Raw genomic sequence first — 144,179 nt, 5'->3', positions numbered from 1 at the left:
GAGTATTTGCAGGGTTTCTTACTACATGGGTAATTATGATTTTTTTTTAAATCAGCTTTATAGAAGTCTAATATACATTTAAAAATTTACCAATTTTGTATGCAATTAGGTGCATCTTGAAAAATATATATTCATTAGTGCTATCATCACCAAAATTATAGAACATTTCCATTGCTCCTTAAATTTCACCGATATCCCTTCGCAGTTGATTCCTTTGTCCCCATACTCCCTGGTTCTTGGCCTTCGGGACTTTCACTACTTGCTCAATCCTTCTCTCTTTCTAGCCTAAGCATTTCCACTCTGGACTATGAATCTCTGTGGAGCCATAATTCTTTCTACCTTCTCGCCCTCTTTTTTCCCGATGCACAATATTTATCTAAATAAAATATTAAGTATGTAATGCAAAGGGTTCTTAGATATGGTGAAGATCATGGTAATGGCATGCAAATGAATGCCTGTTGTTAACTGATCCAAGGAATCCATAAAGTCAATTAATACAAAAGGGCATCTTTTATTTTCAGTTAATTATTTTGATGATCACCTGTTTTATTTTGTTCCCCTCTTATTTGGAAATAAATGATATCAAATTATTTTTATTATTATCTATAAATTAGAGGATAAAATGCGAAACACAATGAGTCATATTTCTAGGCATTTTCTCAATAGAGTATGCATATTGTTATATTGTAGGGCCAGGATGGGTTACATAATCAAGATCAGATACACGTTTCAGGGAAACGTAGTTACCAAACACTGCTTGTTTGTCAAGAAGTCTTTCCAAAGTATTAGTCTCCTTATGGTGATGACCATGGGAAGCAGATAAAAGAGCTTGAGATGAGACAGGAGTGACTTGGACATACTCCGTTGACAGTGCTGTTCTCCCTGAGCAGCCCACGTAAATCCCTTAGCAACAGAACAATGGGGTTTACTCCCACGACTCTTCAATTATTTGGGGCTCCCTGGCCAGAGTCCACTGAGTGTTTCTGCGTGACATGACAAAATGAAGCCAGACCATGACCATCACGAGCTCCCTGGAATGGTTGACTACAATTACAGCATTGGCTTTTGTTTCTTCCTGAGGCCTTTCCCAAAGAGGCTGGAATTCTCTTTGTCTTCCAAAGAACCCAGAGGTAGCATTTTGTCAGGTAGGAATCTATAGGCCTGAACCAACAAAAAAAATAACTATCTACTTTTGGCCACCTGACAACCTTAAAAAAACAAAACCATGTGCAGACCAGGAAAACTTAATTACAATACTTAATATTAATCACAACTGCTATGTAAAGAAGGATACTTTTAACTTTATTCAACTCAATATTAAAGTGTTCATATTTGGAACTAAGTAAAATATAACTACATTTATTTTAGATCTTGCAGTTTGGAACCAGATAGCAATGGGTCGAATGCATCTGCACTTTTCAAATAGAGTGACCTTGCGCACAATACCCAACCTCGGAAATGCCTGAATGCCTGTCTGGTTGCTGTGAGGCAGAAGCGGAATAATGCGGGTGAAGCACTCACGTGCTGCTTGGCTTATGGCAACTGGACGACCGATGGCGATGCTTTCTTCTTTCCTTTTCCGAGTGATCTCAGCCAAGGAGAAAGAATAATTTATTTGAGGCAGCAAAATGTCAAACTCTTCTGATCTGTAAGTGAACCTAAGTTTAATCAAATAGTGTCTACATTGTGTCAGTGTAAATAACGCCCTCAGAGCTAGAATATACAAGTTTTAAATAGGTCAAATGGAACCAAAGTTGGAGAAAGAAGACCTCAGAGTGACTTCTGTGTAACACGAAGATCCAATGATCACTAAATAGCTTTGTGAGTAGCATGGGTGGGTGAGAAGGAGGGGGTCTCCTTGATCTCTCCTAATGGTACTATGCTTCTGTTTCCCAGACCACAGATATTTTCTGTAAAAACAAGTTTCTTTTTTTTTGGAGAATGACATCCAGAAAATTAAACTGCGGTAATCTCTTAGGGTCTTCAGATTAAATTCCCAGATGGCCTCCAGGAATTAAACATAGCTTCCTAAATACCAGAAACCACAGGAACTCCTATTGTACAGATAGCATAGCAGACAACTAAGAAAAACACGTTGTTTAAGCTCTCTTTAAAGTAAATCTCCAAAATGTTTACAATTTCAATAACTTATATGGGGCTTAATATCTAAGGTCTATAATGGCCTCTCTAAGTATTATATTCAAAGTAAATGGTATCAAGAAAGTTATTAAGTATTCTCAAGTCAAGTTATGCAAAAATTAGGTTCACCTGGGGGAACCGTCTTTTTGAAAATTGCCTGATTTAGTCTTAATCAAGTTTCCCTAGAAAACTTTGGAGTAAGGGTTCCATTGAGATTTCAAATGCATACTCACTTTCAGTTTTCACTTGACTTTGGAATCCTTACCCTAGAGCTACGGGCAATTGACCTCTCTCCAAAACCCGGAGAGGGCCTCTGTCTTTTTTGACGTTATATTGGTGGGAGGAGCCACAGTTTATGACCATCCAGAAATTCATCCCTGGGCTTGGCATCAGGGGAGCTCATTGATGTCCATTTCTGCTCCCCTTCATTCTTGGCTCCCCGTCCTTGTCCACTGGAAAAGGTTGGATTCTCCACAGTGACTCAGAATTGCCCTGCTATAATTCCAATGTACCTGGAAGCAGTGCATCCTTGACACCGATTCAATGCTCATTTAGGGACTGAATTGGGCTGATGTGCTGTAGTTGGGGAAAATACATGGGCTTCTCAAATAACTCTGTGATCTTACTTCTCTAGGTCTCTGTTTCCTCATTTTCAAAGTAGGGGTAATAATAGGTATCTTACAGGGTTGCTGTGAAATATCAATAAGACAAAGTTTAGGAAGGAACCTAGTACAATGTCTGATATATAGATGTTCAGTATGTGGTGTTTTACTATATTTTCTGTTGTTTCCATTTTTTATCCACCGCAATCATCCTTATCAGTGCCAAAGAAACAAGATACTGCTGAGAAGCCCCGTAGAATGGGATACTGGATGAAACAGTGAGGTCTCATTTTTAATCTATTAGATTTTTCTGCTCCTTAGGGCATCCACTTTGAACGCTAATTCTCAGAGGTATATTATCTGGAAGACATTGAAGCTAGAAAGAACTGTGAGTTGAGGTGATCAAATCAAGGTGAAGGATTTGAGTAGGACCAAAGATGATGTTTCCTCAATTTGGCCTTAGGAGAGATAAGGCTGAGTGAAAACAAGAGAATCGAAAGACACACACACACACCCCACTGCCATGGTGAGTGCTGACTCCATCCAGGCTGTGAGTGGCAAATGAGGGCCTGGGATTAGGTCAGTCTGTCCTGATAGGGTCCCCTGTGACCACCCCTATGAAATTAGCACTTTGGGTGAGTAGGTGAGAGTCCTCTGGTGGGCAGTGAGCCCTCCTGGGGGTCAACCTGGGATCAGGACAGTATTAAGATGTCTTAACTTCCCTTCTCAGAAGCACATTATTTTTAAAACCCTAAGGATGCTGTTGGTTGGAATTGGGGTGGGAGCAGGGGCTTGAGTATGAACAAGAAAAATACTAAAACCATGAGTCATTTAATTTCTTCCAATGTGGTTGAAGACTGAGAAGTTAGGTTCCTTTTTCCAACCCAAAAACAAGTTGCCTGTTTTCATGTTACTCAGCAGGTCACTGATGCCAAAGGAGACATGCTTAACAGTGACCATGAAGTGACCCTTTCAGAAGATGGTTTCCTTCTGTCCCCTACTGAATGTGCTCAGATATTAATCTCGTGGATGATTCTAATAACTCAGATACCACAATCCTAGGTACAACTTCCTTCTACTTCTAGAAGAGACAAAAAACGACACATGACATAGACAGGCCACATTCGTCCAGCACTCATCACAGAACCTACGAAGGACACACGCTCGCAGAGTCAACAAACTGGCCACTGAGGCCTTTCTTTCTGTTCAGGATGAACAAAATAATGACTAAGTGTTTGGGCCGAAGACTCACTCTCTGGATTTGAAACCGGCTTTGCCCCTTATTAGCTGTATGACTTTGAAAATGGAACCCTTTTGTGCCTGTTTCTGGTTCCTCCCTTTCACAAATTGCTGAAAAAATAAAGAGTCCACTTGTGCATGTGCTCCCGGCACACGCTACTAATCTCCATTGTTGGCTGCTGCTATTATTTATTCATTTCTTTAAAAACCTTAGGACTTCGGGCACCTGTCTATGCCTTATAACATTCTGAACTCTGGCTCTGTCAGCAGCTGTGTGCCCTGGGGCAAGTTATGAAACCTCCCTGAGTCTCAGTTTCTCTCCCTATAAATTGGGGGCGATAATAATTACTTTCAAAAGTTGTGGTGAGGATTAAGTATTAATGTTTTCAAAGTGCTTCACACATGTAAATACCTTAGTACATAGTTTTTATCATCTATAAACAACGGGATAACAACTGCTATCCTGCCTCAGATTGTTGTGAGAAGAATGTACTTGAAAAAGCCATCAAGCACTATATAAAAGTTACTTCCAATCTCTAGGCAATTGATTAGTATGGATTGCAGCAGTTCTGTACTATCTGAGAGCTAAACACAGGGAACACAGGGATGTGTAGTCCACTAGACAATTGTAAGCAAATTGCTGCTTTTTCCATTAAAAATCCCCAGACTGGTCAAGTGAAAACAAATCCACCTAAGTCTTGCTCAAGAATAGCACTTTTAAATTTACTAGAAACTGCATTCCAAATTATGAATTTTAAAGCCACCAATATAGATTGGTGATGAATAATTTAAGAATGTTACTTTACAGTGGATAGATTTTGGGAGTCGTTAGGGCTCGTGTTTTCTTTCATTTTAAGTCAGTAAATATTGACACATTTGGTCCTGAGCATTGTGGTACTTAAGAGTTTTCTGCATTTTGACCCAAAGGAGATGAGTTCAAAGCACTCCGGGGCTTGGGTATAAATACAAGAGCACTCCCCATCCCTTAGACAAAAAGTCTATCCTCCAAAGACATATTTCTGTTTTACAACTGGCAAATATAAGTGAGTCCTTTCTGAATTATTTTTTATAGAGTTCTCAGAATTTAAATTTTATCCTACTGAATTTGAGGAAATTTTTTTTTTTTTCCTCCAGTGCTATTGTAGTTCACCAAATATTAATCTCTATACTGGAAGTTAGCATACCTTTCCACAACTGAATGATCTAAAAATATACCTTTACTTGTTTTTGACTGCAACAAATACTAGTTGTGTCTGATGTAAACATGAATAAAGCCAGATACAGACGTTTGTTTAGAGTTCTTCCAAGAAAGCTTTTCCCCTCCTAATCAGTTCTGATCCCTCTCACTCTCATCTCTCCTCGATTAGACTGGAAACTTACTGTAGCCAGGAACGTGCTTTTGAATATCTAGGTTTTCCATCAAAAAGCTCATAGCCCAATAGCACCCTGCACACAACCAAGGAGCAATAAATGGTTTTTGAGTAAATTTATTTAGTCTTTAAAACAATGTCTTTTGTAGTGAAATTTCAGCTGAAGATTTCTAATCAAGCATTGTTTTGGTTCTCCAGAAAAAGACCGGAAGGTGTTTTCTTTCTTTCTGGCAGAATGAAATCTGCATGTCCTGGTGAAAGCTTAGGAAACGTGTAATTGATGTATTTTTGAAAAGCCATTCTTGTTTCTTGTAATTCTTCCTCCAGGAAGTCTTTCCAGTTCGTCATAATCCCCAGTTGTTTTGCTATGGACAGCAGCTCCCCCTGAGTGTCAACTAGTTTATCCATCACATTTCCAAGCGCAACCTGATGAGTTTTCTCTGCTTCTTGAAGCACTCCCTGAACCTCTTCCTGCTTCTGCCTCTGAGCCAGGGAGTAGTAGATGTTCATCTCATGTTCTTTTTCCTTTATCAACTGGCTCTTACTCTTCTTCTGATCCTTAGTAAGTTTCATACCGGCATTCACAAGTTCCTCCACAGCCTTGCTACAAAGAATAACATGAGTTTGTAAGTGAGACAGATCAGCCACTGGAAACAAAAAAGCTTTGCCTTTCACCACAGATGTATGAGAATTTACTACACTGTTCAGCTGAGCCACCAGCCTGAGACAGGCTGGCAGAGATGAGCTTTTGGATTGCATTAGCTGTTAACAATCAAAAACATTTTTCAGAGCAGAGAGATTGTCCATCAACTTCCCTGCTGTGGGCTAGGGAGAGGCCTCTAGTCTAGTGTCTGACAGTAACTTTAGGAACCCAAGTCCTCCTTGGCCAGAAACATATGAAGGTAATATACTTAAAAATGAAAAAAGTAGGGTCAGAGTTCTGAACCTCTAGAGAAAGCATCTCTGTACATCAATCTAGCTACTTACCTTTAGCCAGAGGGGAGGGGGGGAACTGTACTCACAGGTTAGGTTTAGCTAGGTTAGTTAGTTAGGTTTAGGGCTTCCCTTAGCTCTCTTTCTCAGTTTTTGGGAGGCTGTTGAAATGGTGCAAGATGTGTTGCTTACAGGTTTAAAGAAAAATACCAGCGGCTGTTCCCCTCCCTTCTACCTACTGAGTGTTTCATTTTCCTCAATGTATGTTGCTAAGAACACACTTTTTAACGTCCTTTCTATGTCTGTCAATTAAAATCCTGGATCTTAAGAGAAGGAATCAACACTTCATTTTTCCATAGGCAAGTCCTAAATTATGAAGGGATCTGTTTCCAAAATATATTTGTACATCAAGTGTTTAGAGCAATGTTGAACATAGCAGATCGTTTGCCTGCTAAGCCGACGGTAAGCTATTAATCCATTTTCACTTGAACTACAGGACTGTTAACACTATTTTAATCCATTATAATCATCGTATTTATAAGGAAAAGGCATTCTGACTTTCCGCTTGAGACACTGGTCTAGCAGGAGGCTCAGCGACACGTCCGAGCTAGAGCGGCAGGCACTCCACAGGTGGGTGGCAGGCATCTGCAGAGGCCAACCTTTGGCAGCACATTTATTTCTCAGAGTTATTAATATTCTCAACCTTCCCTTGGCTCTGCCTCATTTATACCACACACTCTCCCATCCATGTGTTCGCTCATGCTGTTCTCACTTTTCAGTCTTTCGCAAATGCGACCTCCTGCCTTCTCTCTAAGGCCCAACCCAAGACTAACTCTCTCCAAGAAACCTACCTCACCACATGGCCCACACTCTCTTTGATCTTTCCGGGACTTTGAACTCTCGCAGCACCTATGTGTTCCTTGTACCAGTCCACCTAGCCCTGCTCAGATGGGGCAGCCATACTTAAGTTACTTCACATAATGCTGAGGAAATACCCTTATTTCCTTGTGCCAGATCTCAGGGCTGCATCCACAGAAGGCATTTCATAAGCTCTGGTGAAGTGAGCAGAGTAGCGTAATGGAAGGTCACAATCTTTGGCATCATACAAACCAAGGTTTATACTGGGCCCTGTCACCTCGTCTCCACAGAACCTACGGCAGGCTGCTTAGCCTTTCTAAAGCTCAGGGTCTTCACCTGAGGATTTGGAGGATGGTAGAACCCACCAGGAAAGGGTACGAGGATTCACTAAGAAACATACAAAGGGCCTTGCATGTGCTGGGTGCTGAATAAAGGTAGCTGTCATTAGGAATTATAGCCATGACCACAAAAATTCCTGAGCAGTCACTTTATTTATGCCTTTGCCCTGAGCTAGAAAACACTTAGAACCTTTCCAAACAAAGATGTTTATTTCTTTCTCTAAAATTCTAAGAGTACAGAGTCTCCTAGATAATGTTTAGAACCTAATCATCACAACCCACAAAAACATTTCCTGTGCATTTAACGATTTGTCATAATATGTAAGAGTTCTGAAGCCTTAATTCTCGAGTAAAAGTTCTACAGTGGGATTCTAAACAGTGGTCCTTCTCTATATTTCAGTTTCTGAAAATGCTCTAAAGAACACTGGAATCTAGCAATGTCTAGAAACAAGATCTGGTGTTTTGCAGACTGAGTTTAGCAAATTGGAACAAATTTGAACCTATGTTTAATAAATATTTAAAGAATGACTACTATGTGCCAGGGTCTCTTCCAGGCATTTGGAACACATCAATGAACAAAAAGGACATTCTAGTTAAATAGACAGGCATGGCAGTTCCTTAATCTTAGTCAACTGATTCAATAGAAGGAGGTCATTGAAATTTTCATTCAAACCTCACAGAGGAAAGGGCTGAAGTGGGGCAAAAGCAATGGAGTGAGGAAAGGAGCAGAAGCTGCAGGTCTGTGAGGAGTGGGACCCAAAGGCTCCTACAAGGGAGGCAGAAGGCAGAGCTCCTGCAGACGGAAGGTGGGGAGGGGCAGGGTGAAGGCCCTGCCTTCCACTGCATTGGCTCACACTCATTTCGGAGTTACCACCATCTCTAACTTTCTCTTAAAATCATCTTTCACCTTCTTCTTCTATCTCCACAATGATTTATCACCTATGCAAGAAAGGAGGTCCCACTGAAAAGGCCACAGCTGCAACCCTCATTCTTATTTATCTGCAAAAAAAGAATCCTATAGGATTTTACCTTTGGCCCTCTTCTAAACAGTTTTAATGAGGAAAATTTTATCTGTTTATTATATGCAAGTAGATGTATTTGTTAATCGAGGAGCAAGCAAAATTGATAAGGCCTAGACTAGTATGCCAGACACAACAGGTTTTATTCTTGTTCTGCTGCTCTAGTTAAGTGATCTTGGGTAGGTCATTTAACATGTGGAAATTGTAGTTTTCTCTTGGTGCTGATAATCGCTAGGGGTCCTGACTGCTGTTTTGATAAAATTAGCCAATTCTATCAAATGTTCATTATATACATAAAAATGGTTACTTTGGTATTCTTAAAAAAAAAATTATATATATATACGATTTATGTAAAAGTTATTTGTGATTGTGCACATATAAAGGTTGCATGTAAACCGAAGGGCATAGAAAGATGCAGACCCTATTTATTTTAAATGACTGTCACTGGCAGATGGTGGGGGGTGGGGGATAGGGAAGCCATGGGTCAAGACTAGCACATTTTGCTCTATATATTTTCATAATGTCAATTTCATTTACAATACATGTTACTTGTGTGATAAGAAAAAAACAAAAAGTAACATATCCACAATAATGTATAATATAGGCTAAAAAATGCAAAGATTGACTTTTATGTGTTTGTGAAGAAATAGTTCTCGATCCCTCTCCTCAGCTTCTTAAAATCGAAGATACAGAATGAAAAACAATATTTAGGACAGTAGTTATCTCTTGAGAAGGATGAGAGGAAGGAAGCATGATTGAGGAAGAACATACGGCTGCTTTAGAAGTGCTACCAATTTTCAGTCCCTTTAGATGGATGGTAGGTCCTTGAGTACTCATGCTATTATTTTTCTTTAAACTGCCTCCCCCCCAACTCTATATTATATACTGTTCTCTATATTTGATATATTCCATAGTGAGAATGTAAAAACACAAAAACTGGAAAATATCACCTATGTGCCTCAATCTTATCCCTTTCTCCAAATTGATCTTGACAGAGTAAGACTGCTGATTTGCAAATGCGTTCTCTGGAATACCTTTTCTGGGCCTGGATTACTTCCTGGGCTATGCGTCTCTCTTCAGCCCTGGCTTTCTCCACAGCCTGGATCTTCTCCCTGTGGCACTCCATCATGATCCTCTGGATTCTATGGACCATGCGTTGCTCTGCAGCCAAGTTTTCTCTCCTCAGTTCCTCTTCCATGTCCTGATGTATCTCTAGCTTGGTTTTAGCTGTCATTTCCTTAAGCAACAGTAAAACTAGGTTTAGATGTTACAGCTTTGATGTTTAAAAATACACGCTAAGAGGTTATTCAAATCATAGTTCATCAACCTAATGAAATGTGTGCCTGTGAAATCTGATGGTTTAAAAAAATAGTGTGTATAATATGGAAATCTTTCATTTATACAATGCTAAGTAAAACTAGAAACATGCAAACAATATAGCGTAAATATTTATATAGATAACTTTAGAAGGGAATATGTAGAAAGAGAAAACTATTGAATTACAGGTATTTCTCCCTTGATTGTCCAAATATTCTGTCATACTATCTTCATACATTAAAGATACATGCTACGGTTCTACTTTCAGAAGTAAATCTTGGAAATGGCAGAAGTAGAGACTATTGCTTCCTGAATGTCTCCTAGGTAGGTGGGAACCTGAAGCGTAGGCAGCAACAGTCGCACATTTATGCAGTCTCAGGAACCTGCCTGCCAGTCCCCAATGTCACTCAAGCACTGCAGCTCATTGGGGTTGAGGGGTCCTTTCTTATTCCACTGCTCCCAGGCAGAAGGATATGTGGATGCCTTTGGTCAAGTGAAGAGAGGAGGCAGTAGTCAAATCAGGACTCCAGGAAAACAGATCCTCTCAGGGAAAACCCTGCCACTATTTTGGAAATGCCTACTAAATCCTCAGTGTGCCAGGTACTCTGGTGGGCCCAGATACTACATCCACAAGAAGGCTGGCATCCTCACTGTCCAGGGGAGGGGACCAATGAATGACTTAACTGGGCAAGGAGTATTTTCATAGAAATACATGCAAGAAAGAAGTAGTAGTGAATTCTGTCTAGGAATTTCAAAACTTTCACCTAAAGGTAATTTTTCATCTTTATTTTAGGTATAATGATAGAACATAAAGAAATTATTTTACATAGTGAGTCAGTGGAAGAACTAGGAATAGAAACCAGGATACTCGATGCTAGTTTCTCATTTCATTGCCGTCTCTGATGCTAGGGTTTAAGAGACTAATTTATCCTCATTCCAGAAACCCTGTCTTATAAAATAGTAGAGTGAGTTCTCTAAGTTTCAAGGAAACTGAAATCACTTTAGCTTTTTAGAAAATAATGTTCCAACAATTAAAATATTTATTAAACAGACCTGCTTTTTTAAAAGAAAGTTTTCAACTTCTTACTTTCGCTATTCCAAGGGTGAAAAATGTTTTAAACATTTTATTTATTTATTTAACACTTTAGTTTCCCCCCTCCCCCTTCCCTGATTTTTTTAAAATTAAAAATACAGCAGAAATCAACTTCAAGAATCTCTTCAGAGTGGTCCCAGTTCATACAGTTAGAAGAAAATCATTTTAGGAAAATAGAGGCTGTTTAGAAATGCTAGCTGGGTTTTCCATATTGAAAGCTTTGTCTCTTAGGGCACTAGAACTTTTTGATAAAAAAAAAAATTTTTTTTTGAATGGAAATATTTCTAAATGTCTGCAATATTTATCTTACTTCATAAAAAGAACATGGTGAACAAACATATTTTAACATTTCTTGATCAGGCTAGTAGATAAATATGATTACATTGAGCTAAATATTTTATACTGCACTTAATAATTGTTCGGGTTTATGAAGCTATCTGTCTGTTATCTATGACCCCAGGTTGCTTTGCTTTTTGAGATCTGATATCTGATTTTTCCATTTTTCTTGTTCTTCACATGCCATCAGCCTGAGGACTCCCTGTCCTGTTGTCAGTGAGCTCCTTTTTGTTATTTCTACTTTCCAGCATTTAATCTATTTTGGATATGTAAAACCACACGTGTTTGATTCAGGGTGCCTTTATTTAACTTCGTAGGGGATATCTGAAATTATTTCTGGGTTTTCCAGTATATTTTCAGTAATTGAGATTGTTGAGTGGTTAAGCCTTAGATAGATGAGATAATATCATAATACATTTCTACTTGAATCATAGAATTTTAAAATGACATCCTGGTCCTTTATTTTGGCTGGGTTCTGAATTAGGATTCAAAGAATTAAACCCAGCCTCTCTTTAATGTAATGGTTTAGTAAAACCAAAATCATCTCACTGTCTCACATATCAAGTGGAATACATATTTAAAGCTACAGAAATAATTTAATGACTTATTGTTTGGCAGTATTCTTACTCAATGGAAAAGTCTTCTGATTAAATTATTTTTACTAAAATGCATTTTGAATGAGTCAGCCCACATTGTGAAGTATAAGAAATGGCCTCACAAAATCCACCAAATTTACTGTACAGTTTGACAGACACTTATAATACAACATCTCCTTCAGGAGAAGTTTCTCTCAGGTATCACAGGTAGGAATCTGGGCCTGAGCACATGACTTTTTACCTTATGGATGTGGTGATTCATGGCATTTTTCTCTTGGTACTGACTACCAGAAAGCTCAAGGCCCAATTAGCGATAATGGCACAAGACCTCATGGCATACATACATTTTTAAGTTTTAAATTCACCTAACTTCATTATAATTCCTTCTCTAATTTTTCCTTTATTTTCCATTAGCTCCCATTCTCATTTACTTTCTAATGTTATTGTATTTAATAAAAGAATATATAAAAAAAACCTTTCCAAAATACTACCTCCATTGGATAACGTCTTGAAATTTTATTTAACATTGAGCATGAGATTTATCCCAAATCTTTAGCGTATTAGAGCAATGCCTGGTGGTCCCTACAGAAAAGAATTTAATGGTATTTAATTCTAGAACGTGGTTTTCTGCTCTATTTGTTGGTAATCTCAAACTTTAATATGTGTGAGAATCACAAAGGCTGCTAATTTAAAACATGGCCAGTGTCTTTGTAGGTCAGGCGGGGCCCAGGAATCTGCATGTTAAGCTCCCAGGTGAGTAGATTCTAAGACAGTGGTTCAGGGACACCCCCTTAGAAGCAGTACTGATGCCTATCAAGGTTAAAATAACCCTAGGCATCCCACTTAAGACAAAGCACTCCTTCCTTATATAAAGAGTCCCTGAGACAGCAGTGCAAATGTAAATTCCCAAACCTTAGACAAATACTTTAGCAAGGTCAACCTCTCTATATAACTTTTTCCTTTTAAATTTTCTTAGGACTTCTATTTTAGTATGAAGTGCATCAACTGTACCAGAAGGTTATATAGGGTACAATCAAATTACTTAAGGAAGGACTAAGAGGTAAGCTCCTTGAAACAGGCATCACATTTAAATATCTTTGTGTCTTCACAACCTAATGCCAGGTGTGATACTCCAAATGTGTATCCTCTGGCTACAGCATTGGGGCAGGGGCCTAGAGCCCCCTACTAAATTTAAAGTGCTTCCTTTCTTTAAATTTCTGGGTTGGGGGAGGTCCAAGGGCCTGGTGGGGTATAACCAAGGTGATCAAGGTATCCAGGGGCTTGGGGAGTGATTATCAATTGATAGAGAAGTATTTCAAAGCTTTAAGAACCAATATGACCATACTGGTACATGCCAACTGAACAGCAGGCCTGCCCAGATATGCTATAAATGCTTTTCACATTTTGAACTCAACTAGGGGATGGGCAGTGAACCACCACAGCCAACCCTTCAGAGATCCTGCCACTGGAGCCAAGCAGGGAGAGTCCCAGTACTCCTAAGAACAGTGGAACATAACTCCCTCTTCTGCCAGCAAGTTTTCTGAGGACAAAGACCTTTCATTTAATCTCACCTAGTACAGATCTGATATATGATAATTGTTCACTGCTGAGGCAATTAATAAATGGGCCCATTATCCCAAGCTGTTTATTAGTTTTGTTCTTATTAAATTAGGCCAAACTTGGAGTCAGACTTCTGCCACTTTCCCTCCAGCCTCTGCCCTGTCCTGTACCTCTGGTGGCCAACTTGTGAAAGTAGTTCTCTGTCCTTTTCCTTTGAGCAGATTTTGTAGCTGAGGTACTAAACTAAATAATGAGTCCCTGGGCCTCTGCCTAGAACATTTGCTAATTATCTGAAGTCCTGTGCTTGAACAAGTTACAGGTTAGAAAGAACTCCCCTCTCATTTTATGACCTCTGGTCTTGTGAGACATACTTGAGAAACGACTCAGCGGTCCCTCTTAGCACTGTATTAAATGCAAATTTAAGTAAAAGGATGCAATCAAGAGAGCCCAGATGAAAGAAAACTGCCTACTTCCTTCATTTAATCCCCATTTGACCACTTACCAAGTCAAGGCCCTGTGCCGAGAGTGGGAATAAAGCAGGCATGCCCTTATGGAGGCCGTAGTCATGTGGGCATCAGATACTCAACAAGAGATCACAGTCTATTTAATTATAGCAGTGACAGGTGGTGATTGCTGTGAAAGAGGACATGGTGTCAAGGACAGTGTATGAGTGGCATGGCAGAGCTGGTCAGGTACAGCTTCCCTTCAAGTAGTGATGTTTGAGCTAAATCTGATGAAGTGCAGGATGAACATTCTGGCAAAGACACCAAGGTGGGAAGGCGTATGGTGCATTCAGGTCCAAGAACCCGAAGAAAGGCAGTGAGAGGAGGAAAGAGAGCAAGTGGCAAGGGATGTGGTGGGTCGGACAGGCAGGGGTGGTTTCTTCAGGCCTTGAAACCCCAAAAAGGTTTGGGTTCACTATGTCAAAGGGTACAGGATTCTCCTACACCCATTCATCACTGCTGCCATTAAGTGTTCAACATCTCTTCTGCGACAGTCCTGGGCCTCCCAACCCACCTCCACACCCATCTAGATTTTACACAGTTGTTTTTTTCTCCTATTCCCTTGAGCTTTTTACCAGAGTACTTTTAAAAAGACAGCAAACAAGCCACTACAAAAACCTGTAAATGTTTTTGATGTTGCTCTTCCAGAATCTGAATTTTAATTTTGTATGCATCATTTGCTTCTTCAAGTGCTTTCTCCACTGCTTGTTTTTGGCGTTCATCAGCCTTTGAAAGAAAGAGTCCATTTATTTACTAACATAACAGGTTTTTATGTTTACTGAAAATTAGCAAACACCCTGGGGCTCCTAATTACTTGCTCCATTCCCATCTCAAACCTCCCATAGCAAACCAGCTGCCTCAGCCAGATACCCTAACACATCCCACCCCTTGGCTAACATCTTGTTTCAGGAAATGCTAAAAAGCTTTAGTGTAGGCTGCTTGGTTCTTTTTCTTTGCCACTTTGTTTTTCGATCAATTGACTATCAAAGTAATGCGCACTTATCGCAGAAAATCTGGAAAAGTGGAAAGATGCTCATCACAGAAAAGCAGAGGTGGAAAGATGTACAAAGCTAGAAATTACTGAGAAGGGAGGCTGAGTACTAACCCAAATCTCCTGCATCAGGTCTTGAGAAAGTTTATTTCATTTGAAGAGAATGCCCAGAACATTAGATTATTTATATTCAAACTGTAGATTACTCACAAAAGCATTCCCTTGTATTAGGGTATATAATTAATTATTCAGAACTGATTTGAATTTTATTATTATTAAGATAGATGACTACCAATATATATTTTACCCTTTGCAATGAAGCATTTTGGATTTTCAAAGAACCTTCATACCAAGATTTTGCAGGTGCTAATATTAGACAATTCCAACACTCTTTGCTTGTCATGATCTCAAGGAAGATTAATTCTCTTCAGGAAATCATTTATGTCATTCTATGACTGGAAGAAGTGGGAACTGGAGGAGGGAGATTTTGCTTCAGTTAAGTGTCTGGGATCTGTCTATGAGCTCCAATACATTCAAATGGTACCTGAAACCCACGGTGGTCATATGGACATGGTATCAAGGACTTTAGAGAGAAGGGGGGCACAGAGACAGGTAAAAAGGATAGTAGCTATAATGAAGCATTTGGAAAAAATAGGCACTTAGGGGTGTTACACACTGCACGAATGGATGGTCTACAGATTAGATATTAAGCAATAATAAAGTTATCAACAAGGATGTCTTTTTTTAAGTTTTAATCCAATGGGAATCAAGAGAGCAGAATTCATCCACATGTAGGGGCAACTTAGAAGGAAGCTCCTGATGATGTCTGCCTCTTTCTAACTACCTACTGTGTGCCAGACATACTATTTCATTGAACTCTCTCAACCATTCTATAGAGTGGGAGCCAAGACTACATAGCCAAAGAATTTGCCCAAGGTCCTATAAGTAGCCAGGATTCAAAATCAGTTTTGCCTGACTATATTGCTTCAAACAAATCCAAGTTAAAGAACTGTAAAGATGCATTTAGGTTGATTTCCACTTTCATTTACCTGAGCCCACACTTTGGCTTCTGCTTTTGCAATTCGTTCTTTGAGTAGAGCCTCTTGAAATTTCTCTTCTTTATTCAGAATATCTGCCCCGATGTCTACGTATTTGAAGAGAAACAATCACAAGCATCTACAGACTGTTTCTTGGCTTCCCTTTTCACTATGATCTAGTTATTCATTAGAGTTATCTCAGAGATATTATATCCTTTTAGGAGATGTCAACCTTTTCTTTAAAGATACCAACAAAATTGATAATTTACTAATTGATTAGCAGGGAACACAGAGCACTGTTAAGCCTCAATAGAATCTATTCCTTTCACTACAACCACTCCTCATAGTGGGCAACTGGGGAAAGAAAGTAGCAGAAAGGAACACATTTTGTACCTCCAAAGTAGAATGGTGAGTGACTATTCAAGACATTAGCACGTCATCCAACATCTTTCTCCCTGCTCTGATCTGGATGCTGGTGTTCTCTCCACCAACAAAGTGGTAGCAGAATGACTTCTTTAATAGATTTACATGCCTTTTGCATACTGTAATGTATCACTCATGGGGCCTAGTTTGGTAATAAGCACAGATAAGACATTGGGCACACATGTGTTTGTCTGCCCGACTTCTCTCCCTCTGGTAACAGAACTCATTTCTCTCAAGAACTTTCTTCTCACTTCAGGTTGTTTTGGTAAAACTGCCAATCATAGCAGCCTATCCACTTGGCCCATCACATTTTCCCTATCCTTCAGGCCACAATAATTGGCTCAGAATTTAAGCATATGCTCAAGCCCAGCCAACCAGGCTTTTCTCTAGGACTTTATATTAGATTGTAAGAATGTAGCTTTTTTCCCTCTGAGGTTTCTAAGCTGGAGGTAATAGAGTTTTAAAGCTGTTGGAAACCATTTCTACTCCTTTCCCAGCTGCTGGAGGATGCCGGGCTGCAGTAGTAAGCAATTAGGCCAACTTGCTAAGAGAGCAAGAGTGGACAGATTGCAAGCCCTGGTGGCAGATCCCCTTTGGGTTTCTCTGGTCTGAGCTGTGTTTGTCACCTGCAACTGAAAACACATGTTTGGTAACATTGATTTAAGAGTCTTCACTACTGGATTACCAGGGAGTCTAAGAACAAAGGGCAGTGAATACTATGGCAGAGATGGACATACACTGCACAGGCTCAGTGCTCACTATGAAATACCTGGGGAGAAATGCGACTAAGCACGGACCATCAATTTGTTGGACTGCACAAAATGTGATGCAAGTATGGGCTACTATTACTCTTTTTTTATGCTTAAATCCCATTATTTTAGTTGTTTTAAACCCTGATGGTACAACAGGATCCCTGCATAACTTTTTAAAAATACATAGGCTGAAAAAAAAAAAAGAATTATTAATACGAAAAACTTGGACTGAGTTCAAGGGCATTATGCTGAGAAAAAAATGCCCATTTCAGAGAATTATAGTGTATGATTCTGTTTGTATAACAGTCTCAAAGAGATAAAATTACAGTGATGGGAGAACAGATTAGTGGTGGCCAGGGGTTTTGATTAGGGGGTGTTAAGAAGTAAGACAAGGGCGTTTCTTTGGGTGATGTAACAATTCTATGTCCTGATTATGGTGATAGTTGCCTGATAAATTTCACGAAACTATACACCAAGATGGAAAAATGTGCATGTAAAGTCTGTACCTAATAGCATTGTTCCAATACCAACTTCCCGGTTTTGACAATATACTATTGTTGTGTAAGATATCAGTAAGAGAAGGTGGCTGATATCTCTATCTGGTCTCTATTTTTAAAACTTGAGAGTCAACCTATTTCCAAATAAATAACTATTAAAATATGTAAAAAAATATAAAAAATAACAACACATGCTGAGGCCTAATTCTGAAGGTTCTAGTTTAGTGGGTCTGTGTTGGATTAGTAGTCCACGTTTGGATATTAGTAGTAAAAACAAATTATTTAAAGTTCTGTACTACACTGCTAAGGTTAAGAACTAATACCTTATACAATACTCATTAGTATTTACAGACATTTATTTTAACATGCCTTCGAATTTACTTATAAAGAATTTTGACTCTTTTAAAATAATCAATGAAAAATATAGGTCATTGAATATAAAAGACTAATTTCTAACTAGATTTAATTTATCCACTTAATGTTTGTATTAAGATATCCTGGAAGGTATAAGGAATCAATCAATAAAAGCTTCTCTAAAAATGAATATCCACTGTCCTAGGTGTAAAAAGTTAAACTGTTTTAGAGATTATAATAAAAAATTAATACTAAACATGTACTAAAAGTTAAAATCAGTTTTGGTATTGATATTTTTAGAGGATAATTCCAATTTGATCTTCCCCTACAGTTTTTTTTTTAATATATTTTTTTCAAAACACCCTCCATTCTCTAGCTTTTACATCTTCATCACTAGTTTATCATGCTAAAAGAAGAGAGGATCATGAATGTTATTTTGAGAGTCCTTAGGAAAACACTTCTAAGGCTCAATCAAAGTCAGACTGAAAACTGACGGGGATAAGGAGAGAAGGAAACCTGTAATTACAATTTCTTTTGCTTATTATAAGGGTATAGGTAGTAAATATTCTCGTGTTATCTGTATGTATCTACTTTTATGTCACCAGCTACTAATAAAGGTTATACTTTCTTTCCCAATTAAGATGTTAATCAGACATTTTCTCTCCTATGTGTACAGAAGGTGCCCAAGTGTGGGCAAGGACAAGAAGAACTCACATATACTATTATGTTCCAGGCTTTATAACAGGCACAAATATTTCTTTAAAGCCTCATAAAAAACCTGCAAGACAGGTTTAACATCTCTGTTTACTTATAAGGTAACAGACTGAGAGGTGTTTTTCTCATGACAGACACCCCTGTAGGACAAGCAACTTTGATCAGGAAAGCTGATAAAAGTCTATATAATAGGAAGAATGACATACAATGCTATGAAACATTAGAACAAAAGAAAAGAGCAAAGTCACTTACCCAGTATATCTTTGTGAGTGTAAAAGCGTGTCTTAAATGGCTTGTATTCATGGATCCGTTTGAACGTTTCCCTTAGAGGGGCTGGTGGAATTATTTTATTACAAACAGCACAGCAAACAAAGTTTGTGTAATTCGGATTTCTGATCATAATTAAATTTAAGATGTCTTTTACTATGTACAGTTAAAATACTCTTAGGATGAGAAAAAGTAATTTTAAGAAAAGCTAAAAGTTTAAGAAAGATGGAAGAGAGAGGTTCAATGTTTTAGGACAATGCTAGAGGCTAGTAAGAATTAAATGATTCCACATGATTAGGTAGTGATTATGTGCCTAATGTTAAAGACCATTGCTCAAAGCCTCTGCCATGTAAGGCATGGGCACTGGATTTGGGAAGATTTAAGCAGTTGCTCCCTCCTAGACTCTAGCATTAAATTGTTAACTTAGCAACTGTTGCTAGGTAAAACAAGCTTTGCTCATAAAAGCAACTAGAAATAATGACAAAAGGGAGTATGGCCCAGCAGTTCATTTCCCAGCTACTTAGTTTCCTATTGCTGCTGTACCAAATTATCACATATTTTGTGGCTTAAAACAACACAAATTTATTCTCTTGAAGCTCTGGAGGTCAGAAGTCCAAAATGAGTCTCACGTGGCTAAGGTATCAGCAGGGCTGGCTCCTTCTGGAGGCTCTAGTGGAGATTCTGTTTCCTGGCCTTTTCCAGCAATCTATAGGCTATCCACACATGCCCTAGCTCATGATCGCACATCATACTTTCCTCTACCTACTTACATGGTGATATCGCTTCTTCCTCTGATCTTCTGCCTCCCTCTTATGAGGACCTTTGTGATTATATCAGGCCTGCCCAGATAATAAAGGACAATTTCTCCATCTCAAAATCCTTAATCACAGCTAAAGTGTTCCTTTTTCATATAAGGTACCATATTCACAAGTTCCAGGAGTTAGAATCAAAACATCTTTGGAGGTGAGGTGGAGAATGGGAACATTATTCAGCCTATCACACTTGCTTTTAAATGGTTTATTTAAATAATTGATTTCTTTTAGAGCAGCAAAGGAGGGAGTTTAATCTTTTTCCAGGTTAATTGATAAATGTGGTTTTGGTGCAATGGCAATAAAATAGAAAAATACCACAGCGTTTTAAAGAAAAAATTACTTTAAGTCAGCACTCAAAATTACTAAGCTTAGTTTTTAAAAATTACATTGTTAACCATTTTGTTGTCCTTGTTTTAAAATGGGAAGTACTGCATCCTATGAACCCCCTAGGTGTTTGACAAACTGCGGCAGGTTGGTCATACTATCTATAAACCAATAAATAATTTCACTGCTTGCTTCAGAAAATTCTTGAAAATCAGTTTATCAACTGAACAGCTTACTCCTCGGGGTAAATAGCTCTTCTGGGAATTATAAGAACAGATAATTCCCTGGGCAAAAAAGTTACTTGCTGTTTATGAACAGTCTACGTATCAACACTTGCTTCAAGACCTTATGTTACTCAGTTTTGCCCAATCTCAGCCAGATTCCTGAATTAAAAGACTTTCCTTTAACTACTTAAACACACACTCCAAAATGTTGTCAGTATCTTGCCCCGACGATGCCCTTTTTAGACACAAATGATTTTGTCAAAGTGGCATTGTTCTCATCCTCATATAGAATGAATGAAAACATCAACATGCACAGCTAGGCAGTGTTTGACACTCTGCACACGCAAAGACTATGCAATTGTGCTATCTGTATCTTGTACCCATCCTGCAAAATATCATAGTTAGGTAGTTGTTCCTAAAATTCAATATAATTCTTCCCTCATACTTTTTCAGTGATATACCTCACTGAATGTACTGCTACCCCGGGTCTTTCGGATGTCACATAGCTTATGGCTGTACTCTGTATAATTCCTGCTGCCCTTCTGTGCTGAGACAATCTCTTGATAGTTCACCTAACTAATACCTCCCCCTCCAAATATCAACTTATTTTGTTGAATATTAGAAGAATTCTAAAAGATGACAATGTGACATTAAGCGCACAAATTAAAAATAGAAGAATTCTAGTTCTTTAACAATCAAAGTCCACAGGGAAACCAAAGCAAAAGAGAATACTCTCAATTAAAAGGCATTTTATACTACCTGAGCACATTCTAAACTACACAGACAGGGCAAAAAAAATTTAGGGCTCAGTAGCAAAGATTTAATTTAGTTGCATGTAGATAACTCAATTAGCTAAGTTCTTTAATATCTACAAATCAGACATAATTGCATTTTCATATATCTTGCAAAGCTAAAAAAAGTACTGGAAATTAAAAACTTACATTATAATGACAAACTCTGCCTATGTAGTAGTTATTACTACTTGATGATAATAAATGGAGCAAAATTTCAGAGATGAGATTACTGAACCCCAATTACAATGATTTGGAGAATGGGGTAAATATTTAGAAATGAAACAGAACCTTTGTCAGAAAGAGTGAAATTGTACACGGTAAACCCAGAACAGTAAAGAGACCTTATCTATTAAGTAGTTCTAGTTTTTAAATAACAGTAAGAATATTTGATCTTATGTTTACATCATCAAAACATTAATCTACAAAAACTAAAATAGATAACAGTTGTAGTCAAATAAAAACATCATACCTCAGTATAAAATACTTTTTTTTTTTTAAAGAAAAACTCCAATTACTTTGGGTTAGTCTCTCATTTAATCTTCATTTCATAGTTGAGTGAGAGTATCTTTTCAATTAAAATAAAATTCTGGACCAAAAATAGCTGAAATGGAAAACCAAAATATATGAACCATGTGACTCTGTACAACTATTTGTCTTTAATGATGACCGCAGGCTTTATGATAATTTACAATTATTTCTTTTTCTTCACAAATATAGATTCTACGCCAGGTAGAAAATAAACATTGCTTTTGCAAAGAGCAAAACAAAACCAAACCTTCGCAACAGTTGCAAATGCACAATTCACCTTAAAATATTAAAAATATCAAAAATACCATGCAAATTTAACAACTCTGGGTACTTTTATTATACAGACCTTTATAATGTAAAAAAATGACTTCCATTCTCATGGTACTTTTATAAGAGGATTTAATAAATTTATTGAGAAGTTTTCTGTGGAAAAAGAATGAGATAATGGCTGCAGCTTTGAAAGGACAAAATCTACTATACTGGTATGGTTATAACTGCTATCTTCTTTCCTTACTACCATATTCTAAACCAAGAAACATGATATTGTGCATTCATAAAGTCTATCATTTGGCGCTTTCGGAGCCCTTGATATAGCTCCATCCGTGGTAACCAGCACTATTAATCCCATTTAGATGTCTTCCTCCTCATATAACTGTGTCCCTCACTATCGATAGCTTCATAAAGGTCCTTTTTATTCTCTTGTGTTGCATGTAGATAACCAATATAAGCCACGCAAAGTGAAAGGCTTATCAATCCAAAAGCCATTACAGGTTTGTTCTGTCAAAGAAAAAAAAAATTACAAAGCCTCATTAAGACTAATAATTTGAGGAGATCCAAATCCTTGTTGCTCTTTCCTCTTGACAAGCCAACTCTTTATTACCACACTAGCATTCCTATGGAAATATTTCCTACGATAATAGTTTACCCAGTTCTAATTCAATTAACTCAACTTCTGATCATGCAGAGGTTATAGAAGACTCTTGCTTCTCTTCTCCAGTCTTCCTTCTGTCTGCAGCCTGGCCATCGCAGACCTCCACCTTCAGGAAGGTGATGCCTCGGAAAGGGGTAGAGAAGACAAGAGGCATAGAAGCTGGGCCAGTGCTCAGAGGTTTCAGCGTTATCTGTCTGGCATGGAGGAGTTATTTAACTTTTTCGAATTAGTTAATTTTATTAGGAAGTGAGGAATGAAAGATACATGCTATTCTTGCCTGAGTTCATGGACAACTGGCAAAAAGCCTTTTATGTCATATGTTAGGTATAGCAAAAATGACAATGTACACACTTCTCTGGGAACCTACTCCATTACCTCAAGACATTTAGTGATTCCAACAGATATTACGCTGTTGTAATAACCTTGATTTACTGCTGGAAAATTCGAGACCCTAAGAGGCAAAACAATGTGCCTTTGAATTAAAAAAATAGTTCTTAAATATAGGAAAGCTATTTACAACCCCACAGAAATGTTTATCTTTATTACTGTAACTCAGACCTTCCTTTCTGCATGTTCACACTCAACAAATGGGCCTTTCTTAGGTCAGTATGAATGAAGAGCTGCAATATAAACTTCAATTTTAATTCTTTGTTTCTGTCACCACACATGCTGTATTACTACCATCTCAAATCTTAATCGTCAAAAGAACAAAGATCGAACTTTTCCACTTGCTCGAAGGTGACAAACTCAGAACAATTTAAATTTGCAATTCTTAAAATGCATATGGCAGTTAAAATACATGGTTCAGAGTTTTTAAAACATTCAACCTTGATTTAATGACTTGATTGTTAAATTGACCTACCTAACTGTGAAACAGTTTTCACTGGCAACTATGTTACTAAAATTCGAATCAAATTCAATACATTTAAATATATTTTATAATTATCTGATTTCATTTACATACATTTAAAAATAAAATTTGTACCTATTTAAAAGTAAAATTTATCAAATCAAATATATTCAATAAATGATTAGCTAACTCCCTAACAGTATACAAAGGTATATTTTGAAAATTTTCACAAAATGTTTGCATCCCTTAGTTGTAAAAATATTATTAATAAAGGCTGGCGCTGTAGTCTATAATGATGATCAGATTTTCATTTTGTTTTGTTTTAATAGAAGGTCTAATTTACTTAATGGTACCTGTTCAAACAATAAATATCCTTCAAATTAATAGAACTATTAAATGTTTAAATAGGAATTTGAGAAGTTGATCCATTAAAGTTTAACCATTTTCCATTAAAATTCTCAAATGCCCTCAAAAATAATTTGTTTTATATGTGTATTTAGCGAAACATCAGCTAAGGTTTTCCTTCCACCTGCATTTATTCACAGAGAGATGTGAATAGGCAACATAAAATGTCCATGATAAAATCAAATGTCACAGGAAATTAAGAATTTTCTATTTCTGATAGCCTAAATTAAACATAAAGTCTTATCCTGGGTATATTTCTTACAGGTTTAATGAAGAGTTCTGGATTCACAGCTCGAAATAAGGTTGTCGTGCGGACTCCTCTGAGCCCTGGGTTTCCAAAGTCTTTCTCTTTGGGTGGTTCCTTTTTAAAGGATGGAGGCTCAGGTGCTGAAGACATCTTGACTAATAATGATTTATTACCTAAAAATAAAATAAGAGACTTTTTTTCCTTTGTGATTTTTTTTGACAATGCTCTTTAAAAAAACATTCTATACTCATTTTTTTTTTCACCTACAGCACCTGGTCTTCCTAGGTGGTCTCCCATCCAAGTACTAACCAGGCCCGACCCTCCTTAGCTTCTGAGATCAGATGAGATTGGGCACCTTCAGGGTGGCATGGCCACAGTATGCTCATTTTTTTGAATTCTAGTCCATATATACACCAAAAGTGACTGTCACTTATTTTATTACTTTATATAACACATACTTTATAAAATGGTTCTTTGGCAAAATGGTTATTTTCTTTTTCATCTATTAGAACAAACCAATGAGGTGGGCAAAAGTGGTTTTCCCACTTTTACAGAAGCCTGGAGAATTGCTTGTTGGTCTGAGTCACATTATATCTTGTCATATGCAGGGTACTACTAGGCTAGGAGGAGCCAGTGAGCTATCCACACCCTTCTCTATTTCCTTCCATTTTCAGTATTTCTTTCATTCCAACAGCCCTTTCGGGGCACCAGTTTGAGAGAACTAGCATTCCTTTGCTCGGTTTCTCCTACAGTTTCACCCCTGTTCTACTTTTCCGTCATGTTCTTACCCTTTCTCCCCTGGCACAAGCACTAGTACCAAGAGGTAAGGGTAAGTAGCTGTTGGTCCTCAAAACTGCTCTGCTATCTCCTTAATGTGAATATTCTTTTTTTTTCTCTCTCTCTCTCTTAATTACTCTAAATCTATCCTATTAAATCTAAGTGGATCACTTGGCTTCCGGTTCTCCCAGCAGGAGTGGCAACAGTTTATGAATGTTTTCTCTTCTAGGTATATTAAATAAAAGCTTATCGTTATCATTCCTGCCACCTAATGCTGGGGTGGGAAGAGGAGAGTTGCAAGGGAAGTGACAGGGAAAGAAATCTTCCAAAGAAAGACTGAAAGCAGGGATAATAAAACTGGGGCGGGGCGGGGGAGATGCTGCAACTCTATCATGCAGTAAATATTATGAAGTAAGAGTCAAACGTTCACATTTAAACACTTATTGGGGCTTTGTTTATACAAATACTGGTCTTTTATAGATTTTATAAAGCAATATTTTTGCAACTTTATTAGTTATGGAGAAAATGAACAGTTTTTCAAAAGTCTTTGTTACAATGGTCACTAAATATTTATACCACTTAATTGGGTAAACACCTCGTCAGGATCATCTGCTTAAAGGGAAAGAATTCTCAACACTTTCTACACTTGTCAGGACTTCTGAAATGTTCACTGTTGGCTGTGCCAGCACTTGTTCCCCTTGGGTGTTGTGGTTATCATTGTCGTCACTGTCATTATCATCACTTTCTGGTTCCATTTTGACATAAGTTAGCACTCTAGCGGCAATTTTAGGATTTCTGAACACTAGAAAATAGTTAAATTGCTCTCTGTAACCATAAAGACCTCAAAATCAAACTGGTTTGGGAGACCAGTGACAGTAGCAACTGAGTATCAGACTAGTTCGAATACCACGTTTGGTTTGCCATCTTCTAGGTAAACCTCAAGGTATTCCACAGGAATCATGCCTGTTTTCTGCCAACATTTTCACTACTGTGGATGGCTCTACAGACCACTGGTTCTCAGCAACCATGTCAATGGCTTGCTTAGCTTCATTTCTCAGTTTTCCTTTTATCAGCTAAATCTAAAAAGACTTGTTTTGGCAGTGCGCTTTACTGCAAAAATTATACCCTAAAAGGATGGCTACAGAATAGTTGTGCAGTTTAATGGGAAAAACTCAACACATGCATAGGAGAGTGCTGTGGGCAGAGCAACTAACAGCAAGAGGATATGATTTTGTTCCTTTCACTCTGTTGTCAACCTTTCTCAGCCATTCATTAAATAAATCTTTCATCCTTTGGGCATGCATATGGGCTTGATAATCACAGGGGAGTAAAGAAACAGTTCTGAAGCCCTGAGAATGAACAGACTTGCCAATGAGAAGTGGTCTCATATTTTCCATCCAGGATGCATTACATCAGAATAGAGCAATCATCAATCTCAGTTTACCTTCTTTGTGAAATCTTCCTAGGGCATGAAGTCTATGAAGCAACAACTTGTAAAACACTGTTTTCATCAGCATTTAAAACATCATTCAAAGTGCAACTAGTAATTTTTTTTTAATTTATTCTGCATGCAAGTTACTAATTTTCTATACTGAAACAGTGCTTTTTCACTATAGACAATGTCTAAAAAACATCCTAACATGCAAGAAATTTGTTCAGTGGGTACATTTGCTTTAAACTCATCAGGCCCAAAATTAGCAAAAAATCCAATGCTTTTTGTGGTACAAGTGGTCCACTTACATGCTTGTTTCTAGCACAAATTTCTTGATACCATACAAAAATGGCTTTAAAACAGACTTTACATTCACTTCTGTTTTAAGTCCCAGAGTCCCTTTAACTTCCACTTCAATTTTGGCTCTATCTTTTCAAAAACATTAATAATGTAGACTGTAACTAGTCTCTCGACAGTGATGCTCAATTCCTGTTATTTTTCCTTTCTTGTGGCTATAACCTATTGCTTCTAATGCCTTCATTTTCTTCTATGAAAACTAATGGCATTTCGTTTTTCCCTCTTAGCCATGAGAGTAAGATAAATTGTATGTATGAATGTATGCAGAATTTAGGTAACAAATGTTAGTCACCAGATGGCTTAGGCTAGGTGCCAGTGATTTTTCTCCTTATACTAATAACGTATTTGACTGTAATGTGGGGAAAAAGAAAAGTCAGAAAGAAGTAATCATTAACGTGAAAGAAGTATGACGGTCTGTAAATAGACCATGCCTATAAAAAAAATATGAAGCAGGAAATAGTTAGCACAATAGCCACATTGTTACGACTAAATCATGACCTCAGAGTATTCCACCAATTGAAAATGGAGCATTAGATAAAAATACTAGGAAGGCCTAAAGAAGCATATATACAAGGATAAAATTCATGCTCATCAGAAACTGACAAAAACAGCATTTTCCTTTAATTATTGAGAAACAGCTGCATGTAATTAAAACAAAGTATCTGGTCGGATATGGTTTAAAATTGTTTACTAGAAGGAAAAACAAAGTAATGAGGGAGGGATGTAAAGCCAGCATATACTGTAGAGCACAGAAGAGTCCTCCAACCACAATTACCACATCCACTTTGTGTCAATGATGTGTCAAGAACTGATAATCAACTCAAGCCTCATCTGAAGTCCAAAATTATATATATATAAGTATACATGACTATGTTTATAAACAATACATGTACATATACATCTGTCTGTATATACAGACTAGTTACAGCCAACAGAAATTTCACTGTTTTAAAATTAAAGGGATGCAGTGATGCTGAATGTCATGAAATTTGACTTATATCTATAGAAACTATGTATGAAGAGCGTTCTAATGAATTGTAATTAATTGATTTTAATCATAAAATTCTTTGGTCTTCTCTTTTCCTTAGTAAAACCTACATATCTGTTGTAATAAATCAAGGAAATAAATAATCAAGGTAGTAGTTATACTACAACCTCCAGATATCCACATCCACCTTAATAATGCATTGCACATGTTAAACTCTACCAGCAATGACAATTAAAGAGTACCTGGGCTGAAACCACTGCAAATGTTTATTGAAAGGACATTTACAAATTAAGGGATTACCTACAACACTGTGTTTTTAAAAGATTTAATATACCACAATTTCCTTGTTTATGACTCTCATTCTTTTATAAGACAGCTCAGTTTTATTGTTGCTTCTCTTTTTATGAGCCAGTCACTGAAGATGTTACAATAGTTGTCCCAAAATTACATGAATTTGTATATACCATCTACTGAATAAAGAAATTTTAACAAACTTCTATTCTTTAATAATACATATCAATTACTGAGGCCAAGTAATATTTCTTTACTTTTCCACTTCTTTTTCCCTTAACGACTTATGAAAATAAACTGTTGTTTATAACTTTTTTTTAAATAGAGAGAATTTTGTCTCAGGCCATGCTATCCTGAACAAGCCCGATCCCGTCTGATCTCAGAAGCTAAGTAGGGTGGGGCCTGGTTAGTACTTGGATGCGACGAGACACCTTTTAGGAAGACCAGGTGCTGTAGGCGAAAAAAATAAGGGATTGTAAGCTGACAAGGTCCTGGCAATCTGTGAGGTCAACCAAGGGTTGCCGTATCTAAAAAAATAATAAAATATAAAATAAAATTAAAAAAATAAAATACAATAAAAATATAATTAAATAAATAAAATAATAAATTTTTGAAATGAGCATCTTAACAGGAGATAAATCAGAATTATCAGAATCATAAAATGTTAGTGAGAAGGAACCTTAGTAATAAGCAAAATCTTTCTTTTAAAACATGGAATTTTAAAACTGACAAAATATTTTAATCAAATATAAATTATTTTAATTTTACATACCATACCATCTTAATACTTAAGAAAGTAACTTGAAGTCTGGAGCAGAACACAAAGGTAATATGAATTAGAATAAACACGTTTGGGAAAGAATAGAAAGACTTTGTCCTGTGGCAATCTAGCTTATCCTCAAATTCCAACTATGCTAATTATAAGCTGTATGTCTTTAGTAAGTGGCAACCTCTCTGGGCCTTAGTTTCCACCTTTATAAAACGGGTACTATTTTTTGCATAGAATTATCATGTGGATTAAATCACTTTTTATAGGATATAACAAATATTCAATAAATGTAACTATTGTTATCCTCATCATCTACTCCAATCCCCTTTTCTAGACAAAGAGAAAAAGACCCAAAGAGGCTGTGCCTTTACCAATGGAAGAATGAGATAATCCAGGTCTCTCAATTTCTAGTCCATTCCTATTCCACCACTTCACTCCGCCTTATTCCTGAATCGATGACTGCATTTACAAGTTATTAAAAGATTTGGAAACAAAGTTGTAATCACTTAAACGTTTTTTAAAAATGGAATCTGTATTGGTTTTAATATAAAAAACAGTATTTGAAAAGTATCTTTCCGTCTATTTAATTTGCTGTACCTGAAGAAAGGAGAAAGGTCTTGACAATGGCTGTCGCAGACAATCTGAGAGCTGTAAGAAATTATTCGGGGCCACTCCCCTCCCCATACCATGGTACCAACACTACCGCTGACTAGTAGTACTCAAAGAAAGATGCATTCGAAGCCTCCAGAAAAAGAAGCTGCATTCAAATGAGTTCGAGACCTTGTGGTGCAGGGATAAACGCATGACTGTTAATAGCTACAAAAGGAGACATGGCAGGTGAAAATTACAAACCCATTTTCCCTAACTAGGAGAATTTGGTGACCTTGGACACCCACCAGAGTGCAGGACTCCTGGAATAAGAGGGACGGACGCTGGGCCCTGTGGGGTCAGAGATCTCCGAGACTTGGCTCAGGGCACCCCTGGAGTGGTGAGGATTTGGGGTGCTCGACAGAACGCCGTGGGATCCGACGCACTCCGGAGTGAAGCCCTCAGGGCAGCTGAGCCCGCTAAGGCCTCCGGGACGAGTGCAAGGTGGGACGACCACCCGGTTTCCGCCATCCTGTCCCCGCCACCCGCCAACCTGTCCCCGCCACCCGAGACCCTCCGCGGCTCACCTGCCGTCGGGTCGCCCTGTCCCCGCGTCCCGGACGCTCCGCCTCTTCTCCGACTGCGGGAGAGAGCGGCCCGACTCACCGGCTACAGCTTTCCGCCGCGGCGACCTCTACAGCCCGGAGGCTGCAACGCAGGAAAGCGGGAGTTTGGCCACGCCCCTCCAGTACCTCTCAGGTTCCCGCGCCCGCCCCGGGGGTTAGCTGGCTGGAGTTTGCAGGGGTTTTTTGTGTTTGTTTGTTTGTTTATTTGTTTGTTTGTTTCTTAACTTTACCCTTTCAGCTTCTCGGGTTTAATCAACCTTCCAGTTTCTTGCGTGTGTGTTTTATATACATAAAAGGAGTTATTACCTAGAAATATATCAGTTTGTTTAATATAAGGGGAAAGATTTCCGATTTGGGAAAGAAGGCTTAAATCTGGCCTCCTATCCCCATTTTAGGGGCAAGGGCCAAATGTACAGTTAATGCTCTGCCATTCTATTAGTGCCTTGAGATGCTAAGACACAAACGATGTGTGTAGCTATGGTTGTGATAAGAATTGGTATGTGAAACTAATGAAAAAATAAAAATAGATATGTGAAACTAATAAATAAAAAAAAAAGAATAGAAATGAATTTTGGTTTGCACATACTTCCCTGATGTTGAAGTTTATTGGAATAAAAGTTATATTAAAACAAACAGAATAGCAGGTGCCGAGATCCTGGCATGGATTTACATAGCTTTGCCAAATGGATTTTGAATTTAAAATCTGTTCTCTCAAGCCAAATTAACTTTATATTTGACATGAGGTTTAATTTTTTTAAGTTCGTGGATAGACATTTGGTATTACTAAACAATCCTCTGACAAAAAGGTAGACTTTAAAAAGCTGTGACATGAGAAGGTGTTCAGTGTTACTAATCATCAGGGAAATGTATATCAAAACCTCAATAATATCCACCTCACACCGGGTAGAATGGCTAGTATCAAAAAGACATAGTCTTTTGCAAAGTAAAAGTTTTGAATTTTGACGAAGGCCAAATTATCCATTTTTCTTTATTTTTTGGCTTGTGCTTTTGGTATCATTTCTAAGAACTCATTGTCTGTGCATAGTTTATGATGAATTTCTTCTATGTTCTAAAAGCTTTCTAGTAACATTTTACATTTAGTTCCATAATCCATTTAGAGTCAACTTTTGGATAAAAAGCAAGGTTTAAATTGAAAAAAAAAGATTTTGTTTTAGCCAATTGCTGTTCATTCATATGCTTGTTTTTCATTTGGGCATCCTCATTTGCAAAAATATCTGTTCTTTTGCTTCTTATTTTGGGTTTTCTAACTTGTTCTTACTGATTTGCACGAGTCCTATAAAGATACTGGATATGAGTCTCTTTTCAAATGTATTGCAGTTATCTTCCCCCAGCCTTGGATAGTCTTTTCACTCTCTGAATGGTATCTTCTAATAAGTAGTTCTTAATTTTAATGAAATTTAATTATCAATTCCTTGAAAATTGAAATGCACTTTACTAACCCTTATCTTTTGTATCATGTTTAAGAAATCTTTTCTACTTCAAGGTCATAAAAATATTCTCCTTTGCTATCTTCTAGAATCCAAGAATCTTTATTGTTTGCTCTTTCTTCTTTAGATCTACAATCCTTCAGAGCTATATTTTATGTATTGTATGAAGAATTAAAATTTTTTTTTCCATATGGATTGCCAATTGACCAGTTCTGTTTATTGAAAAAACTATCTTTTCCCCCATTGCACTGCAGTTGCCACCACTGTGAAAAATTAAGGACGGTGGGTCTGTCTGGACTTTCGGGAAATGGCTTATCTAACTGTGGGAGTCGGTAAAGCAGGCTCTTGTAAGGCTGTCATCTCCTTCCTTGTCTGATGTCAGAGCTTAAAGCCCAGGGCAGGCAATCAGGAAGGGAATCATGAAGTAGGCTGCAACTCACAATCCCAAATTGGAAATCCACAAGGAGGGACTGAAACTTTTGCTCTTGTTGCCTCTGGCATTGGTAACAGGTATCCTGCAGAAGCCCTCAGTTGTAAGAGCTAAACACACACCTAGGAGTCAAGAAGTTGAAGGAGGATCCTAGAGAAGGTAGAGTGCAGATCCATCTGCTACTGTTGCTACTGCTTCCTTTTGACCTTCCTAATCTCCCAATTACCTCCTTTGCCCACCCTAATCAGGAACATACAAGAAAGGGAATTCTAGGAAATGTAGTTCAACCTAAACAAATGGATACTTCACAAAGCCATCACAAAGTTATTTATAATGTCTTTGTCTTTCCTTTGAGGAGATGATGGAAAGTGTATAAGATTATTTTCGCTGGGTATAGAATTTTGTTTTCACTTCTTTCAGCACTTCCATAAGTCATTGTATTATTTTCTAGAGTCTGTTGTGTTAATTGATCACAATCAATCTCATTTTGTTCTTTGAAAGTAATACATCTTTTTATCTGTTTGCTCTTATAGTCTTTGTCTTTGGGTTTCAGTAGTCTTCTTATGATCTAAGTATGTTTTTCTTTGTATTTAATCCTCCTTGAGATTCATAAAGCTTCTTAATTTGTGTCTTGATAACTTTCATATGACATAGGAGATTCTTGGCTAATATTAAATATTATTTCTTCTCATATTTTCTCACCTCTCCTTTTTAGGATATTCATGTTAAAACTTTTCTGTGTTCCAAATGTCTTTTTTTTAATTTTTTTTTTTATTTTTCATCCTGTTTCTGTTTCAATTTGGGTATTTTCTACTGACTTGTTTTCCAGATTGCTAAATGGCTCTTTGGCTAATGTAAGATAAAAAAGACAGAACCCTTGATTGTCTGCATATTCTTCTGTTGCCTCTTCATATAACAATAACTGTTAAATTTTCTCTAGAGAATGAATAAAATAAGCCAATCACTTCTCTAGCATAGTTGTTCAATTTTTTTATTATTAATAACTTAGAATATTTTTCTGATTACTTCCTGGTAATAGCATATAAATCAGAGATTATTGTCAATTTGGGGAAAGACTCCATTAAGTTTCTTCTTATTTGGAGGAATTTTTCAGACTAAAATCTGCCTTGATATATTTCAAACCTTATTTCTCCTCCGTAACTCATATCCTTTCTATGCTGGGTTTCTTTGGACACATGCAAATGCAATGAGACCTCAAACTCTGCACTTTTTGTTATGGCAATGGATGAGCGGGTAATTATGTTTCATATTATTAATCTCCAGGTTACATCGACAAATTTACAGTTTATATACAAAAGGAGATTTTGTTGTCAGTAATTATGTTTTCACCTAAAATTAGACTATTAAAGCAATAGTCCTTTTGGGGTGAGCATGCACATAATTAAGAATCTTATTTGGCAAAAGTTAGTGGAGAATAAATTTGTTGCTTTTTCTTCAATTTCTGCATTAACATCTGCATGCACGCGCGCACACACACACACACACACACACACAGCCATTCATGTTATTATTTTTAAAGCAAGGCAAATTCAAAGAAGAAGAAGAGAAAGATAAAAACCTAGACTCCTGACCTCCCTTGGAAGCCATTATGCCGAAAAACAAAATAAGGCTAACTTTAGAGCACAGTGCTATGTGCATAATGGCTCCCAGTGTACAGTGGTGCTCAAACTTCAATCATTGCAGCCAGCTATATTAACTCTTGGAACCTTAGTCATGTTCTCATATGGCATCTGCATTCGACACAACTCTTTGGTCTTTCTTAACAGAGTGATCGCCAAGATAGGTCTTCCTGCAGTCCCCAACCTTGTGCAGTTTATTCAAGGGGACACATTGGACATTTAAAGCTCTGGCTTGTACTGGTTCATTCTGCTCTGGGCTCTGCCTTTTGCTCACATTCTACAGGGCCATATTCTCACACCAAAGAGAAAGCAATCAAAATCCAAATCTTAAAGGAACAGAGGAGAACAAGGTTTATGGTATTCATTCCACTATTTTTCCAGTTGTCTTCTCTTATTTCCTCCCACTCCTAGATTTCTGACTTCAAGATGATGTAATTTATATTATAATATGCCACTCCTTTTCTATAGTTTGTTTGTTTTTTCCAAACAAAAAAATGGAGGTGGAAGAATTAAATCTTTGTTAAAAGCACAGAAAGAGTCATAAATGTAATTGAGACTGTGTAGGCTTCAGCAGAGGCATTTTGTCCAGAACATACCCATGTCTGCTTCTCATTCCATAAAGATCCAAGTCCTATCCCATCTCTTCTATAGAGCCTCTCCTGATTGCCCCAGCCCCTGACAATTTCTCTCTCCCCTAGCTTCTGTGCAATTTGCTAAAAGATTCTTGAGGACTGAGACCTTTGTCTAAAAAATTATGCCTCTGCCACACTGGATCATTGAATGTTACTTTGTTTGGGTTATCACTAATATTATTGTAAAGCTGGGATCCTCTTAGCACTCAGGGATTCAGTAAGGCCAACCTGAAGGTCGCCCTAACAACAAACTACCTCAGTTCAACTGTTCCCGGTAGAAGGTGTCTCAGTACAAACAAGTAATGTTTTAAGACCATGGATAAAGTTTGGTAAGTGCTAATTATAAACAAAAGAGTGTAAATTGGAAGGGATGATCAATTCCAGAAAAAGGATTTGGGATTTTATTGTGATAGTAATCCTTTAGAAATTAGGTCACTATTCTGGGATCCTGGGATCTCTATAAAAACAGAACCAAACAAGATTTGCTTTATAGGGTATGAAGAAGGTTCAACTAGTTATATAATTAATAATGTAAATCGATTTGTCAAAGTAAACTGCATACTACTTTGAATTTTGGATTGAATATATGAATACATGGAATAATTTTAAAGGTCACAAAGGTCAAGAGAAGAACGAGAGAACCTGCACTGAAATCCACATGGCCTGCGAAGGCAGCTATCACAGTGCAAAGGAAAAGAGCTCTGAGATTTCATCTCCAGTTTTTTCTACACTTTCTGTACTGACTCTGGGACCTGAGACAGGCTGCTCTCTGTGGGTCTGTTTTCTCGCTTCGAAAATAAAAGCATTAAATTTCATGACATCTAATATGATTTCCAACTATAAACTTCTGTTTCTAAGCTATTCTTATTCTGAGACATGATTTCATTTTCATTTCTACATATCTTTAATTTTAGCTGAACTCACACCTGGAAATGGTTTCATAAAAAGATAAAGTACTTGCCCTCTTTCTTTCTCTCTGTTATATACACAGAAAATGTTTGTTATCAATGCTTCTTAGGTTTGGGAAAGTGATTTTTACTATGCCTTTTTACTTTCTGTATTTCTAAGAACGGGACATATGAAGTGAAGTTAAAATAAGCTCATCAAAGCTGACTTAGATTGTTCTTTACCTATTTTTCTTTTTTTCCTTTATTCTTTTTTTTTGTAGATAGGCTTTGATAAATGACCTTGGAAAATCATTTAAAGAGATGAGACACTCTCATTGTTCTGGCTTCTTTGTGTAGAATGACAAGATTCTATAAAAAGGGATGTTCAATGAACTGTATGCATGTGAGTGGCTTTGAATTCATTTTTCCAGTCTCAGTTTTCTTTTAATATATATTGTAAACAACAGCGACACATGAATTCTCATCTAAGTTATGAGCCAAAACAAAATGATCAGGTTACACCTGTTTGGTTTACACTACCTTGGAAACCACTTGACTCCATTTTCCTGAGTATAAAGCACTAGTTTCTGCTCAGGGAAATAATATAATCGATTCTTTTTTTTTTTTTTTAATGGAATGAGCAACTGCCTGGATTTCTTCTTAACCTCCACATCTGTGTCAAGAGGTAAGTTAAGCTTATTTCTCTTATGATACATTTGTTTATTTAGTGGGAAAATGGCATTTCCTGTAATTGAGTAGTCATTACTTCTTTCCAAAATGTTTCGGTGACAGAAGTAATCCTAATTATTATAAACCTAGAAATACTGCTATTCAGTTTTATGCCACATCACTGATGCCCTTTCTGGATAAGCTGCCTCTAAGTAATGTTGCTCATGTATCATTTTGGAATGTTATTGATTTGAAACCTTTTGGAGGCTCTGGCCATGTTAAAATGCCTGACCTGAGCAGAGAGAGCAGGCGATGAATGAGTGGGACAATGGGGACACAGAGGAACAGCCCAGGACCTCGTAGTGGCCCTTTCTGTGTGGCTTAAGGACAACCTTTGCACCGTTCCTAAGAGGAGATCCTCTAAAAATGACAATACATTTATTCATTCAGGAGATTAAAATTCATACAGGCAAGTAGTATATATGTACATGTGTCTGCCTGTATGGGTAACATTCTACTCAGCATTGCTCATGGTTTCTGTGCTGACAATTTAGTACTATTATTTTTAGCATAACTGGTATTTACATGCATGAAACCTAAAATTAGATATAAAATAATTTTACTCCTACAAGTTAATACTTGAACTTATGGTTCTTATGTAACTCTATTTACAAAAGAAATATCAAATATCATAAAACCAGTAAAATGAAAGATAATTAAAGTTTAGTGGACAAAAGATGTTGTTTTGCTAAAGTTAAATCGCTACTCATTAAGAGAATAAGACACTAACTGCAGAAGTCCAGGTTCTTTGTAGTTGGTCTTGTTGGTAGACGAGATGTTGGGGATATCTCCTACCTGCTTTTCATGCAGGGATGAAGCAGGATGGTCTATATCTTAGGTACAGCCAGGAGTTAAGAGGAAGAGGGGACCTCATAACAGGAATGCTGAATTTAATGGAGAATGGAGGGACACTTAATTCAGGTAGAGATAAAGAGGGTGGGTACAGGAAAATGACTGAGATTCCCAAGAGGCTGTGCTCCCATTCATTATGGAACTTTGCACTGTTATTTAGGTACCGGATGTGCAATAGTGGACAATCAAGGTATCTGCTTAGATTGCCGGATAAGATATATCTAAATGGCCATTAAATTTTAATTTCAGATAAACAATACTTTTTTAGTATAAGTAATCACAAATATTGGATGGCACACTTATATTAGAAAACTATTCATTGTTTATCTGAAATTCAAATTACACTGGATATCTTATATTTTTATTTGCTCAATCTGGAAACCCTAGTCCCATCTCTCACAGAACACACAGTATAAACAGATATTGATCATATAAATAAATATTTGACTATAAGTTATAAATGGCATGAAAGAAGAGGCCAATATGATAAACAAGAATACCAGAGAAGAACAGCTTTAGATTGGTGGGGTCAAGGAAAGCCTCCCTGGTTCAGGGAAAGGAGACAAGATCACCAGAGGTAGGAGAAACAAAATGGATATAGTTTAAGGAGGAAGTGAAAGAAGAGAAGCATGCCTGGAATTCAGTGAGCTTTGGAGATGTGCATGATGAGGCAAGGGCACCACTATGCAGGGTTTTGCCATCCAGGTAAGTATTTTGGTCTTTTTTTCCTACCCTAAACACAATGAGAAGCCATGTTAGGGTTTTAAGCAGAGAAATGAAACAAGAACTATAACTTTCATTTTAAATGCTAATCTGGTTACGGAATGGAAAATGGTTTGGAGAAGGCCAAGAATGAGAAAAGAGGAGACAGATAAGAAGCTGTTATAGTGTACCAGGTAGAAGATGAGGATGACTTGGATTAGGATGATGGTAGTGCAGATGAAAAGAGTGAAAAGTTTTGGGATACATTTCAAAGAAAGAAACTTTGACTTGAATAAGGATTAGATGTGGGGTTTAGGGCAGAGAGAAGGTAAAGCACAACTTCCTCGTTTCTGGCTTTAACACTTGGCTGAATAGTGGTACAATTTACTGAAGCAGAGAACACTGGAGGAAGAGCAGTGTTTTGGGGAAGAGGTGGAGAGTGGAGTCAGAAATAGCAAGAGTTCACTTTTGGACATTTTAGGTTTATGAGATGGCATCCTAATAGAGGTGACAAGGAGGCAGCAGGAGCTCAGAGGTGAGAGGTCTGGACTGGAAGTATATAATTTGGGTAGTCATTGACATGTACGGAGAGGCAAGAAAGGTTGAAAAGGATTCACCACATGATTTTCCTACATGATAACCTTCCAGATATATATTGATTTATAAACATTTATTCTATAAATAACCTTGTTCAACTGTTACAAAAACATATGCACATGAAAAGTTATAGCTCTCTGATTTCTTAGTGTTTTCTTTTTTATTAGTTTATTCTTCAGGTCTAATTTTGTATGCCTTTATTGTAAAAAATATGGGCAACAGAAAATCATGAAACAAATAAAATCATATAAGAACTTTTGCATTGATAAGCATTATTATTTTGCTATTCTTCTTTTTGTCCCTATTTCTGTTCCCTATATAAACAGTTCTCCTTAAATCTCCAGGTTATTTGAACCACTATTTTTCCCTTATATTCTAAATAGGCTTCCTTTCACCTACATTTTGGGGGAATTTTTTTCACTGTGGTAAAAACATACAATGCAATATATAGATGAAGTATTATAGAACTGTGCACTTGAAACTTGTATAATTTTATTAACCAAAGTTGCCTCAATAATTTTAATAAAATATATATATAACATAAAATTTGCCCTTTTAATCACTTTTAAGTGTAGAATTCAATGGTATTAATTATATTATCAGTAATGTACAACCATCACCATTATCTATTTCCAAAAGTTTTTCAACCCCCAAAGAAACTCTGGAACCATTAAGCAGTAATCCCTCATTTTTCCTTCCTTCCAGTCCCTGGTCATGTCTAATCTACATTCTATCTCTATGAATTTGTAAGATACCTCTTATAAGTGGAATCACACAACATTTATCCTTTCGTGTCTGACTTTTTTACTTACCATAATGCCTTCAAGGTTTATCCTTGCTGTTGCATGTATCAGAACTTCATTCCTTTTTGTGACTGAATAATATTCCATTGCATGTACATACCATATTTTGTTTATTCATTCATCTGTCGATGTAACGAGTTCTTTCTACCTGTTGGCTATTGAGAATGCTGTAATGAACACTGGCATACAAATATCTGAGTCCCTGTTTACAATTTTTTTTTTTTTTGTATATATATCTAGAAGTGGAATTACGGGTCAATGGCAATTCTACGTTTAGCTTTTTGAGGAACTGACAAACTATTTTCCACAGTTCCTGCATCATTTCACACTCCCACTAGCTTTGTGCAAAGGTTCCAATTTCTCCATATCCTTGCCAACACTTATTATTTTACTTTTAACAAATTATACTCAGCCTAGTGAGTGTGAAGTGGTATCCCATTATAGTTTCGATTTGCATTTCACTAATGACTAATGATGCTGAGATCTTTTGAATTGGCCATTTGTATATCTTCTTTAGAGAAATGTTCATTAAAGTCTTTTGCCCATCTTAAAAATTAAGTTGCCTTTTGTTGTTGAGCTTTTAGGAGCTTTTAAAAATGTATTTTGGATATTAAGTCCTTACCAGTATTTGACTTACAAATATTTTTTCTCGCTTTCTAGGTTGTCTTTTTTACTTTCCTGATAATGTTCTTCAATGAACAAAAGTTGTTGTTGTTTTTTTTTGATAAAGCCCAATTTTTTTTTTTCTTTTGTTGCTCATGCTTTTGGTGTCATATCTAAGAATCCATTACCAAATCCAAGGTCATGAAGATTTACCTCTATGTGTTCATCTAAGTTTTATTGTTTAGCCCTTATATTTAGGTCATTAATCCACTTTGAGTTAATTTTTTAAAATGGCGTGAGGTAGGGATCCAATTTCATTCCTTTACATGTGAAAATCTGGTTGTCCCAGCACATTCCTCTCACCCCACTTTTAATTTAGATAAAATGTTTTGGGGGAAATTTGCAACTTTTCAAAATTATTCCTGATATTGAGACTATTAAATACTTACTTTCTAAAAATATTTGATTAACTGAATTTTCTAAATTGGATTCCTGTGCAGTTAACTGGTACTACTTAAAAGAAGGAAAAGAATTATAGAAGAATTGGTTACTTAGAATCGGTAAGTGGAAACTCACTAAAATTTAGGAGTAATCCTTAATGATTTGAGAAAATGGAAAAATTAAAACCCTTATTAAAAATAAGACAATCTGAATTATTAAGAGATAAAAAATTTGAGCTAATAATATCACTGGTTTTCAAATGCTTAAAAGGCTATTATACATAGATTCTGAACTATTTTCCCACTTTCACAGGAACAGAGCTAGAGAAAAAAATATATACACATTAGACTTGTAAATGGAAAGACTTCACTTTGACACGAAGAAATAATTGTTAATGACAAAATAGGAAAATAATAATGCTTACTGAGCACCCATCTTGTGTCAAAGTATGTTTTGAGTCCTATCAGGTAGGTACTATTATCATCACAGATAACTTGGACTTGATTGAACCCAAGGAGTCCAATATTGTTCCCAGGCTCCTATCCACCAGGTTAAACCACCTGTTAAAAGTTAACTAACATTAAAATTCCCCTCCCTCCTGAGAAAAACCATTGCCTCTTCAGGAGCAGAGAATTTCAAAACAGGATAGACATTTACCAAATGAAATTCAGAACCCTGACATATTTGACGACATCAGTCTCTTGATTCTATTCAAACACCAGTCACTTTCTTACTGCTTTTCTTTTTGGCAAAACAGTCCTTATCCATTCTTATCTTCCTCCCTTCCCTAAAATGCCCAACAGAGTACTTTCAAATGTTTTGTAATATTACATAAACATCCTCTCGAGTAATATGGACAAATGTCCAATGACACATGTCATAGGGAAACATAATACCTTTCTCCTCTCTTTATAATCTCTGAGGCTTTGTTTTAATAATTCATGGACACATTAACCTTTCGGGTGGATTTGAGAATCCTTTTTATTTAATACAATTCTGTGTTCTGAAACCAAGGACATTGAAGTATTCTCTGCCGAATAGAGCACTGTGTACATGCATCTTGATTTTCTCAGGAAATGTCTCTTAACCTTCATATATCTCCATAGGGCTCTAGCATGTGGGCTGGATACATATTGTTCCCTCTGTAAGAGATAATATGACATGCTCCAACAGGTGTGCTGTTATAACAATATACTAATTTCTTTAATTCCCCTCATACATCATTTCCATGATACTCTTTTGGCTGAGTTTATGAAGAAAGTAAAAGTTAATTTTTCTAATAGGAAACGGCACCCGTAAGTGGCAAGGTTTCACCTGAGAAATCACAGAGTATTTAGTGGCAGACCTGGAGCTCCAGCCCACATCCGATTGATTATAGTAGAAAGTTAAGAACAGTGGTTTTTAACTGAAGAGATTTTGCCTTACTTCTCCAGGGTACATTTGGAAATGTCTGGAGACATTTTCAGTTGTCACAAATGGGGACAGGAGGTGGTGCTGCTGGCATCTAGCTGATAGAGGCCAGGAATGCTGCTAAACATCCTATAATAGCTGCTGCAACACAGAATTATCCAGCCCAAAATGTCAGTGGTGCCACTGTTGAAAAACTGTTTTAGAGTTATAGAAATTGGAGTTGAACCCTGCTCTGCATCTTATCTTACTTTTGTGACTTTGGGAAAGTGGCATCATTTTTCAGTCTGCTTTCCCATTTGAATAAACCTGCTACCATAAACAAAGAAACAAACCAAAACAAACCAAGCCACACTTTCTTGGGTGGTTGTGAGAGACCGACTTAAAAGCACTGAACAGAGAGCGCTGAACATGTTATGGAAGTTTCTCCAAAGTCTTTACAACAAATAAAAACCAGGGTCCAGCCCATGGAGTTCAATTATAAACAAGATAGAAGCAGAGACTGCCAGAATGACAATGTCACGGGAATGAAAAAGAAGGCGCCCTAGCTCCCTATCAGCTTTTATAGGGAAAATAGCAAAAGAGGTAGAGAGGCGCAAGAGAATTAAGCAGCATGGAAGATGTACTGTACTAAGAGGGTAAAGGAAGAGTTACTGAGACTAGAAATAGCAGTGGGAGAGCTATACAGGTGAGAGAGATTTCAGCAGTGAGGTGGAGGTACATTTGAGAGACATTTAGGAGGAATCAAAACTTGGTGAACAATTTAGAAAGGGCCATGCGAGAGCAGCCTTGGGTGCTGGTGATGACATTCAGCTAGATTAGGAAATTAAAGGGTAGGGGAAATGGACAAGATCAAGAAAGGGATGTCGAGCTAGAATGAATCATTTTGAGGCAAGAGGAGACCGACCTCTCCCTCCAAACCTGGTTAAAAAGGTAACTTGGGCATGGATGTAAATAGGTCTGAAGGGATGAGGAAGCATGAGTTTGAAGAAGTTCATACTGTAGAACCTCATGTTCCACTATCATATTGTAGGCAAGCTCAGTTGCTATTATGGGATATGCAACATAAAAGGAGGTAGAGACAGGGAACGACCTTTCAGGAGGTATAGAAATATGAACAGGGCATAGACAAAGAAAGTGAATAGAGACTACAACTTTAAAGCTGGTATGTGAGGCATATCTCAAGGTACCAAGGTCATGTCTAATTCTAGGATTCATATCTAACTAGATCAGCAACAGAACCCATCCATCCTTAGAAGCAACAAACTAGGATTTGTTTAAAAATGGGGGTGTACATGAGGACGATGAACCAAACTCTAAATTATACTGGGCATGGGATCAGTTATATCTGTGGGCCAGTTGTGTCATCTCTTTGTGTGAAAGTAAGTGTATCCTATGGGATTCTTAGAGAAACCTCAAAATCCAAAGTTGTAATAATGCAGAAATTTGAGTTTATCTTTAATAACCCCATAATCAAGACAGTAGAAGTAAATGATTAATGGAATAGAAATAAATGAATCATGATGAACCTTTTTTTCTTTTGCAGAATCTTTCCTTCTTTTGCGGCTAAGCTATGAGTTGGATATGCCTCAGAGACCTCCTAAGTGGAGTAAATAAATACTCAACTGGGATTGGGAGGATTTGGATGGCTGCTGTATTTATCTTCCGTGTGCTGGTCTACATGGTGGCAGCAGAGCATGTGTGGAAAGATGAACAGAAAGGATTTGAGTGCAACATTAGACAGCCTAGTTGTGAAAATATGTGTTTTGACTACTTCTTCCCCATTTCCCAGATCAGACTTTGGGCCTTACAATTGATCATGGTCTCCATGCCTTCACTTCTGGTGGTTCTACATGTAGCTTATCATGAGGGTAGAGAGAAAAGGCACAGAAAGAAACGTTATCTCAGCCTTGGTATGATGGATGGGGGCTTGTGGTACACTTACCTTATCAGCCTCATTGTTAAAACTGGTTTTGAAACTGGCTTCCTGGCTTTATTTTACAAGATGTATGATGGCTTTAGTGTTCCCTACCTTATAAAGTGTGATTTGAAGCCTTGTCCCAACACTGTGTACTGTTTCATCTCCAAACCCACTGAGAAAACTACCTTCATCTTCCTAATGGTGACTACCTCATGCCTGTGCATTGTGATGAATTTTACTGAACTGAGCCTTTTGGTTCTCAAGTACTTTATTAAATGCTGTCTCCAAAAATACTCTAAAAGACTCAAGCCCTCAGTGTGTGAGCATCACCACCTCAGATATGATGAATGTGGTGAGATAGGGACCCTTCCACTACTCCAGAATTGCCATTCTGACATGGCTATCAGCACACCCCAGCGAAGTGAAACAGCGAAGTGAAACAGGACTACTTCGTGATGCACAAGAGAGTTAAACAAGAAAAACCTGCACCCCTTCTAAGCAAGACCTAGGCTAGGTTGGGGTGGGGGTGGGTGGGGGGAAGGGTGTTAGCTTAATATAATGTGGGAAGAATTTTAAAAATTTTCAGTATGTGCTCAGTTGTGTACATTAGACAGGGGTCTCACTGTTTTGTTGAAGGGTTCATGTGGGTACATAACTTGTGTATAAATAGTTAATTGAAAATTAGTTTGAAGAATTCCAACTAACAGCATTAAGTGCTTAGATCTGTCAAGTGGAAAATATAAAAAATGACACTTCTAACAAATGTGATGGCCTCTAAGACACTGGCAATCTTTCTGAAGTAGCAGCCAAGGCTCCACTCACTCAGCTCGACTCAGTCTTTGTAGAGGATTGTGGTGAGGGTCGGGTAGCAGCTAACCAGGGGCACAAAGAAGTGTATTCAGTGAGAAGGCCCAGCCTGGGGAAAAGACTGCAGAGCCCAGGCCTCTGCAGTTTAGGTGTCCCTCGATATAAGTGGACGAGGGGAGAGGGAAGAAAGCCATCTTTTAGTGATGTCCAAGTTAAATAAATATTATAGGAGGATATCTCACCTAAGCCTGAACCAACTGAGTCACTCTAGAGTCATGATGGAAGGCAGGTCCCACAGAAAGCAGCACATTGATAGGGAGTGGGGAAGGACCTTGAAAAAGAATATGTCCAGTTAATAATTACTTAATACTTCTCTTTAACCACAGAACTGTGAAATACTTTCTAAATTCATTATTATTAGACCTTCTAATAATCAGGAATTCACAATGTATCATGTCAGTTTGCCTACGATTTACTAAAACATCTCCTCTTCCTCTAGGATAATTGTGTATTGTGCTATTACTTTCCTATTTTTTTTAAAAAAATGAGAGATATATTCATTTGGATTTTATATTCTAACATATTTACATTTCTCCAGAATAAAAATAAAGTGCTTTTGTGTGTTATTTGGCTATCACTGATATCTTTATTCATTTGCACTGGGTATGCTCATTCTGTGAAAAAAACTTGTTTTGACAATTTTAAAATGGGATTTGCACCTTGCTTGGTAAAGATAGCTCAGAAATAAGTTAAATTTTGCCTTCTTTACTCTGTTTCTCTTATCGATAAATTAATAATAGAAGCCAGACACTGTTGTGCACCTTCAGAGGAATAATATATAATTCCTGTCTCGAGAACATTTCTACTTTCATTTAGGAGCACAGAGATGAAAATAGGGTGGAGTAGTCTACAATTCGTGTCCTAAAATTTACTAAAACATTTCCCTTTCCTCTAGAATTGATAATTGTATACTATGCTTACTTTTCCATTTTAAAAAAAAATCATCAGTATATTCTCTTTGACCTCTCTCAATTGACCTACCTTATTTGACCTCCCTACAACCTTCTGATGCTCAGAAAGTAGACAATTCCTTAGAGATGAAGAAAGTTGATATCCAAAAAGGCAGTCACTTTTTTGGGGGACATATATCTAGTGAAAATAGAGTTAATAAACCATAGGTCTTCCTTAAACCACTTTCTCACTTTAGGCTTCTCAAATCACTAAACAGGTATCTTCCTAATTTCATTCAAGCCATTTCTGATTTGCAGTTACTTTGACTCCCTAGTACTTGTCCTGGAAATCTTTCTGGTTACAGACTTTGCACCTGGCCATAGGGTTTCCTTTAATTGGAGTTTGAGGAAAATTTTTTTCAAGTACTTGTACAAAAGAATGCCAAGGGCTGCAAGTGGCTACGATTCCAGTCTTCCTGAGGAAATGAAATCAATTTCCTTAAGACAGGCAGACTGCAAAGCGGAGAGGGGTGGGGGAAAAGGCAAAGACCTAAGAATGTTTGGATTCCTCAATTCTGTTGTCTGACACTGGCTCCACCTCTTACCCTTTCTGCAGTTCAGTTAAATGAACGATAAATTCCTCATTCTTGCTTCAGTTGGTTTAAATTGAGTTTGTCTTGCAACTGAGAGTCCTAATAAAACCATGTTCTTCATAAGTTTCCTTCCTGTATAACAGAAAAAAGAGGTAGGATACTTCTCTTGTACTTAGCCTTTCCTTTTTAAGCATTGAGTATCAATCTGTTCACTGTTTCACATTACTTGTTCTTAAAATTTTAATAAAGCAATTAAAAAGCCCACAGTGCCTCCTCTCCTTTTCCTAGATCACATTGCACCACATACATGTAACATTTTCCTTAAATAGTGATGCAAATTTATTATTAGTTTACATTTTGTTTGTATATTTGATATTGTATAGAGAACAAAAGAGAGGGCATTTCACAGCTCTCTCAAAAATTGGTGAAGAAAGAAAAAAGCAGTGTTGGAGCACATGGAGACAAAAAAAGTCAGCATTTAATTAAAATTTTTTTATAACAAAGACCCAAGGGAGGTGTTCTAGGAAAGACCTACCAGAAGCTCTTTAATGTAAAATTAGTTCTTTTGTCACAAAGCAAATCATCTGGCTGTACAAGACACTGGTGATTGTGGGCAATTCTGAGAATTTTCCACAGACCTCTCATGTTTTCATTATATCAAAGACTCTAATAAACAACTTTCCTCTTCTAAAAAAGATTTAAAAAATTATCTTTTAAACTACTATAATGAAAAAAGTACTATAATATATCCATATATTACATAAAGCAAAGTGAAATGAGTTCTGGATGTTACCCAAATTGATCAATGTTCTCATCTACTTAAAAGTGAAATATCAGACTTTTCCCCAACTATAGAGATTTAATTTTCTATTAAAAAAGGGAAAGCAATATACGTAATATGTTATCTTAAAAATGTTTTTCAGACATGAATGCCTCCCGTCAGAGTAGAGGTAGACAGGACTGTGATATAGAACTGGGGATAAACCTACTTGTCTGTACAGAATAATAGGAAGTTGAAGAAGTGGACTACAGATTCCTATCTTAAAAAAAAAAAAAAAAGGTCACCGTTAAACTCTGTGCAGTGGATTTGGGCCAGAAAAGACAAGTATTAAGCAATATAATTTCCACATTTTTGCTGTAAAAATATCATTAACTAAATTTATGATCATTAATTCCGTTACTAGAAGGGGTATTAATCACCTTCTAGGTTAGCAAGTGCTTTCATTTTATAAAACACTTATCTCCAAGGAAAAAGTGCAGTAACTTGAGATATGACTTTCTGTGAAAGATTAGCAAACCTGAAAAACCAATCTTCTTAGATCACTCCTAATTTCATTAATCTGGTAATGAGATCAAAAACTGACTGTGACTAAAGTCTTATTCATTTCTTCATATTCTTGTAGCCTCAAAGCTTAGGTCCTTGTACTTAGGAGCTCAGTCTTTCTTGGAAATAATCTTTGTGCTCCTCTTGCCTCTTCCATTTTTTGTCTACCCAATATTCTCTCCTCTCCACCTAAAATAACCCTGATTTTGTTGGGAGTGGCAATATAACTAGCTAAAAAAAGCACATTCCAAATCTCCCTTGTATGTAGAGGTAACAGTGTAACTACCTTCTTATTGAAACCACCAGACTGACTGATGCTTTGAGGAAAGTTAAAAAGTGGGGCTGACCTAGCGTGCATGCATCTTTTTGCTCCCCAACTCCCCTTCCTGCCTAAGACATCATAGATAGAGCTGCAGTGACTTTTGAGGTTGGATGAAGGAGGAGAAAGCTCCTGGGATATTGATGCCATTATGAAATTGCCATATCAGCCCGGATTCACCTATCCCCATGCTTTTATTTTTGTCATTGTTATGTGAGAGACAATTTAACTCTTACCTGATGTAAGTCATTTCCTTGTCAGTCTCTTTTACTTGTAGCCAGAAACAGTTCCTGACTACATTCAAGTTAGTGACTTGGAAGACACAGAGGCATATCAACTAAAGACAAAAGAAATGACCAGTATGTTGAATCACAGAAACAAAACATGATTTAAAATCTCAGGAGAACTTTGTTTAGACCAAGTCAGGTGAAATAGAATGAGTAATCATTCTGCATCAAGATTTAAAATCTTAACATAGACCAGGACACATACTAATTCACAATATAAAGTCCTTGGCATTTTAGCTGTCCATTACCTTAACATGAGCAAAGCATAGTATGAGACTATTAAAGAGTTAATTTAATCCTGTATTACTGGACATTTGTGTGCAGACTATAGGGAATGATTTTCCCAACATTTTAAAGACAAATAGCTTATTTCATTTTCCAAGATTTCAGAATCAGGACCAATGGCTGAAATTCAAAGAGATAAAAATTTTTACCTAATATAGAAATATTCTGCTAATCTGAATTGCCTTACAATGAATTGATTGCCAGATAAAGCAGTGAGATCCCTAACATTGATAGGAATAATCAAGAACAGTCCTGGATGATATGGGGAATATAGCTAGATGACCTCCAAATTTCCTTTTAACTCTCCACGATCCTATGGTTTTCATACCTAGAACATATCTCGGGTAATGGCAAAACGAGACTGCACTGGCTACGTCACTATATAAACCCAATACCACAGAAAGAACTCTGATTAATGAAGTACTACTTTTAAACCAATCTTAATGTACAATAGAAAGACACCTCAATACAATGAACAATTTTGACAATTCCATAGAACTGGTTAAAATAAGATTTTTTAAAATCATGACATTATAGTTAAATGTAAGATATTTATTTTGTATGATTTCATTCTTTTCTCTACCTTGGGAATTCTAATTTTGCCTCAAGGCTTGGATCAAATATTTCTACCAGAGAGCAAATTTTTTATGTAAAATGAGAATAATTAATGCCTATCTCATAGGATTGTTAAAGAGATTAAATGAGATGACCCATGCAAAGCACTGGTACACAGAGGTTACTAAAAATGTTAGATATTGTAATTAACAATATTTTATTATATCACTTTATTATATCACTCCTGTTATTTGCTTATACACTTGCATTCCCCACATTTCTTTTTCTCTTATAAATTATTAACATCTTGAATGCAGGCAAGAGACACATCCTTCAAGGCTTAACCCACAGGAATTGCTCAGCAACAATTAATGTATTCATGAACTTTACAGCATAATTATGTTGTATAAACTAAAAAAAGGAAATCATAGTATTCTGGAATTGGAAGAAACTTTTAAAATAATTACGAGAAGACTGTAACTCAGAATGATAAAGTAACTTGCCTAATGTTACATAAAGTGACAGAGCAAAAATTGTTTTTTTAAAACTATGAATTTAGTCTTCCAGAAACTTCCTATACAAAAAGATCTTTAGAATGTTGGTATTCCATTTAATGACCAACTGTGTTACATCTGGTTATTTGTTTTTCTTTACCTTATCAGACAACTAAGTATTAGACAACGGATTTTATTGGGAGTGGCAATGTACCCAGCTAAAAAAAAGCACATTCCAAGTCTCCTTTGCATGTAGAGGTAGCAGTGTGACTACCTTTTTGTCAAAACAACAGGATTTTTTGACTGGTGCTTTGGGGAAAGTTAAAAATATGTGTAACACATACAAAGTGAGTTTAGCCTGTTTCCATTATAAACACTAGTCTAGTCATCCTCCCCATCAGTAATCTCCCAATTTTTTAAAACTATACTTCAATAACTGTGCAGTTAGCTTATCGTAATTATTCAAAAATATAAATGGCCACACATATTAGCCCATATCCACTATAGAGTATAAATAAAAAATAATAGAAAGATAATTTCTCATTCAATTTCTAGACCTTAGGTATACTCAATTACCAGTGTTAGCTTGTAATAAAGATGGGACAGCAATAACAGGATTTAAATGTATTATTTTTCCAAATCCAAAAAGTGACATGGTTTTTCTTCCCACTCTTAACAAGATTATAAAATCTAGAAGAATGTCTGCTTTCTCTGCTGAAGGAATACACATACACATAGATAGTACTGTGACTACTATATAAATTTTTCTTCGAGCAGTATTCTGGGGTTGTTAACCTCAGTAAGAACACATGGCTCTCTTAAAATAGATGAGTCAGGCACATAAATAAAAACTCTAACCATAAACTCCAATGTCAACTACTGGCTTTCTATGGTTGTAATTGAACGAGTTGACATATAAGGAGCTCAGAGTAGTGTCAGACATATGCTTATTTATTAAATATTATATACTGTCCTTACTACAAGAGAGCCAGACTTCAGTCTTGGGCTTTTCAAGCCTCCCTTCCAGTATCTTTGAGCTCATCAGCACTTTCTAACTGCTGCTCCACTGAGTTCCCAGTTCAGTGTATCAGATTTGAAGGGTCTGTTAGATCACATCTGCCCTTCACTTTAATGTTGTACTTCTGACGAAAGCTGCCTACACAGATACTATAGCTTAGTTGGTAAAAACAGAACGAAACAAATATAACCAGGCTACAAGAATGTTGGGTTCCAGACTATAGTTTTAAAAATAAAAATTCAGGTTTGGCACAGGGAGAGGGGAAGAGGGAGGAGAGAGCACAAGTGAGAGCTGGCGAGCCCAGTAACACACACAGCTAAAAGGTCAGTGATTACACACTATCATGTTTGTGTTGAAAAGGCCCACACTATTATCACACAAAATATTCTAAATGTTTCACTTCTGGCAGAGCAGCTTTTGCCTTTCATACTTCTGGCTCATCTACTTTGGCTGGGGAGCTGGCGTGGGATCAAGATTTTGCTGGAAGACACTAGAATTCCTCTAATTTCTTATTTTACACTGGTAACAAATAGATTAAAAAAAAACTTTTTAAAGTGTAAGACATCGATGAATGCTACAACATATTATAGAACTTACCTTATTCACTGAAATAAGTACATTACATTGCTTCTCATACTTGCAATGAAAACTTTCCCCATATAATCCTGACACTCTCCACCCTCTCCTTTGAAATGCCAGTACCTTCAACCAGCAGGAAAGCAGCAACGGCATTCTGAACCAGGGGTCGAGACCAGTTTTGTAGGGTTTTTGTTGCAAGTTAGCATTTGTTTGTAAAATGGTTGCTAATTTTATTCTTCTTCTCATAGGGTAGAATTACATTTAAACTGCATAAATAGGTTAGAAGAACACCCAAATACCATCATTTTCTTTGAGGGCATATGAGAGACAAAACTTTGTAATGATCCAGTTTTAGGTAGCCATAAGTAGATTTAGTAAATACATTGAGGATGGTTTTGAAATTTTCAAATAATGTGATGAGTTTATCCAAGCGGTTTTAGGGTTAGAAGTAGCAAACAAAGTCTACCAAAATACCTTAATTATTTGAACATTTGGATTGTATTGATTGCAAAATTGTATTAGAAATATGTAAGAGATTGATTATTGGTATATTCCATCCCCCTTCCCATCCTTAAGTGTCTAGGTGTTAGTTAACATCTTGAAACCTCTATATAAAAAGTGCTACTTTGGCTTAGCAAAAGGGGAGGAGGATATCTCCTTGTGAGGATGACTTCTACGTTACCTGTTCCCAAAGAGTTTTCTGGCATGATCTGCTCCTGAATAGTTTGAATCCGAGTCCTCAAAAGCCCAGTGACTTCTTCACTTCTTCAATGTTGTACTTTTCACTGCTATAGAGAAACTTGGCACATGAGGGCTATTGTTATCACTAATGCCCGTTCCACTTCTCCAACCTACCCTGGGAGATAGGAGTACTTAAGAGATTCAGGTGCGGTAGCTCTAAAGCCTGTGTAAGTGAAGCTTCATAGTGAACATTCTTTTGCTGTGTCCATAACTATTTAGGGGAACATAACCTGATAGATATGATGGCAGCAAACACTTCTGACAAGTTTCAATTATAGGGCTCCCAATACACACTGACTAGAGTGAGTAGAGCAGGTCAGAATCCATTCAACCTCTCCACAATTGCTTCTCATTTCCTTTTCTCTTAGGTTCTTTGATTATAAAAGTACACAGCCACAGTGAAGATCTTTAGCTGAGTCTTTTGTTCTTCTTTGTTCCCTACCTTCACCAACAGTCACTGCATTCATGGTTTCAGTTCATTTTTTTTCCTTTGTAATCTATATTAATTAAACCATAAACAAACAAACAAACAAACAAACAAATAAATAAGATGTGGGCCTTAAAAAATCATTTACGAATTATCTCCTATTATTGTTTCCTAAGCACTTGGGGGATACTTTAACTATTAGAACAATTTTACAGCATCATTCTAGCTAAAGATTCTGAGTCATCTGTTACCTCATTTGGCTGCCTATGCTTTCCAAAACAAGGCATACTGTACAAGTCTGGAGTAGGTTTGCCTGGTTTCAAATCTCAGCTCTGCTATACCAGCTGTGTAACCTTTGGCAATACACCTAGCCTCTCCTAATCTGAGAATGAAAAGCACCTCTAGAGTTGGTTTAAGAATGGAAATACAAGGAAAGGTCTTACTTAGCACAGTGCCTAGCATATAATAGCAGCCAATAAATTAGCAGATCTGACACATGGAACATAGGCCTGGGAAAAGCAGATTCCTAATAGACTATATAGCCTTGGTCTTGAAGAAAGCATTCAAAGCTTATCTTTCCTCTTTGGTCACTAAAGGTGTCCTTCTAGTACCTATACTTACATTCTCACTATTCTAATTCCTTGCATAAGCCTTCCAATCCTGTTCATTATATTCCTTAAAAAGGGTTCCCTCTAGAACTGTTGTTCTTTGCTGCTTCACAAATTCATATTCTGTAACTTTCATATTCTTAACTGAACTTGTATCTCCCAAGACTTTTGGGCCAAGCAAGATACTCTGAAGCTACTTTCTCAATCCCCTTAAATGTACCACATAGCATGGAAGCATTTTCCCTGCTGAACCTCCTAATTTAGTTTTGCATTTGACTCATGTCTAAACCTGTTTCTACTAAAGGCATATTCTTGTATGTCCAATAAATTAACCCAAAAGTTCTTTAACCTATTTTCCTTTTGCCTCGAGAAGACGCGCCGGCAGTGCTTGTGGCTGCAGTGTTTACTCTGAGGTAATTCACGGATTACAGTCCTAACTTTACCCCCAAAGTTTGCTATGAAATACCTCACTTTCATTATTATTTTCATATCACTCTAATATATCGATAGTCTTTGGTGGGGGGGGAATGACATCATTCTATTTATAGCATTCTGTTTTCAGTAGTGGTATTTCCTTTTTCATAGTAATTCTCGATTGCTGAAAATGTCAAATTCTAGAAAACGTAGCATTCCTATGTGTGATGTTAACATTGTTCTCGAACCGGCGTTAGCCGAAGATTCATTTGATGAATCCAATTTATGTATACAGTTGTTACATTAGAATTAGACAAATTGTTTAGAAATAACTCCGAGAAGTTTTTATATTTTATTTTCACACTGAAAACCAAATTTGCTTCAGCCTCAAAGAGTATGTTTATGTAAAATCAAATTAATGCTGGGAGCAAGCTGAACTTTTTTTAAAACAGGAAATGGGTTAAATTTCTCTTTGGCCATTGCATTACTCCTAAAATCTTACATTTCAATGCCCTAGACTTTGATACCTATTTCTGGCCTTGTTCTCACTATAATCTCCCTTTGGCACCATCAAGACCTCCAGTTCCTTGACTACTCCTTTTCTTCTTGGATTTTCCTAACCCTAACCAGACTCAATTCATTGATGCATTACCCATACTGGGACCACATAACCTCTTTCGTTACTCCTCCATTCAAGCCGAGGAACACTACTGGAAATGTATATTATATAATCGTGTAGTACTACAAGATTGTTGTTCTAGCGCAGATGAACCTTGAATACTGGTCAGTAACTCTCGTATAGCTCCTCCCATTTATCTCAAGCCTTCACCATTTCTATTTTGATTTCCTACTCTTCTAAAGCTTCCTGTTGGGCAGGAATGTTATTTCCTTTTTCCATCACGAGAAGCTCAACATTGCTAATTGACAGATTTAGTTTAAGCGATGTCTATTTTTTAATGCTACCATGTCTATCTACCTATGCTCTAGGGATCAGGTTTTATCTACTACTCCAACGTTGAGCTCTTTAAAGGTACCTCCGCACAAATATTTAAGACTCAACTTAAGAGCCTTCAAATAAGGTCAGTTACTAATTTCCTTTTCTTTAGAGCAAGATTTTTAAATAATTCATTGCCTCCACTTCCTTAGCTCATTCACCATTCAGTTGAACCTAACTGGACAACAAACTTTCATTACTTAACATCCATGAACACTTCTCTAAAGATCAACTGCCACCAGTGTTTAATTCTAGTAGCCTCTTTATCTCTTACCTGATCTCCTAGTAGCATTTGGTATGGCCATTCTACCCGTCATCATTCTCTCTCTTCTGGCTTCCATAATGCTCCATATCCTTACCTCCTTTCCTGGTTCTCACCCAACCCTTCCTTCCCAAGTCTTCTTTGCTAATTTCTTTTCTTCTGCCCACTAAGTGTTGGAGTTTTTTCAGGTTCTCTCCCTGAGATCTATCTTTTCGTACATGCTTGCTTCTTCTTTCAATTTCAGCAAAATGTATTAAGTGCTTATCACATTTTGGATTCTGGGCTAATTGCTCAGGAGATAGAAGAAAAAGACAAGATGTTTGTCTTCAAGGATTTTAAATTCCAGGACTGTAGTTTCAGATCCCTAAAAAAGAAATGATCATTATACCCATCTTTCTTGATAACCTACAAGAACTTCAAACTCAACATTAACCTTTCCTTCAAACCTAGTCCTTCTGCATTATCTTGGTTAAACAGCACCACCATTCACAATTACCTAAGCCCTCGAATTAAGAATTCTACAATATATGCTATTTCTTTCATGTTAACCTCTCTCTGCCAAATCCTTCTCATTGGCACCTGAATATGTTCTATTTGTCTATTTTAAAACTGATTATGACTTCCTCCAGCTATGATTCTATCTTCTCCTCTCCTTCACAACCAAATGTCCCCCAGATAAGTGTTTATACTTGTTCTCCACACTCCTAAAACTGGCTTCCATTCAAACTAAGTTACCAAAGTCGCTAATCACTTTCTTGCCACTAAATCCAAAGGATACTTTACACAGTCCTTATCTCAGCAGAATGCAACAGAATTGAACATACCTCCTTAAACACCTCCATCCTAATAGTCTCATCATCTTTTCCTATTTCTCTTTCAATCTACTTTTAAATGAGTTACTCAGAATTAAGTCCTGTGTCTCTTTCTGTACATTCTCTAGGCAACCATCCAGTTACAAAACTGCTTCTATCCCAGCCTCACCCATCTGAATAAATGGTATTTCTTCAACCATTTAAACCAAAAACCTAGCAACTTTTACTCTTCTTTTCCTATAATTCATAATGACCAAGTCCTGTCAAATATTCTAGCTCTCTCACATGTGTCCACTTTTCTCCCTCAGCCATCACTCTACACCAAGGCAGTATCCACTCTTCCTTGGATGACTTGGACAAGCCTTCTTACCTGGTCTTCTTGAATTTCCTATTGGAATCCCCCTTACCACAGTGAACTTATAAAACTTCATTATGTTAAGAATATCATTCTTTTGCTTATGACCCAGATAAATCCATTGCTCAGGATAAAGTCCAATACAATTGGGTCTAAGACACTGTGTGATCTGGCCCTTGCTTACCTTTCCACATTTACTTTAGAATCTATCTTTACCAACTTTTAACCATTTCCTCAGCAGCTGTTCCTATCAGAGCTTACCGTAGCCCAGAGTTTTCTCTGCCTTCCCTCTCCTAACACCTTCTTCCTTAGGGAAGTCTCTAACTGGTTCCTCTCACCACAGACTACACAGTATCATATTCTCATCCTATTATTCTTATAATACGCCACAGTGATTGTGTAGACCCTGAGCTCCATTAGAACTATGTTAACTTCATCTCTCACTTAAGCATTCAATACATTTTGAAAACTGTTAAGTACATATAATGTTTAAGGTACTGGACTAGGCATTTGGCATACAGCAGTAGGTGACCTATCCTGAAAGGATTCAGCCCTTGTACAGCCTATGGTTCAGTGATTTGGGGCATGTGGGGTTAAAGACAATAAAAGCAGAATGACAAAGCAATTACAACTTGTGATAAATGCCATCAAGTCAATTGAGTGCTGTAACTGAGTAATCGGTCATGAGACTAGTGGCCTAATACCTGAAGTTTGAACACATTAGAAAATAGCATTCCAAGCAGAATAGCCAGTGAGAAGGCACTGAGGTGTGAAAAAAGCTTGGCCAGTTTGAGAAACTCAAAAGAAATCAGTGTGGCACAAACATAATGGACAAAAGAGAGTAATAAGATGTGCTTAGAGAGAAGGGCAGGAATCATAGTTGAAAAAAAAATTTTTTTTTCAAAGGGCAGTGTAAGATAATGCAGGAGTCCTCCTGCTCTGCCTCCTGGCTCAAAAATATTACTTAAAAAAGTAAAAGTCAACATAGAGGCCTTGTGGGGAATATTCTGGAATAAAGCCCGTAAGAACAATGTTAAAGCAGTCTAGGTAAGAAATGGTGATTTGGATGAGACATGAAGTGGAGGGCTCCTTCCTACTTAGGAGGTAGAAATAACTATAACTGATCAAACATAGGGAAAGGGTATTAATTTATTACTATGATGATAACGTTACAGAATCTAGCTTGAGAAATTTAGTACTTATCTAGATAAAGGCCAGAAATCAAATGATTTGGACATGACATGCTTAACTATGAGATAGACAGCTGAATTCAATCCTGAACTATGAAAAGTCTGGTCTTAGAGGTGCATGGTGACAGGCACACTGGTAATAATAAAAGTCCAAAGAACGGACTAAATCATCCAATGAGTTTGTGGAGACATACATAAAAAACGAGTCAAAGGTCAGGTACACCTGGAAAGGGTAAGGAGAAAACAAAGAAAAAATGTCAAGAAAACTAAAGCTATTTCAAAGAGGAAGTCATCAACCCTATTGGATGCTCCTAATGCAGTGTACGGGGGCAAAAGACAAAAAAAGAACCAACAGACATGGCAGCATGAGAGAGACTCGTGATTCTGATGAAAGCAATTTCAGGAGAGTTGTAGGGACATATAGAGTGGCAATAAATCGAAAGTGAAGAAATGGAGCATTTGAGTTGGCAACTCTGATAAGCTATGATGGGGACCAAATAAAAGGGTACCTCCTCCTTTCAAGAATCGTAGCTACTAGGGCGTATCTATAAGCTGTTGAAAAGGATCTCGGAAAAGACTGATGAAACCGGAGTACTTAAGTTTCTGGGAAGGTGTGGAGGGATGGAATAGAGACTGCTTGAGGAGGGATTGGTTTTAAGTTAAAATGACAGTGCAGATATAAATGGTTTTGCAAATTTGGTGAAAAAGTTGAGAAAGTCCTTGTCGATTTCTCTATTTCCCCAGCAAAATGTGATTAAAAGATTATCAGATGAGTGGGGAAACTGTGTAAAACAATGTATAAGTTACTTAAGCTCGTGAAAGCAAGTTACAATAAAACTGCAGAAAAATTGCCATTTTTTTGATACACCTGCTTGGTGCTACTAATTTTCTCCCATTCAACTGCTCAAGAGTGGACAGAAGGTTCTGAGATTTTTCCAGATCGTGACAGGGAAAGAGGCATGGTTTCATGATATTTGCAAAAGAGTGTGTACAGCAGTGAAATCTAGTCTCTGAGCCAAACAGCTGAAGAAAGGAGTTGAGCAAGTGGTAGGATTAACTGATTAGCTGTTATAAGGTGGAACTACATTTTAGTGGAAGTATTTTGAAGTAAACAGAAAGTTTATGGTTGGAAAAAGGGAATCCTGAAACCAAGATGTGGAAGGAACATAACTTTTGGTTATAACAGGTGTAGAGCTCCCATTTATGAGCAGCACATCATTGAAATGAGAGCCCCTCCCCACCCCCTGCAATAAGCAAGGCCATTGGGAAATAGATATTATTTTGTTTGAATGGCAGCATTGGGAGGAACAGATAAATATAAAAAGTTACAGAAAATGAACACGTGAAACTTTATAGAGTGATCTGGATGTCTCTGATGAGGTGACATTTAAGCTGAGAATTGATGGACAAGGAATCGGTCATACAGATACATTAATAAGTATTCAAGACAGAGGAGACAATATGTGTAAAGGTCTTGAGGTGGGGGAAGAAACTTAGTATGTATTAAAAGAAAAGGAGACATCAGGAAAATGTGAAGTAGGTAAGAGTATTTGGAAAAATTGGCGACATTGAATAAGGAGACCAAAGTGCACTTAGTTGATGTTCAATAAATATTTGAATGCAGGATGATATTCAAAACATTGACCAATATATTCAATCAATTGGAATGAATAAATCGACCAATTAGGATAATCACCATTTGTAAACAGCTGATGCAGCCGCATTGGTTCATACCTGCTGATTATCAGCCCTGGCCAAGTGCCATCTTAGATCAGTTTCCCAAAATGTGCTCCTTAGAAAACCAATTCAGTGGTATACACCTAAATATTAACTTAAATATTTTGGCATAGATCTCACCTTCCAACCCTCTGGTGTCTCACCACAATAAACATTTTGAAAAAAGGTTGCCTTACTGCTCTATGTTTCAACACCTCTCATCCATTAGTCTCTTTCTTGACTCTATTAATATTCGCTTTCTTCTGGCTCCCACCATTTTTTTTGCCTGGACTACTTTAATTCTTCCTGCTTTTCATCTCCAACTTATCTAATCTGTCCTCTCCATAGTGCCAATTATTCTTCTTAAATTAGTACCTGATCACACTGTTCAACTTAAACACATTCAGTAACCATTTAAAAAACAAGATATACAAGAACCTTCATGATCTGGCCCATCTGCCTCTTCAACTTCAGATTCTCCAACTCCCTTTCCACACAGACCACCTGCAGTACTGCAAATGCATTATGGAGCTTTATACCTCCATGCCTAGAATTCTTTTTCCCTCTGACTATTTGATGTCTATTTTCATCATCTTTCAAGACTCATCTTTTCTACAAATACTTTCATAACTACCAACCTCCTTCTGCTCCCCAAATAAGAACATTCCTTCTTTGATGTCTCTAGCTGTATTTATGTACTTTTATCTTAATAGCTATAGCAAGTGTATTTGCTTACCAAATGATCAAAATGTGCCTTGTTAAAACTAGTCTAGCCCTTTAAAATACTTTAACTATGCTGATTTTAATACTGCTGAAAATTTCCCAAACTGTTATATTTCATTTAACACAATAATGTATTAAGAATAATATGTTTTTGATCTGTAAGATTCAAATTCTTTTGGTTTATGAGGAAAAAAAATCATTTTAATGATGGAACCTTAGACAAATTTAGGCTGTAGGAGGAAAATATCTTAAGACAACAGACTGAGGAAAAGTATACCATGAAAAATATATACTTTGATTTTTTTTAATACTTAGGCATTACATTCTGTATCAAATTTTTACCAACATGCTAGTCTATAAATTCATATTTATTTTATACCATAATTTTATTTTTCTGTTCTATGCTAAAAAGCCCACTCTTCCATAACTTTTAGCATACAGAACCTGGAATATAAAAATTTAACTCAATGTTGCCAAACTCTTTCCCCTGACATGTAAGAGAACAATTACAGAAACATTTAGTGGTCAATTTTCTTAAGCTAATGAGCAAAAGAAAAGCCCCAATACACTGGCATTTTCACTTAACAGTAGCTCATCACTAAATAAATCAGAAATAAACCTACTTGCTATTGCACTAAATAGGGCAGTTTTGCCAAATGCCTACCTCTAAGAGCTAGGTCAACTTCTAAGAAAACTGTACAAAAACATGAGTTGGTAACAAAATTTTAATATTAAAATTATTCAAAGTTATTGTTAATTTTTGGGAAAAAACATCTATTAGTCACCCATAAGAACTTTTATTTTAATAAATAACAGTGGACTTACCAAAGAGTAGGGATTTTAATGTGTCTTTTCATGTATATTGGTAATAAACCCCTTAAGGAGGTGAAACCAACTATTCAATATAACCCATTAGTCCCTAAGAATAAAACTATAATAACAGAACTTAAAAAACATTTTCAAAAAAAAAAAATAATAATTCACTCCTTGACCATGCTTATTTATTCAGAGTACCAGCAATTTCAATTAATGTTAAGTGCTTCATTTTTCCTGCAAATCTGATGTTGCACAGGGAATATACACATTTTTCATATCATCACAATATCATCAATATTTCAGGCTAATAATATTGTGAATACAACTGGTTTATAACAAACACAAAGTCAAAAATCAATGCTACTATTTATGGCAAACAGAAACAAAAGTCAATTTGAAAGGATGTTTTCTTTTGTTTCCAGCACTGATATTAGTTGGGCTTAAAATGAAGGTCATAAATTCTCCTGAAATAATCTCTACCTCTGGCTGTAAATCCACAGTATAAATATGGTGAATAAAGCTAAACAGTAAGAGCTAACTATATACTGAATAACCAAAATAATCAGTTATAACAACTAATACTGCTCTGGAAGACCAATCTAATGAAAAAAGTATCATTAGATATGGTGGGAAAATACAGACAAATCTGTACAATCTAACATCTATAAACAGTAAAATCAAAACATTCAACTTCCTTATAGAAAGTGTTTTATCTATGTAATTATAAATGTTAAGGACTCTTGCATTTTATAAACACAAGATGGGCTCACTTTGATGATACCAATTTTAAGATTTATAAAAATGTTTTAAAAATTTTCTCACAAAAGTTTATACAGTTTAAAGCTATACACCAATCTATAAATCTCAGAAAATGGGGGAAAAAAACCTTTATAAGATCACATGTATAAAACAAGAAATGAAATGTGATTTTATTTAAGGCAATACTGGGCTACTTCACAAATCACCACCTCAAATATTTACACTGCTCCACACTACTAGTTTCTATCACATTCACAAAGGATTTTTGTTAATACCAAATGTTTAAAATCTTTGATGTAGTAAATTCTTTATTCACATTTCCATTATATTTCATGGAATCATATTAACTATATCCCATTAGAAGCACTAAAAAAAAAAAAAAAAAAAAAAAAAAAACCTGTAGCTATAGGAAACTGCTAAAGAATCTGCTTTAATTTCATATGAATACCATCCCAAAATCCTGGATGGTAAATTTACAAAGCAGAGCAAGGTGTTGATATAATGTGCCTACTTTGTGAAAAGTAATTTTGAGATCTTGTAAATAAATGCTTTATGTAAAAATCAATGAACAATGGCAGTTTCTAGTTTTAGTTCAAAAAATTCTTAATTTAAAACAATAAAAGTACAGTTTTAAAAACTTGATCACTTAGTTAAAAATTAAAATTCCAAATATAAATGTGTCATTTAATAGTTTAGACTTACACACTGCTGGTGGCAGCACATGATTTACAATAATAAATATATACAAAAAAGGTATCTACAAACAAAGAGTACTGTTATACATGAGCAGAGACCTGGTGAAACATCAATCACACAGATAATTCATTTTAGTTTATGAAAAGGGCAATTGGTTGATAGAAATTTGAGGTTTAGCTCATCTATTTACAATAACTGAAGTTCTGATTCTGTTCAAGTCCCATAGGGATAAAAAAAAGTTTTACACGACAAATGTCATGTATTTTTTTTTTCCTTTTTTTAGCTAGGTTAATTCATGTCAACAAAAAATAATGAGAAAGTTTCACAATCTAGCATGCGTGATGGCTTCCTATTTAAAAATAAAACTGTAAATGACATTATTTATAGTACACTAGTTATCAGTACTGCCCTTTCCCTGTGGCTTTACCCATACTGATTTCTTTCATAACAGACACATCCGGATCATTTGCATGTACTTCAAGTTTTTTCAGACTGACGGTAGGTTTCATTTCCTGAAGTTGCTTTAAGACAAGCTCAGTGCAATCTTTCAGAGTCTTGTCTAAAACAATTTTTACATTATCACTGCACTGAAGCTGTGATGGATTGGCAAACTGTACAAAAGTTTCACTTTCTTTACAAGAGCATATATGATTTCCACTAGTTACAGCAGTCTTATCAACATTTTTTCTTGAATTTGAATGGGATCCTTTTTTATTTCCATTATTTGGATGATCTTTGTCAGCAATTTTCTTCTGTTTCACCGCAGACTCCTCAAGAAACTTCAGAAATGATACTTCAAATCCCATTGGTTTAAATGAGCTCCAATCAAAAGATGCAGGATGCTCCTCAGTGGTTTGAATTGCAACAGCAGTTTCTTCTTCTTTATGTGTACTACTTAACTCAATTGTTGGTGCTGGTTCAGCTTTTTCAACTTTCCTCTTTTTATTCTGGGAGACGTTTTTTTCTTTATTAACTCTCTTCAAATTACTTGCTTGTTTTTCTGACTGGCAGGGGTTATTTTCCTGAAAATCATTACTTACATTTGAAGAAGTATGAGCTTGGGTTTCCATGCCTGCATTGTCTTCATTTATTAATTTTGTAATAAATAATTCTGTTAGCTCATCCATTTCATCTTTTTCATTTTTTTCAACTTTCTGTGGAACTGTAGTTGTTCTTGAGTTTTCATTGCTCTCCGATACACATGTATCAGATTCTTTCACATCACTCTTATTGATTTCTTGCTGAGGAGTTTCCTTTAATTCCGAGTTGCAACATCGTTTGAAGACAATAAGAAGATTGCGGTGTTGTGATGTAAATGCCTTAGATAATTTATGGCATTTATAATGTCTAATTATATTGCTTTCACTTGTAACAACTGATGTACACCCCTTTATCATACATGGATACTGGGTTACAAATCTGCTTGTACACTCAGATAAGGCATCGTTTCTAGCCTTTATAGAATATACATGCTTCCCACGTTTCAGAGAATAAGGCTTATTTTCTTCAATCTGTACAATCTTTGCATTTTTGTTTTCTAAACTAGTTTTTTTCTTTCGTTTGGTCTTAGGCATTTTGGTTCCTTCCTTTCCAGATCTGTGTTTTGAACCCCGATATTTAGACTTTGTCTTTTCTTGGTTTGCTTTGCTTGATATATTTTCCTGACCAGGTGTTAATCTTCTTGGCCTAATCAAATGAGCTTTATGTTTGTCATTATGCTTATTAAAAATGTGTCGAAGAAGATTGGACCGAGTCGCATATATACGGTCACAGCCTTCACAGTCACATTTATATATGCCATCTTCTTCAGTTTTGCTTCCCCTTATCCCAATTCCATGGTCTGCCTCAAGATGAATGACATAGTTCAAATATGTGGTAAATGAAGATTTACACTCTAATTGGTCGCATGGAAATTTCCCAACATCCACAGAAGCAGTCATACCTTCAATTTCTTCAGGGGTCATTTCATGAAGTTTCATGTAGTGTTGAATTAGACCAGTAATTGCTTGGAAAATTCGAGAACAGTCACTCACCTGACATCGAAATTCTTTCACAGTTTGTTTAGTTTCAATTTCTTCACTTTCTTTACCAGCTTCGCTTTCCTCTTCAACCTCTGCAGAAAATGCAGGTAGATCTGATTTGTGTACAGCCTGGTAATGCAGAATTAAGTTTTGCTGTATTGTAAAGGCAGCGAAGCATCCCTGATGAACACATCGATAAGGTCTGTAGGGACTGTATCTTGTTGGAAACTCAAGGGACTGGGAAACTGGCTTCTTGCGCTTTTTCTCCTCCTTTTCTTTTTTATATCTCCTAATTTTTCGTCCTTTGGGTTGTATGTTTGTGAGGGAATTTGTATTACATTGTTCTGAAGTAGCTGTAACCACTTGTGAAGAACTTTCTGTTTTTTCAGGACTTTTTTTTTCTGTAAGTAGGTTTTCTGGAATCACTGCTATAGTACTGAGGGCATTTTCCTTCACTGCTCCCAATTGTAAAGCAGATGGAAATTCCCTTTTATTTTCCTCTGTTGTAACTGGCTGTTTTTTCACTTGTGTAATTCGTGGGGCTGACAAATTTTCACTTTGAGATTTTCTTCCATAAGGCCTTTTTATTTTTAACTTTACCATCTCTTCTGTTGTAAAATGATGTACCAACTGACAGTGTGCCCGGAGATTAGAATTTCTTGTAAATGTTTTTGTACATGTAGGTACTACACATTTAAACGGAGCAAATTTCAACTGATTCTTCTTAATTTCAAGAATCATCTCTGGAGTGTACTGATGAATTTTACCATAGTGCTTAAACAGTGCATCCTTTGTCATAGCACTGTAATTACAGTCTTGGTTTTGACATACAAAGGGTTTATTAACTTTGTCACTAAACTGAATATTATTTATAATTTCAGAAACTGGCTGAACAACTGTAACATTTGGAATTGATTTCACAGGAGTGGGAGTCAGTGTTACTGATGTATTTATTAGTACACACTGGGACGCTGGAGTAGATAGGTCATTTTCTAATTTTAATTTCTGTAAGCCTTCTAAAATATCCTGTATTTGATCCTCCTTATGTAATACTTCAGACTGAGGAATGTTACTTTTCATCGGCATGACACCTATGAAGGAGGAAAACTGAGAAGAATCAGGTAATTTGTTATTTTGCACAGTGTTTACTGAAGGAAGCTGAATGTTATAATTTATTTGAGCATTCTGTGATGTTTCACCAACACCCTGAGATCCACTTTTTACCTCAAGAACTTGAGAATTCATAGCATTTTTAATAATTTCAAGAGTCTTTTCAAAGTTTTGTATAACATTGTCTTCAGAAACCTGCAAATCAGAATTTATTGAAGTTGTGCATGAATTCAAAGCCATCATTTGGGAATCACCATTTTCAGTTTTTAATGTTAAAGGAGCTAACACTGTATTGGAATCATGATTGGTTTTAAAGTTGTCTTTCATATCAGTCATAAATAACTGATTGTCAACATTATTTAATTTCTGTGTTAGATTTTCCACCAAACCCTGAGGTTCACAATTTGGAATTACATTTGAATGAAGGTTAGTAGTTGGTATCTCAATACTCTTTGCTATAAGTCCCATTGCTGTCAAGTCACTTGTTACTAAGTTTTGGGAAGCATTAGGTGCAATCAGTGGAGGAGCAACTTTCTTCCTTCTCTTAGAAGCACTGTTTCCTTTTTTATTTAAATGGCTGGACCTGGTGTTCTGAGGACCACTTATAACTGAAACACGTGAACTATTACTAGTAAAGTTTTGTGATGGCCCACTGGAATTAGGGAATGAACTGGAGCACAAACCATTTTCAACAGTCTTCAGTAGTAAGTCATTTGCTGGAAAAACAGGCAAACTGCTGCATTCCTCAATGGAGGAAGTTTTGGAGTTTGGTGTTCTATTCTGGTTTGTTAGCAGGGGGTTTGGGTGGCATACAGTCTGCAACAGAGGTGGCACTGGTGGATTTATCACTGTTGCATTTACTTGGGCTGTATCCGAGACACAACCAGTTTGAACTGGAGAAAGAATTTCGGCACCCTCAAATGTACTGGGAATGCCAGCAGTTTCCAAAGCCTGTTTAATTATTTCACTTCCTTCTTGACTAACAGTTGTGTTAAAGTTAGTCACACTAGTCCGAGGAAATGTATTTGGTAAAAATGTTGATGAGCGATTTTCAGCAGCAAGAAGTTGCAGGAATGATGGGTCTTTAAAACATGCTTCTGGATTGAAGGTAGGCTGTTGCGGCTGCTGCAAATTTACTGCATTTGTGGAGAGAATCATGCTGGCAAGAAGAGAAGGCTGTCCATTACTCTGTAAAAGTTCTTGAGCAATTTCTGCTCCATCCAGTGGTTTACAATAAGATCGCTTAGACAAGTGTCCACCCAGAGATCTGGGATTGGTAAAAGCCCTGTAACACCTGCTACAGATAAATTTCCCATCTCTGATAATTGCAGGCCATTTAGCCCTTTTGTTGTGCTTAGGTTTTCTTTCTTTCCCATTTGGGCCCCGCCCTCGGTCTTTTTTGACTTTTTCAGGAGCAGGCTGTTGGGCATTGGTGCTACCGAAGTCATTTGCAACACTCACTTGTGAAGGAAAAACTGCATTTTCACCATTATCCCCTTTTAGAAAGGAGGAATTAGTGTTTCCTTCAATTTGTGAGGAAAAATGATTTGTAGTATTTTCCAGTTGGGAAAAAACAGTATTAGTCCCACTATCTGCTGGTGAAGGGAAGAGAGACATTGAACTACTTTCTGCAGGTAAAGGAAGGAAAGGATCTGAGCCACTGTCAATATTCAAAGGCAAAACTGTTTTGGTTAGATCTTCCATTTGTGCTGGCAAGGTAGTATTAGACAAATTTTCCATTTGGGAACATAACATACCACCACCTTGTTCATTTTTATCCTGAGAAGGTATATTTGGATTTATGACACTTTCCACTGAAGGCAACAGTGGAGTAGACACACTTGCTAAATGAGCTGGAAAAATGGAAGGTGACACATGCTGTAACTGATCTGAACAAGTAGGATTCCCACTGGCTTTGGTCTGTGGTGTAAAAAATGCATTATTAGAGTTGCTCACTTGTGGTGGCAAAAAATAAACAAACTTTCCATTATTTGGTGTATTTAAGTTGTTAGATTTCTGGCCTTTTTTACTTTTGCGCTGCATTTTAAATGCAGCGTACTGGTCAGGGTGTGCTGTCTTCATGTGTTTCCCAATACTCTGTGAAGAATTATATGTTCGAGTACATCCTTCAACCTGGCAGCTGAACTTCTGAACTGGCGCTTTTGGAGGCACTAATGGAGTTCCTAAAGAATTACTTAGGTTGGGCTGTGGTGGAACAAACGTGATACTTTCTAACGTCTTAAGAGGTAAATTATAAAGATTGGATGATGTTTTAACATTACCTCCACATTCAAACTTGGAAGTTGGTAAACTGTTTTGAAATCCTGCCTGATTTTGCACAGAAAAGGTCATAAGGTTGTTCACTTGTCTTTCTAAGTTTTGTGGGGTAAGGTCGCCTATTTTGAGGGTTTCTGAATTTACTAAAGAATTCTGAGGGACCTGGGCTTCATTAAAGCAATCCTGTTCTTTTCTCTCCTGGAAAACTGGATGACACAAATCATTACAAGTATTTTCAACTGCTGTATGTAAGTCTGTGACCAGTGCTTCACCAGTGCTTTCCACCGTTGAGTTTTCTTGCTTTCCAAAGCTATTCTCAATCCCCTGATTAAGAGACACCTTAATGGACACAGCTACCTCACTGGCCTGAAGCAGAGGAGTAGCAGCAGCAGGGTTTTCCAAACCATTTGACAATGGTTCATCAGTTTGCCTGAGCTCAGAAGCAGAAATCTGGTCTTGTTTGGTGATAGCTGATTCTGCCTTGCTTTTATCCCAAACATCACCTGTAGCTGCTGCTAAGGTGTTTTCAATGGTATTTTCTGAAGGAAGCACAGACCTCTCTTTCTCAGTGTTCCCTTCTGAGTTCTGATTCACTCTGGAAGGCTGAACAGGAGCTCCAGATAAATTAAGCTGGTCTTCAGGAGGCAGTGCTTTTTCAGGAGTACTGTGCTCATCCAGATGCTTTTCTAGCTCACTCTGAGAACGATAAACTTTACCACAACTTGTGAACTTACAAGTATAGGTATTATAATGCTGTGCTTCATGATCATATAGTAAATAAGCTTCTGAAAAAATTCTACCACATTTAGGAAACATACACTTTGCTCTAAAGACTTGATGTTCCTTCCGGTGGGTTAAGAGCTCTGCATAACTATTAAAACCGGCCTTGCATTTCATCTGTATACAGATATATGGTTTACTGCCACAGTGCATTTGTAAGTGATCATTGAGATGAGTAACACTCACAAAATGCCGTCTACAGTACTGGCAAATAACTTTTTTGCTTTGCATTTCAAGAAAGCGCTTGGCATCTTCATTATCCTTATGCCCCTTTACATGAGCAATTAGATTTTTAAAGTACTTAAAGCCCTTTTTACAAAAACTTACAGGGCAATTAAATTCATTAACAGGTACTGGTTTCTGAACTGGGATCACTTCCGGTTCATAAGATTTATCTTTGTCATCATTCTCATCATCTGAACCATCGTTGTCATTAAATACTATGAAGTCTGTTGAATAGAGACTATTCTTTTTTATAGGTCGCTGTTCCTGCTTGGCCACAGCATTAGTCTTCTGATTCTCATTGGTAGTTGTGATCTTAGGAGGCCTTCCCAATCTTCTTAATGGTTTCATAGCTGCTAGCCTCTCTTTACTAGACTGTTTAACATGCAATGTGACATGAGGGACAAAAGTTTCTTTAGAATTAAAGTTCTTTGCACATATGGGGCAACTGTAAATCCCATCTTTGTAATGTTTTTGAGCATGTCGTACTATTCTATGACCAAGGAATTCTTTGTCACATAGCACACAATACTGCATGTAGGCTTGCCAATTCCGAAACCTAGCAGATATAAATCCCCTTTCTCTTAATTGTTTTATCTCTCTTTTCTTCTGCTTTTCATCACAAATGTCTTTAAGAAGGCCAGAATTAGCACCAACTCCACCAGAAAGTCCATTCACAGAAGTTTCTTTAATCTCTTCCTGGTAGTCTACAACTTTCTCATAAACTTCACTGTCATTCAGTTCATCAATTGAAGACACAATGGATGCTTCTTCCCCCATTAATGCAAGACATTGTCGTTTTAAGGTTTTCCAATCCCAGAATTCTGGATCAAAGGGCCACTGAGTTTTCAATACAAGTAAGAGCTCACAGCGTAGAGAATTTGGTATTGGAAGATTCTCTTCATCATATTTCTGGTCTGGCTGGTTATACAACATTTCCACAGCATAATATGCATCTACTGTAGGCTCAATGAGAAATTCACTCAGTTGACAAGCACGTTTAACTTCTAGATCATCAGGCAACAAGCACGAAATGGTCTTGCAAATAGATATTTTCACTTCAGTATTTTCTGTAGCTTCCAAACGAAGAGCTTTTACACATAGTTCTATACAGGTGGCAAGTCCAGCCCCTTCAGTCTGTGAAAAAGCAAACAGAAATGTTAACTTAATCAACACAGATTTGTGAATTTAATAAATTTAAAAGTGAATGTTGAAAATAAAAAAAATAGAGGTTTGCTTTTCTTAACTTTTGCAACAGCCAATACATGAAAAGATGATCCTTCTAAAGCACTGCAGCCTACTTAGCCTGAGGGGTATGTGTGTGTGTGTGTGCGTAAAACGAACTGTATAGAGTAATAGAAAAAGCATAAGCATTGAAAGCTATGATAAGACCTGGTTATAAAATCATTTAATAGCTAGGCGAACTTATAAGTTATTTAACTTCTCTGACCTTTCATATCCCATTTACAAAACAGAGATCAAAATAGCATTTAAACTTCATAAAACTGCTGTGAGCATTAATGGATATTATGTATCTAAAGTACCTGGTATAGTTTGGTATAATGTCTGGCACTTAGTAAGTAATCAATGAATGCCGTTATCTTTATCACAAATCTCATTTCCTACGTTTGCATTTTGCAATCCTGCTGAAACAAAACCCTCTTAACCCAATTACAAAACTGAGAATGTCTCCATATATCCTAATTTAGTTATAAAAGGAGATTATCACTTTTAACAGAATAAAGTTATTTGATCCTAAATAATGAGAATTCTAGTTCTATTACAAAACTGAAAGTCAAGTCACCTACCTCATAGCTGGATGAGCTTAAGAATTAGGAGTAGAAGGAGACATAATAAACTTTTTTCCTTTTGAATTATCATCTTGAACTGTTGTAAGATAGCGGTAATGAACTTAAGAGTCATTTGAAAGATACATGTAGTGAAGAAATAAAAATGGGTGTTAAAAAAGGCTAAAAGGGAACATAAATATATGAAAAATAAGCCAACCATAAAATGTAGCCGCTCCTTATGAAAGTGGGAATGATATATGTTTGGGATAAGATCAAAACTCAAGAAAGAAAACAAAAAAGCTGATATGGTTTGCATTTTCACAAATTAAAAAGGCAATAAAAAATATTTTACTTAAACAGAAACTTAGGTTTGTGGGCCAAAAAGAGAGTGAAGGAAGGAGGCTGGATACTAAACTGGACTTGACCTCAGGAAAAGCAACAGCACAAAGACCAAGAAGAAAATCCAGAAAAAAATGGGCAAGGAGAATGGACAGGAAACCTATTTTTAAGTGACAGTGAAGAAAGGACAACTGGGAAAGAGGTGGAACCATATGGTTCTCTCTCTCTAGCTTTCACATAAACTTGTTACTTTATACTATTTTTAGATAGATCTGAACCAGATGACTTTTATAGTAAAACATTTGCATCTCTGTTACATGCCTTAAGGACTACTAACAATACTGGACAATTAGACCACTCCTCTGTTATAATATGGGGGTGGGGGGGCGAGATGTGGTCAGTGAAGCTGCATACTGGAAAGAAGAGGGTTTGAAGAAGGTCTTGGAGGAATCAAAGGCCAAGTCAACTATAAAGATGATCTGAAGTGATGAAAGTATATGTTAAAAAAAAAAAAACGTAAATATATAGAAAGCGAGAATTCTGGAAGAGGCTACTATACTTATTTAGAAAATTCGGGAAATGCTAGAGAAAGAAATGACTTTAAGGATTCAGAGAACAGAGGAATTGTGGATGAAGGATATCTGCTTTGAATAAGGAAACTATAACTACTTTCTGTCTTATGAATATTGAGCCCCCTCTCCTGAGATGACAAAAGCTGATTCAAAGAATCTGTTTATTGCTTAGAAAACACAGAGAGGAACTCAACTGACATTTCTATTCTAATACACTCTGTTACTGGATTCAAAAGTTCATTTCAACTCATTAAGGACAAATAATAAGGACAATGTTTTAAAATTGCATAGTAATTTCTTAAGAAACTTATTGTTCTAAGTTTACTTTTCAACTGCAACACTACAATATATGAAATAAAATATCAGGATGAGTTAACAGGGATGATAGAGAAAAACAGGAAAGCAGAATTCATTCCTGTTCTTTACTCCTGAAAACAAAGAAAAATTATTTCAGAAGGAAAAAATTCAAGATATATATAAGATTTACTGACCAACTACAGATTTTCAAGGGCACTTTTAAAAGGGGATAGGAGTGTCTTTTGGTCTCTCCTTTCAAAAATAAAACATTATACGTTAATTGAAAAATGCTTCTTGTCATGCTGTATCCCAGTTTTTAAAGATTCCTAAACACTGTTAAGCATTCTAAGCTACGCAGTGGTAGCACTTCTGTAAAGTGTCCTCTGTGGACATTTAAAATGGAAACCAAGTACATTCCTACAAAGGTTACTACAAAAAAAATAAATTAATTTTGTAAAACTTAGATTCTGATTTAGAAACACATGCAAACTGCTCATCAATTCCCTGTTCAGTTATGTCTAACCTGTTTAATCTATCTGGTAAGTGTTTTCATTTCAATGACTATTTTTTATATTTCTAAAAGTTCTTCGACTCTTAAAATATGCTTGGTAATTTTGATAGCATCTTTCTTTCTCTTTAATTCTTTATCTGACGTCTTTAGATATATGTATGTTATAGACTTATCCATAATTGTATTTATTGTTGGGAATTCCAAGGTATTACCAGCAGAGAACTCACTTCATCCTTACCCTCTTAAACATTACTTACTTGGCATAGAGAGTCCTGGACTATACAAGTAGGGTAAATTTGGAGCCCTAATTTATGTGGGGCAAGACCTATGGTTACAACTTCTTGAAGGAAACATTTTTCTCTTCTGACTCACAGTCCAGTTGGACATACATATGCATCCCTATCATCTATCTGTATTAGAGAGTAATTATTTTTCTAATTTACTTTTCAATGAAATTATAGTACTTCACAAATTGGTGAAAGTGGGGAAGGAGACAGAAAAATCAGTTTTAACTCTCCAACTTGAAAGAGTCCAATACCTTATCTCCTGTCCCTGTATGGCTTTTAACATTCAAACCCCTTAATTACTGCAAGTAGTTACATATCCTAATCCCCACCAGGCTAGTAGAGGTCGAGCATTAGCTAGCTCAAGTTTTCTGCTCCAGTTTTTAGGTTCCTCTTCATTTTGAGCCTAATATTCTTGCAATTTCAGCTGTTATACGTTAAAAAAAAAAAAAGTGTTTTATTTATTAAGTATTTCTGGGTGTTCTGCAGAAAGATTTTTAGCTAATGTAATCTGCTAAATGGCTAGCACAGGAAGCTATCCCTATATTTCTCTTTATACTCTCTACATTTCTATAGAGACAAATTATCAAAATAGTATAATACCTAGGAGTAAAAATTGTAGAATAAAATACACATATTAAGTGCATTACTTTTCTGCAGGCTAAGAGAAAGCCCCTGGCTTTCATTTGCATTTTTAAGTTTCTCTGTATCAAATGTCTTCAAGGACTAATAAGAGAATAGATGTTCAAAGCACTAACTAAACAAAATCATTGAAAAAGGTGCCAAAATAATAAAGTTAAAGTCTTTTATTAAAGATAATTTATATATTTTAAACTAAGAAAAGATGTCTTGATTATTCTTACCTCTGAATTAATAACTTTAATCAGGAAGAAAATGTGATATACTGTCTTGGTTAACAAAGAAAGTTGACGACATCTTTCTAGGTAGACTTGTACAGATGATTCTACTCTTTGCTGTAATTTACTCCAAAAGAGAGTTAGTTCCCTAAAAAAGAAAAAAAAGTATAAAAATAAGTTGGAGCAGTAATAATAATCATAGACTATGTCAGTCCAGCAATTACATTTGAAATTAAAACTGGTTTTAGATTTCAATTTTACACACAGAATTAGGCTTGAAAGCAAGAAAAGGGATCTCAATTTTCTAAGGACTAAATAAAATTAGGATGTAATTTATCATTTTATTGATTAATAGTAATTTTCAATCTCAGAAAGGCACTACCTTTTACAGGAAAAGCACCCGACATTTAAACAAGTTATACAAATGGCAACTTTGAGCCACATCTGAACTTTAATAAGCAGCACAAAATATGTGTACATATATAAAATGCACCAATGGCATAATGGTTTGTAAAAGCATTTAATTTTTATCTTCTAACTTAAATTTTAAATTGATGAACTTAATTGGTCAATTAAATTTAAAATTTCAAGTTGTTAGGTAAATGTTAAGAATCAATGACAGAGAACCCAGAAGTAGTTACTAACTATGCCACAGAAGTGAAACAGTAACAGAAACTTTGAAAAATGAACTTTGAAATTTATTTCAAATGTAATTAAAATGTATTTTTCATAGAAAATAATCCTACTGAAGTGATGAATTTTTCTCCCTTTTACCTATCGTCCTATTTCTCTTCTGTCCTCCATGGTTAACTTCCACAAAAATCATCTTCCTTGCTTCAACTTTTTTTCACCAAGTATTCTCCTCAATACAGGCCTTCCTATTAGTTTTTCCTCAGTTTCCACTCCTAGGAACTGTGCTCTTTTCACCACCCACTTGAATAACTTGCTCATTTCTGGAATTTAACCTATATATTGAGGACTTCAAAATCTGTCTCTCCAGTCTTTACCACTTTCACCTCTCTAGTGCTTTACAAGACTTCTCCATTTTGATCTCTTCTGAAACCTGAAACTTAATATATGAAAAAGATGATTAACATTCTTTCCAGTTCACCATCTTTCTAATTTAAATGCATCATAATTATCACTATCAGCCTCTGCTTTTTACTGTCCTCAAGACTGTATCTTATACATTTCTTTCACATCCTATACCCACAAGGAAGACCTCTAACCTCCCAGCTGGATTATTCATTGGCTTTCTAGGTGATTTTTCTGTCTCATCTCAACTTCCTATATACTGCCACGCCCTCCCCGCAACTCTGCCCTCACTGTTCAGCTCCCAATCCATTCTCAACTGCTAATCTTAAACACTGTTTCTTAAACATAAACTATTTTGCCCTCCTTCTACTTATGGGCTTGAAATAAGACTGCTTTGGCTTTTCATATATAATTCAGACTTTGTTACTTTTTTAAAACCAATACATTAATTTCTTAGTTATGATTGATACTCGTTATATAGAAAATCTACTTGTCCTTAGTAGACACATGTTATTTATTCTTCCTTCAGAGTCTTCCTACTTGTCCTTTGTAATTAACCATTTCTATATTGCATATACAGTTCTTCCTTCACTCAACTGCCCAGAAAACCTTTATAATTATGCAATTTACCATCCTTTAATTACACAACCATTTATAGCTTGCCTAGTCTATCTATACTTGTTTGTATGCCATGTGTTACTTAGTAAATATTCTTAGATATCAGAATGTTGTAAACTAAATTTTTTTTGTGGCTCCATAATATCAACACAACACTGATGCCTAATAATGCTGTTGACTAACTAAATGGTCAGTTTTATCCAGTACTAATATATGACAGCTGATTTTAAAGTTTTTTGAATTAACTGAAGTCAACATGTCTGTTAGTTGGATCCCAAAGGATTATGTATCACAGGCTTTTCCCACTTTGAAAAACACACTATGTAAAGAAATGTGCACTAAAGAATTAGTTAAGTAGAAAGATCACTCATAGCAAGGAAGTGAACTATATTTCTATACATAATGACTAACAGCCAGTTATGGTAGTTAAAAGAGTGCAATATGCAAAGGAAAAAAAATTGTATACATATCTAAAAAGTTTTTATTGTGGTATTTGACAAAATAAACCTTTCTTTCATCTTGCAGTGTTAAAAAAATTTCCTGATAATAATTTATCATTAAGTGATCCTTACTGGTATATTAAAGAGTTGTATGATCCTTAATAGAAAAAGTGTTTAAAGTTATAATATGAACTATTTGATAATTAGTTTGCACAGCCTGTATCTGAAAATAAGCTTTTTGCCTTGATAAGACTTAAAAGATTTTAAAATATATGTTCCTAAGCTATCTGAATTTTCACAAACTATTTTGTATTCTTCTGTTACAAACTTTTCTTTACAAAAGAAAATCAACTCACCAAGCACAGTACATTTCTCCTTGTTGGAGCTGACGTGACAAAAATGCAGTACATAAGACAAGAGCACTTTTTTCATCACCCTCAGATTCTAAGTTACAAATCATTTCTAGTGCATCTTTGCAATCAACTTCAGAAATCTACAGAAAAAGGATATAGAAATATGCCATAAAATAGTTTTATATTAGGATATATAGTGACATGCTTTTAAAATTTTTATTAGCTATTTACCAATCATTTTCATCAATAAAATCTCATTGACTCAAACATTATCAATTCATAATTTGTCTAAGACACAGTCTTTCTTCAGGCCGGAGAACTATTTTGAAGAACTTAACAAGCATGCATTTATATGTAAATAACTAATGCTAATTATAAGTACTCTCTACCCATTAAATCAGGTCTATGATACTAAAAAAGAAAAGCTGCAGTACTTATACACCAATCCCCTTCCCCCTCAAGTAATTTAAAAAGCATTGGAATCAGCAAAAAAACACATACAGATCTACTGGATATAAACTAATAAAGAAAATGTCTATAAAATAAGGAGAAAAAAGTATAATATGAAACATTTTATATAGCTATACCACTTTTAAATTAAGCTCACCTGAGTTTTCTATAAATTTCCATTAGCTTTCTTTTCATATAAAATCGTTCCATCTCAAAGCTTGTCAACAGTCATGCATGCCTTAAGTATAACCTAGATAATGGCAACTTGCTTCATTTAATTATGCACTTATATCTATTGCTTATTTCTTTAAAAAATTCAAATTTACTATCTCATTACAATGATTTACTACATGAAATAAATAAAAGTCATCTATAATCTCCACAAGCTCTAAAACAGAATGTAAAATACAGCATATGATCATAAATCACTAGTGTTCCATGGAATAAAAAGATTAATTCCAACATGGTACAACTGACAAAATGGCAAAAAGAATTAAAAACCAATATACCATCAGCACCCATGTACTACAGAAGTAACCATATCCCTCCCTGTTAATCTCCTATCTCTCCCTATCAATTTCCGAGTTTAAGAAAAGTGTGTGTGTATGTAAAATGTAATGTATTTAAGATGGAACAAGTGTCTAAATGCGGATGAGGGTAATTTTAAAATTGATCTTTGATAATGATAAAGGTTGCATGGGAATAGATCCAGAAGTTCCATTTTATACATTAAATTGGGGCTAGAAAACACTAAGACAAAAAACTCAACTCAGTCTGTGTTTAACAACAGTAATTTCTTGAGGAAGTATGAAGTTAGTGGCAGAGCTAAGACTGAATTCTGTCTTAGAACTCCTTGGAGCAGTGCTCTTTCCACTACTCTGTCAACCTCTTCCTTACAAATATTTATAAGTGACCCCATTTAAACAAATAAACAAAAAAGGCTGAAATACACACACACACACATGTACATATATACACACACATACATACACACACACACAATTTATGCAATAAATATTTCCAAATATCTACAATATTAAATACATTGTCAGACATTATATATATTACTATTTAATCACAACTTAGGTAGGTATTATCATTAACATTTTATACATAATAAATGTAGCGGGAGGGTGGTCAAAGAAATTACCAATTTGCCCAAGTTACCACAATTAAGTGGCAGAATCACAAATCAAATTATGTCTGACTGACATCAACGATGTACTCTCTTTCCATTTTATCACAGTGCTTTTTATTGAAGGTCGTATTAACTTTAAACAATTACCCTGGCACATCCATGCAGACAAAGGTTAGGATATCAACCCATGCATTTTTTTTTTTTTTTTACTTTTTCATAAGATGTTAATAGTAACAATAATTGCAGCTACTATTTATTTATTAGTGTCAGCTTCTTCAAAAATAGCATTGCTAGTCAGCACATTAGCTTGCCTGGTAGATACTACTATCTCTTTTTAGAGATAAGATTCAGAGTGGTAAAGTTACTTGTTCAAAGTCACAAGCTTAACTAGTGACGAAGTCAAGATTTCAACTCAGGTCTAGCTTCAAAGTCTATGCACTTGTCAGAATTCCACAGGTACAAGCATATTGAGGCCCTTTATTGCTAAGTATTGATTTTTACACGTTCAGGTTTAACAAAAATTCTGTCTTGAAAATTTGATTTATTTTGATTTTGATTATTTCTTTTTGTTCTTCTAAAACTTAAACCTCTTGATGAATGATGCAAAATGTGTGCATTATATATGAGAAGAAAATTTACTTTCTCAATGATATTGCCTACATTAGCTTACACTTATATATTTGTATGTATGTAAGACAGCCTCTATATACTTATTCACATGTATACTACCTGAAAAAATTACTATATGCGATAACACCGAAAACCTCACTTTCTATAGGTATACTAAGGAAACAATTTTTATTATGCACTTGATAGCCTTTATTTCCCTGATTTGCCACTAGATGGCCCTCTTGAAAAAATATGACACTAAAAGAGAACGGCAGGGAAAATGAAACCATATTTAAACAAATGGGCTGAATTGAAATTGTGAAAGTGAAACATAAGTCAAATATAGCCATCAGTGAACAATAATTATTTTTAAAATCCAAGGCAACATAAGGTATGGATTACCAATATATTACCTATATAGAGATTATGCATGTGTATTATATATCTATTATCCATTGCTTTGAAAAGCAAAAATTTAAATACCAAAAAAATTAGAATACAAAAAAAATTAGTTCCAAGAGATAGAAGGACATAATAATGTTTACACATCCAAAGGAGGCTGTATCTGCCTTATTCACCTCTAAATTTCAAACTCCCAATACAATCCCTTGCACATAATTTCTTTGCAATAAGTTTCCAATACCTAATTTTTAACAAGCTATTTGTTTATGTTAGAGTTATGTCTGCCTCTAGATTCCAAGCTCTATATTTATAATATCAAAAAGCTTATGGATTTGGTAAACTCTGACATAGTTGTCAGAGTAGCTTACAGCTAGGTTGCTTCCCATGAAACTTGAAAGAAGTATTAATTCTAAACAGCCAGGAAGTACTAGAAGAATCTCCTGTCTCAACAGGGGATGTAAAATATATGTAGCTTTACAATTTAGGCCACTGTTTTCTAAAATTCAATCCAAAGAACTTCTACAAGGTATCATTAATTGTTCTATTTCTTTTCTTCTGTCCATTTTTTCTTTGTTATGTGCATGTGGTTGGGGCATTCTGCTGATTTTTATGTTTTAATATGCTCTTTATGCCAGATATTAAAAAAATATTAAATACTTCATCAATATTTTATATATATTTACCAAATTAACTTTTAAAATTGGCTCTAATAACATTTCAAGAATAGTCTTTTGCTTATCAAAATAAAATTGCTTTCCGATCAGAAAAGAATTTAAATGGTAAACCTGTCATACTAAGAAAACAAAATCAAACATAATGAGCTAGTATTTTTTAACTCTCAGGCTACTGATTTAAAAGACAACCTCTAGTTTTAGGAAAAAAGGAATTTCATGTACTATTTATAGGAACATAATTGGCTTCTTTTTTGGATGACAATATGGCTCCATTAATTTAAAATGTGTATATTCTTTGATCCAGCAATTCCGCTTCTAGAAATTTATCCTACTGTACACCCCCAACAAAGAATGAAAGGCAATAATTTAAATGTCCCCCCTTGGCTTAACAATATCACAAATACATAATATGAAATTATGTGGCTATGAGAAAAAAATGAGGTTAGTCTACATGGAATGATATGGAAAGATGTCTATAGTAAGAGGAGAAAAGTGATTAGCATCCAAGGTGTGTGTATATATGTGTGTGTATATATATGTATATGCATATATATGTATACAGAAAAATGTGAGAAAGGTTATACCTCAAATTTCAAACTTAATGATTACCTGAGGGGTAATAAGTGAGGAAATGATGGCTAGAAAGAGACAAGATAGAGGATTTTACTTTTCAAACATTTATGTTAAAATTAACAACAAAACCAATAGAAATACTGAATCTAAAATAAAAACTGCTAACTTTGTTTCTGTACCTATACCAAGAATCCAGGCCAAAGCTCATTCCCTCCAGAGATGCCAAATAAACACAAATTTCTCTCAGCAGCAACTCCTCTGACAGGGCTAGCTGCTATTTCTATCACATTAAAAGAGTCCTGGGAAATAGTCAATTCCTCCCCTTACTGGCTCACTTGGATAAGAATTTCCTTAAAAGAATCATAGACCCATGTTATGGTTGATTCTTCCCAGTATCTACTTCCACCATACTCTAAGGAATTGGTTGAAAACTCAAATGCTTCCAAGAACCAGATAGGTAAAGTAAATGAAGTGAGTCATGTGAGAGAGGAAGCATACTTCTGAAGAGTGTAATGTCTTTGGGAAATTAATTAGTCCCAAGTGACAACCTTCCCTTCTGGGCAGAAATAATGAGAACTTACTTCACAGGGAACAATGAAAAAAACAAAAAACAAAAAAAACAAACAAAACTTTCTACATTTATAACAGAAACAAAAAAGAATAATCAAGCAATCTCTAAGCAAAAAGGGACTTTTAACAAGGAATGTGTAGACTTACACACATTCTGTCCTGTTCTACACTATGTAATCTACTTTTGTTTCTGCGGTAGAGAGACTAGTGAATTCTGCTTAAGAACACAGAGTGTCTTAATTCTACCTGCTTAACGTTTGAAGGAAAAAAAAATCATTTTATATGAATTCAAATCTAACCAGGGTCCTCATAGAGAATTTTCCTTAAGGTCTCTCAGAGCAGGCTGAGCTGCTGCTACTCAATTCTGGATAATTAAACCAAAAAGGAATTTACAGTCAGTATTACAAGAACATTTTATTATTCAAGATAGTTAAAACTACATTTTTTTTCCTGGAAATTATAAATTCACAGTCTTCAATTTCAAATAGGACTTCAAAGCTAACCCGATAACCCTATGTTTAGATAGTCTCCTACTAAAAGGAAGGGATGCTTCCTTAGGTCAGGGGCTTATGCCTTACTTACCCTTAACTCCCCCAGTGCTTAGGCAGCACACATCATTCATTAAATTAAAACTGCTACAGGAAGGAAGGACATATAAAAAGACTTAAGGGCAGGGACTGAACTGATAATAAAAGCTTTAGTGGAACTGAAAAACATCGACAATGCAGCAGCACAATAACTAATTTACTTAAGAATTTTTTTTAAATGTTACACACATAGCAAAGATTATCTCAAGAATTATACATCTGCCAAATAACTTGTCTACATAGTTATTCTGAACTAATAAGAAAAGTTTAATCTTCTATTTTACTCTGATATGCTGTAATTAAAAAGCCAATTACCTGAGATAAAAGAGAAATAGTAAAGAAAAAAAATCTATACATTAGCCAATGTCTAAACTAATGATCTATTTCTTAGACTAGAACCCTTGGCTCTGCTCTATCCAGCCTAGAAATTGCCTGACATCACTCTTCCCAGTATCATCATTATACTTCCATACACACAGGCTTATTTCTAATCTTGGCCAAAGTCTATCATCTCCTCTTTCTATTCAAGAAAAATGGCACCATAACCATTATAATTATAACCTTTAACCTCATATGGACATTCAGCTTTGTCTGAGGCTATCTTCCTTCTGGACTCTGATTACAATTTCTACTCAAGTGATCAGGCAATAATCTATTAATCTTGTTCTGTATTACATGTCAACTTTTCCATTTACATATCCTTAAGTCTGTCCCACAATCCCTTTGTTCTCCTCTATTGTTCTGGTGTTGAAGGATACTTATATTAGAGATACAAAACAACTGTACACATCATGCCCTCACACTTCAGTCTAATGTATTATAGTTTTATCTAAACACATATTCTTTAAATACGTATTCCCTATTTTTTTTTGATCAACAGCATTTAATTCTCTTACAACTATCTTCAACTTCATTTTGGAATTTTAAGTCCTCCAAAATACAAAATTTTCATTTGGACCATGATTCTACTCTCAGAATCCTGTAGCAAAAAACATATAAATACATGAATACTAGTGCTTTACATCAAATTAGTAGTAAAAAAAAAAAAAAAAATCACATCACAAAGAAAATAAAGTTTACATTAAATATATAAATATAAAATTTATCATTTTTTTTTTAAACGCCTACAGCACCTGGTTGGTATTCCTAGGTGGTTTCCCATTCCAGTACTAACCAGGCCTGACCCTGCTTAGCTTCCAAGATCAGATGAGATCGGGCACACTCAGGGTGGTATGGTCATAGATAAAACTTATCTTTATACATAGATAGATAGATAGATAGATAGATAGATAGATAGATAGATAGATACCTATCTCTTGATAGCTATATCTATTTATGACTTCCCCTTAGAAATACTTTCTCTGATATACACACACACATAAGAAGAGATACAGTTTACATATATAAAACTTACTATATATGTAAAGCAGATAGAAAACAGATAAAGTATTCCTAGGAGGAAATCATACACATTTTATAAAGTTACTTAAATTACCCAGTTAAAAAGATCTGTAAGCACCTTAAAGTCAGGTAAAACTGAAGGCCCAAATGCTGACAAATATATCCTACTAACTTGTTAAGTCACAGTCATTTTTCCCATAATTCAGCCAAAGTAGTTAAAAGATTCAAATTATTTAAAATAGAAGCCAGATAAAATAGTATTACATATAATTCTGAAAGCTGTTTACAGTCATTATCCAAAAGCATACCAAAAATTTAAGATTGACAACGTGGTCCTTCATTATATAAGAGACAGGGAAGTGAAAGACATTACAATTTAATTAAAAAGTTTCTTCACTTTTAAAAATAATTGCTAACAAAAGAAAACATACTCACCTCTTCGATTAACTTTTCGTTTGGTGATGATGTACAAAGACACACAAGGTAAGTTTGCTTAAAACTACCTTTTGTACCAATTTCTGGATGGTCAGAACACAGTTTTGCTAGAGCAGTTGCTTGACTTAACTGATTTGTTTTGATTAGATGTTTAATTCTCATATCCAACAAGATGGGACCCTCAAAAGCTAAAAATTCATTCACTTTAAAAAACAAGACATAACAGATTATTAACATTTAGTAATGATTCATTTGCAATAAAATACTTATAAAGAATATTTTTATATTTTTTTAAAAGCACAGGAACCCTCTCCCCCTTTTTGTGCTATTAGGCTATCACAAAATACTTGACCTTATAAGCAAAAGGAGATTATATAGCTAACTTTTCAAAGTTGTATTAAACATTTTTGCCCCTGAAAGTACCATTTAGAATGAGGTGAATTAACTTCTTGATGGTAATTTCGCATTAAATTCCAATAGTCAATATCATTAAAATTATACTAATTTTTTCCCCCACAGGATTTATTCCTGAATACCAGGGGTTAGCAGCCCTATACATTTGCAATGTTAGGGGATTACACACTTATATAATCACAAAAGAATGTTTGGATACTCTAGAAGATGAGATTCAACTAATATCGTGTTTCAATATTAATAATGCATTTTTCATTTTACAAAGGTAAAGTCTATCTTCCTTTAATAGGTATTTTAGAACAAATTAAAATATACAGATAAATAAAGGAGTGGGGGAAGCCTTCTGAAACTTCGGTGGGTTTGTGTTGTTATTTTTTAAACATCGATCAATAAACCTCAATTTGCTTGTCTCATTTATGCATAGTAAATTTCTTGTCTGTTCAAATATTTTAATTTCCTAGTACTTGTTTGATCAACTACAAATAATAATTTCATTTTTATTTTTTTGTATAAGTAAAGAATTTAAATTTTAATGAGTACAAATTTAAATTTTTTTCTAAAGGTTTTTTTCTTTTTTTTTTACCAGAATAAAAATCATGCTGAAAAATTTACTTGGTGATGGCTGGCCTGAAACCTTTGGAAGACTTTTAGTAATAAAATTTTAAATGCCCTATAAATAAAACATGCAATTTCACTACTTGTGAACAGACTGGGACAAGTCTAGTTTATAATTTACACACTAGAAGATAAAGAATGAGAGATGTTTTCTGTTCTTTAAATATCTTTTGCTACCCTCTAGTATCTATATGATAGTAAGATCATCACTCCTCAGTATTTAAACCATGAGCTTGTAAGTAATTTTAACACAAGATCCTAAATTTCATCCTCTTCTTGAAAACTAGACCTTTATACCTGCTACTCTCTATTTTTTAAACTAAACCAAAAACTATAAAGACTGAACACAGATAAAGTTTATAAATGCAATAAACTTTCTGGTGCCTCTGACAATATATCTTACATATACTTTTCTTATATATTTCTTTTCTTTCTTTAATATTACTTGATCCTATTATGTCGATTATATTGCAAATATCATTTTATAGTCAGTTCACTGTCAAAGCAAAATGTGTAAAGATTTTAAATTAAAACTTTAAGAAAAACAAAGTTAAAATAAAGTTATTCTGGCTATAAATAAGCCATAGACTTGAAAAAACAGCTTAGCTTCTTAATACAATAATTCTCTCAAAAGAAAACTTTAACAATACAAAGTCTGGGAATCATTTCAAAGACTACCACAAAAAGTCATAATCAAATTCTGAAAATCATACAAAGAAATTATTTAAAGGTGGCAAGTATTTAACAAAACATAACAATTTCAACAGGAGAATCTTCTCAAATAGCACCATGTGAATGACAAATTGTGAAAATTATTTTTGTGCTAACTCGGTGTATAGGAGAATATATGTTAATATAAACTTAAAAAGCATAGTTGTTTTCTAAATGGGAAACCACTGTCATACTTAAGACAAAACTGACTTCAGAGAAATACAAAATATTAAAGCAGAAGGGTTTATAGGTCATTTTGTCCAACTCCATCATTTGGCAGATGAGTAAACTGAGGCTCACAGAAGGCAAATAACTTCTTAGGTTCATAAAGCCAGTTAATGACAGAACCAGGACCAGAATAACAGAGTCTTCTGATTTCTACAATGGTGGGATGATTAAAAAGAAAAAAACAACAAAAAAAACTCATTTGACTATTGTGTCTACTAATTAGAAATGACACTGAAAAGAGCTGTTAAGGATTAGGTTTTAAAGGGAAAAAAATCATGTATTCTGAAGCTTATGATTCAAATGGATCAAAAGCAGACTATGTTCTAATACTCAAGAAACTACTGAAAACCTGCTTCCCTCCCTCTATCCCCATCCTTTTTTTCCATTTCTTTCACTGCTTTCCTTTTTCCCATTTTTCTGTATCTTTCTCTATGTCTCTCCAATCCAGACCATGATTTTCCTTATAAATATATCACATCAAAGGCTACCTCTTTTAGAGCTTGCCAGACTTATGAAAAACGTTCTAAAATCTTTGTCCTTCGGTAGCTAGTCACATCAAATTTTATTCCCTACCTTACTTTTCCCACGCCCAGCCCCCCAAAATAAAAACAGCCTGAATTTTAGTTGTGTGTAGCTTTTTAATCTATTTTCTCTATACTTATGGACTTGAACAGAAAAGTAGGTTTTACTACAGTCAAGCCTATCAAAAGAGCTGGATGACATAAAATGGCAAAGTAAACAAATGATATTCATCCAGTTCAATTAAGAAATAATGACCTTCTTCCCATAAAATAACACATAATATTTTAAAGAAAATATTAGTTCCGGCATTAAAGATAATTAAATATATTACAATGAGTTGAATTTGTGATAAATTACATAAATATTAAATGAACATTAGTATTATGCATCAAAACTTAGATTAGGTCCTGGATTACCTCTAAAGGAAGTCAATTTATTTACCGGGAATATATTTCCATGTCCAGATTCGCAAACAATTTCCTTTGCAGCATCTCTGACTAGCTGTTTCACAAGAATCTCAAACTCTGCATATAAAAATCTCTATACCATACTATATGTTAACTCAATCTACTTAGTTGTGCTCAAGCCAAAAACCTAGGAGTTGGCCTTAAAAATGCTCTCTCCTACCTCCTTCTCACCCAGACATCCAATCCATCACCTAATTGTCACTTTTAACTCCTAAAGACTGAATCCCATTCACTTTTCTCTAACTGGACTCCTATCACTCATCCCTTCTCCCAACCCAAATCATTAATCAGACTACTCTATTGCACTCTACTAGTCTTCTGCATCCACTCTTACTCTTCATCATATCTCCACTTAGATCCTGGGTATTGTGTTTTGTTTTTGTTTTTGTAAAGCAAAGACCTGACTGTCTTCTTCTCTTAGTTTAAAATACTCCAGTGGATTTCCCTTTGCCTTCAAAGAGTCAATTCCAAAATTCTCCCTAGGGCCTACATAAATCTGCATCACCAAACCCCTTTTTAAAAATACAATTTGTATTTTCTCTTAAAAACAATTCATAGCATTTAGGCAAGAAGAAATAAAAGACATCGAAATTGGAAAGGAAGAAGTGAAATCATCTGCTTACAGATGACATGACCTCATACGTAGAAATTCCTGAAGATTCCACAAAAAAAAATTAAAACAAATTTAGCCAAGCTGCAGAATATAAAAAGCAAAACACAAAAATAAGCTGCTTTTCTATATACTAACAATAAGCAATCTTAAAAGAAAATTAAGGAAAAAATTTCATTTACAACAGCAAGAAAAAGAATATTTAGGAATAAACCTAAGTGAAAAGGTCAAAGACTTGTAACTAAAACCTACAAAACATTGCTAAAAGAAATTAAAGAAGACAGAATACATGGAAAGATCCCCATGTTCATAGATTAGAAGACTTAATATATTTAAGATGTACAACTATCCAAAGCAATCCAGAGATTCAACATAATCCCTATCAAAATTACGATGACATTTTTTTTGGAGATAGAATAAGGTTGGAGGTCTTACACCTAAAGCTACAATAATTAAAATAGTGAGGTATTAGCAAAAAGAGAGACATATAGGCAATACAACAAAATAGAAAGCCCAGATACAAACCCTCATACATGTGGTCAAAAGACTTGGACAAGAATGCCAAGACCACTCATTGGGAAAAGGACAGTCTTTTCAACAAATGGTGCTGGGAAAAATGGATCCACATGCAAAAGAATAAAGTTACATTCTTATTTTATGGCATATAAAAATTAATTCAAAATGTATTAAAGATCTAAATGTAAGACCCAATAAGTATTAAAGCCCTAGAAGAAAACAAAGGGGAAAAGCTTCAAGACACTGGATTTGGCAATGATTTATTAGATATGAAACCAAGTATAGACAATAAAAACAAAAAATAGACAAATGGGAGTACATCAAACTTAATTTCTGTGCATCAAAGAGAATCAACTGAAAAAGGCAATGTACAGAACGGAAGAAAATATTTGCAAATCACAATCTCATAAAATCCAGAATATATAAGGAACTCCTATAATTCAGCAACAACAAAGAAACCAAATAATCCCACTAAAAAGTGAGCTAAGGACTTGAAAAGATATTTCCCCAACAATGCTATACAAATGACCAATAAGCATATAAAAAATATTCAACATCACTAATTTTAAGAGAAATGCAAATCAAAACTACAATGAGGAATCACCACACATCCATTAGAGTGTCTACAATAAATAAAAGAAGTGTTCATGAGGATGTGGAGAAACTGGAATCTTTTTAAACTGTTGATGGGACTGTAAATGGTGCAACCTCTATGAAAAAGTCTGGAAGTTTCTCAAAAAATTAAAAATGGAACTACTAAATGATGTGGCACTCCCACTTCTGAGTACGTACGCAAAAGAAGTGAAAGGAAAGCCCTGAAGAGAGATTTGCACTCCCGGGTTCATGGCAGACTACTCACAACAGCCAAGAGGTGGAAGAAATCCAAATGTCCATCAACAAATGACTGAATTAACAAAATGTGGTATGCATAAAATGGAATATTATTCACCCTTAAAAAGGAAGGAAATCCTGTCACATGCTACGACATGGATGGATGATCCTTAAAGACATTATGCTAAGTCATGAAAAGGTAAATAAGTGGAATCATTTAAGTGATTCCACTTAAATGAGTATCTAAAGTGGTCAAAGTCATAAAAACCACGAATAGAATGTTGGCTAACAAAGGGCTGAAGTGGAGAAGGGAAGAAGGGAGTTGTTTTGTTAGTTTTACTTTTACGAGATAAAAAAGTTCTGGAGATCTACTTCACACCAATATGAACTTAATACAACTGAACTGTACACTTAAAAATGATTAAATAGTATTCTTTACATTATGTTTTTTACCACAGCAAAATAATTCATTAAAAAAAATCAATTCAGCATTTTTAGCCAAAAAAATTCAAATTCAGAAATTCAATAAAAACATAACACTTTAAGTTCTAGATCAGTGGTTAATTACCCTAGCCATATAGTTACCTCAAACTTCTACCTGCAGCTGACACTCGGAGGCTCTAATGTACTTGGTCTTGAGGTAGGCCTCCAGTACAAGTATGTCTAAAAACTCTGCAAATAATTTAAGCACAGCCTGGATTGAGAGTAAGAAAGTATAGCTCAGTGTCAAAATTACCAATAAGGATAGTACTAACCTTCACCTCACTTCTCACATTTTAGAAGAAACAGAATTTTCACTTAAAGATTTCAGAATTTCTTAAACCCTTTTATTTTTTAATCTGAAACTTTATAAGTGATTATGGTAAACTTTATGATAAATGTTTTTTGACATGACATAAAACAGAATTTTTAAAGATTAAAAACAAATTCTGTCATAGTTCAACCTAGTTAGTAAGCAACACTAAAATCTGTGTGAAATAAGATTTAATTATTAGTCATTAATTAAAGTCTGATATATTTATCCATATAACGTTATAAAATACACTCATTAAGATAGAAATAACGTATTTTTCTAAGATGTTTCAATAAGCCAATCATTTTTAGTAATGAAAATTTTTGGGTCACTGTATTTATAATTAATTCTATAATAGGGGAGTATGACATTAATACAAAATAAACACTATATATGTCATCAGCCTGACATGGGACAGTGAATACTTTTATAAATTTACTGCAGTTAAGTTCTATCAGCTTGATTCTATACAAAGTCACTGATGTCAAGGATAACGGTTATATGCAAGTAAAAGCAATCCAATTTAGTGGTGATTTTTTAAAATAATCTAAAATGTTCCATTTGCTTATTTTTTTTTTTTTTTATTAACAAAACAAGGTCAGTTAAGGGTAAAAGAGAGACAGAAAAAAAAAAAGACAACCAAAGAGAAGTTAGGAAAATTGTATTTCTAAGAGTACTTAATATGCAAACTATAAGGTGCTTTTTTAATGACTTCATGTAAGAAATGTCCTAATATACAAAAAAAGTCAATGGATTTAAGTCTCGGTCTCAAACTCACTCCTTTTGGCATTCGCTATACAGACAGGTAAATACAGATACATACATGAAAAATATACCAAAAAGTATCCAAGAATAAAAGAACTGGAAATGTACTATCAGAAAGCAAATGCAGTTAGCATGTAATAATCAGATCCGGCCTTGCCCTATTTACCTGGAAAGCATTAGTTATCACTTGCTTTTTCCTCCCATCTCTTCTCCCTTTAAGATAATATTACATATGTATGGTAATATCTGGTAAACCAGGCAGCAATTTTTCCATGTTCACATTACAATGCAAAGCTAATAATGGGGGAAAAAAAAAAAGATTTTCTCACAAAATTCAGAAGGATTTATAAGCCTTATAGAAAGCTTAAGCTTTAGAAATTTCCTTTGAAAACCAAAGGGTTCATTAAAAAACAAACAAACAAAAAAAACTACAGGGCTTTAAGATTCAAGAAAAGACTGGCAAGCTGATAAAAATATTTATGCGACTAAAAATTATCCCAGTATAAAGTAGAAGAAAAAAGGCCAAAGGAATTTAGTGTGACTGTAATAGAAAGCTCTCTCTGAGTTTAGATTTTCAAATGACATGTACAAAAGAAGGGAAAACAGGTTTAGGATCAAGGAAATATCATCAGTGTAAGAGACTTGATACTAACCTATACAAAATGTTATTAAAGCTAAGACCCAAGATGACCGCTAGCTCACCTAAAATGCTGAGAACAATCAAAGTCGTAGAGGTATGTATCTTCTTGAGAAAGGCCTGCTACTTGGGTTTGATTATGTATTATGATGACAGGGAAAAGAAGAATAATTCCTCTATTCTTATGGTGGTTCTGATAATAAGCTTTAGATTTAAAGCATAGAACAACAATGAAGCAAATAGAAGTAGGTGGAAAATGTAATTTTCAAAGTGGGGCTGAAGATATATTTTGTAAAACTGTTAACTAGAGGAACAGATATAATCCTGAGCAAGAATCTCAAAATTAATTATATTAAAAACATAGCTTATGATGATTCAGAAAAATCGTGACTTTAAGAGCCAAGAGATTCACTAAATATAAATTAGGTTACACTATTCACACAAGTTATCTCAAAAGGTATCACAGACTCAAATGTAAAATTCAAAACTATAAAACCTGCAGGAGAAAAATCTATATGATCTTAAGTTTGGTAATGTGTTTTTAGATAAAATGCCAAAAGCATGATCCATGATAGAAAAAACTGGTAAGCTGGACTTCATTAAAATTTAACACTTCTGCTCTGTTAAAGGCATTGTTAAGAAAAAGGACAAACCACAGAGTGAAAGAACATATTTGCAAAACTCATATCTGATAAAGTACTTGTATCCAAAATACACAAAGAACTGTTAAAATTCAATAGTAAGAAAACAAACAACCCAATTTAAAAATAGGCAAAAATGTCTAAACAGATGCCTCACCAAAGATAGATGAAAAATATGCATATGAGAAGATGTTCAATATCATTTGTCGGTATAGAAATAAAAATTAAAACAATGTGATATCACTGCACATCTATCAGAATGACTAAAATCCCCAAAATAGACAATACCAATTGCTAGTGATGCTCTAGGGTGACAAGAGCTCTCATTCATTGCTGATAAGAATGCACAACGGTACAGCCACTTTAGAATACAGTTTGGCAGTTTCTTACAAAACAGTCTTACCATATGATCTAGCAATCGTACTCCTAGGTATTTACCTAATTGATGTGAAGACGTATGTTCACACAAAAACTTGCATGTAAATATAGTAGCTTTATTCATAAACACCAAAAACTGGTAGCAAACAAGATGTCCCTTACTAGGTGAATGGATAAAACTGTGGTACATTCATACAATGGAATATTATTCAGCAATAAAAAGGAATGAGTTATTAAGCCAAAGATACATGACGAATATTCAATGCATACTGCTAAGTGAAAGAAGCTAGACCAAAAAAGGCTATAATTATAATCTTGAAAAGGCAAAAGATGGTAAACGGGTCAGGAGCTTCTAGGAGAGGGTTGAGTAGGTGAAAATACAGTTCACTTTTTTGGGCAGTGAAACTATTCTGTATACACTGTAATGGTGGATATATTACACTAGGCATTTGTTAAAGCCCACAGAACCTGATAGCACAAAGAGGAATCTTAAGAAATGGAAATTTAAAACAAATTATTTAGGAGGCTCGGGGAGCCCAGTATGGAATGCAAAATACGGCAAAATAATACAATTGTATTACAAATGTTATGAAAGAACTTCACTGAAATAGGTGGGGAAATATGGTCCTCACCTAACTAATGTGTCATACTAATTGCAAGATATTAATAGCAGGGAAACTGGTTGTATACATTTTCTATACATCTAAACTATTCTAAAGGAAAAAGTTCATTTAAAAATAATAAATTAGGTCAGATTAACCTTAATATTAAGCAATCTAATTTAGTAGAACTCTAGCTAAATATTGGTTATAGTCTTTCATCAAATCCTTACAGACAAAATGGAGAACCATGGACTGGAGAGGAGAAAAAATAGGTGTGTTTGATGAAACGATTATAATCAAAGGGTACTGATTAAGAATTAATGGCAAGCAGAAAGATTTCTATAAGTATCTTAGCGACTAGGTTTCTGGGCACAGCCTTTTAATGATTATATCAAGGACCTGGATGCCAACAGAGTTTATGCTAATTAGAGGACGCTGGGAAAGAAAAAAACTTTGAGTGACAAAACCAAGATTTAAAAAGATTTTGACAATTTACAGAGATAGAATGGATCTTATTAAAGAGTGAAATTAAAGAGGAAAAAAAGTAATACCTTATGTGCCAAAAGACAAAGGACAATAATGTAATTTAATAGCATTTATTAAAAAAAAATTTTTTTGTGGTTTTAGTAACCTCATTGAGTTGTGAGAAAGATATGGCTACCCAAAAAGACGATATCATCTTATGTCACACTAACTTAAATATAAACTGTTAGGATGAAGGGGAGAGAGTACCAATCACGTCAAAGCTTGCCAGATCATATTTAGAGTACACATTAAGTTCTGAGAATCACAAATTAAAGAGAACAACAATAAACAAAATGCACTCAAACATTAGAAATGATTTTAGATTTAAAATCATGTCACATCAGGAAGGCTTTTAGTCCACAGAAGAAAAGATGACTAAGTGTTGACATGATGGTGATCTTTAAGTATCTTACCTGCCATGCTGTGAAAGAGGGAATTATACTTTGGTATGGCTTTAGCGGGTAGCACTAGATCCAAAAGATGGGAACTCTAAGAATGTAGTTTTCACAATTTTCACAATGAACATTTTCTAAAAGAAGACTAAGAATGGATTAAACTACAGTTACTCTACTTCAGAAGTATTCAAGCAAAGACTTGAAGGGAATTTAAATTGGGTAAAAAACAAATGAGCATTCAGTACCTTTCCAACCTCAGGATTATCACTAAAGAAGGGCACAAGTAACATGTAAGCCTAAAGTTCCTGTGATATTCAAAGGCTATCTACTTGAATTAAGTTGGTGTAATTATTAGCGTTACCTTATTCTAGGATGCTAACACCTTAAAAGTTAAACTAGCATTTTTAATTTTGAGTCCTGCCCACCCTTAATCCCCCCAAAATCAAATAGCATTTCTTGGGTTAGCTGGGTTTTAGTAGGTCCAAAATTAGTCAATTTTAAAAAGGAAAGGAAAGGAAAGGGAAAAGGAAAGGGAAAGGGAAAGAGGAAGGAAGAAAAAAGAAAAGAAAAGAAAAGAAAAGAAAAGAAAAGAGAAAAGAAAAGAAAAGAGAAAAGAAAAGAAAAGAAAAGAAAGAAAATTCAGGATTAAGTAGACTATCTACTGTTGAAATACTACATCAAACCTTAAAGGCCTCACTATAAATGAACTAATGAGGACAGCCTATTGAGGAGTACTCAGTATTTTCTGAGCTCTAGCTCTTCTCTTCAAACTTGCTGCAGCGTTAGATTAAGTTAAACCAACGGGCTAGATATATAGTATAAAAAGCTAAAAGTTCCCCATCCATTTGAACCATCTTTAAATTTGAAAATGTAAATAAATTAGTATGTATGTATAACTGTTAACTCCTTCAACCTTTTCAAAGGAAGAAATGAACATACACTTCTAGTTTGTGTCATTAACATAAAATAACTTCCATCAAAGAAGCTTTCTAACAGAGAACCAAGTAAGGATTACAGCTGCAAAATCCCTTAATCATATAATCTCTCTCTGGTTGCTTCATGAGTTGTATTAAAGTCATTTGCTACTATAGAAACTCCTCTTAGCTGCACAGTCCTAACTATTCCAGAGGCTATGTCACGCAAAGACAAAGAAATAAAACAACATATGGATGGGGAGAGACATTTGTTAACAGCAACAATGTTAGGCACATTTAAACAAGTAAAGAAATTGAGAAAAAAAATTTTTAAATAAATTTTAAATCTCTGCTCAGACACTAGTTCATTTTCCCACTTTAGCATACTGTATGAGTTTGGCAAAACTACTCTTCAGAAATTGACAAGAGAAAAAAAGAGTTACTTTTTTATTTAAGCTAAGTGCAATTTTATTTTATTAGGTTAGGTGCAACAAGGTATATTACTAAAAGGAGAGAGGATGAGGATCTACCCAACTTCAATTCCTGGCTCTGCCACACATCACTGGAAATAAGATACAGACAGGACAACTAATCTTTCTGAGCCTCCATTTTCCGATCTGTAAAATAGGGACAATAAAGAGCCTATATTTCTCATAGGATCATTGTGAAGCTTAAATGAAACTATGCATGGAAAAGTACATTTCAAACTGTTAAGAACTGTATAATGTACTTGATATTATTATTAATATATTACATCCAATATTTCTAAAAGCTGAGAACATCAGCAAGTATAATTTGGTTATAGGAATAAAAAACATAGTGGTTTAATATAATATGTCAAAGGCAAAAAACCTAAGATTTTCTACTTTTAAATGTTCTTATTATTTTAAATAAATAATGAGGGTCTACTCTTCATTCCTCTAAGGTCTTGAGAACACTGTAGCTAATTTGTGAATATCCACAAAGGAAGGGGCGCTAAAAATAAACTTCTTGTGAAAACTAAGAAAACAGATAACATTGCTAAGAACTATCAGGAAAGCATGGAGAAAGAGTAAAAGGGCGATGTCAGGTAGGAATAATCAGCCCGAAGAGAAGTTTGGAGATTGGCTGGGAAGCCTTTTGGTAAATATCAAAGTACCAGAAAAGTTCACAAGCAATGGGCTTACCATTCCCTTCTCGGAGCCTTCATAATTTACTATAACATAGCAAAATACCTAGAGTTTGCCATCAATCAACAGGAAAAGCAGCAATAAACAATTAAAGCAGCTTAGTTACTTCTCTAGTTAAACACCTCAGGAAAAGTTAAGGTGAAAGCTTTCCAAAACAATCTCAAGAAAAGTATCAAAAACAACAACCGTGTTCCTCTTTGTGGTATGTAAAATTTTTGAACTCTGGACAATTAAGTGTTATACATATAAGTAATCTGGCCACCTACTTCCAATAAGATACCAGCAGTTTGAGTTTAACTGGGATTTTATTGCCTGAAATCATACAATAACAACAAAGCAGGAGAAAATAAGACTGAGCGATTAGCTGTTTGAGAAAGAGTACTAATCTTAGAAACAGAAGACTTGAGAGTTTTAGCATTAATTTCTTATTCTATTTTGAGGAATATTTAACTACTCTATTTCTATTTTTTCATCTGTCAAATAAGTTAGGTATTAAATACAAGCCAGACTGCCACCTGTCCAGATGTTGCAGAGGGAATTCCTCTGTTAAAGAGACGATGAGAAAAAATTTTTAGTTTTGGTTAATGCTAAGACTGTAAAATCCTATATATACAATTTCCCCCAAATAAAGGTGAAGGGCTTCCAAGCACCTCAGATAAAATGGTCCTTCTTTGGGATATCCTGGGATGAATTATATCAAAACAATTTTAAGTACTTATTTTTTCTAATCTAATGATTTTTTTTTTCTCTCTCTCTCTAGAAAATTTACCTTTATCCTTATCCAATGGTTCCTGGGAAAGAATAGTGCACAGTACCGGGTTTTTCCACACCCCAGTCTCTTGAGCTAGAGTAGCTAAAAAATGCAATTCACAGCTGCCATTCTCCATCAGCTTTTCATGAGCTACCTATAAATATTAAATAAACATCCAAAGAATTACAACAGATTTTGAAAAGCAAGCTTATCAAGCTTTAAATATAATACTAAACTTTTGAAAAATTAGACTTTTATCTTAAAATTTTCACATCATATTACAAAGTGAATTCCTTTACTTCTGATTTTTAAAGTCAAATCTCAATAAGGATATTAATTATAAATTTTAAATACATACAATATATTTTTATAAATAAGTCCATATTTTTCCCCCAAATCTAAACCAAAACCAAAGTTATTTCTCAAAAATGCTATCAGAATATCTATAGCAGAAAAGATATTATACATTTTATATCTTCTGTGTTAGTAAAAAAATCTCCCCGCCAACTTCTACCATTAATAAATGACATTTACATCAAGGCCTAAGTGACAACTTACACATATTCCAATAAAAGAGACTTATGAAAAGAAAACAACTAAAGGCATGATTTTTCATTTATTCCTTACATATCCTTGGCAAATCCTATTAAAACTGACACTAAACCTTGCTTATTAGATTTTTCCAACTGTTCATGCAATTGGCATATTCTTCAGGCCACAAAAGACCAACAGTTTTTATTCAATTCAGAAAATGTTTCATGAGAACTTCTATGGGCAAAGTACTAGTTCCTGCATTTATAGGGCTTATTCTCTAGTGTCGGTGAAGAAATGTTTAAACAGTTAACACACAGGCAAAAATGAAACAAATGCTGTTAAGCAGATAAAAAATAACCCAGAGGAAGCTCTAATATAAAGAGCAAAGTGTCATGGAAACTCTTAAATCTTCATGCTATTGTTTATACAAATGTCTATTCTTCAAAACCAGAAAAACTTTCTTACTACAACAAGTTCAAGTGCTTTAAGAAATTTCCTTTGAGCAATTGCTAAAAGCTACCATAGAAGAATTTAGAGTTATTTCCTTCTCATTAACTAATATAAAAAAGTGTCAACTAGTACTATTGTTTCAAAAAGTTTAAAAGTTTATCTTATGTTGACAAAAAATACAGGAATTCAGTATTATAATTAAACAACATAATTCTGTAGTAGAATTTGTCTGAATGCCAAAAAATGAGTAGTTCTGAATTATTTACCTAAAAATAAATACTTGCTGGGAAAAAAAATCTAAGGTACAAGTGACTGCTACACTTAAGTAGAAACCACATGATCAAATAGTTGCAATATGACAAACAGAACAAGACAACTTCATTTCAACAAACAGTTATTAAGTATCTACTATGTGTAAGACAGAATCCTATGGTATTAAAATATGAATCTAACTTCAAGAATTCTCCACTTGATGTAGATTTTAATGTTTAATATTAAAAGGAAGGTTGATTTCTCTGCCTAACTACAGTTTATTTTACGTGCTTCTAAAATTTGAGACTAATCCTCTTTAATATATCTCCTACAGAAAAACATAAGGCCAAAAGGTATTTTAAGAACTCTGGCTAGAAAAAGAAAACTATACTTTTTTGAAACTAACTAGCAGGAACACTCTTTTTAATCAATTAATCAAAATTTACTTGAAGCTATAATATATCCAGCACAATCAATCTAGTGCTTGAAACAAAATTTAACCTTCTTAAAAATGCTCCAAAATAACTGTGCAATTGTGTAGTACTCATATAAATAGAATAAAAGCACTAAAAGAAAGAGACAAAACATGTGTTCTCAGCTCTAGGAGAAAAAGCATGTGCTTTAGAATAAAGAATCTGGTTTCAAATAACTATTCTGTGATATTAGCTGTATACGTATGGGCAGATAAATATTTTAAAGTATGAGCCTCAGTTTCCTCACCTTTAAAATGGGAAAAATATACCTACCCCCACAAGGTTTTCATAATAATTAAATGAGATATGTTAAATTATTATAAAACATATTGCAAGTTTTCGGCAATTAGTTAAACTGTTTCTAAATGCAAATGAGGGCATTTTCTGTTGTGTTCCCCTACTGCTCTGGCAAAATTCTAATTATCTGATCTCAAAGAATAGTGTAATATTCAACTAATCTATATAAATGTATATAAACATTTATTGAGCATTCACTATATGAAGAACACTAGTGTTAATAACAGCAGCAATTGATGTTTGTCATTATTCAGATGTTTTAAAGTTTAACCACATAAAGAAAGCTGACTAAAAATATACCTATGTTAAAACTAATAGGTAAATATTCTCACCTGCACCAATGTCTGAAATTGTTCCCACTGTTTATCTGATAACTCAACGGGCAGACACAGTAAAAGTTCAACACAGCTTCTAAAAAACAAAATTGGTAAGGATACAAAAGAATTATTAAAATTTGAAGTAAAAGAAAATGATAATATCAGTAAACTCCTCAGAACCAATCTATTTAAAATTAAACTATCATAAGAGCTGAGATACAAAGTTATAACAAAAAAGTTAAATCTAATCTTTTATTTACTCAAAGGTCTACTCACAATGCCAAGCGTTCCAGAACCAATGCTACATTTTCACATTCAGAGGTAAGATAAGGTCGGGCTTTAACATAACTTTGGATAGCCACTGTGTATACCTCCAGTAAAGGTAAGGGATCTTCTGAAGTTTTCCATTTCTCTGCATATTCAAGAAGTGTCTGTTTTGAAAAGAATAATAAAAAGTATTCAATGTAACTTGAAATACACATCGACTAATCAACTGCTTTTCTTTCTTCCCTGAGAAACCTGAAAAATAACTTTTTAAATTTATAATAACAAAAATTAGTTTATACTGATTAAAATATTCAAAGTAATAAAGCCACAGTCTTATTTCCAGCAGCTCTCTATAGGAGAAAAAATCAGTGTTAATTCATCCAGCAATAGCATCATTTCATGAAGTTTGTTTTTAAATAGCGGAAGCATATGTCCTCTCTTCCCTAGTCAAAATGCCACCTTTCGCCTCAAATTTTCTGAGATTTAAGGGTTTAAAAAAAAAAAAAAAAGACACCTGGGCAAGTAATACTTGACCAGACATGCAGTGAAGAATTTTAAAAAATATTTATGTTTTCTATTTTTTGCATAAGGAGCATAAAATTCAACACATAATAAATGAAGCACATATGGTCAGAAAAGACATTTTTCAGTTAATAAAAAAATTATAGTATATAACATTATTGTCTTTTATGACAAGCTTTATCATTTAAAAAATCATCTAGACCTTCAACATACACAGCGAGCAATATTAAATATATTAAAAAATGATTATAAGGTTGAGTGATTTTTGTAATAAAGTATTTATTAAATTTTTAAAAATACCTCTCATCTCTTGATGAAGTATTTCAAATTTACCTTAACAGAATTACGAAAAAAAAAAAAATGCTGTATCCTATAGAATAAAGAGATGGCAGGAACTTGCTACAATAAACACCCACATGTTAAGATACTACAGCTGTTAAAATCGTGTTACTAAAAACTATCTAAAAGGTTCTATAATTATGCTAAATGAAGTAGGACTCTAATGAAATGTTTTTATAACACAGAGGACTGCCACAATTGGTCCTCTTCACACTTCAAGGTTTAAGATTCATCTCACCACATGTGGAAATTCAGATGTCATTTCCTAGAAAGGAGGGTATCTTGAAGGAAAACTTGAGGACTTGTATCCTCTGGCATACAGAAGCAGCTTTAAAAATATATGTGTGTAGGTAAGTAGGAAAGAAGGAAAAAGGAAAGGGGAAATGAATTACATTCTACTACCAAACATGCAAAAGAAAATACTCCCTGCCTGTCCTCTCTACTAACCTCTAAGTAGCAAAAGTAGTAAGTGATCACAGAGAATAAGGAAGAAAGGAAAAATAAAATGTGGTAAATTAAAGAGCAACACAATAACAACTCACTTCTGAATAGTCATATACAGATAGACCCTGGCCCTCCTCTCCAAGTTGGACAGAGGTGCAGGTAACCTGGAGATGCAGTACGTCCAACTGGAATATGAAGTGAGGACCATCTTGTGGGACTGAGCCCTTTAACCTGTGGAGTCTAACTCCAGGTAGTGTCAGAACTGAAACTGAATTGTAGGATATCTATTTGGTGTTGGAGAGATGGAGAAATGGTATTGGAAAAGACAACATGTATGTGGTGTCAGCATTAAAAATCTTTCAATAGGACTTACACAAATCTAAAAACTTATCCAATTGCATGGGAAAATCTGCATTCTGGGACTCTTTTGTGATTACCTAATTCTAAAGCTAAAATAAGTATGATGTTCTGTTGTCTAAAAAATGTGACATATGTAAATGTTGGCATGATTGGTTTTAATGTTTTCCTAGGACATTTTATGATGATGTGACAGAGAATGACCTTACACCTTAAAAGACTTCAAAATTAACACCAACTATGCATACAATTCTTACTTTAGCTAGCATCCCTCTCTCTACAAAAAGTTATTAAATAATATTTTCCCTTTTCTGAAAAACAAGTTTGGATGTTTAGGGAATTTCATGCCTGACAAACACTCCCAGTCTAACATGGATAAAACTGAACACTTAGGTTCCCCCTATTAGTCCTCTTGTAGCAATGAATCAATTTCCATAATAGTTTTAACTTTCGCTGGAAGAGAAATATATATCAAATGGATTTCCCAACAGCTTTAAAACAATAAGCTGCTTCCTTTTTGTGTCTCCCAACCCTCAGGGGGGTGGGGAGAACCCCTCAAAAAATCATACAGATCTACATCTTGCCCAAGCCCTACATTTCTTGATATATCTAGCTATGCAAAGGGTACTCATACATCTCTGCTTTATGTTCTACTGTCTTCAGATGAAATAACTCTTCTAAATTTAATTCTAATATATAATCAAAGATGAGTTCTTTGGGGTCTAATAGAGTTTGAATTAATGAGAAAAATAATTGACAAATCACAGGAGGTTAGAACCAGAAAGCACCTTAAAATGATCTCCTTTCACATCATTTCATAGATGAGTAAAGAGGGAAAGAAAGCAGATGCTGGTGAAAAAGGTGGCTATTTAATAGTCTGTGAATAACATATCCAGGGAGACAGAAGAATAAAAGGATGGCAGATTATGAGAGATGGTACCAAAAAGAAAACTGACGACATACTCATACTGATTACATAAAGGAGAATAAGTTAAAAAGTTGGGTTCAAAAGCAAATATCTATCTGTATAAAGCTATGAAAGTTGATATGCACAGGCAGTAAGTATATTGATAGTAGAACTTCCCTAATTTCTCAAGACACTAAGATCAGTATAACCATTGTAAAACTGGAAGCATCCCTAACATAACTGGTTAATAAATTATGCTTTCTACAATTAAATAAGTTACTTACTTGTATCTACTGCCTTACTCTATACAAGGGCTTTCAGGTACAAATCCCACAATGATCAGATTCATTCTTTTCAAAGAATTACGAAGATCATTGAATTGTTTTACAAGGGAGTAATCAAAGGGTCTAGTGACCTGCACGATATTAATACAATTGGTAATTAGCAAAGCGAGGCACCCTCACTCTCTGTGAAACATTTTGTCCACTATAAACACTGTTTGTGGTAAGGTAACAGAACTATAAATCTGTGGAATTACTGTCTAATTGCAAGTGTCTTTTACCTATATTATTTCAGTTATTCCTTATAACTCCACAAGGTTAAATTAAGTACTATTTATCCAATTTCCCAGTCACAAAAGAATGAAATAACTTGACTTCTTCATCTGTTAAGATTATTTTAACTAAAAGTTTAGAAAATCCAACTCAAAGCAAAATAAACAATAAGAAAGGTTTCTCACGTAATAGGAAATTAAGAAGAAGGGCCAGTTCTAGAATTGGTTAGTTTAGCAGCTCAACAATGTCTTCAAGGACCCACCTATGTCTTTGCTCTGCAATCTTCAGGTAGTGCCCCCACCCAACCCCCAGGTCTCAGTGTTCTGGTGTGTTCAAATCTGAGACCCATGGAGCCAATTGAGATTAATTATGAGCCTTTATTAGCCGGCCAGCCACTGACTCTTTCCACCATGCAGGGTCAGAGAATCAGCCCCGAGCTTCCAGAGGAGGCAGATTATAAAGCCTAAACCCACATCCTGGTGGGCCTTTGATCAAGAAAGCAAGCAGATTACAAAGAGCAGAAGATAGCTGTTAGCGTCTACTACAAAGATATATTGTTTCTGGGGGACTCCTAAATCTTATAGCAAACAGGGCCTGGTAGACAGTTTTGTTATCTGCATCCTGGCAGCAATGTTGTTTTTTGGGGAGCTGGCGCCTGAAGATATCACTCCCTGTCTTGTCCTTGTGACTAGCTTACTGGAGAATTTTCCACTTTTACATCAAGAGGATGAAAGAGACTTCTTATCCAGTCTCAGCAATAACTAGAAGAAAAGATGAGAGCATTTGTTCACATGCATCTCTCTTAAGAACAAAGAAGCCTTCCCCAGGAACCCCCAACAACCCATTTCCCATTAGCAGATTTCTCAACAGGTCTCAATGGCCAGAACTGCATCACATACCTATGTCAAAAATCACAAAGCCATAATGGAAACCCATAGCTGACTTTTAAACCAATCAGATCCCACTCTCCAAGGCTAGAGATAGAGCCTGCTTCTCTGAAGCAGAGAGTCATGTGGGGAAAGAAAAATGTGGGAATAAAATCAGAGTTCTAAGGAAGCGGGAGAAGGACCAAAGTCTCACACTGGTTGTATCACCAATGGTTTTTGTTCCCACGTTCCATCAAGAATGAATAAGTGAATGTGTGTGTATATGTATGTGTGAGAATGTGTATGTGTACACATATATGTATGTATATTTATGTCTACATATCCACATAAAGATAAAAGTCATTGTGATCTATTTTGGGGGATGGTATAGAGAATAAGAGATAGGAAAAGAAACCTAAGACTTCTTGCAAGGAACCAGACTGCTTCCATTAATGAGTAAACTATAAACTAAGTATGATAAGAAAATTTAAAGCTGTGTTATAAGAATGATTAGTAGAAGTAAGGATGCTTAATCTGGATTAGAAATAATATTTACTGAATATTTACTATCTGCTTGGCACTGTTCTAAGAGGTTTTACATTTATTATCTTTTGGTAACTAGGTAAATTACAGTGATATTCTCCTTTTAAAAATGGACAAACTGAGGCATAAAGAAGTTAAAGTAATAAGTCCTAATGTCACAGAGCGACTTAAGACGCAGAGAGAAGAGTCAAACCCTAGTAGTCTGAATTCAGAATTTAAGTTCTTAACTACTATGTTCTACATTTCTGGAGAAATGGAAATTTGATTCAGAGCCAAATTCACAAAGGTGAAAACTTGTCACATAAGAGTTAGCTCTATTCTGTGTGGTCTCACAGGACAAACCAGGATCCCTAAAGTTTGAAGGAGGTACATTTCTGCTTCCCACAACGGAGAAACATCAAACAAGTAGAGTTAACCAAAAACAAAACAGGTTAGTCTCCTAAGAGAGGAGGATCTATCACTGAAGTTTTTCAAGTGGGAGCAAAGTGACTGAGTTCAGGATGCTACAGAGGGAGTCATATTTTAAAGACACATTTCATCATACCAGAAACTACATAAGTGTGTAATGTGAGTGTGTGCAGATGAGAGGGCTGATACAAGTTTTGGTTGGTGCACATATTGTTTTAAAATTATTTTAATTAGTTTCTAATATTTAAAATTAATAACAACTTTCACATAAAACTTATGTAAAGTTTTTTGACTTTTTACAAAAGTCTTTTCTGACTTTTCTCTTTAAAAATTTTTGGAAAATTAGGAAACCCATATTCAAGATATTTGCGGTCACAGCCTTTATATTATGTATAATGTATATTATGGAGCAAGCCTGAGATAGAAGAAATACAAACAAAAGAAAGGTTAAAAGATCATTCTCCAACAGGTTCTCTTAACAGTTTTCTCAACCAGGAAAACAACAAGCTAAGTACAGTACCCTTATCGTAAAGACCATAATAATCTATCGTGAGCCTGGTCCTCTCAATCAGTTTTTCAGTGGATGGCTAGGGACCACTAGACATTTGAGGAAAGCATCTAATAGGTGTGAAATCAAAACAAACAGTAAAAAAAAAAAAAGAAGAAGGAGGAGGAGGAGGAAGGAGGAGGAAGGAGGAAAAGGAAAGGAGGAGGAAGGAGGAGAAAGTGTTACAACCTTCTGTCCAATTTCTGAGAACTCTCCTTCCCCCACCTCACAACTCACAAGCTGCATCCCTTCTGACACCCACTTCTGCAAGCAAACTTCACAAGTCTTTTTCAAGTACCGTGTTTACTTTAGTATTTATGTATACTTAATCACTAAATAGGTAACACTGTAGTACTATTTTTTATAAGATTCTGTGTGTGTGACTGATGTTTTTGAGTGTTGTGCCTCTAAACTCATCTTTCCCGTAACCCCTGTGATTTTTGTGCAATTTTGCATAGCAGATGATTGCTAGGAATACGTATGTTGCCATAAAGCAAAACTGGCTCCATCAGAAGAGAAAATGAAAGTCATGGATGATGGTATTGAAACTAAGAGGAAAATTCGTCTGTATATGGTAATTAAGTAACATTATTGTGTTGATGTTAAATTTCCTGAGTGTGATGATTATATCTTTGGCCTTAGGAAATAAATGCAAAAGCAATGCCATGAGTTTGTTAACTCTTAAAGGATTCAGAAAAAATTAAAGCATGAGACAAGGCAAATGTAGCAAAACATTAACTTGTGACTACTGTGAAAGGTATATAGGTATTCACTGCAATATTCTGGTAACCCTTCTATAATAAAAAGTTTGGAAGAGCAAAATACTGGCAATGGTAAGTGTGGTAAATTCTTCACTCCTCATTGTATCCATGCCTTTTTTCATATGACTATGGAGTACTTCTCATAATGATAGAGACTATTTTCATTACTCCATGTGAGTAGTTTTGACCAAAAGAATGCAGCAGAGGTGATGGTAGTTTAAGAATCATGCTCCCTCATATCAAAATGAGAAGATATGTTCAGATTAGTCTGCTGTCCCAAGAAGATGAGAAGTAGATGTCATCCCTGTTGCTCTAGTTCAGGCCAACCTATATATCAGTTGACATCAGGCCAAGATCAAACTTGTGCATGACTCCAGTCAACACCAGCAGAGCCCTAACCAACTGCCCTTGACCTAAGATGAGTGAGCGATACATGGTTACTGTTATATATCACTAAGATTTTTGTGGTCATTATGCAGAATTTTATAATACAACTGGGTTAATTGGCCAACTTAAGTTAGACAAAGAACAGAAGGAACTCAAAGTATAAAAAAAAAAATTAAAATAGTAAAAATCAGAAATAAAGAAAATAGAAAATAAAGATAATACAGAGAAAAGCGACAAAACCAAACACTGGTCATTTGAAAAACTAAAAGAAAATCCTTTGGTAAAATGGATGGAGAATGAAAGAGAAAATGTCATGAAAGAGAAGGAATAAATAGAATTAGAAATGAGAAAGGGACACAACAAGAGAAGCTATTTGGACTTTTTTCTTTCTTTCTTTCTTTTTTATTATTATTTATGTCTACAGTACCTGGTCTTCCTAGGTGGTCTTCTACCCAAGTACTAACCAGGCCCAACCCTGCTTGGCTTCCCAGATCAGACATCAGGCTTGTTCAGGACGGCATGGCCGTAGACCGTGGACCGTAGCTCCACTGGGGCACAAACCCAGGACTTTCTGCGTGTAAAGCAGACGTGCTAACTGCCACACTATGGAACCACATCCCAGACTTTCTTAAAATCATAAGATAATACACTGATTAACCTTATCCTTCTCTGAAAGAGCATGTCTTTTTCTTTTTACTATTTACTTGCTTTTTAATGAAGTATCTTGAAAATCTGAATGTAATAGTTTCAGAAAAACTTACTAAAACTATCTCAAGAAATAGAAAAAAAGTAATTCTTTACCCACTAAAGAAACCAAATTTATTTTTTTTAAAAAAAATCACCAGATGGTTTTTACAAAAAATCCAGCAAACAATCTTTTAGAAAACAGATCATCTCTTTATTGCAGAAACTTCTGGAAGAAAGGAAGAGGAAAAAAGGGAGGGAAGAAAAGTTCCCCCAGTTTGAGGCTATTATAAAACTGGGTATATGCAGTATCAGAAAGAAAAATCACCGGCCAATCTCACTTTTAAACAGATTTTAAAATCCTAAATATTACCAAACCAAATCCTACAATAAACTTTTAAAACTTAAAAAAATATTTTGAAACAATCACAAAGTTACAAAAAAATTGGAAATATGGTATGTTACAGAGAAAATTTTTTCCTGAACTACCTGGGAGTTATTTGTCAACCTGATGCCCCACTGTTTCCAAATATTTTAGTGTATTTCTTACAAACAAGCACGCCCTACATAACCAGATTATGACAAGAATCGGCAAATCAATATTCGTAATGTTACTACCATTTAATCTTCAGATACCATTCAAGTGTACCAATTATTCTAATGACATCTTTAATAGAATTCAGAACTCTGTGTCATATTTAGTTGTCACTTCAGACTCTTTAAGTCCTAAATTAAACCTAAAGTCTCATTGAGGAGCCTGACTTTACCAAAGGTTATTTTGTATACTGTCGCCCAATTTGGGTTTGGTATTTTCTCATGATTATACTCCTGTTACACATTTTGGTAGGAATATCATATAAGTGATGGTGATTTCTTCTCAGTATATCCTATCAAGTGGCACATGATTTCATTATGCACCATTATGATGTTGTTCATTTTGATCATTTGATTAAAGTAAAGTCTGCCCTCCTCATTCTGCTTGGGCTCTGACTTGGCATATTGGAACTGGCTGTCTCTCTAAGTAATTCCCCTTTCTCCCTCTGCTTTAGGCTCTGACATCCTTTGCCAGACTGTCCCTTTCACCTTACTCTGGTTCAAAAGCCCTGTATTAGGCTGCTCCCCTGCACCTTCCCTGCCATGGATGCCCTACTCATTTCATTGGGGCTCTAAATCCAGTCTTCCACCCCACAGCCATCTCTCTATGGAGTCCTCCTTACCCTAATTGGGCTCTGACTCCTGCCCCACAGAGCTGCTATTCTGTGGGGATGGATACCCTCTTTGCCTGTTCTGGGCTTTGACAGTAACTGGGCCAATGCAACATCCCTGCTCTCACTCCCAGATACATACTTTGTTCCACCCTACATAATGGATTAAGGAATAAAGTATTCAGGGAGGAAAGAGGAATAGCTGCAATGCATTTTTAAAATGTATTTTGGACCCAGTAGGATTTATTCTAGCAACAAGAGAATAGTTTAAAATTAGAAAAATCTATTTACTAATTTACCATAGTAACAGATTTAAAGGGGAACCTATATGAATATCTCAAAAATTACCCCCCCCAAAGGACACAATAAAAAATGTACCCATTCAAGATAAAGGGAAAAACAAAACCTTTTTGTAACAATGACTAGAAGGAAAACTCCTTAACCTGATGGAGGGGATGCAAACCTCATACTTAAGTGTGAAAAGTTGAAAGCATTTCCCTTTAGTGAGAAACAAAAACAAAAATGTCTGCTATCACTGCTTCTATTCAACACTGTAGGGCTAATGAGCACAATTAGAAACAGAAATAAGAAAAAGAAATGAAATAAAAACAGGAAAGGAAAAATTTAAATGTCATTATTGCAGACAGTGCATACAGAAGTCCAAGAAAATTCTGTATAGTTGCAGGATATCAAACATTACAAAAAAATCAATTCTATTCATAAGCAAACAAGTAGAAAATATAATTGTTAAAAAGATCATTCACAATAACTAAACCCATGAGGTACCTAAGAATAAATCTAACAAAATATTTACAAAATTTTTTTCAGAAAAAAATTATGAAACTTCATTTAAAGACATAAAAGGAGGCCTACATAGATGGAAATACTGCATTCATAAACACTGGAGGGCAAAATTTGACTATGACCCAAAGTAAATCTATAAAGTCAAAGCAATGCCAATGAAATTCTTCACAAGATTTTTCTAATTTAACAAGTTGATTGTGTATATATACACAAACATGGAACCACTTTAAAATGGAGCTGGAGCTGCCATCTCAGAGGAACTGCCTTGCATGTCTTATACCTCAAACCTCAGGGCAAAATAACCTTTGGCCTAGGCTTAAAGCAACATTGTATCCCACATAACTGTTTGCAAGGATAACAAGAAAGCAAATATTACAACTACTGGACTGATGACTATTGGATTGAAAATTAAAAACATTGTTTAAAATTAGCATCACTACATTAGCTTATCTGCACCAGTTGAAATGTCTTCCTTCCACTGATTTCATCATTCCCCTACATTTTCTTTTAAATATCCCTTACCTTTGTCTCCTGATCAGAACACTACTTGGATTTCTGCCCGAATCAGTGCTTCCTAAATAGCTATTCTATTTGATCTCAAATGCTTTTTTCCTCTCACTTTGGTCTTTTATTTTTAGATTAAAAATTCTAAAATTCACACAAAAGGCCAAACCAAGTATAAAGAGCCAGGTGGGATTATTTGCTCTAATCAGGCAGCAAGACTTATCCTAGAGAGAATTATCCTTAAGAGAATGTGATATTGACATAGGCATAAGTGACAGAAGAGAAAGAGAGTTTTAAAATAAAGCCAGGTATATATGAGAGCTTGATATGTATCAGATGTGCCATTAGAAACCAATAAGGAAAGTATAGGCTGACTATTCCATTATTAATTCTGAAACAATCAGTTACACAGAGGGGGGAAAAATTACAACTATTCCCAGCATTCAATAAAATTATATCCCATATGGATTAAATATATAAATATGAAAGGCAATACTTCAAAACTTTAAAAAGAAAACATAGGAAGAAAATATCTCAAGAGGCAATGAAGGATTTCTTAAACAAAACAGAAAACATATAACTATAAAGGAAGAAAATGAGAACTGCAGCTACATTAGAATTTAAAACTTCTGTTCACCAAAACCCCACATAAAGTCAAGTGAAAAGCTACAAACTGGGAAGAAATATTTGCAACCCATACTTCCAAAGACTACATATTAACATATTCATAATATGAAAATAACTTACAAATAAGCAAAAACAAAAAAACAAAAAAACAAAAAAACAAAAAAAATCCCCCCAAACAAAAAACAATAACCCACAAACATTCCAATAGAAATGGGCCAAGGAGAAAAACAATTAGCTAACTGGCTAATCCAGTGAAGGAGAGCAAAAATATACTGACCCCAAAATATGCCACTTTGACAAAATGATTATCAGGCTGAAGGGAATCAAAACCCAGCAGACTAAAGTAAAACTTTAACTTCTCCCCCTTAACTACCTAAAAGTATTTAGATAGGGGGCCTGGCTCAAAGGGAGAGAAAGAGCTATTACCAGAGATAACTTTTACCTTTAAAGCAAGATAAACAGAATTAATTACCAAACATCTGTTCTTCTTATTGTCCTGTCCCAGTCCCCTACTACATTCCTTAGCTCAGGATGGCATATAAGCCTCAACTTCCCTACTGGCACTTAGGTCTCATATTTTTATGTGGCTCTTGTATGTAATTATGTTTTTTGCCTGTTAATCAGTCTTATGTTAATTTAGTTATTAAACCAGTCAAAAGAACCTGGAAAGGTGAAGGAAAATTTTTTCTCCTCAACACCAGTATAGAGATAAAATTCTGTGATCAATTAAAATACAAGGATGACTCTGAAGTCTGACTTCTAAGAATGATGTTCATCTGCATCACCTCCAACTCCAAAGTCTCTGCCTTAGCATCTCAGGTTTGAGCATATTTTCTTCTGGGAGTGCTGCTTTTATATCATCTTTCTCCTAAACAGAATTCTGGAGAATCTCTTATCCAAGGCCTACTTTCTTTCTTTTGGTGGCATAAACATCATAACCCTAAAATTTCCTATTCCCTACCTAATGTGGTGTGGCTTATTAATAATTTCTCTAGTTCTTATAGACAGGGGTCCCCTAATCCCGGGGCAGTGGACCACTACCAGTCTGTGGCCTGTTAGGAATTAGGCTGCACAGGAGGAAGTGAGCGGTGAGTGAGAGAATGAGCATCATCTGCATTTGCAGCCACTCCCCAGTGCTAGCATCACTGCCTCAGTCAGCTCCACCTCAGATCATCGGGCATTTGATTCTCATAGGAGCACTGGTCCCTGGTGGCAAAAAAGGTTGAGGACTGCTGTTATAGACTATATCCTTTGCTATAAGCAAGATTTACAGAAGCAACCAAATTAGTTTCTTGGTTTAGAGAGTCTTAATCTTGGACTAACAGCAACCTGTTCACAATGCCCACAAATGACTCTAAGTTTCTAAGAAACATAATGTAATAAAACTAGAGATAAAATCAATAATGTCAAGTACATAACCTTGAGAGGGAATGTTTTTAGATTGCATCCATTGAACTAATTCTTACAATGATATATAACTCATATAGGATACTCTAAAATGACAATTCTGCCTTGTTTAGTCTCCATAATATTCCTAACTCTATATTTACATTCTAAAAACCATGGCTGACCTATACCTCTACGTCATGACTCCAAGAGTCAAGTAGTCACAGGTAAAAATATGGCTCACATCAGAGTGATGATTTCAATACAACACACAGCTAAATACCACATGGCAGGTCCAAAATCCTAGAGAGGAAACCCTCTACCCAAAATACAACCCTAATATCTCCAGGAACCTACAAGCCCAGTCAGGAATGTACATAATCACATTCAAAGAAGCAGAGTCAAACTTCCATAAATTAAAACACCGTGAGTTTCAATCTCAATTTGCTGGGGGTCAGGCAGAAAGGGTACTACAGTCTACTGGCTATGTCTATTGTGGGCTAATTGCCACATATATGACATTCTTACTGCAAAGGACTGAATGTGTGTCTTCTCAAAATTCTTATATTTAAATACTAACCCCAAAGGTGATAGTATTAGGAAGTAGGGCCTTTGGTGATTAGGTCATAAGGGTAGCGCCTTTGTGAATGGGATTACTGTCCTCATACAGGAGGCCCAGGAAAGCTCCCTTGCCTCTATGTGAGGCACAGCAAGAAGGCATTGTCTATGAACCAGAAAGTGGGCTCTCAGCTGATAGTGAGTCTGCCAGTGTCTTGAGCTTAGACTCCCTAACCTTCAGAACTAAAAGGAATAAACTTCTGTTGCTTATAAGCCAACCGGTTTATCGCATTTTCGTTATAGTAGCCCAAATCAACTAATATGTATACCTACTTCAGAACATGAAATATGATGGCAGAAAATTCAGCTTAAAAGGTGCTCAATTCCCTTTATTTCTATAATCTATAATAACTATCCTGGAGGACAATAAAATTCAACAGAAACCAATTTTTTCTTCATCACTTTTATTATATTCACTGATCCACAAAGAACTTTTTGATTAAAAACAAATGAAAAAATTACTTCCTTTTCCTCAAAACTATGTTAAGATAGGCTGAACTATGAGGGGCTGTGGTCCATTCTCAACATAACAAATTGGATATCCACATGCATAAAGATAAAATGAGACAGTTACCATCATACACAAAATTTAACTCAAAATGGACCATACTTAAATGAAGAACTAGACCTATAAAACTTCTAGAACAAAACATAGGAGGAAATCTTAGTGATACTAAGGAAAAGAGTTCTTAGATACAACAGTAAAAGCATGATCTATAAAAAGAAACAGTTGATAAACTGGACTTCATCAAAATTAAAAATTTCTGCACTTCAAAAGACTCCATTAAGAAAAAGACACAAATTCAGAAAAGTTGCACGATATGAAATCAACATATAAAAATCAGATTCATTTCTATATACCAACAATAAACTACATGAAAGAAATTTAGGTAACGATCGTATTTACTACAGCAAAAAGAAGAATCCAATTAAAAAACGGGCAATGGACTATACAGACATTTTTCTAAAGACATCAAATGGCCAACATGCACATAATAAGAAAGTACTTAACATCACTAATCGTCAGAGAAATACAATAAAAAAAAACAATGAAATATCACCTCACACCTGTTAAGATGGCTATTACTGAAAAAACAAGATATGTTTTGGCGTGGGTATGGAGAAAAGGAAACCCATGTGCAGTGTTGGTGGGAATGTACACTGGTAGTCATTATGGAAAATAGTATGGAGGAACCTCAAAAAATTAAACATGTAACTACTATATGATTTAGAAATTTGACTTCTGGATATATTCAAAGGATATGAAGTCAGTATCTGGAAAAAGTATCTGTACATCCATGTCCACTGCAGCATTATTTGCAACAGTCAAAATATGGAAACAACCTAACTGTCCACTGATGAATGAATAAGGAAAATATGATATATAGAAACAAGAGAATATTATTCAGCCATGAAAAAGCAAATTCTGCTATTTGCTATGACATGGAAGAACCTAGAGGACATTATGCTAAGTGAAATACTCCAGACAAAGACAAATAAATACTGTATGAGCTCATATATATAATTTTGGAAAAGAGTCAAACCCACAGAAACAAGAGTAGAATGGTGGTTGTCAGGGACTTGAGGCTCGGGGAAATGGAGAGATGTTGGCCAAAGGGTACAAATTTTCACTTATAACATAAATAGGATCTGCAGATCTAATGTACAGCATTGTAACTAGAGGTAATACTGTAAGGTGTATTTCAAATTTATTAAAAGAATAAATCTTAAGCGTTCTGAACACACAGAAACAAGCACAAAATGGTAACTATGTCAGATGATGAATATAATTAACTTGATTTCCTAATATTTATGAAATCGTCATCTTGTATACCTTAAATGTCTACATTTTTAAAAATGTTTTTCTCAATAAAGGTAGGGGAAAAATTTCTCATTAAAAAAAGAATAAAAAAATGAAAAGACAAGGCACAGGCTGAGAGAAAATGTTTCCAAGTGATATATATGAAAAAGAACTTGTATCCAGCATACATAAAGAACTATTACAACCATATAATAAAGAGGCAACTCCCTCCTTAAATTAGAAAAAGTTCACCAAAGATAATAAATGGCTAAAAAGTACATGAAAAGATGCTCAATATCATTAATCACTAGGGAAATGCAAATTAAGCCACAAGAAACCACTACATACCCACTAAAATGGCTGTAATTAAAGACAATACCAGGTTTTGGTGAGGATACAGAAAAACTGGAATCCTCATGAATTGCTAAAAGGAATGTAAAATGGTACATAAAATCACTTTGGAAAAACAATCTGGCAGTTCCTTAAAAAGTTAAACATAAATCACTATCAAAATCAGCTCCTAGCAATGCACCTAAAACAAATATAAACATGCTGACAAAACAGAAATGTATAAGAATGTTCATAGCAACACTAACTGGTAACAAACCAAATGTTCATCAAATGGTGTAGATGAATAAATAAAATGTAATATATCTATACGATTGATTATTATTCAACAATAAAAAAATTTTAAAGAGTAAAATATTTAATAGCTTTTATCTCACTTAGTGAGAACCTTCACACATGTTGCTGTTTACGGGATACAACACAGAGCCCCTCTGAAAGTATTGTGTAACATAGAATATATGCACCATATTACTTTTCTGAAAGACAAAATTCTGAATTCTGAATCACATCTGGCCTCAATGGTTTCATATAAGGACTGTGGAATTTACAGAGAATTAATAACTTTACCAACCCATCTAACACATTTATGTATTTTATACCTTACAATAATCTATATTAACCATCATCCATTTCCCAACTACGAAATCGTTCTTGGTGTTTTAAAAAAATGACTGAACATGAAGCACAGAATATGTTGCATGTAGTAGTGACTTGATTATTTTATGATTTAAATTTTGAGCAATTTAGTGTAATTTAAGACATAGATCCCTGGCTGTCTGAATTTTCTACTGATTTAACTCATGAAATTTATAGAATCAATTTGAAATTAATGAAAAAAATATCAGTCAATATATATTAAACCTTAAAACACTAATGTCCAAAATCCCTTTATTTTTTCAGAAAATATTAATTACAACTTAGAAGTACCTGAGATAAAGGTTTTAAAAATATTCCTAAAATAGAATTTATCTGAAAGCAACTTTAATGGTAGTACAATCCAGAATCAGAGCTGAAAAACAAAAGGCTTCTCCATCACAAAGCATATGTCTATGAAAAATAAATTCTCAAATTTCCCCAGTTGTCAGGAAAACAAAAAAATAAAGATTAAAAGCAATAGAGAGATACCATTTTACCATTCAAATACAGAAAATTATAAAATTTTAAAAAAAACAGTGTAGAATGTTTATCAGTATAGTCTTTTTTGGAGGTCAATTTGGTAATACAAACATTTTAACATGGGCATACCTAGTTGAATCAAAATTTCTGGTTCCACAAAACAACCCTTACCAAATACTTCCATGTACATGCAAAGATATTATGAAAGAATATTTTGACACTTCTGTAACCCAAAATATTGGTAATGACCTAAACATCACTAACAGAAGACTGTTTAATAAATTATGGTATGTCCGTACAATGTTTTACTTAAAAAGAATAAGGCAGTTTTGAATTTACTGACATGTAATGATAACCAGGAAATACTATTAGATGAGGAAAAAAGTACAGTACAGAATATGTATTATGATCCCACTGTTTAAGTATAGATATATAAATGAGTTATATTTATGTGGATCCATAGGAAAATGTCTAGGAGGATACTTGATTTTGAAACTATTTACCTCTGGAGCGAAGAGTGGAAAAGAATGGAGAGGATAACGCCTTTCTACTGGGAGGGTTTTTAAATAACAAGAATATTATAACTTTAAAAAAGAAATAGTAAAGAAAAAATGGAAAGAGACTCTTAATACTATGTACTGGAGAATTAAGAAAAACTTAATCACACAAAGGTATTATAGCTATCTGACTTACAGCATATTTCCATTATCTAGAAAGCTGTTGGAACTGACTTTCAAAGGATGCTAATGACTAAACATATTTCTACAGATATATTAATATTAACACCAGTGACCTCCACCCCAGCCAATGATTTCACCGGCTCCAGGAAGGTTAATATACTACAGTCCGACTTCTGGAAGTAAGTCTGATATCACCAAAAAAATTAAAGTTAATCAAAAGTAAAATAACTACATGCTTCAAACATGTGTATTATCTATTTAAATATTTCTTTAAAGAAATTTTTCTTCGGTCTTCTTAAAAAATAAATCCACTAGTCTAAGAACTCTATTTCTTGGTAAATTTCCCTGTAGCAAGCCTGGGGCATTTTTCAATGCTTCAAGAACTTCAAATTCTTCTAGGATCTTCTACCTTAACAATGTTCGCTTCAAGATAACATTTACTAATGTCTCTGAAAGTACTTGAATAAAGAATGCTGTGAATAGAGCATAATCGAAATAGTTAAATATTGTAGTTATTATGGAGTTTTAAGGTTAGCAAGGGTGTAAAAATGGAAGGATTGTCTACATATAAAACTTAACCTCTACTTGAAAAATTCCCTTCTAGGTCAAGACATATTGTGCTAACCATGCCCCCCCGACACACACACGTATTGGTGGGGGGCGGGGGGGGGGTAATGAGTATGTAAAAGAGTATGAAAGAGCTCCAATAGCCAAAGCTGGAACAATTTTATCAACAAAATATAGCAGTATTGGATTATAACCCAATAAAAGCATAAAATAAACGTCTGCAAGTCCTAACTGATGTAAATAGATGACTGAACAAACAAACAAATAAACATAAGAAGAGACAAATGTCACGTACAGAATTCCAAATACCGTATTTAGACTCTACCCTCAAGGATGTAGAGAATAACTTCCCACCTCTTAAGTGTGGGCTGTACACAGTGACTTCCTTCCAAAGAGTCCAATATGTAAAGGGTGGGGGTGGGGGGAACATTTAAGAAACCTGACAGACACTAAGCCAGGTGATCAAGATTAACATCAACATTAGGTCATGTTGATAATATGTACCGTTAATGGTTGTGATGACAATGGCATTTGACCTGTGTGGTCTTCCTGCCAAAAAACCAGTAATGTCAGTTTAGTCAAGGAAGAACATTAAATAAATTCCAACTGAGGGATATTCTACACAATACCTAACCAGTATTCCTCAAAACTTGAGGTCATGAAAAACAAGAAGAGTCTTAGAAATCATCATAGTTTAAAGGAGCCTAAAGAGATACAACTCAATGTAATGTGATATCCTCAATAGGATCCCTGTAACAGAAAAAAAACATTAAGATAAAAACTAAGGAAATCTGAACAAAGTATGGACTTTATTTAATGAGAATATTTCAATATTGGTCCAATAATTGCTACAAATGTACCATACTAACCAAGATGTGACTAATGTGGCAAACTGGCTATGGAGTATACGGGAATTCACTGTACTGTCTTTGCAATGTTTCTGTAAATCTAAAACTACACACACACAAATTTTTTTTTTTAAAGATCTGCTTTTTTTAAAATCCATTATTATGTCCATTTTTCAAAGAACTTGCTATTTGGCTATTGCTACTTGAAAGACAACAGTGAACTAAACTTTCTAAAATAATCAGAATACAGCTGGCCATGTATTAATCTAAACTCAAGACCTTTTCTTACATCATGCAAAAAGTTAAGAATACTGATATTCTAAAAACTAATGTTAACATAAGTATATATTTAAAACTTTAATCACTTAAGTTTCAAGTTAACATGGTTGCAAACTAGTGTTACCCATTTGCTCTCCTCTATCCTTCCATGAACTACTCATAAAATCACGCTTGGATATATATAATGTTTAAATATTTCTGGAAACTCAGAATACTGGTTAGAAATCTGTCAGGCCTCAGGATAAATTTTAAAAAGCACAGAGTCCTATAGAGGAATACAAGAACAGGAAAATGATAAGAGATTTCTAGTTATGTGCCAATAAGAATCTTTATCTTAAAGACTTCTGTATTCTAAACAAGATGCCAAAGCAACCTGAGTTGTTTCCCTCACCTTATCATATCGGCCATTTGTACAACCCCCTTTCCAGATGCATTCAGAAGACTGCAATTTCCAGAGATGCAAATGAAGGAGGGAAGCACACAGATCATGATGGAATTATAAAAAACCAAAACTCATTCTGGAGGAAGAGCTGTTTTTCATGTATTGTTTATTTCTAGCTAAGTAGACACTGCTCAAAATATCTAGGAATAAATTCCCCAGACATGTTTTGTTTGGCTCATATAGTGTTTTGGGTCCCACCTCCCGAGACGTTTTGAAATTAGTTGCCAATATTTGGGACATTACACATAAGAATCTGGAATTTTAGTTTTTCTTGAAAATCAAAAGATCTAGCAACATAAGGCCAGTTAAGTCCCACATAGCAGTAATAAGCAGGTAGGTAGCAGTTGGGTGAATCATAGTGGAAGCTTTCTGGTTCTTCACTACTCTTCTCCTACCCAAGTAATTTTGTTACTTTACATTCCTGAGGTTTATAGGCATTTAATGTTGTCACTGCTGGCCTAGGCAAACAGTTAAGTAGTGAAAGCAGTTTTTAATCCAGGAGCACCAAACTACATTGTTATTAGTAAATATCAAGATTTTGCCAGAGAACACATTCATCCAACACAGTTCTTCAGCTAAGGATCTGGCTGTCGACATGTCTATTTTCCAGTACTAGATGGCCAGGTCTTGGAATCCAGAGATTTAATTAAATGATATACTGGACAAGATAATATTTTAAATAAAGGTTTCATGGATATTTATCATGATTGATCTGAACCCATAATTAACAGTACTTTTAATGTATTTAAGACAGAGAGGGCTGACCACTTGCTATATTTACTTAAAAAATAATTGCCCCTCTAAAATTGTATTATTTGTATTAAGATTATAAATTCAACAGAATGTCACTTAATTTTTTTTTAAAAAAAATGTAATTTATTCACTCACCTAATAACCAAAAAAGAGAAGAATGATAATGACACAATTGGAATTCTGAATTTACAAAACTATACACACCAAAGGCTCCAGTCTTACCCTGTTCTTTCTCCCCATGACCCCTTGTTGCTAATGTTATAGGAGTAGCTAGGAGAAAGTTCTGAGTTCAACTTTTCAGAGAAACTGAGTGCAGGAGTAGAGGAACTCTTTAGAAAGACTGTACTCAGCAGTAGCAATGTGGCTTGTCTCTTTGGAGACTCTTCTATTCCAAATTACCCTTCTTCAAATTGCCCATATTTTCCCATTTTTATTATCAACTTGAAATCTCATCTACCTCAGATACATCCACACATTATCATAAAATAGTCTAGATGTTCCTAAACAGCTAGTTGAATTCTCCTAGACTGATGAAATAGGAAGTTTGCATGAGGATATAAAGTAGGTCTCACAGAAATATGAGAACAGTGGCTACCTGGAAAAGAGGGCAGAGTAAGGAAAATAAAGTGATAAAGAATGCCCCCTCCCGCCCCGACACAACTATTATTTCTAAAGTAGCTTGTCTACTACTAAGAAAAATGGTAGTGAACCTTTTTTTCATGCATGGCATTGTATTCCTAGACTAAAGCCTTAAAGCCTACATTGTGGGTGGTGGGGGGGGGGGAGATTTCTGTGATTGGCTTGGGAATTTTACCTCCATTAATGCCTAGAAAAGTATGCTTGAAATTCTAAAAGAATACAAATAGTACATCAACAAAATTTAAATTATTACTGTCTGTGTTAAACTGCCATACCGTGCTGACTGAAGGGATCTTAAAAAAAAACAAAAACAAACAGTATCTGCTTAGTAAAATACAATAAATACAACATACTTGAATTTCATACTATATTTTCTTGTAAGGGCCAACCTGCAAGAAAAATGTATTTGATAGCAATATATATTATGCATATTTTCTTCCCTATTACTTTTACTATTGCAAAGAATTCTATTTTCCTTTAAGATAACTAGAGTCATGTTGTAATTACAATCTTTCTCTAGTACATCACACCCTTACTGAATCTCATATGTCAAAGATTTGAATATTAAGTACCATTTTTTTCTACTGCAAGGAAAAAAAATCTATTTGTAACTTTGCTGAAAAGCATTTTTTTCTGTATGCATAGTAATTATAACCTAAGTTTAAAAATATAATTGGCTCCTCTACAGTAAACATCATTTGCTTTAAAAAATTTATTTAAGATATGAACTGGATAAATGTTTCACTGGGCAGATTATCATCTACAGAGCTAGGGCCATCAGCTTTATTTATCTTCAACAATATCTCTATCCAAAGTTGTCACAAATAATGAAGCTAAAGCAGTGGAACAAGAAGGTAGAAAACCCCTCAAACAAGATTCTGGTGTCCTACTGCTTTACTGATTTTTTAAAATAATATAATTTTTAATATAATATGCAGATTCATTACTTCTGTACCAGCATGAAGGCTACTACTGGATATAGTAAATTTAACAAATTTTGCTATAGAATCAATAATATGATCATCAATTTACTTTTCTTCTTTCCTCCTTCAGTTTCTGGAAACATTATCATCATCCATTTAAAAAATATATATCACAGCTTCAGAGAAAAAGCTAGAACAAGGGTGCACAAAAGACAAAGTAGAAGTCAGAAATCCATCAATCAACTGAATTGAGAAAAATTCCTGGGAATGAAGTATTACAATCAACTACATAGAAATAACTGCAGATATGTGGTTAATGTTATTAAACTTATGAGGGAAATCCTAAAATCAGCAAAGCTAGATTTTAAATATCCACAAGAAAACACAAATATGAAAGTCATACACAACGAAATTTAGATGTCTATAAATAAACCATTTAACAAGTTAGCAATACTAATAAATTAGTCACAATAGCACTTCAGTGTCCCCTTGTCTCACCAGCCCAACCCCGTGAGTCTGCTTTTCTTTTAACCCAGCCTCCAATCTAAGGAAATTTTAAAAAGATAATTCGCACGACTGCCATTTGCTAATTTATTCAAAAAGAAATGATCAGGTGGAAATTTTTTGAGTTGATTATCAAATACGCTAATAATGTATGTAATAGGATTTAAAAGTTCTCACTTGACGTTTTCCTGAATGTTTAAATTAATGTATGATAGATTTTAACTATGAAAATACACTTCCACAATCATTCCATTCTCTCATCTAAACAATGTTTGGGGCTAATGACTTTTAAGGACCACTTCTGCACAATTATAATCCCACTAGAATGAATAACTGAATTTACAACCATTGTATTTTATCTTTCTAACATCAAAGCTCGTTTGCATGGATTAGCAAATGACCCAAATATGCCATGCATCCGAGGAAAAAAGTACTGGTACAAACCTACACTTTTCATGCATAACATAGCAATTTATCTCAGTTTAACCCCATGACATCGGACAGGGTCCAACCAAGAAATGGCAGCACACTGTAATTTGAACAAGAAAGTGTCACATAAAGAATTAATTACAACAGGAGAGTAACATATATCAACATGTACAGAGAACTCTAAGGAATACCCACGAGCTGAGTGAGAGCACCCTATGAAGAAACAAACTTTGAAGAGGACCCTTCCCCAAAGCTAGGGTTTGGACTTTGTAAGCAGACATGAACGAAGAGTTGGGATCTTGACCAGTGGCTCTCTATCAAGGAGACATGAGGTCTGGGGCATGCAATCAATGTTCACATCAGGAGAACTGTGGTGAGGTGGTCACTAAGTTGGGGCCATGAGCTTACCGAGTCTTTTCACTCTGGGCTCTCACCTGGTGCTGAGGACAACTGGATGTCCCCCCATATCCATACCACTAGCAGACAAACAGTAGGAGCAAGAAACAAAAATAGAAGGCCTTTCTCTGAGTAAAGTTCATGCAGCATCCTCTACTGATAAAGCTTAATTTTATGTGACAGAGAAATGCGTAAAGGGTCAAGCTCCAAAATCAGAGAGGAAGTTATAAAGAGTAGATTTAGAGCTGAGAGGGAACCTGATAACTGCCACACTCAATACTCAGGGAACTTCCTAAAGAGTAAAGCATGACAGAAACAATAAACTGTAAATATATATTATATTAAATTTGACTTAAAACCGGTATGAAAAATTCTGATTGAGTCACTGCTGTCACTTCTCTAGTATACCCTGAAAACGGGGAAAATCAAGCAGTTATTTAATAATATATCTCAGAAATCTTCACTCCTCACAGCACTAGTTAACAATGGTTTCCAGAGAGTATACAATAAAACACAGAGGGGGGAGAAAACATCTTTTTCTATTAATCTAAAATAAAATTTAATACTTAATAAACAGGCTCAAATAACTATTAAGATGAAATAGTACATGTGTATGTATATATATGTATGTGTATATGATTTACAATTTGATATTCCCATATTTAGGTCTCACATTCAAATGTTTACTAGCAGGGTACCCAATTAGAAGTAGTTTAAACACCACTGATGTAGACCCTACTTTTCCTCATGGATTTTAGGTACTTCTTTATACCATACAAAGAGCCCAAATACTTCACAAACGCAGATTTTTGTTTCTCCTTAACTGGAGATTAGAAACCAATTTCAACAAATTGCTCTCATTGTAGCTCATAAATATGTACTGATTACCCTTAAATAACCCATATATTATCAAAAAATTAAAAACTAATTCCCACTACTGCTAAACAAATTCCCACTAAACAAAGAAGCCCTAATTAACATATTTTTAAGCAAAGCGATTACTCAAACTCCACTACAATGCTTATATTCATTGTTCTGCTTTTTAAAATTTAAACAATTAAGATTTACTACTATAAATTCCCTTTGTACCTTATAAAACAAATTTCAATAATCAATGACCTACGACTTCCTTCCAAAAAGAAAAAGAAATGTTTTACTTAGGTTGGGTTTTGCTTTTCCTGTTTGTTTTTTAAGAATTATATCCTACTTGTGCAAGTTATTTTACTCTCTATGCCTCAGGAGTCTCTCTATAACTAGGGATAGTAACTACCTCAGCAGTCTCTCTATTACTAGGGATAGTAACTACCTATTGCAAAAGGTAATGGAGATTAAATGAGTTAATCTCTCTCAATCTCTCTTTTTCTCTCCCCCCTCTCTTCCTCCCTCTCTCATACCTTCTGTTTATTTTCTAAGAACTATTCAATCACATATTCAACCACACAGAATCCCTGTCAGCCCTGAACACAGATACCCAAAGTCAGAACTGAGATGAAAGAAAGAATGGTTAGAAGAAACCAAATTTCAGTAAATAATGGCCTCTTATAAACACAAAATTCACTCCCTCTCCAACAATTACAACCACCTACTCAAGAAAAAAAGAGGAGACAATTATTCAATAAAATTTAATTACTTATGATTTAGTAAAACATGGCCTCTGCTTTTAAGGTGCTTCAATGGTGGGGGTGGGGGACGGTGAGTAAGGAGACAAACACAATAATAAGATAAACTATGATAAAATACAGGAAAACATGCACAGTCCAATAAAAAGCATTTTTTTCGTGGAATAGCATTTTATGTGGTGCTTACTAATGTTATGGCAGCCACAACCCTATGAAGTAGGTCATCATCACTTAATAGATTAAGAAACGGAGCCCATAGCTAGGAAATGGTAGCTCTGGGATTTCAACTCATGGTGTCCAACAAAGAATCTGAACTCTTCAATACTGTACTGCCTTTTAAAGTCTTTAAGGACAAAACAGGATATTTGTGCTTTGTAAAGATAACTGATAATCTTAGTGACAATACAGAAGATAAACTGGAGAAAAGAATGGAGGACAGAAAAGTACCTTCATTAAAAAAGTCTTTGTTGAATTTTCTTGTTGCAAGAAACAAAGTGGCCATTAATAATATACCAGATTAACCAAAGGAGGCTAAAATAAATAGTGCATGAATTAAATTGACAAAACTTGGTGACTGAAGGGAGAGCTAAAAATGATTCAAGATTTTAAAACCTGATTTTGAGGGGGAGGGGAGAATGTCACCAATACCAACAGGCTTTCTTTTTGGTGGAGGGTGGGAGAGTGTAAAAGAGAGTGGATGAGTTCCAGTTCAGATATGTTTAATCAGAAGTACATACTGAACATCCATAGGAATGGTTTCACAAGAGGCTGGAAATAGGAGCCAAGAGCTAAGAAGAATGGTAAGGTATAAAAGAATAAACACCTGGAAATCCTATCCGGAGAGAGCAGTAGGGTATGCTGTCAGAGTGGATGACTGCTGAAGATAAGTATATAAACCATGGATTATCAACCAGGGTATTATGAGCCACTTGAGGGTGCCATCTCAGACATAATGATGACGTGGGAGAAACAGGTGAAGTACACTAAAGAAGATTAAAAGAAGAAAAGACCACTGAGGAAAATCATGCCCACCTGTACATATGCACGCATGCACACACGCATGCACGCACACACACAATTCTGAAATTTTGAATCTAGTCCTCTTAAATATATTAATATTAACTAATAATTACTGTGCACATCCAACAGGTAAAAAGAAGAGTCAGTGAAGATGTGAGATAACAGAAAATGCAGAAATTGGTCTCTGACCCCTGGTTCCTGGCACGGAGCTCTTAAAACCTTTATAATTTTCTAAGGTATAAGAGCACTGAGAGCATCTTTTGTTCTGTTGAGGCAACTCAGGGTGGGCCTCAACAGCTTCTGGAAAAGGGGCTGGACACCAGAAGACCAAGTCATGATTAGTAGTTTAGACGTTTCAGCCCCACCCCCAATGCTCCAGAGAGAGGAAAAGGGCTTGAAATTGAGTTAAAAATTGATCGTGCCTACATAAGAACACCTCTATAAAAATACCAGTAGTGTGAAATTCACAGAGCTTCCAGGTCGGTGAATACATCCATACCAGGAGGATGACACGCTCCAACTCCACAGGGACAGAAGCTCCTGCCCAACCTTACCCTATGTATCTCTGTATCTGGTTGTTCATCTGTATTCTTTATCACATACTTTAATAAACTGGTAAATATAAGTAAACTCAGTCTTTCCCCAAGTTCTGTGAGCCTCCTTAGCAAATTAATCAAATCTAAGAAAGGGATTGCGGAAACCTCAGATTTATAGCCAACTGATCAGAAGCACAGGTGATAACCTGAGCTTGTGACTGGCTTCTGAAGCGGAGGTTGGGAAAAGCAGTCATATGAGACTGAGCCCTTAACCTGTGAGATCTATCTGACACTTCAGGTGACAGTGTCAGAATTAAATTAAATTGTAGGACATCCAGTTGGTGTCAGAGACTTGCTTGTTGTTATGGGGGGAAAAACTCCCATACACTTGGTAACCAGAAGTATTTGTGTGAGTAGTAAAGGAGATTCACAGGGAACAAACTCATAGTAGGAAAATAAAACATTTTTTCCCCTACACAGGAAGGAAAAAACAGTGAGTTTTTCCTTTACAGAAGGCAATGACAAAAGTAGTAAAATCAGGAGAGCAGTGTAAATATGTTGAAAAGAGATAAACTTAAGATGGGGTCACAAACATTTAAAAATTCCAACAGGGGCTGGCAGCCACTTCATCTTATAGCCATGAGTCCAGTATTGCCAGATCTTCTGATTTTCCAAGAGAGGCCAAACATCGTTTCAAAATGAAGGCTTATTATTTTTAGAATGCTGATAATTTTTTCTTAAAAACAATACGTAGGCATATGGAATAGTCAGAGCTGCTGGAATGTTACTCAGGTCAACAGTTAATAAAGTATTTCAGATATGCCAGCCAAGTGACCTCTAAAAGAACCCTTTAAGTGTCATGGTAGAACTGTAATGAAAGGTAAGAAACGAAGGCAAAAAATATGGCAATCAAGATTAGGAAACGAGAGTTAAAGAAGATCGTTTTCTGAGATAAAAGAAGTTTCATATGTGGAAAGAAGGGGGTTAGAGAAAAGGGAGAAATCTGAAGATAGATGACCAAACAAAGCAAAAAGATGAGAAAAGTACATATTGATAAAGGCTAAAGGACAGGAGTGATGGAAAGAAAATTGATGACGACAGAGTAAAGTGGAAAGGTTCTCTAAGGGGGTGGGGATCAAATGCACAGATGAAAACATTCACTTTCCAGGTTAAGTACCACTTCTTCGGAAGTCCAAAGAAGAAAATGAAAGATGCAGAGAAAATATGAGATGAAGAAGGAATGTATACATATGCCTAAGACTTCTCAATTAACTTTCAGAAATAATTAAACATTAGCATGGATATATTTGTGGAACTGTTTGTACCTGTTTCACTAGTATTTACATTTACTGCTTCTCTCATAAGGTATAATTTCTCTAGTCATACTAAATACATGTCAAGTGCCATGATCCCAGAGAAATAAATTTATTTTAAATCTTAGGTACAAAAAACTGAGTTTATTTAATGTGCCTTATTACATAAGAATAAGCACAATTAAAAGTATTTCAAAATTCAATAAAATATATGAAAGTCTTCAGTGATGGTTTTATTATATCTCTAAAACAAGAACATTCATTATCTTTAGGAGACTATAGAGAAGCAAGCAGTAAAATAAAGAAAAATAAGAAAAACCCCTGTTTAAGAAGAAAATGTCAGAAGAGAACTACGCTTGAATTCCTTTTATGTCGTCTGGCAATGATGCTGTTATATTCTAGATTAGAACTTGTTAAAACTGTTCTGTAGAGATAAGTTTTCTGTTGTATACATCAAGATATCAAGTAAGATTGGGCAGGGGGAGTTCTATTTTGTTCTTTAAGGCAGTTAATATTAATACCTTCTCCAGTCTATAGACGAGGACAGACACAAAACCAAGCCTGTAGCCCCATAGGAAGTAACACAGTTGGAATTAAAAACAGTTCAAAATCTATACTTTTAGTTACTATGTAATACTAGCTTCTCTCATCCTAAACCTCTCAAATCCCTGGTTTGAAATTCTGGAAAAAGAAAGGTTTCACTTGTAAAGTTAATAACCTTCTGGCACATTCACAAATACCAAGTAATCTGCCACCTGCCCCCAAAACAAAAAGATCTTTTATAAATTATCATAAAATCTAATCCTGCCTTCTCTAAAATACAGACTTCAACCAAGTTACTAAATCGGTAATCTAATATTATTTTTCAATGTGATGACAATAGATGACTTGAAAATTACAGAATTATTAATGCTTTAAATTTACGCAAGGTCATCATCATATATAAAAACATCAAACGTGTTTCCAAAGTAGTCTCTAAGTGTAAATGAAATTGTTACTTTACATCACAACAATCATTTTGAATAACCATGCTTTTGATCAATTCTTATAACAACGAAGGTCTGTATCATCTCCATTTCAAGGATAAAGAAAAAAAAGTTTTAAGTAGCATGCATGGGTCACAATAAACAATTCTGTGAAACAACAGTGTGCTTAGAATCCCAAGCCTTTAATTCATATTATCTAATGGGCTATCAGGAAAGTATATACGCAAGAGAGAATCTAGAGTGTAGGTTTTTTCATCAAGTAAAACAAGATCTACAAAAGAGATTCTTAAGGGGGAAAAAAAATCAAACACAAATGTTTGCATTCAAATAGGTAAATCCTCAAAGGTCCATTGGTGTTAAAAAAAATAATCTCTATAGGCAGCATCTGCAACATCAGAAATATTTTATAAATAGGTCACAATAGTGAATATACTATCTGACTTATTTGTTGTCTACATTTTTTACATACTAGGGTTAATGCTTAATTAAGAAGCAGTAGCTATGACAAACTTCCAGAAATGTTTTCGATGTCTTCATGCTGATGATGAACATCATGATCAATTTGAGAATATAAATTTTAATTACAATATTTATTATGGGTAATATCCCTTTTAGGCAGGCAAAAAAAATTTTTTAATTTTCCCTGATAGAGGTTTAAAGTTATACAAACATGGACAAGAAGTCATGGTAAGTTACCAGATTCAAACTACTTTAGTATCGATTTTTAATGGGTACTTTATTAAACTTTGTTTTATTCTTTTGAAATAATAAAATCTTGTGAAAGTTTCATTCAGAAATTAAAATTAAAAATTTTCTGATTTTCAGAATATAAATTGATAAAAATGTTAATACTTTTGAGTTAAATATTTATTTCAAGTTATTTATTTATGTTGACTGAGACTTATATTTGCAAAAATTAGGAAAGATCAAAAAAAGTACACATTTATATAAAAAATACAAAATGTAAACAATTTATCTTGAGTAAATAAAAATTCTAAATGCCTAGTTTTGACAATAATGGCTCATTTAAAAGTAGCAGCAAAATCATTCCTATTTACTGGAAATAATTTCCTCTCAAAATCATAAGTATCTGCTTCAATTAACTACGGTAAATCAAAATTCTATAGAACTTAATTTAAATATTTGATATGCTAGCTTTCTAATATTTCTATAAAACTAATTGGGATAGGGATCAAGTCAATTATTAATTGCTACTTTTAAATTTAATCACTTCTTTCTAAATATAAAACTTGCATCTAGGAATTATGGTGTTAATATATAATATCCTCTATGTCAGGCAGCAAAAAGGATGCCAATTGTTCTACATGAATACATTATCCAGACAGTATTTGAAATTAATTTCTTAAAGAACTGCTTCATTTTAGCCATTTAACCACACACCCCAGTCTTCCTAAACAAATGCCTAATAACATTTTCAGATAAGTCAGTGTCACACTCAACAACTATTATATAATAATGATGACGTCCCAAGAGGCAATTTGGATAAATTAAGACATTTTAACATATTAAACAGTTTTTCAACCAAAATGCCCTTGGATAGATGATTGGAAAAAGATGTGGTACATACATACAATGGAATATTACTTAGCAGTAAGAAAAGATGAAATAGTGCCATTTGCGACAACATGGAGGATTTTGAGATTATCGTGCTAAGCGAAATTAGTCAGAAAGAAAAAATTGAGAACCATATGATTTCATTCATATACAGGACACAAAATTGAAAACAACAGATGAACAAGACAAACGAACTCATGGACAACAATTTAATGGTTGTCAAAGGGAAAGAGGGGAGTAAGGAGGTAGATACAAGTAAAGGGGATTAAATGGTGAAGGAAAGAAACTTAACTCTGTGTACGAATACACCATGCACTACATACATGACATATTATTGTACACTTGAACTCTATATAACTTTATTAACCAATGTTATTCCAATAAATTTAATTTTAAAAAGGTAATAAATAAGCAAGCAACAAAAGTGGCAGACTAAAGGCTATTATTTCCACTAAAGAAATAAAAATCAACAGATTATACAGTTTTTAATCCTATGACCTCACAGGTCTTGACATTAAACAATTCATTGTTAGTAAAGCATCTAATAGTGCCTGGTCTAACCTCTAACTCCAAGCTCCCCCCTTACTTTTTTAAGACAAAGAAAACCTGGGCTAAATATCTTATCCAGACTGTAGGGAAGCTCAAATGTGAACTCAAAGCCCTCTGGCTTTCTACTCCCCTAAGCTAAGTTGTAAAGGCAGTAAAATGAACAGGTGTACTTGTGAGGAATGAACAGACCAATTTGGATAGAGCTGAAAGTTCCTGTTGAACAGTGAAAGAATGAAAAAAAGTAAATAATGGAGCAAAGAGAGAGCACTGGGTTCAAACTTGAATTTGTATTTTATCCAGTATTTCTCAAATTGGGTTCCATAGACATAATGGTGGATTTATAGCATTTACTCTAAGAAATTTAAAACTTTTTAAATTTTGATGCTCTTCTCAAATAAAATGTAAGAATATTTGGAATCAACTAGTCAAGGCCGGCCACCTTATAACTTAGGACTGCCTGCCTCTGTGCTTACTCCTAAATTGAGTCCAGCAATCCCCTAAAAGTAGCGTTTTTAAAACTCTTGGTAATAATCTATTAGTGGGCCATAAAATCCAGAGCAGCTTTTAAAACAAGGAAGGAAGGAAGGAAGGAAGGAAGGAAGGAAGGAAGGAAGGGAGGGAGGGAAGTGGGCGGGGAGGAAGGAAAGGAAAGGGAAAGAAAAGGAAAAGAAAAGAAGAAAGAAAAGAAAAGAAAAAGAAAAGAAAAAAAAGAAAAAAAAAAAGAAAAGAAAAGAGAAAAGAAAAAAGAAAAGAAGAAAAGAAAAAAGGAAAGGAAAGGAAAGGAAAGGAAAGGAAAGAAAAAGAATCGCACACAGTGAGAAAGTAATATTTGGTGATAATTTTGTTTTAGTGTGACAACTAGGTAGTAAAGCAAAACAGTTACATCTTACTGTGAGCTGAAGTAAAAACATAACTTAGATCTACAGACTCTTGGGTTTTCATAAACTGAAGTAGCGGATCCCACTGAGACAAAAGGATAAAAGCAAGATGTTGGGTAATTTCACAAATCGAAAAAAAAAAAAGGTTAAAAACAAGTTTATCACTTAAGAAAAAAAGACCAAAAATTAGACAAGAACTAGGATGCTATTATTAGACTGTACGAGGTAGACACAACACAAAACACCAAATCAGACCAGATTTAATATTAAGGTAAAGAACAAAGTCAATAAAGAGGTTATTCTACAAAATTTCCAAAGTTACAGTGATAGAGTGGGATGCCCTTCTATTTAGAGACTGAAATTAAAAAGCAAGAATGCCTTTTGCCAACCCAAGAGAAAAAGGAGTTAGATGTGCTTTGGTAACGAAATATAGATGATGAGAAAGAAAGCAGAGGCTATAGAGAGGAAAATTTTTAATTTGGCCTATGCAAGTGCCCAGAATTGCAATGAGGAATAAAGCGAATAAAGTATCTACATGCGGTAGGGCTATAAGAGCAATGGTCCCTAAGGAATCACATCTCACTGCACTCACAAAGAGGCTAAGTCTGACCATTTGCTGTAGCCAAGGGGACACCAGTAAACATGACACAACTAGAATCTTGAAAAGCAGTTGTGCACTATAATTTGCTGCCTCACTGCCATATTAAGAAATCCAAGCCACCTTACTAGAAGGTAAGAGTGAAGCAGGGATGAACCAACCTGAGATCCCTTAACCAACCTATATGACAATCACAAGACATATGAGTGAGACCACCTGGCATCATTCAGCCCAAACAACCTACCAGTTGACTGGAGAACCACCCAACAGATCTAGACTTGAGAACAGTAATAAAAACTGTCTGTCCTTTTAAAGCTAAGTTTTCGGTTAGTTTGTTACATGACAATAACTGATACAGATACTTCAAGAAAAAAGGGTTATAACAGTCTAACTTAATTTTATTTCAACACCTCAAACTTGTAAGGGTGATTCTTTAGGCAATGTAACCACATATTATCTAACTTACAAGAGTAATTAAAATTTCTTGGGTTGGATCCTAAACCCTTCCTCTGGTTTTCCTATACAATTTTCATCTCTCTGACATTTTCCGCTAAGATGCCAGGTTGAACAGCTGTTACATTTCTGAGTGTTGAGTTCCATCATTCCCACTTCTCTTTGGTTATTCAAATTCATTCAAGACTCAATGTAAACGATGTTTTCCTTTCCTGCTAAATTCTAAGCTAAATTAAGTAATTTTAAAATGCTCTAGTTCTCTTAATTCACACTCCACTTATATTTATCACTAGATACTTTACTAATAATGTTGCTTAACTATTAATATATGCACCAGATTTTATAAACTCTTTGAAGGCTGAGATTCACTCCATAATTCTTCTCCATGGCTCTCTTAGTGCTCCTACATGAGAGGAATTTAAATATCTGATTAATATAAATTAAGCTTTGTAACTAAATTTTAACAAATCTTCTTGACTAAATATATGTACTTAGAGACCAATAAATTTTTGTAAAGAAAGTTAAGGAGATAAAACAAAATATTTTTTTTCTGAGATGTACTTTGTAATCCTCAATGTCAAAAGAGAACCAATAAATCAAAAGGCTCTCCTGGAAAACAATAGTTAAAAGTTACATGGGGAATTTGACAAACACATTAATGAAGAGTAAACTTTCCATTTTACAAATGAGGTTACTCACACATTGATTGGTTAATTTCAATATCTAGATTTATATGTGGGAGTTGGGAAAAATAAGGTAATTTCTCGATTTTTGACAGAATTTTAAGGAAAAAACAGCAGCAGATTCACAGAGTAGTTAAGAACCTGTATTTTCAAAAATCCTTGGCCTCACAGGTTAGTCATATAAAGTATTATAAAGGGCAATTACAGAATACACCTTCTCTTCCTCCATTTTAATTTGGGACCAAGAAGTGTCAAGAGGCAAGCAAAATTTGGTAAAAATTTTCCTGTGCTAAAATTGGTATAAGCATATTCTGAAAAGTGAAATTTACTATCTCCAGCATGCAATTATACTAATTATGAACACTTTAAAAATTATTTCCCCGGAGCATTACCTAAACTTTTAAAGTTTAAATGACTTATTACTCCCTCAATACCTAAAGTAATTATCACTAACAAGCAAGTCATCTTTCCTTCTGATTTGGAGTGCCCTACAAATTAAGATACCTCTAATAATCAAAAGAAAAATGTCTAGTTATTTTAAGGAAAACATTTAAGCATTTTCAAAATTCTTGCCACTATAATCAAAGCTAAGCAAAAACATGACACAACATGTATCAAACAAATGAAACAAAAATATACAAAGGAACATTTTAATTACATAATTTAAATACTCAGTAGCTCTCCTAACAGTTTTGATTTTTATTTCTTACACCAATAAGGCACTAACAATAGTTAATAAAGGTACTAATGTCTAACTCAAATCCTACTTCTTCAGTAAAGCCTCCTCTGATATCTACCTTGAAGTGCTTACTACTACTACCTTGAACTCTTTATTACTATATGTAAAATTAACTTATTCCGCTAACTAGCCACCAATAATTAAATGATTAATTAGACACAGCCACAGACTAGAATTATCATACGATTTAAAACAGAAAGCCATATATTTATATGGGCAGCTATGAAATGATCTCAATGACTTTTTTTTTTTTTTTTTTGGCTAAAAAAATCAAGATGTAGTATATAGTATGTCTTCATTTTAAATTTAAAAAAGAGCAAACTATTTCTGGAAATATGCATAAAAAACTATTGGGATTATCTTTGGGGAAGGTGACTGGAGAGAGATATAAGGTGGAAAGGAGATCAAGTTTTTGTTGTACAATCTCTTTTTTTGAATTTTTAAAAATCATTTCAATGTACTTTATTTTCAATGTTAAAAAGAGAAAAATAAAGCAATTTGTTAGTTGATGACATGCTACCTTTTAATATCTCTTTAACTGTCGATGAAGTGATATTTAAAACTTACCTTATTAGTTTATATCCTACTAGATTCTCTGTATCTTATATCCCCCTGCTAACATCTAAACCTAGTCTTTGCATTAAGTACTTTCTTTAAAGTATAGAATTCAATTGTATCAAAATGTCAAATCTCTGCTTCAATCAGGACAATTAAGTATGTTGAATTTGCTACCCTCTTTAACCTAGTAAAAGTGAATCATTTTACTAATTGTTTAAGTAATTGCTTGTAATTTCTGCTAAGAAAGAAACATTTTCTTGACCTCTCAAGCTCAGTGTGAATTTAAATACAGTTGAAAAGCATTTACCTGGCCCTGTTTCAGATTAACCACATTTCTTAATATAACTATATTATCTTAACATGAAAAGAGCATGATAACTTAAAAAAAAAAACACACACCTTAATACGTTCTTTTTCATTCCATTAAGTGTTTCTCAAAAGGGCACTGTGGATATTTAGGGAATAGAATAAATTTCAATGGAGTGGGAATGTCCTGTTCACTTCAGAAAATTTAGCATCCATGGCCCATAGGCACTAAATGACAGTATCACATTCCCAGCTACTGCAATGACCAAATGACTGACTCCACATTATTTTCAAATGCTTTCAAAGACAAAACTGCAGTGAGAAAAAGTACTGTGTCCAGTTAAGAAACACTGCTTATACTATGAACTAAGGTACAAAGAGAGAGTGTGTGTTTTACACATAATTTCCACAACTGCAATTCAATCTTTTAAAACCATACTTTCAACAAATGTATCCTCCAAAAAACTTTTCTTCAGCTATTACAATGGCTGAACTTTTTGAATGAACAATTATTTTAAAATCCTTTTAGAACTTCTTCTGTTGGAATGTTTCTGTTTAAACTCCCAAATAAATAACCTTCCATTGTACTGTACTCAATCCAGAAATAAGACATATAAATCTTTTACTATCATTATTTATTTGTCTACTATCCTCCAAAAATTGCAAGCTCCTTAAAGCCAGGGACACCATGGTATTGGTTACCTGATCCACAGTGTAGGTATTCGATAACAATGCTGACTGAGTGAATACTGGCCCAGTCTAATACAATAAATAGTGCAAGACATTTCAACTATAATCATTTCATATATACTAATGATCCTGAAAAAAATGCAAGAAATTATTTCTGGTTAACCTATATTCTTATTCTGAGTAAGAAAATTAATAAATCATCTACATTCCCCAGATTAAAGCTAGCTTGTACAGATGTAAGGAAATTTAAGATTTTGACAGCCACACCCAATACACCCATCTTCTACCTCCTTCCCCTCCTCTCAATTAAGCTTTAAGCAAATGTTCATGTAAATAAACACGACATGCTTCCAGGAAGGAACCTAACATAAAGAGCAAAACAAAATTGTTAATAGTAAGAAAAACTTAATCCTTCATTTCTATTTATTTTTCAGAATTCTAGAAATCAGTTACTATCCTACTTCATTCAAAAAGAAAGAAAATAAACTTGAAAATGTAAGGAACTTCTGTTTTTGAAGGTTTCACTATATTCTCCAGAAACTTATCTTTTGCTAAGGTAAAAATTCAGAATACATACTAATTCATTTTTTAAAATAAATACAACAATGAGGACTGCACAAGTACTAAGCATCAACACTCGGAATATTAACTGTAAATCCCATTAACTGACAAATGTTTGTTCATCTTTGCCCTCTTAAAGCATGAGAATATCTCAGCTTTACAGGACAAGCTTAGGCAGAAATGTTAAGTGATAATCTTAAGGTTAGAAACCAAGACAATTTCTAGCCCCCGGTATTTCTAGCACTGCTTTTACATTGCACCAATAAATGCAATAATTGTTAACCACTGTTTTTGCTCAATTCATATCAAAGGTTAAGTATTAATGTCTGGAGTATAACTGTAAAGAAATAATTGTTTCAAGTCATCTCCCACTTGACCAGATCACTAACATAAACAGGTTACTTTGAAAAAAATTAATAGAAAATGTTCTAGTGGGGATCAACGATCAGATGTACTCTGTACCTATTTAAATAATGGAGATCACTTTCAAATTCACTTAAATTATTGTGGTATTTTAGTGCATAAAATATTTCTTTGTATTTTTTTAAGTCCACAAACCCAGTATTTGTTTTATTACTGTTTCATGCAGCAATGGGCAATGAAAACAATTTGTGTTGTAAGACTAATCACTTAAAATTAATACAGAAAATTACTTTCATACTGATAAAAAAAAGAATGCTGTTTCATTTAAAATATTTTAAAGTGATAACTTCACGATGTTGCACATCCTCAAAAAAAGCCAACTTGCATTAGATTCCATTTTCCCAGAATTATTAATCCTGCTTATAAATATTGCTGGCCAAGAGTATTTACAGTAATTAGCCTTAAATCCATCAGTGGACACTATTATCTTTAAAATGTCTTTCCAGCAAAGCTAGCCTTTAATACTTTTCACTGATTACAAAACTGACTTTAGTTATAAAGGGAGACCTCCTTTTATGGTGTTCTTACTGAAGTATATTTTTATATCTAAAGTTAAGTCCTTACACCTAAAAGACCAATTACGAATGAGTGGGTACTGCCAGAGTAGTGAAACTGGCAAATTCCAACGATTCTTTAAAACTAGGATACAAAGTAAAGACAGATCTCTAATTCTGCCATAGGTATTCATTCACCAGACCTATATTACTTTAGGGGAGCTTTCACACTGCATATACATCCTCCTAGACAACATTTTTTTTTTTTTTAGACAATGAACTACCACCAAATAGTGACCATAACGTGCACACAGCAATGGAGAATTTTTTGTATGGTATCAAGTATCCCTGAACTTATAAAGAAAGATTTCAGAACTTGGAGGTTAACATTTACGTGAAAAGGTAATCTACTAGGAAGTGCTAAAATGGTCCACCATTGTTCCACCTTAAGCTCCATATCTTTCCAAAACAACTTGTCTATAATGATATATTTCACAAGCTAACTCTAAATGTGACCTATATAAATCTTGCCTTTTTCCTCCACAAGCCAATCTAACCAAAATCTTCATCATAGCCAGCAGCAGCACCTTGATTCGGGCGTAACTGGAGAGTGTGTAATCAAGTCCAAATGTAGACCTTCCCACACATTAAATCTCTGATTTCTGTCAAACAGTGTTATTAGCATCTAAATCCTGGCTAGAATGCAATTACTCGAAAGCAGTGTTCTTGTGCAAGAAAAGGAAAGGTAAAGTCTCAAACTGACCTGAACACAAGTCCACACGAACCTCAGATCTCTCCGTTTCACCAGGAGGCCAAATAGGGAAAGCTCCAAGGAATAAGGGGGTGGGAAGATGGGGGAGAAAGAGCAGAGGAAACCGTACTCAAAGGGTGAAAGCAAAAGAGAAGCGGACTCTGGTAAAGCCGCCCCACAGGGACCTTCGAGCCTAGGATACGTACACAGGGACAGCTCCACTCTACTGAAGACAGCAACCTTTACCATGGAAGTGGTTCACCAAGCCAGCAAAGGCAGAAAGGGACAACCTCCGGGCCCCCCAGCCCGAACGTCTCGCCCAGCTGAAAGGGGTCGGCGGAGACTGCTTCTCGGAACATCAACAAAGGCCCCTTCAGTCCTAAGGCGAAACTCGAACAACAAAGGCCCGCAGACAGCGAGGACTGGGCCGGGGGCGGGTCGGATGAAAGCAGGGGGAGGCAAAGAAATCAAACCAGAGGGGGCGGAGGCCCGTCGGAGTAGGGAAACAGAAGCGCAGAGGCGGGGGGCGCGGTAATCCCCAGTGCACAATAAGAGAAGGAAGCAGGAGACCTGGCCTCCATTCCCCCCTTACCCTCTCTCGGCGGTGGAGAGGGCTCCAGTTCTCGCCTCCTACATCTCCTCAGCTCGGGGACCGCGCAGTCCCGAGTTCGGGAAAGAGAAGGAGAGGGGGATTTTCCGCTCTGACCACAACTCCCTTCCCCCAGCCAGGAGCTGCGACAACCACCGCCACAACGGCAGTCACACAAAGGCGCCTTCCTCGTACTTGCTGCTCCCGCCCGGGCAGCGGCTCCGACGACGCTAAGGCAGCGACGACCACCGCTCGGCCGCCAGGCGCCCGCTCGCCCTCTTCCCCTTCTAGCTGGGGAAAAGGGGGAGGGGACCCCAGGCGCCCTCACCTGGCATAGCTGCTGACAGTACTCTGTGGCCGCTTCCACGGCCGGCACCCGGCTCTCCCGCAGCTGTCGCTCCAGCTCCTGGAGCCGCTCGCCAAGGCGCTGCAGCTCCGCGATGCAGCCACCTCCGCCGCGACTCAACCTCTCCTGCTCGGCCTCTTCGTCCGCCATCTTCACACCCCGCTCCGTCGCGTACGCACCTGGGTCACGTGATAACACAATGCCACGTTCGGAGGAGTCACGTGCCAGGCGCGCTCGCACGCCGCCGAGCACGTACAAAGGGCCCGGTGGAGAGGAAGGGGAGGCGGGGAGAATGGCGCGAGGGAACCGGGTTGAGGCGGGGGTTGGGGGAAGGAGGCGAAGGGAAAGGGACAGGAGGAGGGCGGGGTTGGGGCGGTGCGGAAAACCGCGGTTTACTTACCCTGAGCGGGAAGTGGGCCGCAGCGACCGAAAGGGCGGGCTGGTGGAGGCCTGCTTTTGGTCACGTGGGCGCTGCGACCCGGCGAAAAGCATGGGGAGGGGCTGTCCTCTATAGCGTCCGGATCCTGGCGTGGCTTCTCCTAGTCCGCGAAGTCTTCTACGGACAAATACTCCTGCTCTCCGAGAGGACGGATGTGGAAGAGCTCCTGGTGGGCTGGGGCAATGGCTGCATTTGCGGTTGTCCTGTAGGCAGGCCAGAGGTAGAGGAAGAGAAACAAGGTATAACCCACCCACAGACCTCTAAGTGTGAGAGCCAAAGCGGGACTATGAGCTGTCAAAATTGACTTCTCACCAGGCGGGGGGAGGAGGGATCTACTGCCTGAGGTACCAGATTTCGCTCCATTCTCTTCAGCCCCAAGAACGTCTCTGCCCACAGTCTCTAGCAGGTTAAGGCAACAAAGAAAAATAACAGCTGAATTAGACGGAATGAGGTTCATCATCGAGAGAACGGAGCTAACTCACGAAAAGCATAGCTTAAAAGATTTTAGACTATGAGATTGTGGACCTTGTAAACAGATGATTTTTAAACCACGGGAATACTTCTAGAATAAGTGATACCTAACTAATGTTTCATGGTCATTTAAGATTCTCCTACACACTACAGAAATCACGGTCACTGAAAACACGCTATATACTTGAAAAGAAAGTAGGTCAAGAAAAAAATAGCAATAAAGACTCCATTACAAATCACCACGGAGAAATTGATGCTAAAATAAAAGAATAAGATCATTGAGAATTGTAAATTCAACAGCATTTAAAAGAATAAAGTCATCGAGAAACTAGAAATTCAACAGCATTTTTTCCTGATGTTGCAAATGGAGATGGCATTCTGAACCATATAATACTTGGCACTTGAACAAAACAGAAGAGGTACTACAGAAATTCAAGTTGTTACCCCTAAAGTTCAGAATAAAACATATTTTTGTTAGTAGTGGAAAATAAGACAAGAGGTTTATCTTACAACTGAATGGTCTACAGATTCGGAAGCTGATAGTGATGAGGCACCTAGTCTTTTCACTATAATATTCCAAACAAAGTACTTTTTTTTAGTATAAGCATTTTAAAAAGAATTCCTATTGTGTGCTGTATCCTCTTCAAGAGATTTTTAGTGTTAATAGAAAGTGTTCTAGAGAGTATATTGTCCAAAATGAATGTTTTGTAATGTATCAGGGGTGGTAATGCTTTTTAAGTGCCACCACTGAACAAGATGAATGTGCACAACTGAACCCTTTCTGAAAAACAGTATCAGCTAAAATATTAGCACAACATATGTATGCTGATATTACATATTAACAAGACAGGTTCTTCAAATATTTACTCATTGAAGAGGCTGGGCAGTACATTCAAATACTAAGGTAAAAGGATACAAAAGTATCACGGGGAGCTGAAAGAGCAACAATTAAGGCAGCTAATGGATTTTAATATTTGCAGCTCACTTTCCCAAGTGAAGTATTTTAGATATCCAAACCATGTTTCTCCAATTTATGTTATCTTAGGATGCCAATGAAAATATGAAAAGTGAAAAATGTGAGAATAGCTAGATGTACCAGTAAATCCAAGGATAGATAAGATGAAAGGTTAGCAAAGCATATTTTCACTTCAAGTATAATGGCTTTCACCACACCTAACTTATAGAAAGAAGAGAAAAGAAATGAAGATATATCCAAAGATAAATATATTTAAGCAGATTTCAAAGAATAGCCTGAAAATGTAGGTCATTCCCACCTCCTACCCATCATAGTTTTAAAACCAGAGACTTGATTAGCAAATTGATTCTGAGTACAACTACTGTCTTGCAAACATCACTCAGTATGATGACTAAGTCCTCCACTTTTATTTGGCATCTTTCAGCCCTATCTCGTCATGCCCCCATTTCTCTGTTTTAGAATCTAGAAATGTCAGAACTACGAGTTAGTGGTGTAATTATTTAATAATCATTTATTGAGTACTTATGCACAGGCATTACCTGGTGGAAAAATCAAAGGTGAATACTAAGGTGCTAACTACAATGTCCACTGAATCTCTACAGAAGTGCAGACTTTTAAAATGAGAACAATTGTAAGTACTATCCCTTGACAGGTGGACCTTGTCTTGGAGATCTCAGAAATTTTTTATCCATATAAAAAGTGTATCAACAAGTACACATGACTTATTGTACTTTAGTCCATTTGTTTTTCAACAATAAGCTGTCAGTTAAATGGGAATCATCACACACGTACTTACTGAGCCGTTCCTGGGGGAATTCGGAGGCCCATTCCATCGAGAAAACAGGAATAAACCCCAGGGCACTGAGACTCCACATCTCTGGGGCACTCAGTATCTGCGGAGCTAGCGTCTGTGCCCATTTCGGACACAGTACTACTGTCATGAAAGCACATGGACTTTCACTCTCAAGAGACTTGATTTCAGAGTAAATCTGAGAGACAGAAACAGACCTCTACACCATCCCTGCGATCAATAAAGCTGGAGAGACCCTAGGGTAGGGAACAAATGTGCCACCCTTCGGGTCACGCGTGCCGCCTTTACAAGTTCCTCGGGCTGCTCCAAGCCGTACCACGCCGGTGCACATTTTTCCTCCTAGAATTCTTGAAATAGCAGGGCCTAGAGGCAGGAAGGGAGCTGGTGTGTGCCTGCTAACAGAGTTAGGAGGCCGCTCCAGGGATGCAGCGAAAGCGGCCGTTGCAGATGACGGATCGCTCAGGACTAAGGTCCGGCAGTTCCTTTCTGACCCCTGGACCAGAAAAACCCCTCAGCCCGGGCCCGGCCCCTGCAAAACAGGGAGACAGCAAGAGCCCAGGAGGTGGAGGAGAGCACGCGCCGTTCTGGAGCTGCTGTTTCTCCTTCTCCGACTCTCCCTGGGCCCTAGCGACCAAGAAGGTCCGCAAGGCTGGAGCCGGGCTAGGGCTGGTTCCATTCTGCTCCGCTAACCCTGTCTGCGGATACCCATTTGGCCGAGGCCAGACTGGGCTACCCCGCCGCAGCCCAGCGTTGGCTTGCGGGGGCAGCCGCGTGGGTGCTCTAGTCTCTGGTCCCTCAGCAGCCGCAGCTCCGACATTTGCAGCCACGACTTTTCCACCCAGAGCTGCTGATCAAGCCTGCAGAACAGCTGTGGCTCCTGGCCCAGGAGCAGCGGCCGCCCTGATCCTCCAGGGCGAGAGATGCTGGAGCCTCTCCAGGGCGCGGCGGGGCGCCGGGCCTCCAGAAACCGACTGGGCTGGGATGCGAGCACTGCTCCCTGGTCTCGCAGACTCTGTCTGCTTTTTCCCAAAGGGCCGGGCGGTTGGCCCCAGACAGGCCGCCTACTGGATCTCGCAGGTCAGGGCAGGAGTCTGGGGTTCGGTCCAGTAGAAAGTCTTTCCAGAGTCTGGGAACACCGCTGTGCTCACAGACACAAAGAGGAAGCACAGGTTGTATAAAAGTCGGTTAAAATAAAACACTTTTCCACGGGAGACATTTTCCTTGAGAGTAACAGCAAAGGGAGTCAAATAAAATGTTAAAAACATGAGGCAGATGCTGTGCCGCATATTGAAATGATTCCAAAGGCACCAGAACCGTAGGACCAATATTTAAGAGGATAAATTTAGTCCTTACGTTCTTCCTAGAAAGAAGCTAGCATATATATTTAAATGAACAGGTAATTAAATGAGGAAGGATATTTATACTGCCTATTTGGATTTTCTTTCTACATGGGGAAAAGCCAGTGTTAATGAGAAAGAGCAATAACATTTTAAAGGAAATGTTTTTAATAGAGCCTCAGTTATTCAAACTTACACATTAACCAAGGTGAAAATAATTGAGAAATAAAGCAAAATAAAACCTCGAAGTGTAAATGTGGTATATACTGTCTCTATAGACAATCCTTGAGTCAGTTCACAGCATCTCTCTGAAGAAACAAAGAAAGAAATACAAAAAATGCCTTTCTTTACTTACATTTCTAAGTTTTAATCACTGTATCTCATCTGACTCACTGGAAATCTATCAGAGGATATCACCTTTGTGGCATCTGGATTTTTTAAAATAGGACCTTAAAGTGTGATGAACTTGGAAATGCACAGGTCTCTCTTCTCATTTTAGGACATAGACTTCTTTAGGAGTGTTGCTGATTTCTGTAACTCTTATAGAGATATTCTTCATTATAATGATAATGATAACTTAATATCAATTTGAGTATTTAGTATTATATTCATATACTGGACCAGGATCAGTCCCACCAAGCACCTACCTACTATCACACCTTTATAAGGTGTGATATTCTTCTCTCCATATCTTCATCCTTTTGAGTTCCTCTTTAACCCAGAGCTCCTCTGTGAGGCCTTCCTTTATCTGCTTGGGTAGAGTGAAGTCTGGATACAGCATCTGTCACCAGAGTAGATTTGACTGATTTGTTCTGCTTTCCCTTAGCCCCATTCCCTATTCAGAAATAACCACTCTTTAAATTCCAGTAGCTTTGATTTACTACTTGCTATATATTGGTTTGGAATCTGTCATCTTGCCTTTTACTATATTCTACAGATGAGCCTTACTTACAAGCCTGTAAGCCCTTTGAGGGTAGAGATTGTGTCTTATATCCAGCCTTCCTTATTTAATACCCTTTGGCACATTGCAAGGTAATTAGTCAGTAAATGCCCATTGAACTAAATTCAATTCAGTTTATGCTTGGTAGTTATAGATATGTATTTATACCGTTCTCCATTATTATCTAAAATAGCTGAGAAAATACAGGGAGATCAAATGTTCTCCAAACGTTATTTACAGTTTATTTACAACTATCTTTTAAATATTTTGGAGCTCTATGTTTTATTAATAAAACTGTCTATAATCAAAAGTTATAATAAGCACAATGAAAATGAGACAAGATATATGCTTGGCTATTTCACTGTAACGAATGAATTGTAAAAAAATGTAGGCTCTAATGTTTTTTTTTCACAAATAATCTGTATTTTAGGTCTAATTTAATTTTGTCTTTGCTCTTACATTTTGTCATAATATTGATTTTTTTTAATCGTCTTCTCGAGAGATTCTAAATCTCCAAGGCAATTGTTTTCTTAACATGGCTGAATCTTTTCTCAATTTCTTGACCATGAGTTTACCCACTGACATCTAGTGTGGTGCTTAATATGGGCCCTACTATCTTCCTAGAAATCTAAGGAGAAAATTAATGTAAGGAGATTATCTCTGACTCCAGGTAGGACTTATTCTTCAGGATTTGAATTATCTTAGAGCAAAGCCTCTCAAACTCTAGTGTGTGTAAATGTCAGACAATTCGACTGAAATGCAGATTCTCAGGCCATATCTCCAACTCAGTAGACTTGGGTTGGGCCCTGGAAGCCTACATTTCTAACCATCACTTCAGAGTCCTTCATGTCATTCTGTTCTAGACCTGTAATTGTCTAATTTGACCCTCCTTTTCTTCCCTCTAACTCTCAGCCCGTGCACCAATTTTGTAATAAAAATGCCTAAGCACCCTCCTCCTTGCTCCACCCACTAGTGGGCACAAACCACTTTAAAAAAAGTTATAGTCAACTCCTCACAATTTTTTCTAATTGTGTTAATTACTCAAAGCCTTTGTTTTGTGGATCATCTGGATCCCAAGCCCCTAGTTCAATGTTGGGCACATAGTAAGCGTGTTCTCAATAAATGTGTATTTTTAAACCCCTTACTCATGTCTTTCCTAATCAGGCTACTTATTGAAAAGAATCTGATTACTTCTTAATAGCCCTATCAAAATGGGTGTGCAGGGACAGGAGGAAGAGACTTCAAATTTTCCCTGTATTTACCTGCTGTGATAAATTGCATTTTTTCATATGTGTAAGGGTAAGTGGAGACGAAAGAAAGACTTAATTTAAAATTTGATTCGTGAATTCCAAATATCCATGGCTCAATAGTCCCTGTAATTGCTAATTGGGTACCACTAATTTAAAAATTATAAACATGTTTCACATTTGAAAATTTCATGTTTGAAACATCAAACAAAATTTTAAGCAGTCCAGAAAGACATAAAATAAAAAATAAAAATCCTCTTCCATTCCTAACTTCGTTTCACCCTACTCCCACACACTAGACTCAGTAAGCTTATATATTCTTAAGAACTGTTCTTCTGTATGTATAAGCATTTACATGTATATAACCATTCCACTTTCTTAAACAAACCAACTTACATCACTCATTTGGGCTGTTTTCTACTTTGCTTTTTTCCTTTAATAAGTTATTTAGAAATTTTTCATGTTAGCATTAGTTTTAATAGCCTTATGGTTGGTATTCCACGGTATAAATGCAGGTAATTTAATTATTTCATAGATGAGTAATTAGGTTCTTTCTTTCTTTCTTTCTTTCTTTCTTTCTTTCTTTTACTATAAAAAATACTGCAGTGACTTTCTTTGTGCATATGTAGGATTTTTGAGTAAGTATCCATGAAATAAATTCCCCAATGAGGAATTGTTGAATTGAAGCAATGTGTGATTTTAACTCAGTCAGGTGTTGCCAAATTGGTCTTCTAAAATTTTCAACCAACTTATAGTTTCATCAATAGTGTGGAAAGGAACCTGTTTTCCAGAAATTCTTAGTAGAACTGTATTTTTCAAACTTTTAAAACAATTTTTAGTTTAAAAATAGCATTCCATTTTGATGAGCATTTCTTAAATTCGGGGTCAGGTCGAGCATGTTTTGACTTATTTATTGCTATTAATTTCAGAAGGACGTAATCAATTAAAGTCAGACACTATTTTAAGCAATTGTTAACCTGTATAACATTTATATGAAATTCCATGAATATACTGTGCTCGATATTATTTATTAACTTAGATGTTAAAATATATCCTTAGGGGGATAACTTATTCTCTTAAGTCAATAGAGAAATATTAAGATAGAACTAAATTTTATTTCTCATTTAATATTGCTGCCAATAGAATAGCTCTCTAGTATATTATTCCCCTTTTGAATTAGTGACAAAAGGTAAATGGAGTGATTCCTAGAAGAGTTACATTTTTAGGCATGAAATATTCAATGAAAGAAGGAAGCAACTTTTTTTTCACCTTTGCTTCAGAATGCTTGAGTCTTGTAGTCATTTCCATGCCACTATAGGATTTTCTTCTTTGGTGCTCTGCCCTTTTTCAAATGTAGAAAGTAACAGAACACTTACAAGCACTCAACTGTCTGCTGCTTTGGTACATCATTTAGAAAGCAAGACTCATTTCTCACCAAGCACTGACTGGCACAACACAGCAGCAGAGTAAAGCTGAAAGAAAAAATCATGAGAAATTTATTTTCTTTCTGCTTGGCTTTACTGTCAAAGGCATAAGACCAGGACTTAAAAAATGAACCAAATATACTTCAAATGCACTTTCAAGATTAAAGTCAAAACATTATTTTTTAACTTCCAAATGATCAGTACATGTTGCTCTTCCCCAAATTATTAAGCTGCTCTGTATATGCTTGAGGTTATAAGGCTATAACAATGAAAACTAGCTTTATGACAAACTCAGTCTTTGCGGGGATTTTGCATCTTTCCTATACTTGAGTCACTCACATAGGAAGGAAAGACTATTTTTTAAAGGGTAACATCATCATTACTTCCTAAGTTTTTTTGCACAGTTACTCCAAATACTTTCCCTTCAAAGCATAATAAAAGTAAAGACTTTGTTTTGGTAAAGATAGTCTACAGGTTAACACATAGGTCTTGCAGTGTGTAGTGCAGGATGCCCAGGAAATATGCAGTGAAGACCTTTATGAATTGAAGCTTAAGCTCCTCACTTTTAACTTCTGTTTCATAAAGTCATTTTCTGTACAATTATTTTGGAAAAGAACTTCTTTGTGACACCTTTACCATTGTTAAGGTCTATTTTGGGGGAGCACATTGTCTAAGATCCTTAAGATCTGAACTTGTGTCCTAGTTGCTCAAAATACTGAGTGATTAATTATTTTCTTTGTTTTTACCACCAGTGATATTAATGTGTTTCTATTATGTTGGATCTTTAATCTCACTAGAAACTCCTTTAGGATGCTAAATGTTTTTTTAAGTTTCTGCCATCAACCTCCTCATTATACACTCTACTTTGGCAAGCTCATCCATTTTTATGGCTTTAAATTTTATTTATGAACATGACTCCCAAATCAATACCTTCAATTTGAATTTTTCCATGAGCCCATTGTCCACCTGCCTGTTGAAAACTCCATCTATGCATCTCAATCCCAAATAAACTCACCGAGTTCCCCTCCCACCCTTGCTCTCACACAGACTAAACTTTCTCTTGCTTTCCTATGTCTTTTCAGGGCATAACTGTCCTTCTAAATATTACATTCCAAACCTTGAGTTCAGCTTTGACTCTTTGCTTTCTCTTTCTTTTATGTACCATCAGCTGTGCAGACTTGCCAAAGAAGTCTTTGTATCACTTCTCTTCTCCATTCCCAATGCCATCCCCCAGCAGCTCTCATAAATCTCTCCTAGAAAGAGGTTTCTTATTTCTTTACCCTCTGCCTCTTCTATTTCATGCTAAAGGTTTCCAGCTAGAGCTGTGCTTCTAAAGGAATACTCTGATTTCAAGGTAACTCAATCTAGAAGAGTCGAACCCCCAAATCTGGAGTGAGCTAAGTGTAGGGGATTGGTTAAGCCACTTTCTTTTTCATTCCCTATATCTTTTATTTGTATTGTGGGTAATAATAATTCCTGCACTGTAATTGTTGAGATTGAATAAAAATATGCACATAAAATGCTTATCCCTGATACTTAATTAACACTCAATAAATGTTAACAGTTGTTGTTGTCATGTCACTTTGCTGCTCAGAACTGTCAGTGGTGCCATAATGTCCAAGTGGTGCAGCTCTAACCTACTTTTCTAGCACTGGGTTCTACTTATTCTTTTTTCAGTCATATATACTGAGCAGTTCTCTATACACTATATTTATCTAAGATGTTGCTTTCTTTTAAGTTTGACTTATAGTTATTAAATTTCCTGTCTTAGTCAACAATCTGTTAGTTATAGCTGACCTATATTCGTTCTACACTAGGTAAGTAAAAAGAGTGCTAGCTAGCTAGGAACAAGAAAGTTGTCAGGAACCATGAAAGGCACTTCCTCAGTCGCTCTCATTTGGGGGCCATGCAGGCTCCTCTTCTTTCTGTACATCAGCTTCATTTTGTGCTCCTGAACCTGGGCTTTCTCTGTTTTTCCTTGTACTCAGCAGCAACACTCCTCTCAGATTTACACCTTGTTATTTCCATCCACTCAGTTTCACACACAGACCAAATGACCCTGCATCACGATTGCAAATTTCTGAGAAAGGCAGGTCATCTTAGATAAAACCGGCTGCCATGGCCCACCCTATTTGTGCTGGGCAGTTCTCAGAGAAAGCCCATTCAGGGTAAGATGCTCCGAAGATGTTTAATGTATTGGAAAATGAGATCATTAGAGCATAAATAATGTTTTATTGTCTTTATATTTCCTCATTATTCTTGCAACTGTGCCTGTCAATAAACATTTATAAAAAGATCTGAAATTTTCTATTGTGAGGTTGAGAAGAACAATGCTAATGTTAAAAGTGCAGATAAATTTATAATTTACTTTGTCAAAAAATATATAGGCTTGATTGGAAGCTACGGGACTTCACAATGCAATGGAAAATTTTTCTAAAAAGTAAAGGAAATAATGGAACATTATTCTAAATGAGGGAACTTTGAAGAAATGCAGGAAGTCATCTCAACTCATCTTTGGTAAAACTCCATTTTGTGAAAAGCTTTGTGTACTTTGAAGCCCGTT

The 144,179-nt window shown here is 35.4% G+C and overlaps 4 protein-coding genes and 2 pseudogenes across 6 annotated transcripts; 1 reads left to right on the top strand and 5 right to left on the bottom strand.

The window, feature by feature from the left end:
* Positions 1-5,451: 5,451 nt before the first annotated feature.
* Positions 5,452-21,619, bottom strand: CUNH6orf163 (chromosome unknown C6orf163 homolog). The gene is made up of 5 exons (XM_016128210.2): positions 18,924-21,619; positions 15,944-16,038; positions 14,522-14,629; positions 9,533-9,735; positions 5,452-5,954 (listed from the first exon to the last, which is right to left on the bottom strand). Exons 1-5 carry the CDS (start codon positions 19,069-19,071, stop codon positions 5,525-5,527), a joined length of 984 nt encoding a protein of 327 aa, XP_015983696.1. The 5' UTR covers positions 19,072-21,619; the 3' UTR covers positions 5,452-5,524.
* Positions 21,620-21,728: 109 nt separating this feature from the next.
* Positions 21,729-29,964, bottom strand: SMIM8 (small integral membrane protein 8). 2 transcript variants are annotated; one of them, XM_016128211.2, is made up of 3 exons: positions 29,843-29,964; positions 24,069-24,226; positions 21,729-22,397 (listed from the first exon to the last, which is right to left on the bottom strand). In XM_016128211.2, exons 2-3 carry the CDS (start codon positions 24,201-24,203, stop codon positions 22,239-22,241), a joined length of 294 nt encoding a protein of 97 aa, XP_015983697.1. In that variant the 5' UTR covers positions 24,204-24,226; positions 29,843-29,964; the 3' UTR covers positions 21,729-22,238. The 2 variants fall into 2 exon arrangements, with proteins under 2 accessions (XP_015983697.1, XP_036075885.1); XM_036219992.1 differs by lacking the exon at positions 29,843-29,964 and adding an exon at positions 29,564-29,814.
* Positions 24,314-24,432, bottom strand: LOC118606816 (annotated as a pseudogene).
* A 12,166-nt stretch (positions 29,965-42,130) lies between the features above and the next one.
* On the top strand, positions 42,131-43,478 carry GJB7 (gap junction protein beta 7). The gene has a single exon (XM_016128214.2). It carries the CDS (start codon positions 42,626-42,628, stop codon positions 43,409-43,411), a length of 786 nt encoding a protein of 261 aa, XP_015983700.2. The 5' UTR covers positions 42,131-42,625; the 3' UTR covers positions 43,412-43,478.
* Positions 43,479-59,247: 15,769 nt separating this feature from the next.
* ZNF292 (zinc finger protein 292) lies at positions 59,248-134,474 on the bottom strand. 2 transcript variants are annotated; one of them, XM_016128207.2, is made up of 9 exons: positions 134,372-134,474; positions 133,954-134,150; positions 96,126-96,280; positions 95,865-95,943; positions 93,545-93,680; positions 81,043-81,245; positions 74,207-74,343; positions 71,764-71,905; positions 59,248-68,244 (listed from the first exon to the last, which is right to left on the bottom strand). In XM_016128207.2, the coding sequence occupies exons 2-9, from the start codon at positions 134,119-134,121 to the stop codon at positions 61,096-61,098; spliced, it is 8,169 nt and encodes a 2,722-aa protein (XP_015983693.2). In that variant the 5' UTR covers positions 134,122-134,150; positions 134,372-134,474; the 3' UTR covers positions 59,248-61,095. The 2 variants fall into 2 exon arrangements, with proteins under 2 accessions (XP_015983693.2, XP_015983695.2); XM_016128209.2 differs by lacking the exons at positions 74,207-74,343; positions 81,043-81,245; positions 93,545-93,680; ... (2 more) ...; positions 133,954-134,150; positions 134,372-134,474 and adding an exon at positions 72,532-72,765.
* LOC118604834 lies at positions 80,328-80,450 on the bottom strand (annotated as a pseudogene).
* Positions 134,475-144,179: the final 9,705 nt, after the last annotated feature.

This window comes from Rousettus aegyptiacus, unplaced genomic scaffold (genome assembly GCF_014176215.1).
Source record: "Rousettus aegyptiacus isolate mRouAeg1 unplaced genomic scaffold, mRouAeg1.p scaffold_m13_p_1, whole genome shotgun sequence".
Lineage (NCBI taxonomy): Eukaryota > Metazoa > Chordata > Mammalia > Chiroptera > Pteropodidae > Rousettus > Rousettus aegyptiacus.
The sequence above is the reverse complement of the archived record's forward strand: the minus strand, read 5'-3'. Positions and strand labels throughout refer to the sequence as shown.

What these genes read in the sequence shown, in the direction of transcription:
- GJB7 (XM_016128214.2), top strand. Translation starts at nt 42,626, where the DNA reads ATGAGTTGGATATGCCTCAGAGACCTCCTAAGTGGAGTAAATAAATAC.
- ZNF292 (XM_016128207.2), bottom strand. Translation starts at nt 134,121, where the DNA reads ATGGCGGACGAAGAGGCCGAGCAGGAGAGGTTGAGTCGCGGCGGAGGT. An exon ending in ACCATTGGATAAGGATAAAG is followed by an intron (nt 81,246 to 93,544) that starts GTAAATTTTCTA and finishes TGTTTTTTAAAG; the next exon opens with TGAATGAATTTTTAGCTTTT. An exon ending in ACGAAAAGTTAATCGAAGAG is followed by an intron (nt 74,344 to 81,042) that starts GTGAGTATGTTT and finishes CTTTTTCTGTAG; the next exon opens with ATTTCTGAAGTTGATTGCAA.
- SMIM8 (XM_016128211.2), bottom strand. Translation starts at nt 24,203, where the DNA reads ATGTCTTCAGCACCTGAGCCTCCATCCTTTAAAAAGGAACCACCCAAA. An exon ending in CAGAACTCTTCATTAAACCT is followed by an intron (nt 22,398 to 24,068) that starts GTAAGAAATATA and finishes TTTCTTTGACAG; the next exon opens with AACAAACCTGTAATGGCTTT.
- CUNH6orf163 (XM_016128210.2), bottom strand. Translation starts at nt 19,071, where the DNA reads ATGATCAGAAATCCGAATTACACAAACTTTGTTTGCTGTGCTGTTTGT. An exon ending in AACATCAAAAACATTTACAG is followed by an intron (nt 9,736 to 14,521) that starts GTTTTTGTAGTG and finishes CTGTTGCTTAAG; the next exon opens with GAAATGACAGCTAAAACCAA. An exon ending in GTAATCCAGGCCCAGAAAAG is followed by an intron (nt 5,955 to 9,532) that starts GTATTCCAGAGA and finishes TATTCTTTGTAG; the next exon opens with CAAGGCTGTGGAGGAACTTG.